General features: G+C 39.3%; 6 protein-coding genes and 1 pseudogene across 8 annotated transcripts; 2 read left to right on the plus strand and 5 right to left on the minus strand.

Moving 5' to 3' along the window:
* Positions 1-4,652: 4,652 nt before the first annotated feature.
* LOC140951233 (uncharacterized) lies at positions 4,653-11,064 on the minus strand. The gene is made up of 6 exons (XM_073400463.1): positions 10,615-11,064; positions 10,162-10,191; positions 8,720-9,043; positions 7,141-7,231; positions 5,180-5,246; positions 4,653-4,820 (listed from the first exon to the last, which is right to left on the minus strand). Exons 1-6 carry the CDS (start codon positions 10,685-10,687, stop codon positions 4,812-4,814), a joined length of 594 nt encoding a protein of 197 aa, XP_073256564.1. The 5' UTR covers positions 10,688-11,064; the 3' UTR covers positions 4,653-4,811.
* Positions 11,065-22,957: 11,893 nt separating this feature from the next.
* LOC140951224 (uncharacterized) lies at positions 22,958-65,633 on the plus strand. Of its 2 annotated transcripts, none has more exons than XM_073400453.1 (7): positions 22,958-23,260; positions 23,963-24,139; positions 25,581-25,760; positions 26,436-26,561; positions 27,290-27,466; positions 29,052-29,177; positions 64,575-65,633. In XM_073400453.1, exons 1-7 carry the CDS (start codon positions 23,101-23,103, stop codon positions 65,612-65,614), a joined length of 1,986 nt encoding a protein of 661 aa, XP_073256554.1. In that variant the 5' UTR covers positions 22,958-23,100; the 3' UTR covers positions 65,615-65,633. The 2 variants fall into 2 exon arrangements, with proteins under 2 accessions (XP_073256554.1, XP_073256555.1); XM_073400454.1 differs by lacking the exon at positions 64,575-65,633 and adding an exon at positions 30,788-32,169.
* Positions 35,544-45,678, minus strand: LOC140950545 (uncharacterized; annotated as a pseudogene).
* Positions 65,634-69,591: 3,958 nt separating the features above from the next.
* Positions 69,592-81,345, minus strand: LOC140950861 (uncharacterized). 2 transcript variants are annotated; one of them, XM_073400081.1, is made up of 2 exons: positions 81,234-81,345; positions 69,592-72,425 (listed from the first exon to the last, which is right to left on the minus strand). In XM_073400081.1, exon 2 carries the CDS (start codon positions 72,388-72,390, stop codon positions 69,778-69,780), a length of 2,613 nt encoding a protein of 870 aa, XP_073256182.1. In that variant the 5' UTR covers positions 72,391-72,425; positions 81,234-81,345; the 3' UTR covers positions 69,592-69,777. The 2 variants fall into 2 exon arrangements, with proteins under 2 accessions (XP_073256182.1, XP_073256181.1); XM_073400080.1 differs by lacking the exon at positions 81,234-81,345 and adding an exon at positions 77,400-77,690.
* Positions 81,346-87,323: 5,978 nt separating this feature from the next.
* Positions 87,324-93,311, plus strand: LOC140950903 (uncharacterized). Its single transcript, XM_073400120.1, has 4 exons — positions 87,324-87,531; positions 88,338-89,332; positions 90,839-91,925; positions 92,943-93,311. The coding sequence occupies exons 1-4, from the start codon at positions 87,324-87,326 to the stop codon at positions 93,200-93,202; spliced, it is 2,550 nt and encodes an 849-aa protein (XP_073256221.1). The 3' UTR covers positions 93,203-93,311.
* A 1,894-nt stretch (positions 93,312-95,205) lies between these two features.
* Positions 95,206-108,179, minus strand: LOC140950132 (vacuolar protein sorting-associated protein 37A-like). The gene is made up of 15 exons (XM_073399314.1): positions 107,978-108,179; positions 106,928-107,002; positions 105,732-105,813; positions 104,862-104,894; positions 104,359-104,459; positions 103,721-103,919; positions 102,033-102,127; positions 101,348-101,417; positions 99,779-99,836; positions 99,301-99,359; positions 98,652-98,720; positions 98,413-98,481; positions 97,495-97,519; positions 96,616-96,665; positions 95,206-95,357 (listed from the first exon to the last, which is right to left on the minus strand). The coding sequence occupies exons 1-15, from the start codon at positions 108,085-108,087 to the stop codon at positions 95,298-95,300; spliced, it is 1,155 nt and encodes a 384-aa protein (XP_073255415.1). The 5' UTR covers positions 108,088-108,179; the 3' UTR covers positions 95,206-95,297.
* A 3,308-nt stretch (positions 108,180-111,487) lies between these two features.
* LOC140950227 (transcription factor Sox-14-like) lies at positions 111,488-113,023 on the minus strand. The gene has a single exon (XM_073399432.1). It carries the CDS (start codon positions 112,734-112,736, stop codon positions 111,984-111,986), a length of 753 nt encoding a protein of 250 aa, XP_073255533.1. The 5' UTR covers positions 112,737-113,023; the 3' UTR covers positions 111,488-111,983.
* Between the last annotated feature and the right edge of the window lie 11,994 nt (positions 113,024-125,017).

Consider the following 125,017-nt stretch of genomic DNA (forward strand, 5'->3'; position numbering starts at 1 on the left):
GAGGTAAAATATTGAGGAATTCTCTCGCCCTCTTATCCACCTTGACCCTTTGTCATTCTCAGATGCATTGACTCCCACCCCCAAAGACCGATACTGGTGTCTGACGTACAGAGGATGGTTGTGGATTTGCAAATGACCAGCATTTCCTAACAACAGTGTATGCTTACTTTTTTGCCTCAGAATTAGGAGATACAGGCTGAAAGTAACAACTGACGAACCCTGATCCCAGAAGTTTTTTCCTCCTCGTCGTGGAAGAGAGCGAGCCGCGTCGAGAAAAACCTCTGGGATCAGGGTATATATGACGCAAATATTGCTGCGTCAGCTCTATAATTGCGATAATTATCTTTACATTTAAGACTTAGAAAATAACGGATAGGGGGTCTTTGCTGTTGAAGTTTGCAGGGCAAAGGGAGTACCTTCATTTCTCAGTTATTTTAAGACCCTGAGTATTGGTCCGGCCCCGAGGATCGAACCCACGACCTCCCGCTCTGCAGTCAAGCGCTCTACCGACTGAGCCCATCCGCGGTGGGGATTGCAACGGTAAACTGTCGCTTATAGGAACTCCAACTTATAAGGTCCCCAAGTTATTGGCCCAGCTACTTAAATGTAAGCAACAACAAAAACATACATCCCATAATATAAGCCCATCTCCAAATATATGTACATGACATTTTTTCTAATTTCATTTTCCGTCTTGTTTTTAGTAGAAAACCGCAGAGGAAGACTCCTTATTCCGACGAGGCCATTTTATAAGAGAACCGAAAACTCCCTCGACCTTAACCTTCCGTTCGCCTTTTGGAACTAATTCTCGACCACTTTATACCTCTGAGACATATTTTATAGTCGTCGTTAAAGTCGAGACTACACACAAAGCGGGCCGTTGAGGGGAAAATGTTGTAGCAAGGGAGAGTTATTGTTTTGTTCGCTAATATACAATGACCGTTGCTTATGAGTTATTCTGGTTCACTACCGATTACAGCCTTAGTGCTTGTCTGGGTTTGTTCTGGGACTAGAATGTAATTAAAACTACAACCCGACTGTTCGGTCATACTCGGTCATAAACTCGACAACAGGAAGAAGGCGACATGTTAACCATTGCGACGCCAAGTATGAGAGCCATATAAGCTAGTATAATTACGAAAGAATCATTAGGACGAAAGCTGGCATTAGCTGAAAAAAGGCAGAAAAGAGCATGAAACAGTAATTTCGTGAAAGCTTCTCCTCTTCAGTAATGTCAGAGGAGTAGAAGTTGCGTCATAAATTTTCTTTTCTAAGTGCATGTGCGTATAGCACTTGCATCCTTGCCTTATGGTCTTGTTTGCGTCTCAAAGGTAAGCAAACCCGAATATTACATATTCTTTACCCATTCAGAAGATTCCAGTTACGTGCTGGTTATGCTTTATACATGAAGAACCTTTAAATTTCCCCTAGCATTTCATGTTCACCTTGGCTTTTTGTGAACAGCCTAAGATAATTTAATTTTTATTTTTCTATTTATCGTTTATAGTATCTTTGATTACATAACACGCAAACTTTATGTGAATGGACGCACCTGATATCAAACGTGTTTGCATTAAGAACACTCATTTCGTGCATTTTCTTAACTTGTCAACCAAGCTTATTGCTATAGAAATCTCTCTACTGAAGTAAATATGCGCTAAGTATTGGCTAGCAATGTACAACTATTTCGAGAAAGGTTGTCGGAAAAAATGTGCACGCGACAATCCTGAAAGGTAATATGGGATATGATCAATACACTGTTCCTAACACTGTGGCTGTTGAATCTTCTATGGTCGCTTTCCTTTAGCATTCGCAAACATACGTCCAAGGCCTCTCCTGCCATTCTTTCAAATTTCTTTGAAGAACAAAGAACTCAAAACCACCCTCAATACCTTTCGGGATTGTCGCGTGCACTTTTTCCGACAACCTTTCTCCAAATAGCTGCATATTTACGATGCTGGTGTTGTTGTGAAATACAATTTCTTAATAAAAATCTACAAACTATGAACAGTAACGTGTTTTTTTGTGGTATATACATTAATGGAGTTGCTGACTTTCTTCGATGGCGGAACAAAACACACCTTTCATTGGCTGGGGAAGGAACTAATGCAAGGTTAGCTAAGAGTAAGCTTAAACGGGGTCCATCCGAAGTCTGTCTAAGCTTACTCATAAACAAAACTCTAGTATAAGACAAACAGTGAAAAAAATAGACTTTGTAGGGGTAGCACAATTACACAGTGGTAACCCAGCAGCTTCACTTTGTTGCCCATAAATACTGAAGAACAGACACAAATAATTGAAATAAACATAAATATGATTAAGAATCCCCACTGACCGGAGGCAAAGCAGTTGGCTATTTACAAGCGTGGTCGAGGAGTTACACACGGAAATACAGGGAACAAATCCAGCTAGTGGTCAGGGCGGGGATTGAATTTGGGAGCCTCAGGATCGCAATAGACCTTATACACGATACTTGCCATCTTTGCACGCCCTTTAGGATTGACGGGATGAAAGCAATGTCACGTGGTATTTCAGGAAGCAAACAAAAGATAAAATTTGCCAATGGGAGACATCGCGGTCGTCTTTGTTTATTCTCTCACAATGAAACAACGATTTAATAGTCATGCAAAACGTCCGATTTGAGTTTCGACAAAATTAACGTCATTATTGCTTGCTGTGAGGACATCTACGGTCGTCACTGCATTCAAAAAAGTAACAATATCACTTCCACCCATAATTTGCCATTGTCGTCTTTAATATATAAAAAAAAAGTTGTTCATTTTCTGTTGTCAAGAATAATCAAACTCGCCTGCGATTCAGCTTGTATTGGAAAAATTTATCACTTGTTTTCCCCCTGGGAAACCACGTGAAATTGCTTTTATTGCTTTTATCCCATCAAATTCAAACTCAAACCGCAAACCTGAAGGCAATATACTAGTCACGTGACTTCTCGACGTAAGCGGTTCGCGGGAAATGGCGAAAAACCTCGATCTTAAGATCTCTAATGTCTATTTCAGGGCTCTAACCGCTCGGCCACGCTGCCTCCAGATTATGCGTGGTATTTTGTACGTAGTACGTGGGTCATGATCAATTTAAGGTCTCGAGTGAGTCATATATTTGAGGTTTTTCGGCATTTCCCGCGAACTGCGAACGTCAAGAAGTCACGCGACCAGGCCCTTGCCGTCAGGTTGGCGGTTTGAGGTTCACGTTTGTACGACTAGACCACACTCCAGAAGGAAGTGATTTACCGCAAAGTTTTTCGCACCCTAAAACATCACAATCCGACGTTTGAAGAAGAAATACGACTTCTTAGAACTCTTTTGCTCATTGATCATCGAATTTTATTTGAAAAAAAAGTAATTTTGAAGACAGATTCTCGGCAAAAACTGTAGAAGTAAGCGGATGAATGAAAACAAACATGACAGCAGCGAGCTACCACCCGCGAATCTTAAGTCCCAAATATGGGCAGACGGATAACGTGAAACCGTTTTTTTAGTTTGCCGTTTGCAGTAAAATGACCAAACCTCGATGTTAAGGTCTCTATTGAAAAAGGTTTACAGCAAGAAATGAGTGAAAATTATCAGTTCCTCGAACACGAAAACTTTGACACGTTTATTATTTAAAACTTTATTTACTTTCATTGAGATATAAATAAAACGAAGTTACAGAGACGACTAATTTAACAGTCTTTGTCAGATACAGTATGAATTATGAATCTCCATCGTTGAAGTTATAAATAGGTTTCCCGTTCAAAGAATTCGAGAAGTTGTCAATTACACATGTCAAAAAAGACTATGTTAGCTAAAATGGGCGAGTTTCGTGATGACGTTAATAGGTTATCACTGACATTATATGCCGGGAAAGACACTAAAATCTAGAGATTGTTTATTTCCTGGGATTTCTTTCAGTCAACAAAATTAATATAAACTGCAAATTACTGATTTTTTGAGCTTACTGTCCATCTCTTGAAATGATAGCCGTGCGGGACTGAATCGTTTTCTTGTCGAATTGCATCATGGTTCTAAGTTTAACCCGGTTTCCCGCGCAATCTCAAAAAATGGTCCCATAATGCAATTCGACACCATACCGACCCTTACAGTCTCACGCGCGAGACCTCAGATTTGAGAATTCTTATATACCAGTTAATTATTTGCATTTGCCTCTCTTTTTTGAATTATGTCGAGCTCAAATAAATCCTTCCAATGTCGATATTGTCAGAAGACTAAATAATCGATCACAGGCTCAGCTCAATCGATTCTTTATTTCGTCGTAAAATTAAAAACGCATCAAAAAAGGGACTGTTTATATGAAGTGAGCTAGACCAGTTAGCCGGGCTGGCTCGCATTATCGGTCTGGCTTGTGCATTATCGCATTATCGGTCTTGCTTGTCGGCTTGTGCCTTGTTTCCTCATAACAAAATTTTCTATGTTTATATGAGAAGACGGGCTGGTGCGCTCGCGGAGATCTCAACTCGAGCAACCACGATCCTCGGCAAGCGGGCCAGCCCGACTAAACGTCAACAAGGCATGAGCGGAGCCAGCCCGGCTAACTGCGCCGGCTCACTTCATATAAACAGGCCTTTAGTGTGAACAAAACATTTGCATGCATGCAGAACAATAAATACTAATATCCATAAGGGACAGTATTTTTTTTGTTGCTATATTTCGTGCCGAGCCTGTCCACGTTTATTTATTCTACCCTACGCTTTTAAATTGTCGACTTCACTTCTCGTTGGCTGACTGTCATCAGAATAAAGACATTTATCGAGTGGATTCTTTATCTTGAACTAAATTTTTCCGTAGTCAGTTGAACTAGTAAACCTGTTTGAACAAAAAAAGAGGAAAACTGTTAGTCGCTTGTGGCTCTGTTTGTTTGCTTCATCGCTTGCTACCTTACGTCGGAGTCCTCACGACAGGATATTTGCGACTGGTCACCCATCCAGTTCCTGCCCATGCAGCATTGCTTAAATTGAGTGGAGCTATTCACACCGAGTTTTGCAAGGGTTTGCGAGGGGAGTTGTATTAATGGATCGATACCGCGCAAAGGGCAGAATAGTGAGAGAGCAATACTGATCGAGCCAGTTGTACTTGGTCGATCTGAGCTATTGCGCGTGCGGCGTTTCTTGCGGATAAGCTCTATAAGCCTTGCAGGGTTTGTTCTAACGAGATCGAGTACCCACCTTGGGCTCAGCCTTAGGATCTTCATCATCACCTTCATTCGATTTCGTCCCGCCATTTTCTCGATATCTGAAAGAAATTTATATTACTTTAGTTTTCGGACTGATAACTGCTTAGTATAAATTTTGCCGTTTGCTTTTTTCACTGCTGTTGAAGGATTTACAGCTACCAAAAAATCCAAGCGCGTGTTCAATCTCTAAAATGAAAAAACCTTTCCCAATTCACCCTTAACGAACGCGACCTCATATTCCCGTTGAAGATGTACCTTTCTCTCCAGAAAGTGTTATATTTCAAACCTCTCTGCCACTCGAGTAAAGATAGAAACCAGTAACAAGGAACGACCAAGTACTGGTAACACAAAGCACCTCAAGGAAGATGAGTTATGTAAGGTCTTCAAACAGAGGACTGGAGGCCTCATATGCGCTCATCTGCCCCCTTCACAGACATTCCTTTTTGCGCGCAAAGGACGGTGGGAAGAAGAAAGCGGCAAGCTGTCGCTTGGCCTGTCTTCTTTCTCCACCCCTTGATTCCGCGGGTTTCATCACAAGCCAATCGCGTTCATGATGCGACCAAAGTGCGAAAATAGATAGCCTCTGAGAAGGAGGCATTGTGCTTCATCATTTCTTTAGCAGTCAACTCTCTCTAAGACGAAACCTTTGAGACCGGCCCTGACTGTCCGTCTTAGAGGGTGTCCGGCTTATAGAGAGTTAAAGCCCTGGAGTCGCGTTTGAGAGTGTCGAGGTAACGTGACACCAGTAATTTTAAAGCTGAACCTATTCGCCATGACTACGCGTCTGTTTAACTTGCACAAAACAGCTAAAACGGGAACTTTGTAACAGAAAAGTGAAATTATTTTCTCATTGTGCAATCTATCAAACGTTTATTACAAGTAAACGTTGAAGGCTTCGTGGCCTAAAAGCATAACAGTGCTCTCTGCGAACTTGAGCAAGACTAAAAAATATCAAACATTTTGAAATTTACTATCATGTATAGCACCTGCATTTCCGTTTGAGGTATTTTTCACAACATAAAGCACTTCCCAATTGCCCGTTGACGGTTTCAGAAGTGTCCGTGGTCAGTCTTAGAGAGGTGTCCGTCTTATAGAGAGTATAGTTAGCGTAAATGACTGAAAAACGGCAGGTGCCCGTCTTACAGAGAGTATAGTTACAGTAAATTCACTGGAAATCGGTAGGGACCAACACCAGGTGTCCGTCTTAGAGAGAAAACCGTTACTGAGAGCGTTGTCTGTATAGATATTCTTATTAAAAGCCCGAATATATGCACAAAAACCCTATCCATCTGGTGAAACAAGTTCAGTAAAATAACGTTTGAGGTAGACTCGAGATCAACTGCATGATGTGAAGTTACCACTACTTTCTTATCGAACTAAATCTTACTGCCAGTGTCTGCTAATTGTTAGTTCAATTCAATTCGGTCAAAATTGACTAATGACAGGCGGCGGAGCAGGGGGAGCAGGGGGGTCCGTAGCCACCCCCATGCCACATTTTGATGCCGAACAACACTTTTACGGATGTATCTGACAATACCTCGGACATCGGTGACTTCAGAGCGCACTGCCCTTAGACGACTCAGGAACTACCTTAGAAGCACAATGAAGCAGGTCCGCCTGAACAACTGCCTACTGATGCATTGTCACAAATCGATTATGGACGCACTAGACCCTGTGAAAATTGCTTGTGCCAACGAACAACGCAAAGGGCATTTTGGAAAATCTGAGTAGGGGTATGCATATGGCTAAATGGAAGATTTGCCCACACGTTTAAAAACGCTCCGCCGCCTCTGCTGAGATATTGCGCTCCTTCCCGTCCCTTAATTTTAATTCGTCCCTCGGTGACTCAGGTCCATGTGGGTTTGACTAAAAATTTAGTTTCCGGTCTTGGAGACTGAAAAATGAAAACACAGCTTTGATAACTGAATTGTTCAACTCTATGTTGCAGCGTACCTTCTAACAAATATAAAAACGGCCCACACTGTTCCTGACACGGCAGCTCCAAAGGCTACCAGCACCACCACAATGTATGCTGTCACATACGCTGAAAAATAAACATACAAACAGCGCCTATTGAGCTACGTAACAGGAAGAAACACAAGCAAATAGTGCTATATTAAGGCATTCTTTCGCGCAAACCTGTATTGGCGGCCAAGAATTAGCATAAACTGGATGCTGATGCCAGTACGTCACACATGGGTGATTTTATTCTTGATTGGTCGAGAAAATAAGATTATGAGACACCCGAGGGGATGGGGCGCGGGCTGGTGCACTACTGGCTTGGACGGGTATGTGCCGCTGAACAGGGTATGGATTTCAGTGTCTTTTTTGAACAGGAAGTCTTTACCCTTTAAGTCCCAACAGTGACCAAAGTCAATTTTCTCGTAACAATGTCAATACATAATGTAGAGAAAATGTTGTGAGAATTAATGAGATGATCACCTGATGGGAAAAGCTTTGATCAGCAAACAAATTCTTTTATCCAATTCTTTAAGGAAATGTATGGAGATTAGTGGGGAGAATTTGTATTTGGATATGGGGATTTAAAGGGTAAAAAGAGTTTGGAGGATGGCGATGAGCGGTCTACATAAGGGCGGGGTACCAACAAGGTTTTTCTTTTTCAACCAAAGCTAATTCCGAAACGAAATGAGTCAGAGTCATGAAATAAGGTGTGCAAAATGAACGGTTTTATTTCTTACACAGGGACGTCTACCCTACCTTTACTCAAACTTCTTTGACAGTAACATTTATCGTGTACAGCCTACCCCTCACATTTGAGTGATCCCCCGGGGAAAACACTGAAAACACCCGCTAAATCTGTTCATGAAGTAAAAAAGGTGAAATAGTACAGCAAGGTATAGAAGAGCTGACGACATTATCGCCAGACCCTCATCAGAGCAGAATCAACCCTGTTATGAAGGCCCAGTTCTTTATCACCTAATCCCATATCGGTAGCAAGAGTATACCCCTATGGTTATTAATTGATCAATAGGCACAAGCGATCATTAAAACGTCTTTAAAAAATTCTTCACGTCAATTATGATTACAGAAAAATGGTAATTATAATAGTAATAATAATATTATTATTCCACTGATATTGGTATTATAAAGGAAATAAAGAGAGATGTAAAGAATCAACCATAAGAGGACACAGAAAAAATCTGAGCCCCAGATGGGATTCGAACCCACGACCCTCCGTGTTCTAGATCGGTTGGTTGGTTGGATCCTCCTTCATGGGTGAGACATTTCTTGCTATTAATGTGACTGTGTGATACAGTCAAGCCTTTTAAAATGTGTTGCTTGTGATGGACTGTGTGACTGCGAGATGCGGTTCGCAAGTCTAACCCATAAAAATGACCCTTGCTCGAGAACGAGTCCTCAGTAGCTCAGAGGTTAGAGCAACCGATCTAGAACACGGACGGTCGTGGGTTCGAATCCCATCTGGGGCTCAGAATTTTTCTGTGTCCTCTTATGGTTGATTCTTTACATCTCCCTTTATTTCCTTTATAATATCATTATTACAGGTATATACCTTTTCTGTTGATATCGTTCCTAACCATCAGCGATATCTTGACTTCACTCGGTGAGTAACCCGTCGTTATTTTACACAATTCCTCGCTGTAACACTTGACACCATAACATTTTGCTTTATCCATGTAAGCCAACTGACATCGCTTGCTCGCGCAGCATAATGACATACATTCCTCCATGTTTTTTACCGGGCCGAGAAAGGTGAAATTCCCAGCATGCAGCTGACCCTCCAGCGACGCATTCTGCACTATGTCACTGTGCAGTAACTGCGCTTTTTTACAAACGGGGTTTTGGTTTTTGGCGAGAGGAGGGGCGGAGCGTGATACTAACAGGAAAAAGAAATAATCATTTTTAGTCATTTGTAGATGACAGAATTCAAAGCGCAGTTACGAGAGCTGCTCCGAAGTGTCAACTGTACTGACTAGAAATACGTGTATTACCGAACGTTACGAAGCTTTACGCAAACTCGTTGATTCGTTTGACTCACGAAGGTCATTTTGTATCAAAATAATGTCAAAAGATCTACTCAGCGAAGACACAGACACGTCTTAGTTCCATTCCTTTTTTAAATTTCCATCACTTCCTAGTGTTATTTAAAGATATTCCATTTATAATTGTCCATCATTTTGATTTCATATTCTCTGTTAGGTTTTCTCTAGAGTCGTCACAGTCACCAATTTTTTTTCGTAGGATCGTCGGGGTCCAGCACCTACCCTTACGGGCGGTAATCATGGCTGTAAATTTACCAAGTCACGCCAAATCTAATTAAAAGCGAGGGCCCGCCTCCTCAAAACATTTGCCGTAAGATGGCCGCCGGTGAAGGTAGGTGCTTGGTGTCGCCGACCTTACGAAAAAATAAGGATTTTGAATAGTCCAGGTTTTCTCTGCGAATGTATGCTATTCATTCTGCTCCCCAGAACTCATTTCCTTGTCGTCAGCGCCACAGATCAAAAGCAGCTCCCCCTGGGACCAGCGTACAAGCGCAGAGGGTTCCCTTATTGTAATCGATGGTAACCGTCATTGTTTCAGATCTCTGAAGCTGGGCATGGAAAGCCGGGAGAACTCTGTGTTTTACGCGGACCTTCCTGTCCTTAGCCCCAGCCAGAACTCTTCGCTTGGCGCTGGCCAAAAGGATCGCAACTCTGGCGACGAAAATGACTGCTGTGTATAAAGTAGTCTGTTCCACGCTCCGAAATAGTCGTGTCCGCGAAAATTCAAAAAGCCCAAAACAAAAATAAAACGGAAGGAAACTGAAGAGAGGCCACCGCCCCTTTTTTCAAGCGCGCTTATATTTCCGCGTGCCTTACACTTCACGCGTCATCCCTACTATCTGAGAGCCTGAAATAGGCTAGGCATAGATGTCCATTTAAAACTGAATAACGCCAAACGTGGCTGAGAGGATATGAATTTAAATACAGTAACGGTAGAAAAAATCTTAGTTACCTCGATAAAGACCAAAGAAGGAATCACTTCCTGAAATAGAAAGAGGAGTTTAAAAGAAATCAAAGATCAAAGTTATTAGTGTTTCACTATCACGGTATTGATATGGTTGGCAATTACCTCTCTGGTTTTATCAAAAAGAACACCATTCTACTGTTCTGTGTACTGAAATAATGTTTGTTTAAAAAGGGCGCTAGAAAAGATAATTACCGACAAGAATTTGCGCTTAAACCCACACAAACCTGGCTAGTTAATTAACGAAAACCTGTTATCCAAGAACCGGAAAATTACCTTAGTATTTAAAGAACTATTCAAGAAGAAGAGGTTAACGTTTATTATTAGTTATTGCTTAACTCCTTACTATAAAAAATATCTTGAGATAAAAGGGGTAGCATTTGCGTCGAGGGAAATATTCAAGCTTAACATTCTCAAACGAGTGGTATAATTGCTTCTTACCTGTCGTTGGCGTGGCCACAAAGAAAGTTAGCACAAGAACAACTGATAAAAGATAAAATGTAAAACTGTCCATATTTTTAGATTTTCCTATAAAATAAGCCAAGATAAAATCCTGGATGTTAAGTTGAATGCCGTTGAATATTGCAGCACGTCCAATGAGATTTCATTTACTTCGTCAACGAGGTACCATGTTAAAAGACTGAAGCCCGCCTTCTTTTAACGTCTCCGTGTTGCTACAAATTTGATTTAATCAGTTTGTAGTGCTTCCAAATATAACTTGACTTTGATTGGTAAGATAGAGCAAAAACGTTCACGGATTCTTCGATTTTTCTGTCTCCTGTAAACAGCGCATTAATATTGAAAAGGAACAAACCAAAGATCATGACGTAGAGTCAATAAATGAAAACCAGATTCCATTCAGATAATACAATCGGTTTATTTTACGCTCCAGGGCAGTTTAACTACCCAAACAGCCTAATTTGCTGGCGAACTTTTGCATGCCTTTGCATCGGTTTCATTGCAGCATACCCTAATTTGAATCAAAACAGGAGTGAAATTGGTATTACCCGTAGAGTTTATTGAGAGAGATTTGCTAGGGCCGCTCTACCGTAAAGTTTACCAGTCCTAAACACGACGGGTACCCATCCAAAGTAAACACAGGAAAATTAACAGTTCGCCTGTCAGTTAAGTCTGCATGAACTTTCTTTCAACTGTATGACTAGCTAGAAGCCGAATGCCCTCTGTCTTATTTTAGGTCCTTAAGACATTTTCGTCAGGCAAAAGTTGCCCCGTGAAAGGGAACCCGGATTCGGAATCCGGGTAATTTTCTCTTATTGATTCCGGAATCCCGGGATTTTTTTCTTGTAGTTTCCGGAATCCTGGGCTTTGGAATCTGGAATACAGCTCAAGGGATCCGGGATCCCGTTAATGATTGAAGTTCCACCGTGACAAAGAATCTGGAATCCAGTAGCTGGCAATCCGGAATGCATCTGACGTCTAATTTTACTAATTAGCGATGCACATTCTGTTAGCTAGTGAAGCTTGTGATACGAAATATCTTACCACACTTAAAATCAGAGGGTATTTGAAAAAAAATCGCCTGATCGCAGGTTAGTATGGATTTAGAGGGTTAGTAGCAACTCGGTATTCAGTCTCTCCAAAGCGAAAAGTTTCCATTTATGTTATTAGCTTAGGCAATGACCAAGTCTTCGATAGCTTGGCTCCGACCCAGGGCAATATTGGCTAATATTGTCCGGGATACTGCATAAAATTAAAAGGGACCTTATTTAAGACCCGACAACGGCAACAAGACCGTCAAAAAACATTAGGTTTGATATAAAGAAAAATTAACAACATCTTTACCCTTGCATCCCGCTTTTTAGTACACTTCTTTGCCTTCACTGCACGTACGTATCCCTAAGCTCACCTTTTATAGAGGACGTAAACAAGCGATGACGAAATTTTCTATCCCTTTCGATTCTGAACTTGGATATAGTTTCTAAGGAATTCAACTCCAGGAGAGTTTGCGTACATTTAAAAACGTGACTTGGAATAATTGCGACCGTTAAGAGAACGCAAATCTCACGTCGCCGTCCTCGGATCTTAAGGTCCCTTTAAACTAAGGAGACCGCAAAACTGAGAAATTTAAGATAAACCACCCTGGCTTGTTTTGTTACACAAGTTGTTTATGTATCAAAAAAAAAAAAATCAAAAACCACACTATTACGAAGAAAACTTAAGCCCCGTCATCCTTGATCAATGCAACGTGGAGCAGATAAGCGTGATGAGAGAGGAAGTTTAAGCAACGATGTTTAGTGAGCGACGCACGTCAACCGGAAGTGGAATGTTTTGCACTCTTCGGCTATGACTTGAACAAATTGTTGGGCAAATCATCTCTTTAAGAGTAAAGACCTTAGAAATACAAATTTGGAGGCGTCAAGGCCTATTAAAAAAGAAAAAAGTTCACTTCCGATTTACGTGCGTCGCTCAAAAACGTCACCGCTTAAACTACTCCTACGAAAGAGGTACTTAACTAAAAGAACATTCTTCAGCCTTAAAAATGGGGGCAGTTACGAAAAGGGGGGACTTCATAAAGGATTATTTAGAGTTACATTTATTCTACACCAGTTTTTCAATCCGTTATAACATGTGTGAATTTGTTACCGTACATAGTATTGTAAAACAAATCCAACATACTTTGATTCTACACTTATCATACATCTACCATATCGTTCCTATCTTCTATAATATTGTCTTCCTCAGGGTCGCGCCCGAGAGAGCATAATATCCCTAATCAATTCAAGGACTGTTCAATATCTCACACCATCTTTCATCTGCTCATCATATTCTTCTTTTGGCTAGTTACACAATGGTATTTCCCATCGTAAGGAAAGACTGCTCGTTTTAGCAGAAGTTACAAGTTGTTGAGAAGTAAGCGAATTAGAGCCGAGAAAAAATAGTACATGCGTGGACCGAGAAAAACAAGTCATTGAAATGCCCAGTCTAATGTATTCACAACTTCCTATAGACAAGAGATCTCGCTTCAGATTATGTACCCAGGGGGGTACTCAACAAAGTTTACACCTGGAGCCTCCGCCATGATGTCCAGCGCTTTACCCTTTTATATACCATTTTAACAGAAAAGGTACCCCTTTCGTATAGACCTTCTATTTACAAATGGAACCCCTTTCACATACCTAGTGCAGAACTTTGCATCCCTGTTGACTGCTGTATATCAGTTCACTGTCTTTAAAATATGAATAAATTACAAAACCAGAACGTTTTCTCGACTTTTCCACCACCATGAAATGCATCTGTTAGCCCCCTTGGGCCTTTTTATTGACCGCAATGACATCTTTCCCTACACTTTCTTATACTTCAACTAGTGAAATCCCTACCCTTTCATACACCTGAAGCCTGAAACTTTGTTTCCAGGTTCTCTCTCCTATCCGCGTATCAGTAGGTCATTAAACAGAGTACCCCCGGGATTACGTATTCTTAGGGTGGGAACCCGGGGGGGGGTACTCCCATACATTACCTATACGGGTATGTGCCGCCCAACGGGGTCGTGAATTTGGAGCTCCTGATTTAGAACGGGGTATCCATTTCAGAGGCGTTTTCTAGAACGGGGTATAATATTTCGAACGCGCGAAAGCTCCAGTTTTGTAAGCAGCCATTTGAAATTATTCAAGGACAGATTGCTTTTAAAAATACGGTTCAATGCGTTAACAAGCAAATTGTTGTACTCTTGTTGCACCCTAGAACGAGTATTAAAAATTGGCCCATTTCTAGAACGGGGTATCAGTTTCAGGGCGAATTCTAGAACGGGGTATAAAAAATTGGCCCATTTGTAGAACGGGGTATCAATTTTAGGGGGAATTTTTGTTAGAACGGGGTGCCAATTTTGAGTCCCGGGCGGCACATACCCACCCAAAAAATACCCAAGTGCCCCCCCCCCCCCGGGGGTGGGAACAACCTTACGATTCGCTATCAACGATTTGTAGCGCTTTCCTTGGACGGAAACGGGTTAATCGGATATATTAGATTTCCATTTAAGTGACGGAAATTCCTGTACTGAGGTCAAGAAAAAACTGAACTAAAAGCGGAACTTCCTATGCTTGATTTAAAGACAGACCTTTGACGTTCTTCGTACAGAGCATATTAGTGATTTAAGTGCAATTTCTTCTGAAGATGCAGTTCGATATCCAAGAACCTCTTGTGGTGTCTGATGATTGTAAATCAGAAACCTGGAGACAGGGTGTGAAGGCGTTTTTTAACAGACGATTTACTTTCCGATTGTGGCATATTCTCGTTTTCCTATTCATTATTGCGGTCATTATTATTGTGGGTGCATGTATTCTAACTACTAGGCATGGCCCAGGGAAACTGCAAGGTATGAAGATCTGTAGCAAAGCAGCCATGACAAAGCAAGCCAAGGAGAACGGAGGTAACGCACTTTCTGATTAGACTAGCCTTATTAATTGCCCATGTACGAGTTTTCAGCGGCACCGAACGAAGGTATAGTTCAAAACCACTTAAACATAGCATTTTGAACGTATTTTAATACTTAAACGGTGGATATAGGCATATTTTTATGCCCTAAAAATTTTTTGTCTGTTCGGATTTCCTACCTGATTGAAAGTCTAGTGATCCGAAAATTATAGGGATCAAAACTTACCTTTTCGAAAATTTCAGCCAGAAAAAAGGCTCCCGAAAATTCTAGGTGATCGTTATAGGGTAAAAATCCGTTAAAAATGGGCAACTATACCATTTTGTAGATGTTCGAAAATCCTAGGAGAGGCAGACAAGCAAGAAATTTTACAACAAATATTCCGAAAATTCTAGATCTCAAATCGTCTTTCCAACAGATATTTTCCAAAAATTGACGTTGGGTGCCCCTGAGTTTTGGCATCCCCGTTCTTTTATACCGCGTAGAGTCAATATCTAAAGAGGATATGAAGCTACAGTCAAGTTGAGATTGTTATACGGTAAAATATTTTGATATAGACTGGACCCTGGGCGCAAGATCCCTAGACAGTTGGACCATTTTTTGAATGTTTTTTGGAAGCCGTTTTCGTAGGAGGGTAACCAAGTTTTTTCAAAAGGGTTTTTTAAAATCTATTACTTCTTTTTAACTTTTTTTTAGCAGAGACTATTGGCAACACAATGGAAAACGTTTTGTAGTTATAACCTTTTTTTTTTTTTTCCAACGCCTTCTCCAACTAAGACTTCTTCAGGGATACAATTAACAAGGAGAGCATTTATCGCACATCCACGTGCCCAAGTTAATCTCTGTTCCCCCGGGGGATACTCCGGGGGGTATTCCCTTATATAAGCCATATAGGTATGTGCCGCCCCATCGGGTAGGGTTTTTGGGCCGTTTTTGTCTGAAAACGGGTATACACTTGCCCACCTTGCTGTGGAATCGGGTATAGTTTTCATGATCAAGGGAACTACGGAGAGTATAAACGTATTTATCATTTCAATTCCAAATGAGAAAGAAAGAAAGAGAAATATGCGAACTCGAAATGGATTTGAAGAATTTTTTTGTCTGCGCTCTAATCTAAGTAATAATAACATAATTTCTGCCTAAAGGCCAGGTCTGAAAATGGGTATGGATTTTAGAGTTCTAGTCTGAAAACGGGTGTGGAAATTACATTCTTTGGTTTGATTTGGAGTATCGGGCGGCACACCCTTACCAAGAATTCCCAGGAGTACCCTCCCCCGGACTTTAGCAATCTTTGGGTGGGGATGGTGCCGCTGGGACTCCGGAACTCTCGGACCAAGTTCAGCTGAGTTTTGCTACTCTGTACTTGCTCAACTCCCACAATCCCTGCGTATCCAGGCGTATCCTTGAATCGCTATTTTTCATCTATAGACGCGTTCTTTCTTAAAGACTAAAGTTGCGGATAAATTTAGACTTAGCGATTTCATTGGACTATGACAACTGACTTGACAAGAATGCTAGCTGCATTTGGTTTTGTTATATGAGCGGTTTATTTAATTGCTTACTGTCCTGGTAAGCACGAGGCCACGCACGATAAGCGTCGGGTCAAGGGTGTGTCATCATGCTGGAACACGTTGGAGCACGTATACTATCCTGAAGCTTCATACAAGGAAGACCTTTGACGCTCATTGAGCTCATTCACTGGACGAAAAAACAGATTTGAAATGAGATAAATGTGGGACAAATGTGGTCTAAATATGAAATTTGTCACATTTGTTCACATTTGTGCAAAACACAAATAAGACATTTGTCTTTAAGACAAATAGGATAATGATGCATTTGCTATCCAAGACAAATGTGAACAAATAATGTGTAAATGTAGGACAAATATAACATTTGCTTTGTGACAAATACAGATAAAACAGGCAAAGTGCAAACAAATGTGTTCAAATGTAATCAAACTTGGTCAAATAACACATTTGTGTGGACAAATATAGAGCAAATTTTATATTTATAAAGTGAGTGCTCCAGCAGGCCAGTACATACGTACTACCCTTCTCTCTTTTCTTCCCTGGCATCTACCCCTTTATTGCTTCTTGCGATTTGCACTTAACTCTAGCTTTCAACCTTTCTTTAACGTGGACTAAGAAGCCAGAGGAAAATGCTGCAGAAGTTCATTCAATTCGATCTCTTTTTCCCCTCATTCATCACAACCCTTACCTGAAACCCCGATATAATGAAGACATTGCTAAAACAGTAACAATCTCTATTGCATTTGGTTCTTTGAAACTTCTTTATATCAGAGTTCCACTGTAAAGGATGCAAGGTGATTACAATACTTAAAGAAAAAAGAATCAAGAATCTCAACTGACAATTCTCATTTATTTCACAATGCTAGTCTTGATCCAACAATTAACTGTAAAAGAAAACTACAATATCTTCGCCTGGGGGTCCTTATTAGTAGTACGCTAATGGGTATGTGCCGCTGGATGGGGTTGCATTTTCACAACTGGATTGACTATTAATTTACGGGGTTGCATTTTTATAACAGTTACTAGAATGGGGTCGCACGTTTTCTGATCAAGTGGTTTAAGATGGGGTTTATAATATAGCCACAGAATACACTATAATGGGCTAGGGATACTGCGAAGCCAGCGGCACATAACCAGTAAAAATTAATCCAAGTAACCTTCCCCTGGGTATCTGTCATTAAATATTTGGTACAACATCCAACAAACTGTAACTCCAGTTAATCATTATAAATAATTTTAAATAATAGCTATTGAATGCAGAAATCTAAAAACTATTTTCAACGATAAAATAAATACATAATTTATATCGACCTTTGTCTTTAAAAGTATTTTTAAAACGTCATAAACATTGAAGAGCAAAGAAGAATATTGTTACACTTATCACCAGACAAACTAACTAAGCTTTGAGCCAAATATTATTGAAAGATATATTTTTTGTTGAGCCAATGTGTTTTAAAGATCGGAGTAAGGAAATGATAACCCCAACTTACACAAGCAAAATAACATATCTATAGAGCAAGAAAAGCAAGAAAAGCAATATTCTACAAAAGGACTTTCTTAGGCCCGGCTCAGACGCTGATCTTTTCATGAGCCGAACCTAATACATTGAAGTAAGTGCATGAAACGTTCGGCGTCTGAATCAGTTATGAACGCCTATTTCAATTTGGAACAGCCCAATAAATATTGTTCACATCTAGCCTGGGCAGGAATTTTGACTGTGGAACGACTTTGGAATGGCTTTGATTAGACGTCGAACTTTTCACGTACTGAACCTAATGCATAAATTATAGTACAGTAATGTATTTTGCAAGCAGTTTGACCAAAATGGCCTTTTTTTTCTTTGAATTTAGTTCGGCTGGAATTAAGATCGGCGGCATCTGAATCAATTCAGGTGGTCTAAATAGTTTGGGTCAGCCTTAATTCGAATTAGGTTCGGCTCATGAAAAGTTTGGTGTCTGAACTGGGCCATTACACACCTTTGACAATTTCACAAGTGATAATAAAAACCTTGTCATTAGGTAAGTTTAAGCATGATGTTTCAGTCAACATGAAAAATTATTCTTATTCTGATTTTCTCTCTTTTTTTCTTTCTGTAATATATCAATCATTTCAGAGGGAAAGTAAGAAAAACCTCAGTGTAGCAGAAAAAAAATATTTTCTTCACACAAGTGTAAAGTAAACAGGTGATAACACATGGCAAAAATTCAAGTTTACACATTTGTCATAAACATCATGCTCAAAGCTGTATTATTTTTATCTTAACGCCTTGGTATTAGACTGCCAACAAGAGCCCAGGCTGGTGCTCCTGATGGGTGTGAGTGAAGGCTATCTGCAATTCCCTTTTTACCATCATTCGGCGGGCCCTCTGGCTTTTTGATCTATATGACTTCCTGTCAAGGCTCTTCAACTCCCTGGTTAATTCGTCTGAACGCCACTGGAGCTTACGAATGATCAGTTTACTGAGCTGAGGATTGTCAGAATTCTCATCAGACTCCTCATATTCGCTTTCCTCAGGGGACATATAGTCTACAGTGAGGACTTCCATAAGATGCTTTTTTTTCTCCTCACTGTAAGAAGACTGTAGGAATTTCTTCCCTCAGAAGATTACAAATTGTGGCTCTTGTTTGTTAAAGCTTGCAGAATACTAACAGTCCCAATTATCACCATTCGCTCACTTGGTGAGGCTCACTCTTTTCTTATGCAATTCTGCAAGAAGTTTGAATCAATGTATGGACAGATGGAAGTAACACCCAATATGCATCTCCATACACATATTATTAACTGTGTGTTGGACTATGGACCTGTCCATAACTTTTGGCTATTCTCATTTGAACGTTTCAATGGCATCCTTGGAGATTTCAAAACTAATCAAAGAGCTGTTGAGATTCAGCTCATGAGAAAATTTCTCCGAGATCAAGAAATCAGAGACCTTCCATTTCCAAGTCTCTTCCAGGAACATTTTCGCCAAGTATTCCAACAAATGAACAACAGTAGTTCAGATCCCCTCCTAGATATTAATTCAGCTGTTGCTGTCTTGACACTATCAGAAAGTGTTGTGACCAAATCAGATCAGTGGTTTGACAATGAATTATTTTCTTGTATTTCACCATATAAGATGGATTATCTTGAAGATGATGAACTTGATTATTTGATGCACTCCTATTCAACATTTCTTGAAGGAGTTGATGCGGTTAATGGAAGTGCACTATTTGATCGTTTTGCCAGCGTGGAATTTTGCGGTGATCGATATGGATCCCTCGACTCGAGGAGTGAACGATCATCATATGTCATTGCTTCTTGGGTTGGAGTTGACGGCCAGATCGATCCTACATCATCTGATGCAAGACCAGGAGTAGTTCACTACTACTTGAAGCAAAATATTTTTCTTGGTGGAGAACCAAAAACTCTTGTCATGGCCAGAGTTTCCTGGTTCCAAAGACATCCAGATAGGAACAGGCATGGAAGTGGCAACACTGAAATTTGGTGTAAGGACATATTTGAGCCACAAGGACCTGCTTCGTTTATACCAGTTCAGAGAATTAAATGTAAATTTATTGGAACTGTCCAAACATGGAGAAGAGAAAATGTACTCTTTGTTCTGCCACTTGAAAGAAAAATTTACTTGTGACTAAAGTACCAGAAATGTTTGCATATTTAATGACTGTTTAATTTCTAGTGGTGGAACTGCAGAGAAACCATCACAGTCCATTAAGATATTCAAAAATGAGATTGTAAGTCAAGCATAATCTTGATTAAGTTGTCATATGCTTTTTTGAAATGGATGGATACTTCCTAGTAAATGAAATAAATGTTTGAAAAAGGGAATTGAGAAACAAACAATAATTGTTATTTATACTCTTTTAGTTTGTTTTCCTTTTTCACGGTACACTGTGATAAACTTAACAGGAGCCACCTAAACATTGAAATTAAATCAGTGTTCTTGGTTTTGATTGGCTAAAGAGGGAACAAAGTCAGACTTCCTTGTTGTAAACATTAGCTATAATTGGTTAATGTCTGGTGGTCCTATCTGGTTGAGTTTATTTCACTGTAATTATTTTTTTACAAACACTCACTGCAATACGCATCCTGGCCCGCAATATTAATCATTTATTGTTTACCTAGGGTGGACAGTGTTAAAAATTTAATAAAAAATGAGAACTAACACTGTTAAGGAGCTTTCTAAACCAGGGGGAAAGAAACAGAATGAAACGGAGTTAATGTTATTACAGTGTTATTATCAGTATGCAGTATTAATTATTCACTGATGATAGATTCTTTGATTCTTGGGCTTGGTACAATATTAATTAGAGACTTTAAAAGCCTGTTAGAAATAACCTATACAGTCAAATATATTATATAGGGGTGGGCCATTGTAAAGTGGAACTCCGATATAACAAACCGATATAATGAAGTCCTCGGAATAACGAACGGTATTTTTCATCCCAGTAAAAGTAAAAAATATGGGGAAAAAACCTCGTTATAGTGTATTTTCTCCACTGCCTTGGCCTTTCATTATGTCGAGTTAATATGGTGATGTGGTTTAGACCCTATATAGTGTAGGGTGGTAGTGCAAATAAGACTACCATATGGTTGAATAATTTGAGTTGAACTTTCATATTTCCAGTAGCACAGCAGTAACACTGATCAAAACACTGACAACTCAGTTAAAGGAGTCAAAGGCAGGAGGGATTCTTTCCTTTTACGTCCACTCCAATTTTTCAATCTTTACTAAAAAATGGCTAGTGAGCCTCACACTTGCCTCGCGAGCAAGCTTGCTAGCATACGCTAAAACGTCAAAAGACTCCTTATCAATACATGGATATATAAAATCTTAAAATGTCACGCCATCTAATTTATTGATAAAAACTTTTTCTTTTTTTCAAAAATAAGATTAAAAAATATTTGCAGAGATCGGTAATTTAAAGCTAATTCTTTCCTTTTTCCCTATCTTAAACATCTCAGTAACGTGAATTATCAGATAAACAAAAATATCTCTAAACAATTAATAGCAAATTATCTTGCAATTTTACTGGAAAAAGAAGTCAAGAATTTATTTGTCCTCGTATTTGTCTTGTTTTAAATACCTTTGTACAAGGGCAAATATAATGGCATATTTGAACCACATTTGTCTCACATTTCTTCGAGACAAATATGACAACAGATTTGTCTCACATTTGGGGCATTTGATCGGTGGACAAATCTGACGTCAGATTTGTCTTAGATTTGTCTTTGAGGCAAATATCATTAAATCCATTTTTTCGTCCAGTGATTATTGAAGATTCAAGTCAGTACAATGTTCAACTTGAAGCGGTTCAATAGCCCCCAGGAGCCTTTTGAAGGTTCTGAAGATTTCAGAACAGAAACCTGGAAACTGGATGTTAAGGCGTGTTTTAACAGGCGATTTGTTTTCCGATTGTGGCAAATTCTTGCTTTCCTGCTCGTTATAGCGGTCATTGTGACTGTGGTTGGTATTCTGGCCGCCATGCATGGTGCGGGGCAACCGAGCTCTAACCCGAACTCTTACAGAGCAGCGAAAGCAAAGGAAACCAAGAAGAATGGAGGTAACCCGCTTTCTGATGACTCTGACTATTAGAAGCTTGTATTTACAGCAGTTTACAGTGATCACTTGGTGAAGACCTAAAAGTCCTTAAATGGCAAATCAAAATCCACTGTATCAATCAGAAAAGGAAAGCGGTCGAAGACTCCAACTAAAACTCATCATACCTCACTGGGCTTTGTCTAAATTTTAAATCCAGTCGTTTCGATCATTGAAAAGAAAGCCGTGTCTTTTGTCGATATTTTACTATTGTAATTGTCCTTATAATTTCAACCCATCTTTTGTGTCGTTTGTCGCCATTTCATCTGTCTTCAGGCCGTGTGGCCGTTTCAAGGTCTTTCAACGGGACGTGTCACTTGTCTAATAGGTTTTGTTAAAATACTCAACAGAAAGTTCATGATAAGTTGATCCTCATTTTCTCCCTCTTAGTGTTGCGACTCTGTGGCGTCATATCACAAGAGTATAAACAAAAGCTTTCAGACTTGTGATCAGACAGAGGCGTTCCCTCCATCAAGCGAAATTAAAAAGACAAACTTCCCGTTGTCATTCACGGAAGGCCGGAATGTCAGTGTTATCTTCGTGTGACACTGGAGGTCGCTGTTGTTTTAAAACTTTGTTTGCCATATGATGCATGCTTCAAAAGAGTTATTCCACATATTTTTAGAAGTTCGCTACTAGGCATTTTTTTCACATGGATCACGACGCCATAAAGTCTTATTATGCGAAAAAAAGTCGATCAACATCATGTGACGGTACCGTCATCTTAAAACATTGCTCCTTCCTCGACAATTTCAGCTTATGAAGGGATCATGTTAATTCAGCTTCCAGACATTGTTCAAATAGAGGTTGTGATCCAGTTGTGACAACTTGTTAACCAAATGAATTACGTTATTCTATTTTAGTGTACATGGGTTGATGCTTAATCCACTTGAGATTCGGAACGGTTAGCCCCAAGTGGATGGGGCGATACTCTACTAATATTTGGCTAGAGGTGAGTCGCTGAGGGTCTGAAACCCTCAGCGACTGTTTAGGATAAAACATCTTCAAGACAAACAATGTTTGAGACAATACCCTCAATTTCATTACCCTGTTTAGGACAAAAGACAAAATGAACGCCGTCTTGTTTTAAAGTCATTTGTTGGCAATTGCAGTTGAGAAAATTGTTGTTATAGTCATTGCTTTTGTAAACTTGGAGCACAAAAAAATTCATCAAACAAAGCAACTGATCAGTTGTGCAGGCAATACCCTGTTTTACTTTACAGTTGAGACAGACTTGCGCGAAATTATACGGCCTGTTTAGGAAAGAGAGGACAAAAAAGCCATACCCTGCAGAAGCAAATGCAGAGAAATGCATTGTAGAAGGCAGATGGAAGTCACAACTAATGCTTAATGCTTTTTTATCATAACTTCATCGCTCTCTTTTTATTGTTATAGGTTCACAGACCACTACGATGCCACCAACGGTTTGCCATCAGAAGACAACCTCCGGTCAATGCTGCAGCATCCCCTTCACTTACGAAGGCGTGACATACAACTCTTGCACCGATGTTGATCATCACAGACTCTGGTGTTCATTAGATAGTCAGTATAAAGGGCATTGGGAGAATTGTTGTAAGTAAATTGGCTTAATTGATCTTTAAAGTAAAAGAGAAATGTAGGGGTGGATGCCATCCGACTGTTTGATTTCTTTTTTCTTTTAATTTCTTTCCCTTTTTTTGGAATGTCTGTCATTGTCTTCCTTTTTTTGTTTTTGGCGCCAGGGCTTAGTCGTTTCAGTTGCAGTTCTTTTACTTATAGGACACACTTTTGTAGCTGCTATGATGACGTAATAACTGACACAATGAACGAATCTGAAGCTAATTTTGAGCGAGTTTTTCGCCACACATTTTGCCCAAGCAGTCAACGGCGTATAAAACAGTACCAAACACTGCCAACTTAATTTAATCAAAACATAGTTTTAAGCTTCAAGCATAAAACATGTTACGTTGCTGCAATACAACCAAAACATAATTTTCAATTAAATCCAAGATAGCCGCCAAAATAACAGCTATTTTTAACTCTCAAGTCCTCAGCAGAAACGTCATAGCTCACAATATTCCTTAGCTGCTCTTACGGTATCTTGTAGATTTCATCACAGTCTATCATTAAAATCCTTTCGACGAAACAGCCACAACCTGATGGGGATTTAAAGGCCCTATTCCCCCTGTAAGTCAAGGTAGTGGGTATGAATAACCTAGAAAATTTGTGTATCCGAGAATTAAAATGATTTAACCAATTTTACTGAGTAATGCTACCATTTCGCTTTCGCTTCAGTGTTAACGACCACGAAAGGAACACCAACTGTTTGCACTCAGAAGACAACATCCGGTCAATGCTGCAGTATCCCCTTCACTTACAAAGGCGTGACATACAACTCTTGCACCGATGCTGATCATCACACACTCTGGTGTTCGTTAGATAATCAGTATAACGGGAGATGGGAGAATTGCCGTAAGTTTTTAATTAATTGGCCTGATTAATCTTTGACGTAAAAGAAGGGAAGGGGTGGGTGACAGGTGACTCTTAGAGTTTTTTTTTTTTTTCTATTGTTGGTTTTCACATGACGTCACTAAAATTATCGAGATTTTACTTTCACGATGCATTAGAGCAGCTGAAAACTAATTTTCGTACAAATTTTCGGTTCAAAAGGGTTCTTAGTTTTTTGATAGAGTGCGCTTAAATTTCTAAGCTTTTGCGTGACGCGGCATTTACATGACGGTAAAGAGAGCTGTTACGCAGGTTAAAAAAGTGACTTATTTCAGGAAATTTTGCTATCCAAACAGTTCATGTATTAGAAAAAGTATTACTTTAATGTTTATGAGTTTCTCGAAGAATAAATTCACGCTTTTGTAGCATATTCAGTAACAGATGTTTCTGCTGGTTTCCGTCCGCCAAGTTGGAGCTCATCCAGGTGAGCACCAGCATGGCGTCTCCAAACAAATCTCTATAAGTTTGGGTAAAACTTTTCTTCGGATATCTCCTATGCGAAATATTCCTCTGCTGACCTGAATCTTGGCGAGGGTCTTTGTATATGTACCTCCTTTCATTTCCCAAATTCTGGACTTTATCTATTGAATGGTTTTGATTTTTATTTTGACCTATTTTGAATGGCGTGAAACTGAAAACCAGCAATTCTTAACTTTTCTCTCTTTCTTTCTTTTTTGAGCGAGTTTTCCGCATCATTATGCCCAAAAAAGGAAAAAAATAGTACGGAAAGCAACCAACTGTTTAATCAAAACATATTTTTAGGCCTCAAGCATAAAAAATTGGAAAAACGGGTTAAGTTTTCGCAATTTTTATATTACCATTTTCAATTAAATTCAACATGGCCCCCAAAATGACAGCCATTTTTATCTCAAAGGTAAGTATAGCTCACAAAATTTATATCATTTTGTTGATCTCATGGAAGTATAACTATTGACTGAAATCCTTAAAATTTTCAAAACATTATAATGCAGCTAAAACCCGAAGGCGTTTCAACGGCCCCAAGTGGAGGTATTAATTACCTAGCATATCCAAGGATTAAAAAGTGATTTAACCTAGCAAAGAGGTCGACTTTTGAGGAGAAGTATGGGTGATTTGGTTTGGGTAATACTTTTTTTTCCCCAAACCTCTGGAGATAGATTTTTTCCCCGATATAAAACGGCTTAAGATTTTTTTCCAGCAAAATAAGCCATGAGGGATATTTTTTCAGTCTAGAATATATTTTTCCCCAGGTATATCCTTGCACGATTTTTTCACTTCGAAAAAAAATCTGCCGGATATTTTTTGCTCAAATCGCCCACCACACCCTCCCCCCCTCCCCCCACCTCAGAAATCAAATGGTCAGCCTCTAATGTACTATGTTACCTAATGTTACCATTTCATTCACGCTTTTGTTTTCACACTTCAGTGTTAACGACCACAAAGATAACACCAATAACTGTTTGCCCTCTGAGGACAACTTCCGGTCAATGCTGCAGTATCCCCTTCACTTACAAAGGCGTGACATACAACTCTTGCACCGATGCTGACCATCACAGACTCTGGTGTTCTTTAGATAGTCAGTATAAAGGGCGGTGGGATAATTGTCGTAAGTATAATTCAACGACCTAGTGGCACCATCACTAAAAGTAAAGTGTAATTCGAAAACTAGCGCTTTGAGTGACCATAAAATGCAGAATGGCCACAACATTTGTAGCCTCAAGAGTGGCGAACATTACATATCTTTTTACCACATCTTTATTATTAACCATAAGTGAACCCGCGGCCACGACATGAAAAACAAATCGCAAACTACGGTTCTGAAAGGCAAAGCGCAAACTACTTGAGTAAGCCGCATTATAATTCCATACATACTCACTTGGCAATAAAGTACAGTATGAAAAGAGCAAATTAGGAAAATAAGCATAACGCGATTACAACAGTACTTAAATTTTCTTGAGTTTTTTTCTGATAGCCCATGTTCTATATATTAAAATTCTAACATGACTCCGAGGCTTTCTGGTCATTTTCCTATATTCGGTTTGGTTTTCTTTGTGCTCAAGTCTCTTTTTGGAATGCAAAACAATGGAGCCGTAAAAAATTTACAATTTCGTCCGTAAAGCCTCGGGGGTAATGTTAGAAATCTGCTTTATCAAACGTGGACCATTGTCAAAAGCCCAGCTGTGATAGCTTTTTAGAAATAAGGGGTAGAGCTGTTGGCCATGGTTCTTCTTGTTATCGGATCGTTTACTTTGCTCTTTTCTTTTTCTCCCGGCTTATTTAGACGTTGATAAATGCAGCAACGGTAGTCATGATTGCCATCCAAATGCAACTTGTTGGGCAGATACCGCGGGAAACTTTACATGCACCTGTCAGCCAGGTTTCACTGGAAATGGCCGCCAGTGTTATGGTATGATTTATCTCTTCTTAAACTAATTAAGGAAGTGTAAAGTAACTATGATCTAAAATATAATCATTTCTTGAACAGAGCTTTCAGTTATTTTTCACCTCTGCTGTCATGCGTGGATGATTTGACCGAAAATAATAACAATGCTTGGTGTAACGATCAAGCACAATTCTTGTCTTCATCTGGTCATTCCCGTGTTACTTTCGTCTACATCTCACGCTCTGGAATTTAAGTCTTGCCCACTGGAGTATTTGTCCGTCTCAACTTACTGCATGCAAACATGGCGGGAATTCGACCGAATTTGCGTTGAAGAGACAATTGCTGCCTTTTTGCCGGTGTTTACCTGGGCAGAGAGAACGTGAGCTTTTGCAAAGCTTAATTACCTTACACAATATTGATAATATAAACGATTTAACTGTTCATTGGCTTTACAGTTTGTTTGAATCTCTCCTCTGTTATCTGGCTTTGTTTAATTCGCATGGGAGGTCCGCTTTTAGATTTGCCTTAATCTGTAAATTTGTGTAGGCCATCAATGCATAATTACTGCAGCTGCAAGCTTTCATTGTAGCTTACTTATACCAACAGAATTAGTTTTTCTGCAAGCAAGGGAGACTGTAATCCGCTGTAAGAGCCTTTCTTGTTTTTTTCTCAAATCACCCACCATACACCCCCCCGATCCCTCAAAAGTCAAATGTTACCATTTCGTTTGCGCTTTTGTTTTCACCTTTCAGTGGTAACGACCACAAAGAATACACCAACTGTGTGCCCTCAGAGGACAACATCCGGTCAATGCTGCAGTATCCCCTTCACTTACAAAGGCGTGACATACAACTCTTGCACCGATGCTGATCATCATAGATTCTGGTGTTCTTTAGATAGACAGTATGAAGGGAGATGGGACAATTGCCGTAAGTATAATTTAATGACCCAGTGGCACCATCACTAAAAGTAAAGCGTAGTTCAAAAACTAGTGCTTTGAGTAACCATAAAATGCAGAATGGCCACAACAGTTGTTAAGCCTCAAGAGTGGCGAACACGACATATCTTTTTACCACATCTTTATTATTCACTATAAGTTAACTCGTGGCCGCGACAAGAAAAACACATCGCAAACTACGGCTCTGAAAGGGGGCAAAGCGCAAACTACTTGCGTAAGCCGCATTATAACTCCATACATACTCTCTTGGCAATAATGCACCTATCAATGTAATGCCGGCGGGGGGGGGGGGGGGGGGGGGAGGGGAGGCAGGGCATAGGGTGGGGATTTGACTTTTTTCAAAAATTTGAGATCAAATTCCCTGCCCACGGGCAAATCATTCCAGTCAAATGCAACCAAATTTCCCCACCCCAGGCTGCACATTGCTGTCAATCCCAAGGCAGAACCTAAGAAAGGCACAATAAAAATATCTCCAAATAAAATACTGCAATCTTTTATAAACGTTGCTGCATCACCAAAGATACATCTTCCTGTTACAGCTGCAATTATACGTTTTAACCATAATCCGTGTTACACTGCGTAGAATACATAAACCTTTAGAAGAAAGTGCACATTTTGTAAGTCTAAATATACCGTTCTTAGTAAAGGGTACAAAGAACGTCAGTTTTAAAAGTTTACAGTGATTGTAGTGAATGAGCCATACACTAATCAATTGTACCTGAAAAAATCGACTTGGTTTCTCTTTACTTCCGTTTACTTTGATACCACAGTTATTTAAGAGGTTCAATTGATCAAAAACACGCTAAAACAAACGAAATTTGAAGACAAAACAGTGAAATCCACTCAGCCTTCGCTTGTTCTCATTGGCCTCCATGACTTCCTGATCTTTTCAAACCGTATGGCGCATGCGTGAAGCGTGGAAGCGGGAAACGTATGTTCGGTCTCAGTCTTTTTCGTCTGAGGCGGCAGTCAAATATCTCCACGTCGGGCGAAGAAAGATTCAAATATCCCCTCCCCCGGGAGAACAAGATCAGTCAAATGCCCTAGTCCAAGGACAACAAAGACAATCAAATCCCCACCCCATGCCCTGCCCGCCCACCCGCTCCCCCGCCGGCTTTACATTGATAGGTGCATAAAGTACAGTATGAAAAGGGCAAATTAGGAAAATTAGCATAACGCGATTACAACTTGAATTTTCTTCAGTTTTTCTCTGATAGCCCATGTTCGATATATTAAAATTCTAACATGACTACGAGGCTTTCTGGTCATTTTCCTACATTTGGTTTAGTTTTCTTTGTGCTCAAGTCTGTTTGGGAATGCAAAACAATGGAGCCGTAAAAAATTTACAAAATTTTGCTTTATCAAACGTGGGCCATTGTCAAAACCCTAACCTGTGTACAGACGTCCCCCCTCCCTCAGAAGAGACGTCTGTACACAGGCTACAAAAGCCCGGCTGTGATAGCTTTTCAGAAATAAGGGTTAGAGCTGTTGGCTATGGTTCTTCTTGTTATCGGATCGTTTACTTTGCTCTTTTCTTTTTCTTCCGGCTTATTTAGACGTTGATAAATGCAGCAACGGTAGTCATGATTGCCATCCAAATGCAACTTGTTGGGCAGATACCGCGGGAAACTTTACATGCACCTGTCAGCCAGGTTTCACTGGGAATGGCCGCCAGTGTTATGGTATGATTTACCTCTTCGTAAGCTAAGTAAGGAAGTGTACTATAATCTAAAATATAATCATTTCTTGAACAGAGCTTTCATTTATTTTTCACCTCTGCTGTCATGCGTGGATGATTTGACCGAAAATAATAACAATGCTTGGTGTAACGATCAAGCACAATTCTTCTCTTCATCTGGTCATTCCCGTGTTACCTTCGTCTACATCTCACGCTCTGAAATTTAAGTCTTGCCCACTGGAGTATTTGTCCGTCTCAACTTACTGCATGCAAACATGGCGGGAATTCGACCGAATTTGCGTCAGAAGAGACAATTGCTGCCTTTTTGCCAGTGTTTACCGGGGCAGAGAGAACGTGGGCTTTTGCAAAGCTTAATTACCTTACACAATATTGATAATATAAACGATGTAACTGTTCATTGGCTTTACAGTTTGTTTGAATCTCTCCTCTGTTATCTGGCTTTGTTTAATTCACATGAGAGGTCCGCTTTTAGATTTGCCTAAATCTGTAAATTTGTGTAGGCCATCAATGCATAATTACTGCTGCAAGCTTTCATTGTAGCTTATACCAAACAGAAATCAGTTTTTTGTAATTTAGACTCACAGTCAATTTTCCAAGTTCTCTAGTGAAAAACTAAATTACAAGCGCCAGGTTTACTAGAACCTCTGCCTCGTACCCAGACTCCATGTGGATCGTGGGCAAGCTTTAGTGAAGCTTGGGAACAAACTTTCTAGTACGCACTCGATGGCTAACAAGTAATCTTCCCATTATGTTTCTCATTTAGCTAGGCTCTGAGAATGAGGCAGCTAAGACCTGCTAGCCTGCTAGTGAATGTCCAGCAGCAATACCTTAAGCAAGTTTTTATAAACCATCGACATTGTACATAGTTTTTACATTTTTCTGATAGTTGTTCTGGTATAGTTATTTTTTTCCTTTAACTGTTAATCGTTTTGTTGCCCTGGTGACCCATTTATAACAGCTTCAGCTGACGGGTTTAACCTGGTTAATTATCATCATCATTATTATTATTAATATTATTTTTATTATTATACTTTTTTCTGTTTTTTTTTTCAAGCGAATGATTGTAAATAGGATTTTAATAGTTAGCATTGTTGTCAATAAAATTTTTTCTTCTCATTTAAAAATTATTAAAAATTAAAAAGGCATTTTTTCTTCTTATTTAAAAATTATTATTATTATTACTGTTATTATTATTATTATTATTATCATTATTATTATTATTAACTACCTAGTTAAAAAAAGGCTAACAAACATGTACAAATCTTGAATTGCAATACGCTTAAGCAAGCTGTACAGGGTATTGATGTGTTCAGACAAGAGTTTAACCTCTTTATACTCTATTGATTTAGATAATGAATAACGTGAAAAGCCAGTTCTTTTTATCTCTAGAATCGAAGTCCGGTGAATTCTGCCCGAAACCCGTTTCCTTTCCAGAGGCATTTTTATAACAAATTCCTTTGTTTTTTTCTGTTAGAACTAGGTGTTTTTGTCTGTAATTAAGCCCTCTACTCGATGGTTGTTGTACAAAATATTTTAATTTTAAGTTACAAAATTGTAGTGCTCACTGTATTAATGTTCTTTTTTTCTTCTTAGATTGTTCCAATAAACACTTTGGAAAATACCAAGATTTTCTAACCGCAGGGGCCGCTGATGTTGAACAATTTACCATCAATGGAAGTCAGTTTCTTGCCTTCGCCAATTATAGAAGTGATACTGATGGACTCAACACAAAGTCCTTCATCTTCAAATTCAACGATTTGACTGAAAAATTCTCTTTGTTCCAAGCCATAAATACTTCAGGAGCACATAACATGAAATTCTTTACAATTGCTAATAAACATTACCTCGCAGTTGCTAATATGCGAAATGAAAACACATATCAAGTGAACTCAGTTATTTATCAGTGGAATGAACTAAAGTTCGTTGTCTTCCAAAACGTTTCAACTAAAGGAGCAAGCAGGATTAGTTTCTTTAAAATAGGAAAAGAATATTTTCTTGCAGTTACAAATTGGCATGATGATTTTACAAACTATGTAAGGTCAGTCATCTATAAGTGGAAAAACGACAAGTTTGATAAGTTTCAGGAGATACCAACAGTTGGAGGTTACGGAAGTGCCCCATTTCTAATTAACAATGAAACTTTCATTGCCTTTGCAAATAAAATGAGCTCTACCTCAAATGTTTACAAATGGTCAGGGTATGACTTTGTTCAGTGGCAGTCTGTTCGTACATATGAAGTTCGTGATGTGATATCATTTAAAATGAATGGCCACACTTTTCTTGCCTTTGCAAACAGAGCAGATGGACAGAAACCCAACATTTACAAGTGGAATGGGCGTCAGTTTATAAAGGTCCGGCCAATCACTACTCATGGAGCTGTTACCTGGCACCCATTTGATATGTGCGGACGAACATTCCTGGGTGTTGCCAATCATCAAGCAAATTCTGTTATATACCAGGCCCTTGGATCACAGTTCGTTAAGTATCAAGAACTTTCAACCCAAAACGCTCATGGTATGACGTCATTTGTGCACAATGGTCACACTTATCTTGCTGTTGCGAATCTTGCTCTCTGTGTTAACGGCAAAAATTGTCAGTACAATATTAACAGCACCCTTTACAAGTGGAAATGAACAAGCAGCAGCAGCGACAGTAGTAGTAGTAGTTACGTTGCAGTAGTAGTAGTAGTAGTAGTAGTAGTAGTAGTAGTAGTAGTAGTAGTAGTAGTAGTAGTAGTAGTAGCAGTAGGAGTAGGAGTGGCAGAAGGAGCCAGTAGCAGCAGCAGCAGTAGCAGTAGCCAGTAGTAGTAGCAGTAGCACTTTTAGTAGTCAAGTAGCAGTAGCAGTAGCAGTAGCAGCACTGAACAGAAGCCAGAAGCAGTAGCCCAAGCGGCCGAAGCCGTAACCATGTAGCAGTACCAGCACCAGTACCAGTAACGGTAGTGGTAGTGTTCCTTAGTAAAACCAGAAAAAAAAATAAAATAAAGCTGTTTGCTACATTTGCCGTATGCAAATTTCTCGCCGTTTTCTACCACGCTAATGAGACTAATCTCAGGGATAGAAGCAACTGATTGTTGTTTATTCAGAACCTGGGGCATTTCAATGGGAATTCTAACAGATCAAACCTTAAAAGTTCAAAATGCCAGGGGGTTGCCTGTGAGAATCCTCGGAGACCCAGGGGCGGTCAGTCAAGTCGGAGAAAACTAACGCTGGCGAAGGTTGTCACTGGACTAAGAGAGCCAGTCTCGGATGCTACCCTTAGCGGCAAACCAGTTCCACGACTCATTCAAATGCTTGTCTCCGATCTGAGTCCAGCATCTATATTGCGCTGCTTTCGTGATCTTCTTATGGAGCGTTTTCACTGACGCCTCCAGTCTATGCAAATTTATTGAAATAAAATAATTTTTTACGTAAGAAAAGTGTTCAACTCGCACAGGATTGGTTTGGAATGCCAATATTGCCGCCGTGTTATTGTTTTGAAACACCAAATGAATATGGCTGCAGTGACGTCACGTGAAGGAATTCACCTGCAATTTCGACTGTTCGCCTTAGATCGCCGTACCTGTCTAGGTCGTGCAGTGTAAGAGAGCTTTCTTAGAGAGGAGTTTTCAGTGAAGATGGGGCCCACAAAACTGAAGATATCCCATAATTTAGCATGTTAGTAAAACAAGACAAAACGGAAGGTAAAAAATTATGGAAAGTATGGAAATTTAATAAATCAAAAATGCACCAACCCGAAGAAATCAGACCGTGGATTGATCGAAGGTTAGAGTACTTCCAGACTTTGTAAGTTAAGATAACCATGTACAGGACTGTTATGGAAATGTCACATATTATCTAGGCTGGGACCAAAATGTCATAACAGCGGTAGTCTGAAGAGGTTAAAGGATGGCGGAGGCTCCGCCACTCTTTTCCCCTTCCCAGGCCAATGCTCGAGCTCGCTTCGCTGGCCAACATTTTTCCATTTTCACCTCCGTATTTTTTCGGATAATTTGCTCCATTTTCTTTAGAGCATCCAATCATCAAATTGTAGACAAAAAGAATTAAGCTGAATTTGCTTTTTAAGCTTTTATAGCTGTATTCAAATTCCCCACTAACCCAGGATTCCATTCAATAAAAATGCCGGTTTGTCTCAAAAGTTTGGATATTCCACATGCCCAATGAGTCAACGGAGCGGTACAGTCCGGTTCCACAGACCAGACCCAAGCCACCAAGCGTCTGGTTAATGTTCTTGTAAGCAGGATGCAAAAGAGCGGGACTGGGGACAACAATTTTGTCAAATGGAAAGGGACATTTTGGTCCAACTGACCGAAATGAGAGGACAGGTCAAAGTGGACAACCCTCAAAGGTAGACCCGAATATTCCGGTCGGACCGAACCAATTTAATTTCTAGCCGAAATTTATGGAATTTTGGGCTGAATGGAAAGCGCACGTGCACACTTATGGTGTAAATAGGGTAAATGTGTTTGCCATTCACCTGTTTGTTGTATAGTTTATAAAGGTGTTTTTACCAAATTTCACGTAAAAACAAAAGCATAATTTCTGCATTTTTCTGCTCAAATGAGCATAATTTACAAAAATTAGCACACTTATTGGTATAATTTGAAAGCCTACCCCTGAAAGTAGTTTACACAAAAAAGTAGGAGAGACCAAGCCTACCTTCTCACCCAGACGTTATTAGAGCTTTGTCACGTTTTCCTGACCACGAAGAAGGGTAAGTGCTTCACCTTTTGTGAGACCCTCTTTTGTGAGAGCTTTTCTAGAAAATCCTTAAATATTGTGGTCATTGTTATCCAAGGTCTTCCCCTTTTCTAACCTTCTCAGGAGTCAAGCGCTTTTTTATTCAAGGCTCAAAGAACACTTCCAATCAATCAATCGTTTATTTACCCATGCACGTACCGTCAAAAAGCTCGTTCAAAATACGTACGAGCTAACATAAAATAACCTTAAGCAATAGAGAACTAAAAGTATATTATATAATTATAAAAATACATATAACAAGATTTATCATAAAAAGCTAAAATGTACAACTGCAAATGCCACTATATATGTAAGGATTACAATGAGTACAAATTAGTGAAAGTAAGACTGGAATAGATAAAAACTAGTTCTAATATACAAGATTAAAAATGGAATTAAAATGATTTACTCTTACTCGACATCGCGAACTGGGATATGTTTTCTTTCCTTATATCGAGTTCAATTGAGTTCCAGATTTTAGCGGCTTCGTAAAAGAGTTTTGAAAATGCACTGTGATACCCAGCACTGTGATACCCAGCCTACAGAACCTTAATTTCTTTCTCTTTCTTGATTTTGGTGTACTCGAGGAAAACTTTGCATGAATTAAGTACAAACTTTGTTCAGCATGCGCGGCATGTTGCTAGGATATAGTTTTGAACCCAGGTCTAACAACCGTGCGCTTGCTACAGCGGGCTCGGTTATGACCATCGGTTTATCAACAAGCTGTAGATGCTAGCACTCGAAAAAAAAAAAAACAGTTTGACGAGAGAAACAAGATTGACTAGCCCAGAAGATGGGCTACAGTGACCTCAAAAGCTCGACACGGTTCAGGCAGAGTCTCCTTTTTCTCCTCCTCATCGATCAACAAGACGGGTGTCACTAAAACGCGGGGTTGGGGTTGGGGTCCGGGTCGGGGTCGGGGCAGGGGCTTATCTTTTTTAAAAGAATGCTGTTTTGGGGTTAGGGTTAACACTAATTCTAACCCTAACCCTAAAACAGCATTCTTTAAAAAAAGATAGACCCCGGGCCTGGACCCGGCCCTGACCTTGACCCCGCATTGTACTGACACCCCAAGAAGACAAGGGGAGCTCTCCTCGCAGGGTGACCGCGCAGTGATTGCTCTGACTATGTTCTAACCTGCTCGTTAAGCAGACGTTCGTAGAACAGGTGTGGCATGCTATTAATTTTATGGCATGTCTAGCCGTCAAGTGCAACAGGCTTCAAGAATATGGTTGTCAAACTGCAGAATAAAACTCATTATGTTGATGATCAGGAGAATTATTGACGACGATGTTGAAAATGACAGCAATAATTTATACACATACACAGTTACCTAACAACCTACAATCTGTGACATTAAAACTTGGGTCAATTGAAGGAATAACGTTGACATGTTGTGCTCGACCTCCTTTTTCCTTTCCCCTCAACGTTGGTCTCGAGCTTGAACAATTCCACCGAAAAACCGTTACTAAACAACATTGCAAGAGATCGAGAAAGGCAGGTATCAGAGCAGTGTGACCCAAGTTAAGTGTCACTGATTGTAGATTTGCGATATTAATGTAAAGAACTCGTAACTGAAGTAAAATACTGTTTAAACTTAAGCATGACACTTTCATCTTATCAGTTTAACTTTATTTACCTATGTACAAAAAAAACTAACTGCACTGTACAGAACCGAAAAAAAAGGAATCTCGCGAAGCTTTTTTCATGTAAGAGCGACAAAAAAGCACCGAAAAAACACCTAAACTAGACCATTCTGGCATATATTTCGCTTGAAACGAATTAAGTGCTATGTTTTAAAAAATTCCATCCTTCATTAAAGTTGACCAGATATTTCTATCGTGGTCCAAAGACACTGACTTATGATCTTCTTTTTCGCAACTTTGCAGCTTTTTGTTCAAGCCATTCGCGCTCTTGATGAGTTCCACAACGTTCTTGTTAAACTTACAGTTCTTTTCAGCTGTTAACACTGAAGAATTTGGAAACGTATCAGTGCCCTGGAAACGAGATTTAAAAATGTCAAATAGATTTTTGCTTTCCTTTGGTTGATGATCTTCCCTCGCTTCACTCCTTACAGTCACGCACTCTTTCTTGTCCTTGTCACGAGGCAATTGTTCTTCTGATTTTTCGTGACACGATTCTGTCTTTTGTCTCTTTGCGCTTTCCTTGTCGATGAAACTGCTTTCTCTTTTCATGCTCAAGGAAGCGGCCTGTGAGAGTTCTACTGTTAGGCAATTGCTGTTTGTGTTCAGTGTTGCTTTCCCGTCGACTTGTCCGTGTTTCTTACATGTGTCCACTTGATTTTCAATCTTTTCCGACTTTTTTTTTACACCCGGATCGCACCTTTCACCATTGTCCAAGTCATATTTTCCGATGCTACGTTCAATGTTCTTCTCCTGGGCAGAGGATATTTTATCATTTTGGTCATTGCTGTATTTTTCAGTCGAGTAATTGCATCGCATTTCGTTGTCAAATGTGGGGTTTTCTTCTATTTTTTTCATTTGCTGGTACTCTATTGGCTTCTCTTTTCCCTGACTCTGGGAACACGCAGGCCGTTTCTCATTCTCTTCCTTCACGCACATTGTCACGCTATCAGGTTGACTGTTCTTCATTTGCTCACTTTCGCATACGATATCCGATACGCTACTCCTTTTCTCCCGTCCGTGACAATCAACGGTTTCATCATCTGTCACGCTATCACTCATACTGCACTGCTGACTCAGGCTTCTTTCTTGACCTTGACTTTTATCTGCGTCACCATCCGTTGCGCATGCGCTATCAGGTTGGCTATCTTTGCGACTGCTTCTTTTCCGTTGACCTTGAACTTTGCCCTTTTTGCCGTTGGTCACTGGCCCTGGGACCTCGTCTCGCAGGTCCTCGATCTCGGTTCTCTGTCCAGTTAAACGTTCAGCTCTCCTTAGTTTTTGAATCAAACGCTTTTCGAGTTTAAAAAGAACGCATTTCTTCCAATCGATTGTCTCGTTCTTGATTCTTTCCCTCGTCTGGACGATTTTGTCGCTGATTTCCAGTACTGTCTTGGCCAGTTTGGGGCTGACGAGGCAGTGCTGACAGGGCGTTCTTGATTCACTTCTTTCTCTCGTTCCATCATTCCTGTCTTGTCAAGAACAGGAAGATAGGGTGGGGGACCACCCAAGTACATATGTGAATCAGCATTCTCTGAATGGGGTTCTAACGCAAGGCCATGTTGCTGTTTTTGACTGAGTTCAGCTTGCTTTGTTGGAGTATTGTCTTCAGAAACCTGATTACTAACATTTACTGATTGTTTAACATGTCTCGTATGTTCCTCGGCAATTACCACGTGTTCTGGATGACTAACAATTGTCAGCTGACCAACGTCTTCTCGATGAACAAAAGTTTTCTGCCGATCCTTAAGATGGGTGGCATCGTCTGGGACGGCCGCATTTTCTAATAAATGTTTGTTGTTGTCCCTTGCTCGTTGGCTGCAGTTCGCTAAGTTTACTTCCTTCTGCTGTTTTCTTTCCTGCTTTCCAGGAATGACTTTTGTTAAGACCACTTCGTCGCCTTCGCAAGTTCTGAAATTTTCAACTAAGGAACTGCTTTCGTTTGTTAAACGGGAAAACGTTCCGTTTTTCTGAAAGTCATTTTTCTTGTACACATAATCAGATTTTCGTGGAACACTTGCATAAGAAGGTTTGTCTTTTTGCTGGTAAGGTTGATGTACAGCTTTAACAGCTGCTTTGTCCATGACACAGTGAACAGCGACAATTCTGGGATATGTCCCATGGTCCAAGGCTAACCCAGCAGAGTGGAAAGAGTCATAAGAATATCCCGATCTCTGCTCTTTCGACCAAGCTCCACTGGTAACAAGGTTTATCCCAGGCACGCATCGGGATCCTTGAAACTGAGATTGCGCGGGAGGTATTGGGACTTTGTCCTGTATACTTCTGCGTAGACTGTTGAGAGCGTTAGCTCTTCGTTTCAAAAGAACATAACGACGCTGAAAACTTTCCAAATCAACTGATTTTTCTGCTGAGTTATGGCGATATTTGTCTGGACGTACTCGCGCTTTCTGTAAATGAAGCAGCCTCTGAACTTTTTGTCTGGTGTTTTCAAGCTTTTGCATAATGAGCTGCAGCTTAAGCTGCTTTTGCTGTTCCCTTTGGAGATGTTCCCTCTGGGTAAGGGCTTGTTCGGATATTGACAAACGAGGTCGTTTAGCTTTACTTCCGGTTAGCTCGGTAACGTTTAAACCACCGGAAAGGCGACGGCATTGGCCAGTGGTATTTGCAGAAGCTGGATTTCTTGTATAGCTTGTTGAATTAGAACTGGTATCTGATACACTTTGTTGCGACGACCAAAGTCGCTCAAAAACATCCCGGGGCAGAGAGAATGTGTTCTCCACGACAGGATTTTCCGCAAAATTCATTCCTCTTTCGGACAAAGAGCTTTGTGTTGCTGGTTCTGAAAAGAATGCAAGAAGAAAAAAACTTAAATTCGCATTGATGTACCAATCATTTCATGCTTAACCAATAGTGCGCGTTAATCTTCTTAGACTTAAAACTTAATAAAGAACAGTACTTGCTTTAAAAAGGATATGTAACTTTCCAACAAGGGAACAAATATTATTGAGGTAAAAACAATGCAGTCAAATAATTTTCTAAAACTTGGCATCAACATAAGATCGAGGTTAAAAACGAGAAATGGCTACTAAACGCTTGGTCCGCTCCAAAGCCGTTCTCTCTGTACTCGTCACGCAACGCTCCTCCTTGAGGGGAGTAGCGTTGCGTGACGACACAATGCAAGGCTGTGTAGCCCAGACTACTTTTAAGCACCGGTCCCTACTGAGTTAGGTGGGTGGAGAGGGCGTGACATGCTAAATGCTGCTACAAGTGGGTGATACAAGATACAAATGGGTAATGTGTGCATGTGTAGTTTTGATCTCATTAGCAACGGGATAAATCTCCTACAGAGTATTTAACAGCTCGGTACCCACACACATCCGGTATGAAAGTTTTTAACAGCCCTGTAAGACTTCAGCACGTTTTCATGAATTTTCTATGATGGACACCGACGCCTTTATTATTGCGAATTATGGGTGTAGATTCCTGTAGACGTGCGCGTGTCTAAGTGGCTGTCATAAGCTATACAACTGTAAGGGTGTACTCGCGACACCGAAGATTCGACTGTTGCCAGTACTTCGATACACTCAGTGATTGGCTGGGATTATAGAGCATTCAGTTTCTATTTCGGAACAATTCATTATTTTTTCTTTTCTTTTTCGTTTTTTTTTTCCTCCGGTTCTCTAAACTACTCGGGAATTTGCAGAAAATAGCTGTAGATTTCGCAGCTCCATATGCCTATTTTCATCTCGCCGCTGGATTTTATGTCTCCGGGAAAACTTCCTGCAATAACTTAAATAGAGCAGGAAAGGAAATATTAACATTACGAGAAAGAACACACTCATCCGAAGAAATGTCGAGATGACCTCCGAATGCCGAGACCTTCACATAGAAGGGATGTACGATAACAATCGGCCTTTATCGGCCCGACTGATGAGGCTTGAGTCAGGGGCACCCAACGAGAATATAGTTCAAAACCACATAAACAAAGCATTGTTAAACGTATTTTAGTATATAAACGGTAGATATAGGCATATTTTTATCCCCTAAAAATTTTTCATCTGTTCGAATTTCCTAGCTGAAAGTCTAGTGATCCGAAAATTATAGGGATCAAAACTTATGTTTTAGAAAATTTCAGTCAGAAAAAAGGCTCCCGAAAATTCTAGGTGACCTTTTTAGGGTAAAAATCCGTTAAAAATAGGCAATTATACCATTTTTTTGATGTTCGAAAATCCTAGGAGAGGCAGGCAAGCAAGAAATTTTACAACAAATGTTCCGAAAATTCTAGATCTCAAATCGTCTTCCGAACAGATATTCTTCCGAAAATTGTCGTTGGGTGCCCCTGTTGAGTTTCTTATGTACATCGGAGATGCACAACCAAATGGCTAAATTGCTTTGACGGTAGAAAGAATAATTACCAAATGTGGATTTCACTTTGTTATACATGTAGTTTTGCAACTGCGGCTTCTGTTAAAGTTAATTAGTAAACCATACCATGGCTTATAAAAAAGTGTTTTCGTAGGTCTTATTTGTATTCAATCGTCAGAAATCGTAATTGACACGGTTTGGAAACCTGGCTAGCTCTTCGATCGCTATATATTTAAGCTGATAGGGTGGGATCTCATTGCTTGACGGGTTCTACTAACAGAAGTGTTAAAATATGCTACATTCAAACAGGTGAAGAATCGATTACTTTGCATGCATATCATGGCTACCGAAGGCGCCGCGGTTCTCTTATTCTGTAGCCTGCGTAGCTGGCGGTATTGTGTAGTAGTCGAGTGAGATTTGGCGGCGGAGCCGTTGTAATATATTCGAGTGAGATTTGACGGCGGAGCCGTCACGAGCGGCGAAGCCGCGAGAAATACCGCCTGCCAGAGAACCATGATTTTTCGAATGCCGCCCACTTTTTGTCACGTTAGCTGATCCCAATTAAATCAGCCAATCAAAGAGAAACCTGCAGTTTGAAACTTCCGATTATTTTCGCCCGAGACAGTTTAGAAATAAGCGTTGACAGGCTAAACACGACTCCTAAGTTCGTGACAATGTGAAACGTGACCTTGTGAGTTTGCTTCAACAGAGGGTTTTTTAATTTTCTCGGCTCTCGCTCGAAGGTTACTAGCACTACAGAGTGCATGTATCATTCTAAACTTTGACTGAGTAAATCTTTTTTTGGCAACACTAGGCATAACATTAAAAGGTCATGAAGCTGGTTTGTTACATGCATACTGAGCAACCATTTCCGGTGGTTTATTCTTCTGTAGGTGTTCCTGATAGGATTTGATCTCAGATGCAGTTGTAAAGTGTTTTAATTTTCTTTGACCTTTGTTTCTTACGGCTAAATTAAGACAATTCCAGCGCTGTGAAGTTAAAAGACGCCATTTCGGCAATTTGGTCATCAATTATGCTCTTTCTAAAGCGGAAATCACAATCACTTTACATGTACGTCTTCTCCAGTTTGCCATCTGCTCCCTAAATTGGGAAAAATACGCGAAGGCTCATCTAACATGATTGACATATGTATGGCCCTCGACCAATCCGTTTCCCCGCACACTGGTGTGCGGACCATTCAAAATACCGGGGTTTTCTGGCAGGCGGTATTTCAACCGCCTCGTCCCTACTCCTTTTTTTTGGAACACGGCTCCGCCGCCAAAACTTTAATCTCGCACCCACACAATACCGCCAGCCACGCAGGCTACTTATTCTGTTATTAAAAGCATCTCATTAAATTTGCCCTAGCCACGACAATTTGGGCTCTTAATAGCATCTTTTTTAGTCTTTACAGTTCAGCTCCGTGGGATATCAGGATATCAACCCGGCACTGAGTTAAAAACCTAAAAAGTTCTTATTTTCCACCGTCAACCTACAAAGCACTACAGTTTTATCGGTGTAACCAGGCACGGATCCATACCGGTTTCCACCGTTTTACGGAAATCGGTCAGATTCTTCATAATGAATATATTTTAAGTAAAAAACTCTTAACTTTCAAAGTTGATATCTGGAAAATGGTTTGGACAGTCAGTAAATATCCCGTCTGAATGACTCAGAAACCCAGGAAAGGGGACTTTGGGGAGTTAAAATCCCAAAAATTTCCCGGGAGAGCATGCCCCAAGACCTCTCTAGAAGTAGGAAATCGGTCAGTATTTATTCTAGATCCGCACCTGGTAACCCTTCATAATACGCCGATTCTTGTAAGATCAATTGTGTGACTGTATTATTAAAGGAACAGAAAATCAAACCCCTAGTTGCCTAACATAACTTGAACCCTACTGAATAACTGAGATCTGCCTAGAAATAAAAACGTCAAATGAAAAATACCAGACTACGACCAAGAAACCACACTACATGTTAATTTAAAAACGGCGAAAACGTATGTCGCAAAGCACTTCCAGTCGGTGTTTGGTATGCACTTTTAACCCACTAAAGCACGTTTGTGAATTCAAATTTTTTTTTTTAAGTTGTCGTCACGTTTCTCTTGGGTAACAAATCCCACAGATGTCCCCAACAGACCGTATTAAATTAGTCACATAAATCCCTGCCATGATTTTCGTTCCAGTGACGGAAAAAGGAACTCATACCTTCTGTGAAGAAAAATCCTGAAGTTTTTAAATACAGTGAAGCGTAAAGGCGTAAGAAACTGACATCATCACAAGCAGGAAATATCGAAGCCTTTGAACCACTTAACCTCGCGCTATTGAACGTTAACGAAGGGCAACACAAGAACAGATCAAGCGCAGCCAGTAAGCTTTTCTTCTCAGATGTTGTCGAAGACACAAATCCGATCGGCTCACAATCGATGTCAAGATGTAATCAAACTTCCATCCATTATGAAAACTAATCGCTTTACAGTATTTTCCACCAAAACGCAAGAGCTTATATTGACCTCGTGGCTCGATTATGGTAAAATTCTTAGTCATTGTTGTGGAATTAGCAGCTAAATAAACATTCAAACAATGCCATAAATTACAGTCTAACTTTGAATCACTGAAAAGGTCTCAGCAAATCACTGGACCTGCTCACAAAACCGAGGCAATTTCTGTTGTGACATGATCGATAGAATAATTTTAGTAATGTAAGCCAGTCTGCTTAATGAACCGACGCAACTAATTAGTTGTTTTAAATATTCTTTAGTAAACAGAAAGTTGAAAGGGCGATGAACAAAGAAGACAATGAACAAAGCACGATTGGTTTTTAAAACAAGCATATGTAATCAACGACGTCAACACAAACAGGGGCACCCAACGTCAATTTTCGGAAAATATCTGTTCGGAAGACGATTTAAGATCTAGCATTTTCGGAACATTTGTTGTAAAATTTCTTGCTTGCCTGCCTCTCCTAGGATTTTCGAACATCTAAAAAATGGTATAATTACCCATTTTTTACGGATTTTTACCCTGCAAAGGTCACCTAGAATTTTCGGGAGTCTTTTTTCTGGCTGAAATTTTCGAAAGCTAAGTTTTGATCCCTATAATTTTCGGATCACTAGACTTTCAGCTAGGAAATCCGAACAGATGAAAAATTTTTAGGGGATAAAAATATGCCTTTATCTACCGTTTAGATACTAAAATAGTTTAACAATGCTATGTTTAAGTGGTTTTGAACTTTATTCTCGTTGGGTGCCCCTGACACAAAGGCACTCGAAAGAATTAAGGTCAGAAAAACTCACTTTATAAAGAACTGATAACGGTTCCTAGACACTTGTCGTGTAACGGTTAAGTAAGTTCTTCATCGAACAACACGTTTAAACGACTGGTTTCCAATTGTCCACTCTTTGACAAAAACCGGCGAAGATCCGATCGGAGGTAACTGTCGATTCGGAAACCCGTCCGTTGGCGCTGTCCTTTTGGTATAGGATTCTTAAAAGGCACAGGTTCGGAAAAGGTTGTTTGTGGCAAAAGCAACAACAGCCAGAAAACACTAGAAAAGAGACTTTGTAGTCTCCTAAATCAATTGTCGTGCCGCCGTCCTTGAGCTAAAGGTACCTCTAGGGAAGATCATTTTTACTCACTTGGTTGGCAAAAAAGCAATTTTTTTGGACCAAAACAACACCTAGCTGGTATGTTTTCTCAAAAATCAGCCCGGTTTATGCCGACATCGGTTAATACGGACAAAGGACATTATTCTGTACCCGAGTCAGAAACTCTCATCGTCAGCCTCGCTTTCGAGCCGGACACTGCTGGTTATCTGCGCGTGATCCATGAACCAGCCAAGGCGGTGAAACCTGAGACCTTTCATAGTTTCTATCTAACATTTAGTCCTCCTGGCTGAGTCGCAATGAAAGCGTTTTATTACAATTACGAAGTAAACGTTACGGATCAGTCCATTTTCGTGTTTCAAGAAAAATACTTAAGAGGCAATTTTACTGCGCTTTCCACTGAAAATTCCGGCAGAACTGGCTAGACAGACTGGCGTCATTTCGAAAATGAAATACATGTATTAGTCTTTTCTCGAATTTTTTTTTCAATAAAAACACATCACTGCTGTGCATGCCATTTAGGAATAAACTGATCTGGCTGGATAGTCGAATGTCTGCTGTACTCTATATGTCCGTGACGTTCTCCAGTTTTCCTTTTTTTTCATTTTCTCAGAGCCTGCTCAATACGGAAACGCAGATAACACGGGCAATTTATGGCATTTCCTCTTGGTCCAAGTTTTTCTCTCATCTTCTCTCTAGGACTCTTGCTCTTACTTATACCGCTCAAAATTAAACCTTAAGAAACATTATTTCACTTTCTCTAAAAGCCGAGGATACCCACAGTGACGCAAGTCTGTTGAAAACGGGGCGGTAACATACCACTACCCTGTAATCATGCATCGAGAGGGCATGATTACATCACACCACCTACAAGAGTGGGCAATCTTGCAAGTGAACCTAACTCAGCATATCTAAGCGATTTAATAATGAAGCCGTGCTCACTTTACGGAGTTCGACTATTTGAAGGAGCAGGATGAACCACTCCAAGAGCAAACAAATGTAATGTAATGATAAAAAAATTGTAAATTGCGACGAAATTATTATAGATCGTAAGGAAGTCAGAAACCACCTGTGAAAACTGACAGTGCCGCAAACGTAGCCCCAAACGGTTTCTTCTTATACATGTATTACATCAGAAGTATATTAGGACCAGCCTATCCCAAAACAAAACTGCTGTCGTTCTGGATTTCCCAGTAATGAAGCACTCTTCTCATGGGCACCCAACTACTGTTTTCTGTAAAATATCTGTTTGGAGAAGCAAATATTGCCTAGAATTTTCTATAGTTTGAGGACGACTTAGTAAAAATTTCTAGATGACCGCTCCATTCACGTTCAATTTTTGAAGCAAATTATCTAATAAATTCCCTACGATTGTCATAAGTTTGATTTTTCTCATTTCATTCCCCACGTCTGGCTATTTTCGTTGAAAAAAGAAAACGTTAAATTTTGGGATTCAAAAATGTGATGGAGAGAGGAATCAGAAAAAAATCTCTCTTTCGTAATACGTCACATTGCAACTAAAATTTTTGGTAAAATAATACTGAAGCCCTTGTTGTTTCGAAAAGATTCGAGCTCCCCTAGAATTACCAAACCGGCACAAATTCTTTAGTGTCGCTTAGAGTGCATTTCTAGACTGAGATCTAAAAGTACTCTGCATAGCCTAAATGGTGCTTTCAATGTCTTTTGGAGGAAACCGTCGTTGGGTGCTCCTGTCTTCTATCTGGCCAAATTCTACGGCGGCTAGCTGCAGAGACTGGATTTGTAAAGGCGAATGCTGTGTACTTAGTAGAGTCATTACAATCGACACGGCAATGTACTCTTACCGGGACAATACACAGCTGAATACATCATCACACTGACATGCATAGAATAATCACAGTTCGAAGATATTTCTATGTTAAAACAAGTAGCACTTTTTAAGAACTCACCATAAACGAAAGACTGTTTGCACTGATCGACGATGCTCTCCCTGCGAGGCCTGTGCTCAAAAGGATTTTGCTGGTACAGTTCGATCGCCCTGCTTAGATCGATGAAGCGAGGTTTTGTTAAACTACTGACTGTGCTTGGCAATTTCTTTTTTCTAGAGTAATCCAAATTCGACTCCATATAGTGATATATTTAACTATCGATGAAAGATTGTCACCGACAAGTCCACGAGTAAAAAAAAACACACACACATATAGCACGAGTTTGTTTAACAAATGCCGCAGGGCGTTTTTGCAACTTCTAGACAGTACCGCCGGATTTAAAGACTTTCAGTTGCGTGGAGTAAGCTGATTTGTCGGAACATAAATAACACGCAATCCGGTCAACTACTAAAACTAACCAGAAGGGTGTTGATAAACACGACTTCTATGCCATAAGCACCAAAACTGGCACGATCAGAGAGACTAATATAATGGTATTCTGATCTGAGGTATGCAAAAATATTCTAGACTCTTCCGGAAATCACACAACACAACTCCCTCAGTCACGTACTATGTTGCCTACTGCCTTTGTAGGCTTTTATAGATTGTGCTCAGTGGTGAAAGTAGCATATGATGCCGTCCGATTTTGTTAATCACTCCTATGATTACAGACCGAATTGGACTCAACTCAGTCCTCTTACCATTACTAATTTTTCATGACAAGCATAATTCTCATGCATTTTCTGATACTTACACTGCTCGTTTTTGGCGAAATGTTGCTAGTTTTTTCTTTATTCGTACTCTTTGAAAAACATGGCAATGGCAAACAGTTTTTAAGGCGGTCCACCTTCAGGATAATCCTGACCATATCAACCCTTACATTGTTGTCAGGCCATCGCCATTTTTTATAAAAATAAAACACAATTAGAACAGCGGTGAAAAGATGATATTTGTTGCGCATATTAGACTGCTTGCAGTCAGCCTTTTCTCTTAAAATCCGTCTAGTTCTCAGCTAGTGCGATTGCAAACCAAGACGTCATTCCTATTTTTTCTTCTCAGGCTTACGCCCTCGTTTATCGCGGCTCGCGTCTTCGCCGCTCACCGCTCGCGTGCTTGGGTTTCTCTTGCAATATTAAACTTTGCAAACAAGTCTATTCGAATATGAGACATCTCAACGATCTCTTTTTATACGTGGTTTTATTATAACAAGCGATATCGTGAAAGAAGGTAAGCATTTATCACCTAAACATTGCCTGAATATTTCATTAAACGTTGAGAGAAATTCACGCGTACGAACTAATTTTAAACACACCTCACAACATTTCCTGTTTACTACACGAACATCATCATCTCGTGCACGTTTGTTGATGCACGCCAGCTTGCGTGCACGTTTGCCACGCCTGGAACGCTCAGGTGGATACTTTGATTGACTGATTGATGAACTGACTGACTGGTTGATTGATTGATTGATTGATTGATTGATTGATTGATTGATTGATTGACTGATTAAAGAAAGTTTTGCCACGGAACTGTAATCGCCGGTAATCATTAACAGGGTCCTATAGTAGTATTGAGCCACGCAGGGAGTTTGGACTTCTATGCGGGGTGCTGGAGACAAACGCAGCGCGTGACCCGGGGTGGTGAAAGGACAATATCCCCAGAGAACGATCGCGAGTGTCTGGGGACGAGGCAGTCTCTGATTTGTTTGTCTCCAAGGCTACCTTAATGGCTACCATGCAAGAAGAGGTTTCTCTCTCGCGTGGCTTTTATAGCATTAACGAAGTCGTTCGCGTAGCTTGTCAGTCACCAAGTTGGTTTATTTAACCCTTTCACTGCCAAATTTAGCCAAAAACAAATTTCAACCAAATGTCCAAATTTCATTTTGTGAAATTTTGAAAAACAAATAGCACCATGTGTAATTACAGGCAAAGAGCTTTAATTTGAATGGTCACATCAGAGGATTTCATCCACAGACTCAAAAGTTAGAGTCACCTCAAAAAACTCTATCAAACACTCTAGCAGTGAAAGGGTTAAGGGTTAATACGCCCCAGGAGAAACGGCGCGTAAACAAACCAACTACGCCACAGAGAGCCACGCGAACGACTTCCTTAACGCTAAAAGCCGCGCAAGAGAGAAACCTCTGCTTACAGGGTACTCTAAGACAAGTCCCATCACCGTCTCGTCACGCAACGCTCCTATGAATGAAGCGTTGTGTGGCGACACAAAGATCGGTGTGGCTGAGGAGGAGAAGTTTAAGTAACTAATTGGTATTTTAAAAATCCTCACTCAGATAAAGTGGAAAACACAGTAATTTGATCCTCTCGACAAGAAAACTAAGGATCAGTTTTTTTAATTCTACTTGGTATTAGAAATTTTGACAGATCAAAGTCTACGCAAGATCCGGCCGCCTGTCCGCACTGGTTTGTTGCTGTAGTTTAATGTCTTTGACGAGCGAAATTGCTATGTGGCAAAAAAGTTAATGAGCCATACATTCTCTGTAAAATTTCGAGTTTTTAGAAGAGAATTTCTCCAAAACCATTCGGCGTATCGGGCTCAAATTTTCAGAGATAACTGAAAAAGTAATGCCCCTTCAATCTATTCAGAGTTTTTTATTTTGTTAGCGTCATCAGATAGTGATAAGCATATGTTAATGAGGCAAAAAGTGTAAACAAAGATTCGCTTATAGGCTGGTTGCTTACTGAAGGTGAAACAGAAAATCTTAAAACAATAATTCATATAAATCATGCAAAGGAAAGTCCAAGGCTAACTATGTCAGTATACGAAGACTAAGCTTGACCGGAACGAGCTCTTGGGACGACCTTCATAACAGACAGGCACTAAGTGTCCGTTTTAGAGAGATGTCCGTCTTATACAGAGACCGGGGGGGGGTACCTCTACGGGTAACGGGGTCGTGACTTTGAAGCTCCTGATTTAGAACGGGGTATCCATTTCAGAGGCGTTTTCTAGAACGGGTTATAAAAAATTGTGGATCACGGCTTTATCTTCTGCTCAAAGTTGTTGCTGATTATAAAGAAGCATTTATTTGATGTATAAGTCGAACAAATAGAGAAATATCTTTTAAAAAAAAAGGGCTATTTCAATTTACAAACTTTCTAGAACGGAGTATAAAAAATTGGCCTATTTCTAGAACGATAGAACGGGGTATCAGTTTTAGGGCGAATTCTAGAACGGGGTATAAAAAATTGGCCCATTTCTTGAAGGGGGCCGGGGGTGCCAATTTGGAGTCCCTGGCGGCACATACCCACCCAAAAAATACCCAAGTGCCCCCCCACGATACAGAGTTAGCCTGCGTAACAGGCGCTTTAGGCGTTCAGATAGTAGAGAGCAGGAGAAATATGGTTTTTCCTCGTTTTCCCTGCTTACAATTTTTAAAACTCGCTCCCCACCAGCCGCGTTCTATCTGAACGCCTGGAACCGGATACCGTGTGGCACGAAATTTTTGCGGATTGGCGATTTTTGGTGTTTTGCGGGAACTAATTTTTGCGATTAGGACAGATTGGTTTTCCCGCTGGAAATTAATTTTTGAGATTTTTAGAAAGTACCCAGTACCCAGCATTGATAATATTTTCGTTTTTATTGAGTACGTCCAATAGAAATACATATTTTCAAGCAACAAACCAGTATTCGTTGTGTCTGAATAGAAGAGACAAGTTCTGACTGAACAGACACGATTTCTTAGCACTGTATTTTTATGTAGCGGGTTAGAGAATATTTACTCTGGAGTAAATTTTTGCGGGAAAAATGTTTGCGGTAATTTTTATTTGCGGGAACTGAATTATTTTTACGGATCGCATGAAAAACCGCAAAAATGGCAAAAACTAGAACCCGCAAAAATTTCGTACCACATGCACCGTAGATTTACAGAGGTGTCCTTTAAGAAAGTGTCGACTATATATGATCACAAGCAGGCTACCTTTCAAGTTGTCGTTGTTTATAGATGGCATTTGCCTCCTAAATACGTAATCAAACATCAGAAACATGGGGGGTACAGGAACTAAGAGATTTTAGTCCAGAGTGTGGTTTTTATAGTTTGAGTACTATCCCATTAAGGCTTATCAAGTTAGTTTACTCTACCTACAAGATCACAGTGTTTCTACGATTTAGCCTTTTTACTATTTGCTGAATAAAAAGCCAATCAAAGTACACTCACGGTCGTATATGAATTCCAATCCCAGCATTGTATAAAAACACAGATAATATCACTGACAGGCCTAAACAAAGCGTGAAAGCGCAGGAACCTGTTCACAGGCTAGAAACAAGCCGATGACTGAATAAAGAAATTCAAAAATGACACCGTAATTCCAATCTGTATTCTGGAGCAATCTCAAACCGCCGTATAGTACGCTGTTCCCTACGAGTATTCGAGGTTTCTTTCTGGCATGGCTTTTAGCATTTGCGAAGTCGTTCGCGTGGCTTGTCAGTCGCGTAGTTGCTTTGTTTACGCGATTGACAAGCCAGGCGATACGGCTTTGCAACTCTAAAAGCCATGCCAGAAAGCAATCTTTGCTCGCAAGGTAAACCGCTGTGATGTTCATCTGTTATGGTTATGCCCAGATTCAATAACGACAACAGCCACGCACATATACAACAAGTAAGGAGAGAGTGGATTTATGATCACAAACCTGATGAGGCTATCCGGCCTGTGTCCAAATCAGATGTATTTTTTTGTGTGTGTCTTTCTCAAACGAGTTCCTTCAGCCCAGCTTCAGCACTCCCGGTCTTCTTCAGCTGTCCGTACGTCAGTCATTACTGAATGTTCAAGAATCAAAACGTCTGTCATTTTATAGACCGACTGGATTTCGAAACATCAAAGGAATGCGTTGCGCAAAGAAGCCGCGGCAGGTTTTGACAACTCTGTTGTGAAATAAAACAATCGCCCAGCCTTTTTTGCACGTGGGGAAGACTGGAAGAGTCGGCTCTGTCACACCTTTAGCTCTTCCAGAATGAGATCTTCTGCAATTTTATAACGCAATGTCGCAACTGTGTTCAGACCACCGAGAGATTTTTTAAACTGCTGAATTTGGAAGGTCAGTTGTAGACGGAGATAAATGATGCCGTTCAATGTTTCTTCTCTCCTCCGCTACGCAAATGAGAGCACAGGAAATTATACTTTCGAGCGTGGTTCTTCACGCAATGGTCACCAAAAAAAAGATAGTGACTAATTAATTGGCTGAGGACCAGTTGACCCTCAATAGTTCCCGCAACAACCTCAATTCGGAAGTTAGTTTTCCACTAATAAAGGGCACCTAATGATCTTCCCCTCAATGACCTATATAACCTAAAAAATAGCCAAATGATCATTTATTTTGACCTAACGACCTAACCAATTTGTCATACTTTTGTGCTGACAATGTTATTGTTTTATTTATTGCTGTGTCAAATCATATTCAGGACTGGAAGTTTGACTTGAGATGATATAGAAAGTTTTTCTGTAAGCCTGAACCTAGCTTTGAACAAATAAATATATCAAAAAAGATTAAAAGGAAGAGGAGGAGGAACTCTTTAACAAAGTTAATCCTCCACTGTGGCTCATTTTGACTTTACAGAACAAACGTTTGAGGCATTTCTTGCACATTTATACTCTTAAATTTTTGCACTGATCCCAGCTGATATCATGATAATATTGTTATATGCTTGAATGTCTTTGATCTGTCAAGAAACGGTGAGAGAAAATTTATATTTGTGAGTGACACCACCTTGAAATTCCAACCCTAGCAACATACAAACACTGAGATGTTGAGAAGGCAAATTGAACTTCAGTTGCCTGGTTATTTTTTGCAAGCCAGGCAATTGCGTACAAACATACAGTTTTTACTTCAACACCTTTCATACCAACAGTCAAAGGAAACTGAAATCCTAAAGTTACAACTTCCCCATAAATCCACCATGAGCATCAAGTTTATGCAGCTCAAGAATTTAGGATCAAGAATCAGCTCAAGAATTTAGAATCAATGAATAATAATGGTGATTTTTGTTTCAAGTGTAACAGTTATGTCTTGTAGAAGGTTAACATTATGACCTTGTCAGCCTCGATGTCTTGAAGCTTGTGAACACTACAGATGGTAAGACAACACAGAGAGGGAGTGGCAGCAAACTTCCATTGGTTGTAGTGCAAGCAAGCAGTGACGCGTTCAAGAGGGAAAGGTCAACAGAAACAACCCCATGTGAATATCAAGCCATTAATTAGCCATGACAAAAGCCTGGATGACATAATAAAATAAACTGTTGGTTGAACTTGTGAACTGCACAACAAGTCTTAAAGCTGAAAATGAAACTTAATGTTAAATTACTTCTTAAACTTGCAAGGATGATTGCATGCTAGAACTAGTCACAAGGTGCTGCACTAATTCAAGAGACAAGCTCGTAAACCTTAGACTATAAGGTGTCAAAACTAATCCTCCTATAATTCATTGAAAGTGATTTTCCAGGTTTGATTCCTGTTATGTACTGAAACTGCATGTCGACTCTCATCATTCAAAAGGTGAATGTTACTATTTCCTTTAGAGTTCCTGGTTTTCTCAAAATAATTTGTGACTTGTCCTATAACTTTGTACTGATGTTATATGCATCTCAACAGGTTATTTTTTTTTCTGATTGGTATCAGGAAAACTTATGTAGAAAACTTTCATTTAACTTTCTTTTTTTGTCACTAGATATTATTAAGTATTAATAAGTTTAGACCAGTTTGGTAATGCATATATTTTTTAAAGGTCTCTATTCCTTGTGGGACCAAAAAAAGAAAAGGAAATTGCCCAAATATATGGTTGATGACTAACTTGATGGAATTGTTGGCAGATTGACAATATTAGGCAGCCCAGACCCATTCTGAACAGGGCGTGGATTTGTTCTCTGGTGGTCCCGAGACCAAATCCTCACCAATGCATGTTAATATGGGTCAGATAGTCACCTCATTTGGGTTTTTTTTTCCTGCCATGCTCAATTCTGTCAATTTGCATTTTAGTCTTGGATTTTGTAGATGGAATGCCCATTTGTGCCATCACCTTGTTAACAACCACTATTTTGCATCAATGTTTGGCTCCACAAGGTACAGAGGAAATGAATTTTTAGACAAGTCTACAAAATTTTAAGAAATGGCAACATAAACATTTGATTGTATGTGTTAGTTTTTTCTAATAGATAATGTGCACATTTTCTATAGACAAAAGATCAGATTAATATTCACGGAAATGCTCGATAACTCTTGCCTACAAGACATTTGTACAGAAATTCAATAAATGATATTTATTTAATGTAATTTAGAACAAGACAGTTAATTGTTTTACCTTCAAAAGCATATTTTTTTCATGTAAGGTCATATCTTGTCTGTTTAACTACTTCAAGGATGTAATACTATTCATCAGGGGAACCTTGAAGTAGGATTGTACTTTTTCGAAACAAACCGACAACTTGGTCGTAAAGGAATGAAACTAATGCAGTATTGTGTCAAAAAAAAGGGTGGTATGGTAAATATGCTTTTCTAAAAATTCTGCAACATAGGCATTTGATTGTATGTGTTAGTTTTTTTAATAGATAATTTGCAGATTTTCTATAAACAAATATTCTATGGTAAATGAGCTTTTCTCCAAATTCTGTTTAATTCAATTTGAAATTAATAAAAGATATAATAGCCTCAGACGTTCTTAGGGGTTCGTCACGCGTTCCGTGACGAACCCCTAAGAACGTCTGCGTGGGAGGCTAAAGAAGTAAAGGATGTTTAACTTTGGTCTGAGTTACAATTTACATTTAAAGAAAGATTACCACGCAGCCTCATGTACGCATAATATCTCGTTGACTCAGTACTTGTAGGCTACTACACAAGCCGCTTATCGTACAAGTGCCTTTGGGTCTGTGAGATGTTTTACTCTAAGGCAGTACGGAAATCTTTCTCTCATACAAATATTGGTTACTTAACTGCGGCGATACAACGGTGAACAACTTCCCTTTTCAGCCTTTTCCGCCCGGAATCGTTACAAACCTCTCATAATATAACAGATAATTTTAGCTCATAGTAGATAAAATGAAATTGAAACCCAAGCAGTTGAGGTTTATACTACTTTCAGTAGCCCTGAAGTACAAAAAACAACAAAAGAACCAAAATACTTTTTCGTTGGACTACTCTTATATATCTTACGAACTCCACCGAGAGAAACCTTATATAGAAACGATCACGATCACTAAATCTATATATCTTATCACTATATATCTTACGAACTCCACCGAGAGAAACCTTATATAGAAACGATCACTAAATCGGTCGATCCCAACAGTAAAATTGTAAAACAGTGATGAGTGACTACAAGACAGCAGAAGGTTTGTCAGCTGAATTATTTTCCTTACCTCAAAACTCTGTTCTTGACACACTGAAAGTGTTGCTTTCTGCGACCATACATCTCAAGTAACAGAACTCGTAGGCGATTACAGGCGCGGATCTAGGATAAATGCTGACCGATTTCCTCAACGAGCGCCGAAAACGCAAGCTTCTTGGGGGTCCAGGGGCAAGCTCCCCCGGTAAATGTTTTAGATTTTAATTCCCTAAAATCTCCTTTCTCGGGGTTCCGAGTCACCCAGATAGGATATTGACCAGTTCCATTCACCTTGGATAAAGCCTTGCAACTTGGAAAGTTTTTTATTTATTAAAAATATATCTATTTAAGAAAAATCTGACCGATTTCCGTAAAACGGTGGAAACCGGTGTGGATCCGCGCCTGGATTATGATTCTGTTTTGAATCATTGCTTGGCTCTCACGACAGCATCACGTGACCACCTTTCCATGACCGTTTCCTATCATTTCGCCCCATGTGAGGGAAACCAAGAATTCTCCTGTGGATTCTAGTCTGAGGATTCCAGGTAGCTGGACTTTATTGGATTCCAGTGTTTGCTGTATTCCGGATTCCGTAACAGACTCGATTAACAAGTGAGGATATTTCTGATCCCGATTGTTGTGATTTGGGGCTGTGTTTTGATTGGCTACTCGTGGTGTAGGTCTGGGTGGCGAGGGTAACTGCCGCTTAACTGCCAGCTGCTGTTAACAAGCTGATTACTCCTGTGAGCTGGATTTTGACATCCGAGTGGTTTTTTTGTAGTCGACAATCAGCTCGGGGAATCAGCAGGACCGTGACCCGACCCGTAACTTCGTCTGGGTCAATATACAGAAGATACAGCACAACTGCCAGCTGAGTATCCAGCCCCAGAAAGCCTGAATGTAACGCAGCTAACTAGCCTGCGTAGCAAGCGCTTCCTCGCGAGTTCGTCGAGAAAGTTCAGAAAGTTGGGACGAGAGCAGAAGAAAAGAAGGAATGACGGGGGAGGGGGAGGGGAATGAAGGAACTCAACCTTTTTTTTTTTTTTTTGCTCCCGCTCTAACTTTCGCGCAGTAACTCGATTGGAAACGCTTGTTACGCAGGCTAGCAGATAACGGGTCTGTATCACCCACTCATCACCCTGCACATTACCAAAATTTAAAGTTGCCAGCAGTAGTTTGTCCTCGCTCCTCGCCCCCACCCCCCTCCCCACACACCCCCCAGGTGGTTATGAGCGAGCAAAGAAAAAAACGGTGGAAAAACGTCTGTTTTCGCGGGCTAAACTTCACTGAAACGCTGAAAGTTGCCTATTTTCTACACAGTTGACAGTAACTGCAAATGTCAGAAATGTTGCTTTATTAAAATTAGGTAGATCAGATACCTGCGATGCCGAGAACAGTTCTACAATAGCGTTGTCTGGGTTATCCCTCCATCCGTGGTCCTGCTACGATACTGTCCTGAGTGTCCATCGACCGATACACAGGACTGACAGGCGCTATTCACGCGATGCGCGCGCTGATATAGCGCTCGCGTACGCGTAACCGGTAAGCCTGGTACCCTCAGAAAACGGTCGTTGGGTTTTAAATGAGTTGTGTGAAATTTTCGCTAATGAGACTGTCAGCCGGGTTTAATTTTGCTCTATTCTTAGTTTACGAAAGCTACGAAATTTCTAGGTGCCGAAATCAGAATCTAGAGATTACTACGAAAGCTACGAAATTTCTAGGTGATCTAGAGATTACCACAAAATCCGAAATTCTTAGGTGAACAAACCACACAAATCCCGAAACTCCGAGCCCAACGAACAGTCACCACGAAACATTTTCGAAATTTTTAGCTGTTCTTGGGCTCCCGAAAATTTTAGCCATTCTAGAGGGCTCCGAACAGATATTTCCCCGAAAACGGTCGTTGGGTGCCCCTGGTTCTTGTGGCGAGCAACTTGCATTCTCAAGGTATGTATTTCTTTCAGTTGTACTAGCCCAGAGCTAAATCAAGCTTATGGACAAAACTGTCTAATGTACACTAAAACAGAAGTGAGCACTTAGTTACAGGGATCATGTTCAACACAGTTCGGCTTCGCTGAAATTCAACACAAAAAAACTATCAAGCACAGATTCTCTGAGGTGGGATTGCAAAATTGTCCCTTGATAAATTCGTTACTGTGCATAACCTGAAAGCAGTGGAGGCAACATACATGTACTTCCAAACGGTCACCTGGAAGGGCCTGGAAGAAATGTCATTTGTTACGCTGTATAGTGTTGCAAGCTACTCAAGCTGTATAAAGATAAAGAAGTGTTAAAAAGTGCTTTGCAGCTAGCACAAAACATACGGTCACATTCCGCAGTATGCAGCCATTGAATAAACAAGCCCAAACGCTAAACCTTCGGGCCATATCAGCATCACAAGGGCGCAGAGGAGCTACATTGTTTGATCTTACTTCTGGTTTAGTAATCGTTTCCTTTATGTAAATTTGAGCGGAAAGTGACCTTTCAACCACGGAAGTGTCGTGCGATCTTGTTACATAACTCTGACCAAAGAGCCTGAGGAATCGTGAGTCTGCAAACCGCACACTTTTGTGTCTCTTTTCACACAAAGCGAACAAAGAGACTACAAAGGATAACAGTGGCCCTTTCTTTTCCGCGCGTCGTGTCTCGTAGGCTACAATGTAGCTTGCGGCGGTTTTCCCTTATGAAGGCAGCTTTGCCGAAATGTCGGAGTTTTAATATTGCAATTGCCGGTGTTTAACTCACCACCTTCCCACTTTTGGCGGTTTTATTTGTCGAGCGCGCATGTGATATGAGGGGCGAAACTAGCCTATACCAGGCTCCGAGATAGTGGTGAAATCGTTCAGTAAAAAGAAATGCGAAAAACGCGCGGGGGCTGGGGAGAGACAGGGCGCCACCCCTAGCCTGCGTAGCAAGCGTTTCCTCGCGAGGTTCGTCTAGAAAGCTGGGACAAGACCCAAAAAAAAATGAATGATGGGGGAGGGGGAGGGGAAAGTTTTTTTGCTACCGCTCTAACTTTTCTCGCAATAACTCGATTGGAAACGCTTGCTACGCAGGCTACGCCACCCCTGGCACAGGCTAGGGCGAAACCGCAGGAGGTTTTTTCTCTCGGCTTTTTTTCTCGCCTCTGGTTTGGGCGCGTTTTTGCACTTGTTTTTGCAGCTTCGCCGCTCGATCTTATGCCCTCTCACCAGACAAACCGCCAGCTACGCACTGATACGTACCCGTAGGCTTTTACTCGTAGGCAAAAGGTCAAAGTATCTCGCCGCACACAAACACAAAAAAACTCTGTATGCATGTATACCTTGTTCGCAGGCTAGCCTTTTAGGGAAATGGAATAAGAAGGCGCGAGAAAATAATGCAGTAGGGTCTTCCGTAACTGTTGCGTGGGCGGTAGCCTTCGTACAACCGTCCCCGAAATGTTAGCGGAATGAGGGCGGCTGTACACAGTCTACGTGGGTAGATGCTATTTGTTAGATTTGTTGGCGTAAAAAAACATATTGAAAAAATCCTACGGGCAAATGCGATCGCGTTGCAAGTACGCTGCAAATAAAGCCACATTATTTGTTTTGGGAAAATATGTGCCATTGTCGCTTTGCGTCTTACCTTGTTTGATTGCCTTTCGCAAAGTGAAAAGTGAATGAATAAGGATGGAGATGCCACTTTTCTGTCCATAAAAATCAACAGAAAATGGTGCTATTCTGGGAGGGCTATGTTGATGTGACTACGCCCAGTTTACTTTGGGAAGCATTAAAACGTACGTGACCCGTACCGTCCAAATCGGCGATTGAAAAATGTCTCTTTGAAACTATCTTATACAGAGAATAGATTTGATTTTAAGAAGATTATTCATTATCCTTTGTTGCGCAATAATGTGACTTGCCGACCTCGGCGGACATATTGCTGTTCCGCAAATAATGAAGATGAATAATGAGATCTAGAATTTTCGGAACATTTGTTGTAAAATTTCTTGTTTGCCTGCCTCTCCTAGGATTTTCGAATACCTAAAAAATGGTATTATTGCCCATTTTTAACGGATTTTGACCCTAAAAAGGTCACCTAGAGTTTTCGGGAGCCTTTTGTCTGGCTGAAATTTTGAAACGGTAAGTTTTGATCCCTATAATTTTCGCATCACTAGACTTTCAGCTAGGAAATCCAAACAGATAAAAAATTTTTAGGGGATAAAAATATGCCTATATCTACCATTTAAATGTTAAAATACGTCCAACAATGTTATGATTAAGTGGTTTTGAACTATATTCTCGATGTGTGCCCCTGGCTGGTGTTCCCAGCCAGTCTTGCGGGTGTTGAACTCTTCGGAAAATATCTGTTAGGAAGACGATTTGAGATCCAGAATTTTCGGAACATTTTTTGTAAAATTTCGTGCGCATGCTTGCCTGCCTCTCCTAGGATCTTCGAACATCTACTTGCTTACTTCCTTGCTTATTTCGAGCGAATTCGAACTCCATTAACTAGCTTCATCCATTCCTTCCATTTCGAACATCTAAGAAATGGTATAATTGTCCATTTTTAACGGATTTTGACCCTAAAAAGGTCACCTAGAATTTTCTGGAGCCTTTTTTCTGGCTGAAAGTTTCGAAAAGGTAAGTTTTGATCCCTATAATTTTTGGATCACTAATCTTTCATCTAGGAAATCCTAACAGATTAAAAATTTTTAGGGGATAAAAATATGCCTATATCTATCGTTTAAATACTAAAATACGTTTAACAATGCTATGTTTAAGTGGTTTTGAACTATATTCTCGTTGGGTGCCCCTGTTGAATAGCGATGTTCAGTTGTGCGTTTTACCACCCACATCAAACCTGTCTTGCAACGAATCAGGCTGTTAAGAGGTTTGAACTAGGGTTTTAAAACGCGCCAGACGCGGATCTAGGAAGGCGTCGAAGGCGCAAGCTTCTAGTGGAGGTTCGGGGGTAGGCTCCCCCAAGAAATGTTTTGGATTTTAACTCCTTAAAGTCCCTTTTCCTGGGATTCCGAGTCAATAAAGACAGGATATTGAACAGATTAAAACTTAAGAAAGTGTCTTTTATTATCAAAAATATATTTATTACGAAAAATCTGACCGATTTCCGTAAAACGGTGGAAACCGGTGTGGATCCGTGCCTGCGCGCTACATCGCTTTACAACTCGCTTTGCAGCAATGTTGCAAAAACAAAGTTGAATGTTTTTGTTGTCCGTTTTACCGAAGCTTTATGTAATTGCTTTCTTTTGACCCTATGAATTTCCATAGAGCTGGCCACGATAGATGATCTCGGAGCTGGAGACTGTCCCTTTTCCAACGCGCTCCGCTAAATAAAACGTCTTCATTGTAGTGTAACGCTTGTGCACTTGTAAAAGTAACTAGAAGTACCTATTCTGCTGTTATATCTGTTGTATCAAGATGATGCATTTGTTATGTATTTGCAGTGGAAGGTCATGTTCATGTGATGTGAAAACTATCAATCCTGACTTAACAAAGCCTTTATATTTGTCGTCACCATTCTCTCAAGTGAACAATCGAACGGACACTTTTCTGGCTCCGCGGTCTGGAAACGAACAACCTTACTGGTATTCCCCAAGTTACTTTGGATGGCAGTATGTCACCAAGGGTAAGTCATACGTACCTGGTGATAATTCGTCTCGTGACAATGAACATTTGGCTGTTCATCAACTTTGAACCATCAGCGACAATTGTTATTTTTGATTGAATGACGTTGGATCAAACAATCGTGTTTCTTCTTGAATATTCCGGCAAGTAAATAGTCGTCCAGTATCTCGCAAAAAAGTGTATAGATCTTTTCTTAATTCTTCTCTCTAGAGCAATAATTTTCAAACGTTTCATACCGGTAAAGATGTAAGGCCCCTCACCCATTTTAGATTTTATGGGAGATACACAACTAAAGAAAAAAACTCAGTATAAAAAGAGCCAACCTGATTGATGACGTTTTCTCCGAGAACCCAATGAAGATATACCGGATTCAACTGGGTCTGTTGATGATTTAGTGAGGGGTGTAGTGGCTTCAAAATGCGCACTGTCTAGTTACCACTTACAGAGACAGCTATACATTTTCAGGCTAAAAATGCGATAGAACTAAATTAAACGGGATTCACTGATTCTTTCAAAACTGTTAATTGCATACCTTATTTCTTTATCACGTGTTTTCGAAGCTTTATTTTGCTGTCTCCGGGGAAGAAAATTTTATTTATCAAGCGAAGCGAAAGTAGAGCCTGTTTTCCCAAACAATTCCCTGTAACCGTAGTAGAAAGGGTAGTTTAAGTAGAGATGGATCGGTCTAGAGAAGGTACCAGTGCAAGCCACCAGCTTTTAATACAGCTTTCCTCCTCTTTGAGGTGAGAAAGAAGAGCAGTTACTAATACCATAGGTAGTTATGAAGATTTTTATTCTCTTCTTCAGCAACAAATATTGCTCACCAGTCGTCATTTCTCCGGTTAAAATATGCGTCATCTGTGGATTTTCAACCGGAGCGTTAGCTCGCAACTGCGGAATATGAGGTTGCTGCATGCCACAATGCAGCGTTACAGAGCGCCACATGTCACACATCGCAATATCAGTGCATGGGATGTAAGGGATTTGATTGTCAAACTACCGGATGTCGAAGGTGTCAAGTTTCCGATTACAGAATCGAGTGTGAGGCTACCGGATGTTCCTCAACGGGACATGGATGTACAGAAAGACACGTAACTAAATATCTCTCCACTGAATGTAAGGCAATGTCAGAATGTCATAAACCCAGATATCAAGACATGGAATGTCACGCAACTGACTATAGGGGACACAACGGTCACGCAACTAGATTTCAAGCTTCAGATTCAGAAAGTGGAAAAGCTCAAAGAGTTGATGGATTGGCCTACGATCACGGTGAATTTCCCAAGATAATTTCGATACACTCTCTGCCTGAAACCCAGCCCACCATGCAAGAAAATGCCCATATTTTTAATCCGAGAAATGACATTCGGTCCGATTTCGCTAAAACGGGACTCGACATGTCAAGTTCCTTTGCTAACCAAGCTTGTAAGAGATGGACGTCTGTATGCTCTGAAAACTCGACCACAGTAAACAATGAATGTACAAAACAACTAGGCCCCAAGACATGCGTCAATGTACAATGCCATGAAAATGATGTTCTTAACAAGTCGACGTCGGATTCTTTATGCAACATTAAGAGTAAATCGAAAATTGTTCAATTCTCAACCACGGAACATGCGTCCAGCCATCACTTAATGACCAAGATTCTCAAGAATGACTCTCAATTCAGCGCATCTCAGGGTGCTTGCGATATTGTTCCAAATACAGCATTGAACCGTGCTAGAGACTGCAATAAAGAAAACAGGGGGCTATCTGCGACCACCACAAATAAGTGCGACGGTCTAGGTGCCGAAAGCCTCAAGGTAAGAGCATTAACAGTTTCATTTTCACTATCTAATTTTGATACTTTACCAATATGATTTTCTTCTATGGCAGTTTTTGGGTTTAAGAAAAATAGTTTTATAATTGTTCATTGATAGTTTTGTTCGGGGGTGAAGCATTTCAACTCAGGGGAACTGAGTAACTTTAAGAAAAAATGAAAACATGTAAAGGGCTTTAGACGTCTACGGCTGACGTTTAACCACGGTGGTTCAATACGATCCAATATATAGCGCTGGTGTCCGACACCATTTTTCCCCACTCGCACCTTCCTTTTCCATTATTATGACGTGAGACTCTTAAAGTACGAAATTGTGCCGTTCCTGAAAGTCTGTGTACAAGTCAATCTCTACCTAGTCGAGAATGTGTACGAGTTTTCAGTACTCCTGGACCTCACACCCTAGATTTTCTCTTGATTGTTCTGCGATAACTGAAAAATACTGCTTTTCATTTTTTTTCAAAGCGCTAAAGGGAGTTTAAGATACCACGACGGATAAGTCCACGAAAACGTGGCTTAAAAAGTGAATTTGCGTTCTTTCACTCTCTATCGCGATTTCACATTCCAACTCATTTACTCTGTCAAATGCAAGCGAACTCTTTTTGAACCGAATTGCTAAGATTTAGAACCATATTCAAGTTCAGAGAGAGAAAGAAAATTTAGCCGTCGCTTGTTTACGTCCACCATAAAACGTGAAATTAGGCATTTCCCCGTCGTAGTCGTGCAGTTACGGCAAAGAAATGTACAAAAGTAGCGTGATGCACCTGCAGAGTTCTTGTTTGGCCTATTCAACCAATTGCTTTTTGACGTTCTTGTTGTCGTCTTCCTCGTGGGATCTTAAAGTCCCTTATATTTTTCACAAGAAAAAAAAAACCTAACTGTGCACTGAATCTCTTTCTAGAAATTACGCTTTATAAACTACTATTATAAAGCTTGACAACTCCCCCCTGGCAAAGCTGGCCTTCTCTTTTTCTTCTTAAAGCTGGGGGACTGGGTTTCAATTTGCTCCAACCGGAAAGAGAGCACCATTTACGCAACAAACCCAGCTATATAGGCTTAAGTAAACCCAAAGTAAAAAAGATAGGTTGTGTTTGAAGCTTTCTTTTACTTGAAGAATTTAAAATTTACTTGTCTTGAAATATTTCTTAGCTTATTTAGGTTCTAGTGTAACGACTACTGTTGCGTCCGTTTGTACGTAGCTCAAAGTTTGACTGATTTCAAACATTGCGCAACAACTCCCAACAGCATGCAACAGCAGCCTCCTGCTCAGGCGCCTCGATTTTCACAAAGACGGGCGCGAAACGCGAGTGACTGGTGATGAACCGCAAGGGACCATGGGAAGGGTATAGACGGCACGCGAAGCACGTCTTGCCCGTTGTCTCCTTCCCGCCTTCCTTTGCGCGCACATCGAAAGAGAGACGTCTGGGTACGAGGCAGATGTAACAGGGTGTGCAAACGGACCCAACATGTAACATCGTGATCCAACAATGATGCGTTTTTCTCGGTGGGCCAATCTCGTCAAAGCCCTGCAAGGTTCTGCGATACATGTATTTCTAGTAATTTAATTTGTTTTTAGATCTCATTCGGGACTCGATGGCTAACTAGTAATCTTCCCATTATGTTTCTCATTTAGCTAGGCCCTGAGAATGAGGCAGCTAAGACCTTCTAGCCTGCTAGTGAATGTCCAGCAGCAATACCTTAAGCAAGTTTTTATAAACCATCGACATTGTACATAGTTTTTTTCTGATAGTTGTTCTGGTATAGTTATTTTTTTCCTTTAACTGTTAAAGGGACAGTGTCCCGATTACGCGCACGCGCGAGCGTCATCTGTTTTTTCTTCAAAAGACAATAGAGCTGTCAAATTGACTCGACAAGATTTCCTTCCGGACCGCACCGCCGACAGAGATTTGTTGTTTATATTCTCAAGTAATATTTTGGACTTTCGAAGAAGTCTTTCGTCTTATATAAAAATTTGGCTGGCGGTTCGAAGACTCATCGCGATTTTATCGCTAGCTGGGCCGCCTCGCGACCCGAAAATCTCGTTCCGCTCGCTTTAAAAACATATTTTCTAATTTGAAACTCGTGTCAGAGGTCAATCGCTCCAAGTCCAGTAATATCTGCCTGATTTCCTCGCGTTCTAGCCTCAAACGTTTGAAAGACATAAATAAAAATGCAATCTCAACGCTATGAATCATCACAAAGGTTAGTCAAAAATGATATTATGATTTCATGTCATTATTTTTTCAAAACATGTAGCGCCTGTTTGTTTGATTTTGTCGGCCGTAGGGAGATTCATAAAAGTATACTAACGCGTCGTTGCAAAACATTCTGCTTCTTGAAGCTCCCCTCCACAAGATCTCCTCAGTCACATCAATGTCTCAACGGTTTCTTTCTCACAGTCTTTATTGTTGCTGTTTCATTTCTGCGTATTCCTTTCACAATTATCTGAGCTTGTATGGAAGCTAGCAGAAGAAATAAGCCTTCAATCGGCATCAAAGTGCTTCCAATCTTTTGGTCCTCCGGCCAACGGCAATAAAAGTAACGCCAAAAAATCCAGATTTTGCCCAAATCGAAACAATATATCATTGATCTATAATCCTGAAAAGTTTTAGTGTCGTATTGAACCCGGCCAAGCGCGATGCAAAAGGATTTTTCAAGATTCTCTTACTCTCCTCGCATCTTTTGATTTCGCGACATCCTGTCCAAAAATCAAAGTTTGGTGCATGCGCAGTAACGGAACACTGTTCCTTTAATCTTTTTGTTGCCCTGGTGACCCATTTATAACAGCTTCAGCTGACGGATTTAACCTGGTTAATTATCATCATCATTATTATTATTAATATTATTTTTATTATTATACTTTTTTTCTGTTTTTTTTCAAGCGAATGATTGTAAATAGGATTTTGATAGTTAGCATTGTTGTCAATAAAATTTTTTCTTCTCATTTAAAAATTATTAAAAATTAAAAAGGCATTTTTTTCTTCTCATTTAAAAATTATTATTATTATTATTATTATTATTATTATTATCATTATTATTATTAAATACCTAGTTAAAAAAAGGCTAACAAACATGTACAAATCTTGAATTGCAATACGCTTAAGCAAGCTGTACAGGGTATTGATGTGTTTAGACAAGAGACTAGCCTCTTTATACTCTATTGATTTAGATAATGAATAACGTGAAAGCCAATTCTTTTTATCTCTAGAATCGAAGTCCGGTGAATTCTGCCCGAAGCCCGTTTCCTTTCCAGAGGCATTTTCATAACAAATTCCTTTATATTTTTCTGTTAGAACTAGGTATTTTTGTCTGTAATTAAGCCCTCTACTCAATGGTTGTTATACAAAATATTTTAATTTTAATTTACAAAATTGTAGTGCTCACTGTATTAATGTTCTTTTTTTCTTCTTAGATTGTTCCAGCAAACACTTCAGAAAATACCAAGATTTTCTAACCGCAGGGGCCGCTGATGTTGAACAGTTTACCATCAATGGAAGTCAGTTTCTTGCCTTCGCCAATTATAGAAGTGATACTGATGGACTCCACACAAAGTCCTTCATCTTCAAATTCAACGATCTGACTGAAAAATTCTCTTTGTTCCAAGCCATAAATACTTCAGGAGCACATAACATGAAATTCTTTACAATTGCTAATAAATATTACCTCGCAGTTGCTAATATGCGAAATGAAAACACATATCAAGTGAACTCAGTTATTTATCAGTGGAATGAACTAAAGTTCGTTGTCTTCCAAAACGTTTCAACTAAAGGAGCAAGCAGGATTAGTTTCTTTAAAATAGGAAAAGAATATTTTCTTGCAGTTACAAATTGGCATGATGATTTTACAAACTATGTAAGGTCAGTCATCTATAAGTGGAAAAACGGAAAGTTTGATAAGTTTCAGGAGATACCAACAGTTGGAGGTTACGGAAGTGCCGCATTTCTAATTAACAATGAAACTTTCATTGCCTTTGCAAATAAAATGAGCTCTACCTCAAATGTTTACAAATGGTCAGGGTATGACTTTGTTCAGTGGCAGTCTATTCGTACATATGAAGTTCGAGATGTGATATCATTTAAAATGAATGGCCACACTTTTCTTGCCTTTGCAAACAGAGCAGATGGACAGAAACCCAACATTTACAAGTGGAATGGGCGTCAGTTTATAAAGGTCCGGCCAATCACTACTCATGGAGCTGTTACCTGGCACCCATTTGATATGTGCGGACGAACATTCCTGGGTGTTGCCAATCATCAAGCAAATTCTGTTATATACCAGGCCCTTGGATCACAGTTCGTTAAGTATCAAGAATTTTCAACCCAAAACGCTCATGGTATGACGTCATTTGTGCACAATGGTCACACTTATCTTGCTGTTGCGAATCTTGCTCTCTGTGTTAACGGCAAAAATTGTCAGTACAATATTAACAGCACCCTTTACAAGTGGAAATGAAGTAGCAGCAGCAGCGACAGTAGTAATAGTAGCAGTAGGAGTAGGAGTGGCAGCAGGAGCCAGTAGCAGCAGCAGCAGTAGCAGTAGCCAGTACTAGTAGCAGTAGCAGTAGCAGTAGCAGCACTGAACAAGAGCCAGAAGCAGTAGCCCAAGCGGCCGAGGCCGTAACCATGTAGCAGTACCAGCACCAGTACCAGTAACGGTAGTGGTAGTGTTCCTTAGTAAAACCAGAAAAAAAAAAATAAAATAAAGCTGTGTGCTACCTTTGCCGTATGCAAATTTCTCGCCGTTTTCTACCACGCTAATGAGGCTAATCTCAGGGATAGAAGCAACTGATTGTTGTTTATTCAGAACCTGGGGCATTTCAATGGGAATTTTAACAAATCAAACCTTAAAAGTTCAAAATGCCAGGGGGTTACCTGTGAGAATCCTCGGAGACCCAGGGGCGGTCCTTCAAGTCGGAAAAAACTAACGGTGGCGAAAGTTTTCACTGGACTAAGAGAGCCAGTCTCGGATGCTACTCTTAGCGGCAAACCAGTTCCTCGACTCATTCAAATGCTTGTCTCCGGTCGGAGTCCAGCATCTATATTGCGCTGCTTTCGTGATCTTCTTATGGAGCGTTTTCATCATCTATGCAAATTTATTGAAATAAAAGAATTTTTTACGTAAGAAAAGTGTTCAACTCGCACAGGTTTGTTTTGGAATGCCAACATGGCCGCCGTGTGATTGTTTTGAAACACCAAATGAATATGGCTGCAGTGACGTCACGTGAAGGAATTCACCTGCAATTTCGACTGTTCGCCTTAGATCGCCGTACCTGTCTAGGTCGTGCAGTGTAAGAGAGCTTTCTTAGAGAGGAGTTTTCAGTGAAGATGGGGCCCACAAAACTGAAGATATCCCATAATTTAGCATGTTAGCAAAACAAGACAAAACGAAAGGTAAAAAATTATGGAAAGTATGGAAATTTAATAAATCAAAAATGCACCAACCCGAAGAAATCAGACCGTGGATTGATCGAAGGTTAGAGTACTTCCAGACTTTGTAAGTTAAGATAACCATGTACAGGACTGTTATGGAAATGTCACATATTATCTAGGCTGGGACCAAATGTCATAACAGATGAGACCTTTATTACGCTTGGATTCGAAATGTTATCACAGATGGGACCTTTCTTACACTTGGGTTCAAATGTTATTACAAATGGGGCGTTTGGCACTAGTTTTTACACTTGTGCCCTCTACAAGGGTCTATTTCCCAAGCCTGTTTTGTCCAATTATTAGGGTTTGAACTAAAACGCTAGCGCAGGCGTTTTCAGAGGAGCTCGTATTTCGTCCCTCCCCACATACGCCCACTCAACCGAGAACAACATTCCTTTTTCATTGCTTTATACCCTTGGTAAGTGACCAATCAGCAGTCTTGAAATAAAGTGTTGACAGGCCTGGGACAAGGGAAAAGGAAGAAAAAATTGGCGTGCGCGGGAAAAAAAGTCGGCGAGCGAAGCGAGCCGAGCGGTCAGTCTGAAGAGGTTAAAGGATGGCGGCGGCTCCGCCACTCTTTTCCCCTTCCCAGGCTAACGCTCGAACTCGCTTCGCTCGCCAACATTTTTCATTTTTCACCCCCGTATTTTTTCGGATAATTTGCTCCAATTTCTTTAGATCATCCAATCATCAAATTGTAGAAAAAAAGAATTAAGCTGAATTTGCTTTTTAAGCTTTTATAGCTGTATTCAAAATCAGCACTAACCTAGGGTTCCATTCAATTAAAATGCCGGTTTGTCTCAATAGTTTGGATATTCCACATGCCCAATGAATCAACGGAACGGTACATTCCGGTTGCACAGATCGGACCCAAGCCACCAAGCGTCTGGTTAATGTTCTTGTAAGCAGGATGCAAAAGAGCGGGACTGGGGACAACAATTTTGTCAAATGGAAAGGGACATTTTGGTCCAACTGACCGAAATGAGAGGACAGGTCAAAGTGGACAACCCTCAAAGGTAGACCCGAATATTCCGGTCGGACCGAACCAATTTAATTTCTTGCCGAAATTTATGGAATTTTGGGCTGAATGGAAAGCGCACGTGCACACTTATGGTGTAAATAGGGTAAATGTGTTTGCCATTCACCGGTTTGTTGTATAGTTTATAAAGGTGTCTTTACCAAATTTAAAGTAAAAACAAAAGTATAATTCTGCATTTTTTTGCTCAAATGAGCATAATTTACAAAAATTAGCACAGTTATTGGCATAATTTCAAAGCCTACCCCCGAGAGTAGTTTACACAAAAAAGTAGGAGAGACCAAGCCTACCTTCTCACCCAGACGTCATTAGAGCTTTGTCACGTTTTCCTGACCACGAAGAAGTGTAAGTGCTTCACCTTTTGTGAGACCCTCTTTCGTGAGACCTTTTCTAGAAAATCCTTAAATATTGTGGTCATTGTTATCCAAGGTCTTCCCCTTTTCTAACCTTCTCAGGAGTCAAGCGCTAAATTACTCAAGGCTGAAAGAACACTTCCAATCAATCAATCGTTTATTTACCCATGCACGTACCGTCAAAAAAGCTCGTTCAAAATACGTACGAGCTAACATAAAATAACCTTAAGCAATAGAGAATTAAAAGTATATTATATAATTATAAAAATACATATAACTAGATTTATCATAAAAAGCTAAAATGTACAACTGCAAATGCCACTATATATATAAGGATTATAATGAGTACAAATTAGTGAAAGTAAGAACGGAACAGATAAAAACTAGTTCTAATATACAAGATTAAAAATGGAATTAAAATGATTTACTCTTACTCGACATCGCGAACTTGGATATGTTTTCTTTCCTTATATCGGGTTCAATTGAGTTCCAGATTTTAGCGGCTTCGTAAAAGAGTTTTGAAAATGCACTGTGATACCCAGGCTACAGAACCTTAATTTCTTTCTCTTTCTCGATTTTGGTGTACTCGAGAAAAACTTTGCATGAATTAAGTGCAAACTTTGTTTGGGCATGCGCGGCATGTTGCTAGGATATAGTTTTGAACCCAGATCTAACAGCCGTGCGCTTGCTACAGCGGGCTCGGTTATGACCATCGGTTTATCAACAAGCTGCAGATGCTTGCGCTCGAAAAAAAAAAATTTGACGAGAGAAACAAGATTGACTAGCCCAGAAGATGAGCTACAGTGACCTCAAAAGTTCGACACGGTACAGGTAGAGTCTCCTTTTTCTCCTCCTCATCGATCAACAAGACGGGTGTCACTAAAACGCGCCGGGGTTGGGGTCGGGGTCGGGGCAGGGGCTTATCTTTTTTAAAAGAATGCTGTTTTAGGGTTAGGGTTGACACTAATCCTAACCCTAACCCTAACCCTAAAACAGCATTCTTTAAAAAAAGATAGACCCCGGGCCTGGACCCGGCCCCGACCTTGACCCCGCATTTTACTGACACCCCAGGAAGACAAGGGGAGCTCTCCTCGCAGAGTGACCGCGCAGTGATTGCTCTGACTATGTTCTAATTAACCTGCTTGTTAAGCAGACGTTCGTAGAACAGGTGCGGCATGCTATTAATGTTCTGGCATGTCTAGCCGTCAAGTGCAACAGGCTTCAAGAATATGGTTGTCAAACTGCAGGATAAAACTCATTAGGTTGATGATCAGGAGAATTATTGACGACGATGTTGAAAATGACAGCAATAATTTATACACATACACAGTTACCTAACAACCTACAATCTGTGACATTAAAACTTGGGTCAATTGAAGGAATAACGTTGACATGTTGTGCTCGACCTCCTTTTTCCTTTCCCCTCAACGTTGGTCTCGAGCTTGAACAATTCCACCGAAAAACCGTTACTAAACAACATTGCAAGAGATCGAGAAAGGCAGGTATCAGAGCAGTGTGACCCAAGTTAAGTGTCACTGATTGTAGATTTGCGATATTAATGTAAAGAACTCGTAACTGAAGTAAAATACTGTTTAAACTTAAGCATGACACTTTCATCTTATCAGTTTAACTTTATTTACCTATGTACAAAAAAAACTAACTGCACTGTACAGAACCGAAAAAAAAGGAATCTCGCGAAGCTTTTTTCATGTAAGAGCGACAAAAAAGCACCGAAAAAACACCTAAACTAGACCATTCTGGCATATATTTCGCTTGAAACGAATTAAGTGCTATGTTTTAAAAAATTCCATCCTTCATTAAAGTTGACCAGATATTTCTATCGTGGTCCAAAGACACTGACTTATGATCTTCTTTTCCGCAACTTTGCAGCTTTTTGTTCAAGCCATTCGCGCTCTTGATGAGTTCCACATCGTTCTTGTTAAACTTACAGTTCTTTTCAGCTGTTAACACTGAAGAATTTGGAAGCGTATCAGTGCCCTGGAAACGAGATTTAAAAATGTCAAATAGATTTTTGCTTTCCTTTGGTTGATGATCTTCCCTCGCTTCACTCCTTACAGTCACGCACTCTTTCTTGTCCTTGTCACGAGGCAATTGTTCTTCTGATTTTTCGTGACACGATTCTGTCTTTTGTCTCTTTGCGCTTTCCTTGTCGATGAAACTGCTTTCTCTTTTCATGCTCAAGGAAGCGGCCTGTGAGAGTTCTACTGTTAGGCAATTGCTGTTTTTGTTCAGTGTTGCTTTCCCGTCGACTTGTCCGTGTTTCTTACATGTGTCCACTTGATTTTCAATCTTTTCCGACTTTTTTTTTACACCCGGATCGCACCTTTCACCATTGTCCAAGTCATATTTTCCGATGCTACGTTCAATGTTCTTCTCCTGGGCAGAGGATATTTTATCATTTTGGTCATTGCTGTATTTTTCAGTCGAGTAATTGCATCGCATTTCGTTTTCAAATGTGGGGTTTTCTTCTATTTTTTTCATTTGCTGGTACTCTATTGGCTTCTCTTTTCCCTGACTCTGGGAACACGCAGGCCGTTTCTCATTCTCTTCCTTCACGCACATTGTCACGCTATCAGGTTGACTGTTCTTCATTTGCTCACTTTCGCATACGATATCCGATACGCTACTCCTTTTCTCCCGTCCGTGACAATCAACGGTTTCATCATCTGTCACGCTATCACTCATACTGCACTGCTGACTCAAGCTTCTTTCTTGACCTTGACTTTTATCTGCGTCACCATCCGTTGCGCATGCGCTATCAGGTTGGCTATCTTTGCGACTGCTTCTTTTCCGTTGACCTTGAACTTTGCCCTTTTTGCCGTTGGTCACTGGCCCTGGGACCTCGTCTCGCAGGTCCTCGATCTCGGTTCTCTGTCCAGTTAAACGTTCAGCTCGCCTTAGTTTTTGAACCAAACGCTTTTCGAGTTTAAAAAGAACGCATTTCTTCCAATCGATTGTCTCGTTCTTGATTCTTTCCCTCGTCTGGACGATTTTCTCGCTGATTTCCGGTACTGTCTTGGCCAGTTTGGGGGCTGACGAGGCAGTGCTGACAGGGCGTTCTTGATTCACTTCTTTCTCTCGTTCTATCATTCCTGTCTTGTCAAGAACAGGAAGATAGGGTGGGAGACCACCCAAGTACATATGTGAATCAGCATTCTCTGAATGGGGTTCTAACGCAAGGCCATGTTGCTGTTTTTGACTGAGTTCAGCTTGCTTTGTTGGAGTATTGTCTTCAGAAACCTGATTACTAACATTTACTGATTGTTTAACATGTCTCGTATGTTCCTCGGCAATTACCACGTGTTCTGGATGACTAACAATTGTCAGCTGACCAACGTCTTCTCGATGAACAAAAGTTTTCTGCCGATCCTTAAGATGGGTGGCATCGTCTGGGACGGCCGTATTTTCTAATAAATGTTTGTTGTTGTCCCTTGCTCGTTGGCTGCAGTTCGCTAAGTTTACTTCCTTCTGCTGTTTTCTTTCCTTCTTTCCAGGAATGACTTTTGTTAAGACCACTTCGTCGCCTTCGCAAGTTCTGAAATTTTCAACTAAGGAACTGCTTTCGTTTGTTAAACGGGAAAACGTTCCGTTTTTCTGAAAGTCATTTTTCTTGTACACATAATCAGATTTTCGTGGAACACTTGCATAAGAAGGTTTGTCTTTTTGCTGGTAAGGTTGATGTACAGCTTTAACAGCTGCTTTGTCCATGACACAGTGAACAGCGACAATTCTGGGATATGTCCCATGGTCCAAGGCTAACCCAGCAGAGTGGAAAGAGTCATAAGAATATCCCGATCTCTGCTCTTTCGACCAAGCTCCACTGGTAACAAGGTTTATCCCAGGCACGCATCGGGATCCTTGAAACTGAGATTGCGCGGGAGGTATTGGGACTTTGTCATGTATACTTCTGCGTAGACTGTTGAGAGCGTTAGCTCTTCGTTTCAAAAGAACATAACGACGCTGAAAACTTTCCAAATCAACTGATTTTTCTGCCGAGTTATGGCGGTATTTGTCTGGACGTACTCGCGCTTTCTGTAGTTGAAGCAACCTCTGAACTTTTTGTCTGGTGTTTTCAAGCTTTTGCATAATGAGCTGCAGCTTAAGCTGCTTTTGCTGTTCCCTTTGGAGATGTTCCCTCTGGGTAAGGGCTTGTTCGGAGATTGAGAAACGAGGTCGTTTAGCTTCACTTCCGGTTAGCTCGGTAACGTTTAAACCACCGGAAAGGCGACGGCATTGGCCAGCGGTATTTGCAGAAGCTGGATTTCTTGTATAGCTTGTTGAAGTAGAACTGGTATCTGATACACTTTGTTGCGACGACCAAAGTCGCTCAAAAACATCTCTGGGCAGAGAGAATGTGTTCTCCACGACAGGATTTTCCGCAAAATTCATTCCTCTTTCGGACAAAGAGCTTTGTGTTGCTGGTTCTGAAAAGAATGCAAGAAGAAAAAGACTTAAATTCGCATTGATATACCAATCATTTCATGCTTAACCAATAGTGCGCGTTAATCTTCTTAGACTTAAAACTTAATAAAGAACAGTACTTGCTTTAAAAAAGATATGTAACTTTACAACAAGGGAACAAATATTCTTGAGGTAACAACAATGCAGTCAAATAATTTTCTAAAACTTGGCATCAACATAAGATCGAGTTTAAAAGCGAGAAATGGCTACTAAGCGCTTGGTCTGCTCCACAGCCGTTCTCTCTGTACTCGTCACGCAACGCTCCTCCTTGAGGGGAGTAGCGTTGCGTGACGACACAATGAACGGCTGTGTAGCCCAGACTACTTTTAAGCACCGGTCCCTACTGAGTTTCGTGGGTGGAGAGGGCGTGACATGCTAAATGCTGCTACAAGTGGGTGATACAAGATACAAATGGGTAATGTGTGCATGTGTAGTTTTGATCTCATTAGCAAAGGGAAATATCTCCTACAGAGTATTTAACAGCTCGGTACCCACACACATCCGGTATGAAAGTTTTTAACAGCCCTGTAAGACTTCAGCACGTTTTCATGAATTTTCTATGATGGACACCGACGCCTTTATTATTGCGAATTATGGGTGTAGATTCCTGTAGACGTGCGAGTGTCTAAATGGCTGTCATAAGCTATACAACTGTAAGGGTGTACTCGCGACACCGAAGATTCGACTGTGGCCAGTACTTCGATACTCTCAGTGATAGGCTGGGATCATAGAGCATTCTGTTGCTACTTAAGGTACCGGAACAATTCATCATTTTTTTCTTTTTCTTTTTTTTTTCTTCTCCGGTACACTAACTACTCGGGAATTTGCAGAAAATAGCTGTAGATTTCGCAGCTCCATAATGCCTATTTTCATCTCGCCGCTGGATTTTATGTCTCCGGGAAAACTTCCTGTAATAACTTAAATTGAACAGGAAAGGAAATATTAACATTACGAGAAAGAACACACTCATCCGAAGAAATGTCGACATGACCTCCGAATGCCGAGACCTTCACATAGAAGGGATGTATACGTACCATAACAATCGGCCTTTATCGGCCCGACTGATGAGGCCTGAGTTTCTTATGTACATCGGAGATGCACAACCAAATGGTTAAATTGCTTTGACGGTAGAAAAAATAATTACCAAATGTGGGTTTCACTTTGTTATACATGTAGTTTTGCAACCGCGGCTTCTGTTAAAGTCAATTAGTAAACCATACCATGGCTTATAAAAAAGTATTTTCGTAGGTCTTATTTGTATTCAATCGTCAGAAATCGTAATTGACGCGGTTTGGAAACCTGGCTAGCTCTTCGATCGCTATATATTTAAGCTGACAGAGTGGGATTTCATTGCTTGACGGGTTCTACTAACAGAAGTGTTAAAATATGCTACATTCAAACAGGTGCAGAATCGATTACTTTGCATGCATATCATGGCTACCGAAGGCGTTGCAGTTCTCTTATTCTGTTATTAAAAGTATCTCATTAAATTTGCCCTGGCCACGACAATTTGGGCTCTTAATTATAATAACATCTTTTTTAGTCTTTACAGTTCAGCTCCGTCGGATATCAGGATATCAACCGGTCACTGAGTTAAAAACCTAAAAGGTTCTTATTTAGTTATTTTTCACCGTCAACCTACAAAGCATTATAGTTTTATCGGTGTAACCCCTTCAAAATACGCCTATTCTTGCAAGATCAATTGTGTGACTGTATTATTAAAGGCACAGAAAATCAGAACCCTAGTTGCCTTAACTTGAACCCTAGACGAATAACTGAGATCTGCCGAGAAATGAAAACGTCAAATGACCAAGAAACCACACTACATGTTAATTTAACAAACGGCGAAAACGTATGTCGCAAAGCACTTCCAGTCGGTGTTTGGTATGCACTTTTAACCCACTAAAGCACGTTTGTGAATTCAAATTTTTTTTTTAAGTTGTTCCCTCATCGTCACGTTTCTCTTGGGTAACAAATCCCACAGATGTCCCCAACAGATCGTATTAAATTAGTGACATAAATCCCTGCCATGATTTTCGTCCCATTGACGGAAAAAGGAACTCATACCTTCTGTGAAGAAAAATCCTGAAGTTTTTAAATACAGTGAAGCGTAAAGGCGTAAGAAACTGACATCATCACAAGCAGGAAATATCGAAGCCTTTGAACCACTTAACCTCGCGCTAACGTTAACGAAGGGCAACACAAGAACAGATCAAGCGCAGCCCATCTAATTTTTTCTTCGTCCGATGTTGTCGAAGACACAAATCCGATCGGCTCACAATCGATGTCAAGATGTAATCAAACTTCCATCCATTATGAAAACTAATCGCTTTACAGTATTTTCCACCAAAACGCAAGAGCTTATAATGACCTCGTGGCTTGATTATGGTAAAATTCTTAGTCATTGTTGTTGAATCTCTTGAATTAGCAGCTAAATAAACATTCAAACAATGCTATAAATTACAGTCTAATTTTGAATCACTGAAAAGGTCTCAGCAAATCACTGGACGTGCTCACAAAACCGAGGCAATGTTCTGTTGTGACATGATCAATAGAATAATTTTAGTAATGTAAGCCAGTCTGCTTAATGAACCGACGCAACTAATTAGTTGTTTTAAATATTCTTTAGTAAACCGAAAGTTGAAAGGGCGATGAACAAAGAAGACAATGAACAAAGCACGATTGGTTTTTAAAACAAGCATATGTAATCAACGACGTCAACACAAAGGCACTCGAAAGAATTAAGGTCACAAAAATTCACTTTATAAAGAACTGATGACGGTTCCTAGACACTTGTCGTATAACGGTTAAGTAGGTTCTTCATCGAACAACACGTTTAAACGACTGTCCACTCTTTGACAAAAACCGGCGGAGATCCGATCGGAGGTAACTGTCGCCTCGGAAACCCGTCCGTTGGCGCTGTCCTTTTGGTATAGGATTCTTAAAAGGTACAGGTTAGGAAAAGGCTGTTTGTGGCAAAAGCAACAACAGCTAGAAAACACTAGAAAAGAGACTTTGTAGTCTCCTAAATCAATTGTCGTGCCGCCGTCCTTGAGCTAAAGGTACCTCTAGGGAAGATCGTTTTTACTCACTTGGTTGGCAAAAAAGCACTTTTTTTGGACCAAAACAACACCTCGTATGTTTTCTCAAAAATCAGCCCGGTTCGTGCGGACATCGGTTAATAGGGACAAAGGACATTATTCTGTACCCGAGTCAGAAACTCTCATCGTCAGCCTCGCTTTAGAGCCGGACACTGTTTATCTGCGCGTGGTCCATGAACCAGCCAAGGCGGTGAAACCTGAGACCTTTCATAGTTTCTATCTAACATTTAGTCCTCCTGGCTGAGTCGCAATGAAAGCGTTTTATTACAATTACGAAGTAAACGTTACGGATCAGTCCATTGTCGTGTTTCAAGAAAAATACTTAAGAGGCAATTTTACTGCGCTTTCCACTGAAAATTCCGGCAGAACTGGCTAGACAGACTGATGTCATTTCGAAAATGAAATACATGTATTAGTCTTTTCTCGAATTTTTTTTACAATAAAAACACATCACTGCTGTGCATGCCATTTAGGAATAAACTGATCTGGCTGGATAGTCGAATGTCTGCTGTACTCTATATGTCCGTGACGTTCTCCAGGTTTCCTTTTTTTTCATTTTCTCAGAGCCTGCTCAATACGGAAACGTAGATAACACGGGCAATTTATGGCATTTCCTCTTGGTCCAAGTTTTTCTCTCATCTACTCTCTAGGACTCTTGCTCTTACTTATACCGCTCAAAATTAAACCTTAAGAAACATTATTTCACTTTCGTTAAAAGCCGAGAATACCCACAGTGACGCAAGTCTGTTGAAAACAGGGCGGTAACATACCACTACCCCGTGATCACGCATCGAGAGGGCATGATTACACCACACCACCTACAAGAGTGGGCAATCTTGCAAGTGAACCTGACTCAGCGTATCTAAGCAATTTATGGGGAGGAGCACGATGAACCACTCCAAGAGCAAACCAATGTAATGTAATGATAAAAAAAAATTGTAAATTGCGACGAAATTATTATACATCGTAAGGAAGTCAGAAAACACCTGTGAAAACTGACAGTGCCGTAAATGTAGCCCCAAACGGTTCCTTCTTATACATGTATTACATCAGAAGTAGGACCAGCCTATCCCAAAATAAAACTGCTGTCGTTCTGGATTTCCCAGTAACGAAGCATTCTGCTCATGGGCACCCAACGACTGTTTTCTGTAAAATGTCTGTTCGGAGAAGCAAATATTGCCTAGAATTTTCCATAGTTTGAGGACGGCTAAAAATTTCTAGATGACCGCTCCATTCACGTTCAATTTTTGAAGCAAGTTATCTAATAAACTCCCTACGATTGTCATAAGTTTGATTTTTCTCATTTCATTCGCCACGTTAGGCTATTTTCGTTGAAAAAAGAAAACGTTAAATTTTGGGATTCAAAAATGTGATGGAGAGAGGAATCAGAAAAAAATCTCTCTTTCGTAATACGTCACATTGCAACTAAAATTTTTGGTAAAATAATACTGAAGCCCTTGTTGTTTCGAAAAGATTCGAGCTCCCCTAGAATTAACAAACCGGCACAAATTCTTTAGTGTCGCTTAGAGTGCATTTCTAGACTGAGATCTAAAAGTACTCTGCATAGCCTAAATGGTGCTTTCAATGTCTTTTGGAGGAAACCGTCGTTGGGTGCTCCTGTCTTCTATCTGGCCAAATTCTACGGCGGCTAGCTGCAGAGACTGGACTTGTAAAGGCGAATGCTGTGTACTTAGTAGAGTCATTACAATCGACACGGCAATGTACTCTTACCGGGACAATACACAGCTGAATACATCATCACACTGACATGCATAGAATAATCACAGTTCGAAGATATTTCTATGTTAAAACAAGTAGCACTTTTTAAGAACTCACCATAAACGAAAGACTGTTTGCATTGATCGACGATGCTCTCCCTGCGAGGCCTGTGCTCAAAAGGATTTTGCTGGTACAGTTCGATCGCCCTGCTTAGATCGATGAAGCGAGGTTTTGTTAAACTACTGACTGTGCTTGGCAATTTCTTTTTTCTAGAGTAATCCAAATTCGACTCCATATAGTGATATATTTAACTATCGATGAAAGATTGTCACCGACAAGTCCACGAGTAAAAAAAAAACACACACACATATAGCACGAGTTTGTTTAACAAATGCCGCAGGGCGTTTTTGCAACTTCTAGACAGTACGGCCGGATTTAAAGACTTTCAGTTGCGTGGAGTAAGCTGATCTGTCGGAACATAAATAACACACAATCCTGTCAACTACTAAAACTAACCAGAAGGGCGTTGATAAACACGACTTCTATGCCATAAGCACCAAAACTGGCACGATCAGAGAGACTAATATAATGGTATTCTGATCTGAGGTATGCAAAAATATTCTAGACTCTTCCGGAAATCACACAACACAACTCCCTCAGTCACGTACTATGTTGCCTACTGCCTTTGTAGGCTTTTATAGATTGTGCTCAGTGGTGAAAGCAGCATATGATGCCGTCCGATTTTGTTAATCACTCCTATGATTACAGACCGAATTGGACTCAACTCAGTCCTCTTACCATTACTAATTTTTCATGACAAGCATAATTCTCGTGCATTTTCTGATCAGTTACACTGCTCGTTTTTGGCGAAATGTTGCTAGTTTTTTCTTTATTCGTTCTCTTTGAAAAACATGGCAATGGCAAACAGTTTTTAAGGCGGTCCACCTTCAGGATAATCCTGACCATATCAACCCTTACATTGTTGTCAGGCCATCGCCATTTTTTATAAAAATAAAACACAATTAGAACAGCGGTGAAAAGATGATATTTGTTGCGCATATTAGACTGCTTGCAGTCCGCCTTTTCTCTTAAAATCCGTCTAGTTCTCAGCTAGTGCGATTGCAAACCAAGACGTCATTCCTATTTTTTCTTCTCGGGCTTACGCCCTCGTTTATTGCGACACGCGTCTTCGCCGCTCACCGCTCGCGTGCTTGGGTTTCTCTTGCAATATTAAACTTTGCAAACAAGTCTATTCGAATATGAGACATCTCAACGATCTCTTTTTATACGTGGTTTTATTATAACAAGCGATATCGTGAAAGAAGGTAAGCATTTATCACCTAAACATTGCCTGAATATTTCATTAAACGTTGAGAGAAATTCACGCGTACGAACTAATTTTAAACACACCTCACAACATTTCCTGTTTACTACACGAACATCATCATCTCGTGCACGTTTGTTGATGCACGCCAGCTTGTGTGCACGTTTGCCACGCCTGGAACGCTCAGGTGGATACTTTGATTGACTGATTGATGGACTGACTGACTGGTTGATTGATTGATTGATTGATTGATTGATTGATTGACTGATTAAAGAAAGTTTTGCCACGGAACTGTAATCGCCGGTAATCATTAACAGGGTCCTATAGTAGTATTGAGCCACGCAGGGAGTTTGGACTTCTATGCGGGGTGCTGGAGACAAACGCAGCGCGTGACCCGGGGTGGTGAAAGGACAATATCCCCAGGGAACGATCGCGAGTGTCTGGGGACGAGGCAGTCTCTGATTTGTTTGTCTCCAAGGCTACCTTAATGGCTACCATGCAAGCAGAGGTTTCTCTCTCGCGTGGCTTTTATAGCATTAACGAAGTCGTTCGCGTAGCTTGTCAGTCACCAAAATGGTTTATTTAACCCTTTCACTGCCAAATTTAGCCAAAAGCAAATTTCAACCAAATGTCCAAATTTCATTTTGTGAAATTTTAAAACAAATAGCACCATGTGTAAGTACAGGCAAAGAGCTTTCATTTGAATGGTCACATCAGAGGATTTCATCCACAGACTCAAAAATTAGAGTCACCTCAAAAAACTCTATCAAGCACTCTAGCAGTGAAAGGGTTAAGGGTTAATACGCCCCGGGAGAAACGGCGCGTAAACAAACCAACTACGCCACAGAGAGCCACGCGAACGACTTCCTTAACGCTAAAAGCCACGCAAGAGAGAAACCTCTGCTTACAGGGTACTCTAAGACAAGTCCCATCACCGTCTCGTCACGCAACGCTCCTATGAATGAAGCGTTGTGTGGCGGCACAAAGATCGGTGTGGCTGAGGAGGAGAAGTTTAAGTAACTAATTGGTATTTTAAAAATCCTCACTCAGACTTTCTAGAACGGAGTATAAAAATTTGGCCCATTTCTAGAACGGGGTATCAGTTTTAGGGCGAATTCTAGAACGGGGTATAAAAAATTGGCCCATTTCTTGAACGGGGTATCAATTTTAGGGGAAATTTTCTTTAGAAGGGAGCCGGGGGTGCAAATTTGGAGTTCCTGGCGGCACATACCCACCCAAAAAATACCCAAGTGCCCGCCCAGGATACAGAGTTAGCCTGCGTAACACGCGCTTTAGGCGTTCAGACAGTAGAGAGCAGGAGAAATATGGTTTTTCCTCGTTTTCCCTGCTTACAATTTTTAAAACTCGCTCCCCACCAGCCGCGTTCTATCTGAACGCCTGGAACCGGATACCGTGTGGCACGAAATTTTTGCGGGAGTTTATTTTTGCGGATTGGCGATTTTTGGTGTTTTGCGGGAACTAATTTTTGCGATTAGGACAGATTGGTTTTCCCGCTGGAAATTAATTTTTGAGATTTTTAGAAAGTACCCAGTACCCAGCATTGATAATATTTTCGTTTTTATTGAGTACGTCCAATAGAAATACATATTTTCAAGCAACAAACCAGTATTTCGTTGTGTCTGAATAAAAGAGACAAGTTCTGACTGAACAGACACGATTTCTTAGTACTGTATTTTTATGTAGCGGGTTAGAGAATATTTACTCTGGAGTAAATTTTTGCGGGAAAAATGTTTGCGGTAATTTTTATTTGCGGGAACTGAATTATTTTTACGGATCGCATGAAAAACCGCAAAAATGGCAAAAACTAGAACCCGCAAAAATTTCGTACCACATGCACCGTAGATTTACAGAGGTGTCCTTTAAGAAAGTGTCGACTATATATGATCACAAGCAGGCTACCTTTCAAGTTGTCGTTGTTTATAGATGGCATTTGCCTTCTAAATACGTAATCAAACATCAGAAACATGGGGGGTACAGGAACTAAGAGATTTTAGTCCAGAGTGTGGTTTTTATAGTTTGAGCACTATCCCATTTAGGCTTATCAAGTTAGTTTACTCTACCTCGAGATCACATATTTCTACGATTTAGCCTTTTTACTATTTGCTGAATAAAAAGCCAATCAAATTACACTCACGGTCATATATGAATTCCAATCCCAGCATTGTATAAAAACACAGATAATATCACTGAGAGGACTAAACAAAGCGTGAAAGCGCAGGAACCTGTTCACAGGCTAGAAACAAGCCGATGACTGAATAAAGAAATTCAAAAATGACACCGTAATTCCAATCTGTATTCTGGAGCAATCTCAAACCGCCGTATAGTACGCTGTTCCCTACGAGTATTCGAGGTTTCTTTCTGGCATGGCTTTTAGCATTTGCGAAGTCGTTCGCGTGGCTTGTCAGTCGCGTAGTTGCTTTGTTTACGCGATTGACAAGCCAGGCGATACGGCTTTGCAACTCTAAAAGCCATGCCAGAAAGCAATCTTTGCTCGCAAGGTAAACCGCTGTGATGTTCATCTGTTATGGTTATGCCCAGATTCAATAACGACAACAGCCACGCACATATACAACAAGTAAGGACAGAGTGGATTTATGATCACAAACCTGATGAGGCTATCCGGCCTGTGTCCAATTTCAGATGTATTTTTTTGTGTGTGTCTTTCTCAAACGAGTTCCTTCAGCCCGGCTTCAGCACTCCCGGTCTTCTTCAGCTGTCCATACGTCAGTCAATACTGAATGTTCAAGAATCAAAACGTCTGTCATTTTATAGACCGACTGGATTTCGAAACATCAAAGGAATGCGTTGCGCAAAGAAGCCGCGGCAGGTTTTGACAACTCTGTTGTGAAATAAAACAATCGCCCAGCCTTTTTTGCACGTGGGGAAGACTGGAAGAGTCGGCTCTGTCACACCTTTAGCCCTTCCAGAATGAGATCTTCTGCAATTTTATAACGCAATGTCGCAACTGTGTTCAGACCACCGAGGGATTTTTTAAACTGCTGAATTTGGAAGGTCAGTTGTAGACGGAGATAAATGATGCCGTTCAATGTTTCTTCTGTCCTCCGCTACGCAAATGAGAGCACAGGAAATTATACTTTCGAGCGTAGTTCTTGCGGCGAGCAACTTGCATTCTCAAGGTATGTATTTCTTTCAGTTGTACTAGCCCAGAGCTAAATCAAGCTTATGGACAAAACTGTCTAATGTACACTAAAACAGAAGTGAGCACTTAGTTACAGGGATCATGTTCAACACAGTTCGGCTTCGCTGAAATTCAACACAAAAAAACTATCAAGCACAGATTCTCCGAGGTGGGATTGCAAAATTGTCCCTTGATAAATTCGTTACTGTGCATAACCTGAAAGCAGTGGAGACAACATACATGTACTTCCAAACGGTCACCTGGAAGGGCCTGGAAGAAATGTCATTTATGTTACGCTGTATAGTGTTGCAAGCTACTCAAGCTGTATAAAGATAAAGAAGTATTAAAAAGTGCTTTGCAGCTAGCACAAAACATACGGTCACATTCCGCAGTATGCAGCCATTGAATAAACAAGCCCAAACGCTAAACCTTCGGTCCATATCAGCATCACGAGGGCGCAGAGGAGCTACATTGTTTGATCTTACTTCTGGTTTAGTAATCGTTTCCTTTATGTAAATTTGAGCGGAAAGTGACCTTTCAACCACGGAAGTGTGGTGCGATCTTGTTACATAACTCTGACCAAAGAGCCTGAGGAATCGTGAGTCTGCAAACCGCACACTTTTGTGTCTCTTTTCACACAAAGCGAACAGAGAGACTACAAAGGATAACAGTGGCCCTTTCTTTTCCGCGCGTCGTGTCTCGTAGGCTACAATGTAGCTTGCGGCGGTTTTCCCTGATGAAGGCAGCTTTGCCGAAATGTCGGAGTTTTAATATTGCAATTATCGGTGTTTAACTCACCACCTTCCCACTTTTGGCGGTTTTATTTGTCGAGCGTGCATGTGATACGAGGGGCGAAACTAGCCTGTTCCAGGCTCCGAGATAGTGGTGAAATCGTTCAGTAAAAAGAAATGCGAAAAACGCGCGGGGGCTGGGGAGAGACAGGGCGCCACCCCTAGCCTGTGTGGCAAGCGTTTCCTCGCGAGGTTCGTCTAGAAAGCTGGGACAAGACCAAAAAAAAAATGAATGACGGGGGAGGGGGAGGGGAAAGTTTTTTTGCTACCGCTTCAACTTTCGCGCAATAACTCGATTGGAAACGCTTGCTACGTAGGCTACGCCACCCCTGGCACAGGCTAGGGCGAAACCGCAGGAGGTTTTTTCTCTCGGCTTTTTTTCTCGCCTCTGGTTTGGGCGTGTTTTTGCACTTGTTTTTGCAGCTTCGCCGCTCGATCTTTTTCCCTCTCACCAGACAAACCGCCAGCTACGCACTGATACGTACTCGTAGGCTTTTACTCGTAGGCAAAAGGCCAAAGTATCTCGCCGCGCACACACACAAAAAAACTCTGCATGCATGTATACCTTGCTCGCAGGCTAGCCTTTTAGGGAAATGGAATTAGAAGGCGCGAGAAAATAATACAGTAGGGTCTTCCGTAACTGTCGCGTGGGCGGTAGCCTGCGTACAACCGTCCCCGAAATGTTAGGGGAATGAGGGCGGCTGTACACAGTCTACGTGGGTAGATGCTATTTGTTAGATTTGTTGGCGTACAAAAAACATATTGAAAAAATCCTACGGGCAAATGCGATCGCGTTGCAAGTACGCTGCAAATAAAGCCACATTATTTGTTTTGGGAAAATTTGTGCCATTGTCGCTTTGCGTCTTACCTTGTTTGATTACCTTTCGCAAAGTGAAAAGTGAATGAATAAGGATGGGGATGCCACTTTTCTGTTCATAAAAATCAACAGAAAATGGTGCTATTCTGGGAGGGCTATGTTGATGTGACTACGCCCAGTTTACTTTGGGAAGCATTAAAACGTACGTGACCCGTACCGTCCAAATCGGCGATTGAAAAATGTCTCTTTGAAACTATCTTATACAGAGAATAGATTTGATTTTAAGAAGATTATTCATTATCCTTTGTTGCGCAATAATGTGACTTGCCGACCTCGGCGGACATATTGCTGTTCCGCAAATAATGAAACGGCAGCCGGTCGTTGGTCAGGGGTACCCAACGTTAAGGTGTTTCGATACAGTTTTTCAGAGGCGATACCGATATTTTTCAATCGCCTTAAAAGTGATTTTTTCCTTGTCCGATCGCTATAAAATTTTTACCAGTAATTGGCTATGGATGGAAATATGTGAAAATGTAGTTTTAAATAAAATCGATATTACTATGACAACAATAAACAAAAAACTTTGAAATTGATAAAAGCCAAATTTTGTGTGATCTAAACCTGCTACTGAAAATCCAACACTAGGAACTTAAAGTTTGGTGTTTAGCAAACAATATCCGAAAGAAGTAAAAAATTCTGTATGTTTGAATTCGACTAAAACGAAAAAATATTTCAAACCTTAAACTTTCAATAGCCGTGATAGGTTATTTAATAAAAACGTTATAAATGACTCAAATTATTCTTAAGTAGCGTAAGAATGATGCTTAATATCATATTTTGATGCTAGGAAATTTTGGTGCACTTTCGTTCATGCGATCTTGAAATCTAACCCGTTTTCTCACCACCTGTATAAGTGTAACTTCATTCAGAATTTGGACTTTTAGCGCTTTCTTGTATATCTCCAAAACGAGTCGAACGATTTTTTTTAAAATCTCTTCACATAATCTTCATAATGTATATAAAAATGTCTGAAACTTTCATTAAGATTGATTCACTGCAGCACCTTGAAATTTCAGGACAAACGCTTCCTTTTGCTGTAAGCTGAAAGCATTCCTCTTATCATAAATAGTAATTTATATATATATATATGTATTTTTTTTTTTCTTCCTTTGCTCTTTTATTTTCTTTCGTTTTTGTTTTTGTTTTTTCTTTTTGTCATTTCGCTTTTTTAGCCTAGAACTATGATTAGTACGACTATCTAATATACTTATTTTAAGATTTACTGTAGCTCTGCCATTGATTTCCCCATGTGTAATTATGATGATATTTTGTTCTTATTATTTAACTGAGGGAGCCCATTCCTTATAAGCCCGGTGGCTTCCTCTTGGGCTTCCTCGCCATGAGAGTTTAAGTAATTAGATTTATTTTTTTTCATTTGTACAATTTTTGGCAAACAAACAATAAACAAACATAAACAAACATAAACAAACTTATCCTACTAACCGGTCAAAAATCTGCGTTACAACATTCACTGTTTTGACGTTATGCTAATTTTTCCAAAATAATGCGCACTATACATACCTCCATGACTAGTACATTTTAGTTTGAATTTATCGCATCTTTTGAATGTAAAACATTGACAATACTCACACTGAAATGTACTAGTCATGGATATATGTATTGTCTGCATTAATTTGGAAAAATTAGTATAACGTCAAAACAGTGAATATTGTAACGCAGATTTTTGACTGGTGCGTAGGATAGGTTTCTCTTGAAATTTCAAGGTGTTGCAGTGAATCAATCTTAATGAAAGTTACAGACATTTTTATATACATTATGAAAATTATGTGAAGAGATTTTAAAAAAAATTCGTTCGAGTCGTTTTGGAGATATACAAGAAAGCGCTAAAAGTCCAAATTCTGAATGAAGTTGCACTTATACAGGTGGTGAGAAAACGGGTTAGATTTCAAGATCGCATGAACGAAAGTACACCAAAATTTCCTAGCATCAAAATATGATATTAAGTATCATTCTTACGCTACTTAAGAATAATTTGAGTCATTTATAACGTTTTCATTAAATAATCTATCACCGCTATTGAAAATTTAAGGTTTGAAATATATTTTCGTTTTAGTCGAATTCAAACACACAGAATTTTTTACTTCTTTCGGAGATTGTTTGCTAAACACCAAACTTTAAGTTCCTAGTGTTGGATTTTCAGTAGCAGGTCTAGATCACACAAAATTCGGCTTTTATCAATTTCAAAGTTTTTTGTTTATTGTTGTCATAGTGATATCGATTTTATTTAAAACTACATTTTCACAAATCTCAATCCATAGCCAGTTACTGGTTAAAATTTTGTAGCGATCTGACAAGGAAAAAACCACTTTTAAGGCGATTGAAAAATATCGGTATGGCCTCTGAAAAACTGTATCGAAACACCTTAATTTTCGGATAATATCTGTTCGGAAGACGATTTGAGATCTAGAACTTTCGAAACATTTGTTGTAAAATTTCTTGTTTGCCTGCCTCTCCTAGGATTTTCGAATACCTAAAAAATGGTATTATTGCCCATTTTTAACGGATTTTGACCCTAAAAAGGTCACCTAGAGTTTTCGGGAGCCTTTTGTCTGGCTGAAATTTTGAAACGGTAAGTTTTGATCCCTATAATTTTCGCATCACTAGACTTTCAGCTAGGAAATCCAAACAGATAAAAAATTTTTAGGGGATAAAAATATGCCTATATCTACCATTTAAATGCTAAAATACGTCCAACAATGTTATGATTAAGTGGTTTTGAACTATATTCTCGATGTGTGCCTCTGGCTGGTGTTCCCAGCCAGTCTTGCGGGCGTTGAACTCTTCGGAAAATATCTGTTAGGAAGACGATTTGAGATCTAGAATTTTCGGAACATTTTTTGTAAAATTTCGTGCGCATGCTTGCCTGCCTCTCCTAGGATCTTCGAACATCTGCTTGCTTACTTCCTTGCTTATTTCGAGCGAATTCGAACTCCATTAACTAGCTTCATCCATTCCTTCCGGTTTCGAACATCTAAGAAATGGTATAATTGTCCATTTTTAACGGCTTTTGACCCTAAAAAGGTCACCTAGAATTTTCTGGAGCCTTTTTTCTGGCTGAAAGTTTCGAAAAGGTAAGTTTTGATCCCTATAATTTTTGGATCACTAATCTTTCATCTAGGAAATCCTAACAGATTAAAAATTTTTAGGGGATAAAAATATGCCTATATCTATCGTTTAAATACTAAAATACGTTTAACAATGCTATGTTTAAGTGGTTTTGAACTATATTCTCGTTGGGTGCCCCTGTTGAATAGCGATGTTCAGTTGTGCGTTTTACCACCCACATCAAACCTGTCTTGCAACGAATCAGGCTGTTAAGAGGTTTGAACTAGGGTTGTAAAACGCGCCAGACGCGGATCTAGGAAGGCGTCGAAGGCGCAAGCTTCTAGTGGAGGTTCGGGGGTAGGCTCCCCCAAGAAATGTTTTGGATTTTAACTCCTTAAAGTCCCTTTTCCTGGGTTTCCGAGTCACTCAGACAGGATATTGAACAGATTAAAACTTAAGAAAGTGTCTTTTATTATCAAAAATATATTTATTACGAAAAATCTGACCGATTTCCGTAAAACGGTGGAAACCGGTGTGGATCCGTGCCTGCGCGCTACATCGCTTTACAACTCGCTTTGCAGCAATGTTGCAAAAACAAAGTTGAATGTTTTTGTTGTCCGTTTTATCGAAGCTTTATGTTATTGCTTTCTTTTGACCCTATGAATTTCCATAGAGCTGGCCACGATAGATGATCTCGGAGCTGGAGACTGTCCCTTTTCCAACGCGCTCCGCTAAATAAAACGTCTTCATTGTAGTGTAACGCTTGTGCACTTGTAAAAGTAACTAGAAGTACCTATTCTGCTGTTGTATCTGTTGTATCAAGATGATGCATTTGTTATGTATTTACAGTGGAAGGTCATGTTCATGTGATGTGAAAACTATCAATCCTGACTTAACAAAGCCTTTATATTTGTCGTCACCATTCTCTCAAGTGAACAATCGAACGGACACTTTTCTGGCTCCGCGGTCTGGAAACGAACAACCTTACTGGTATTCCCCAAGTTACTTTGGATGGCAGTATGTCACCAAGGGTAAGTCATACGTACCTGGTGATAATTCGTCTCGTGACAATGAACATTATTGGCTTTTCATCAACTTTGAACCATCAGCGACAATTGTTATTTTTGATTGAATGACGTTGGATCAAACAATCGTGTTTCTTCTTGAATATTCCGGCAAGTAAATAGTCGTCCAGTATCTCGCAAAAAGTGTATAGATCTTTTCATAATTCTTCTCTCTAGAGCAATAATTTTCAAACGTTTCATACCGGTAAAGATGTAAGGCCCCTCACCCATTTTAGATTTTATGGGAGATACACAACTAAAGAAAAAAACTCAGTATAAAATAAGCCAACCTGATTGATGACGTTTTCTCCGAGAACCCAATGAAGATATACCGGATTCAACTGGGTCTGTTGATGATTTAGTGAGGGTGTAGTGGCTTCAAAATGCGCACTGTCTAGTTACCACTTACAGAGACAGCTATACATTTTCAGGCTAAAAATGCGATAGAACTAAATTAAACGGGATTCACTGATTCTTTCAAAACTGTTAATTGCATACCTTATTTCTTTATCACGTGTTTTCGAAGCTTTATTTTGCTGTCTCCGGGGAAGAAAATTTTATTTATCAAGCGAAGCGAAAGTAGAGCCTGTTTTCCCAAACAATTCCCTGTAACCGTAGTAGAAAGGGTAGTTTAAGTAGAGATGGATCGGTCTAGAGAAGGTACCAGTGCAAGCCACCAGCTTTTAATACAGCTTTCCTCCTCTTTGAGGTGAGAAAGAAGAGCAGTTACTAAGACCATAGGTAGTTATGAAGATTTTTATTCTCTTCTTCAGCAACAAATATTGCTCACCAGTCGTCATTTCTCCAGTTAAAATATGCGTCATCTGTGGATTTTCAGCCGGAGCGTTACCTCGCAACTGCGGAATATGAGGTTGCTGCATGCCACAATGCAGCGTTACAGAGCGCTACATGTCACACATCGCAATATCAGTGCATGGGATGTAAGGGATTTGATTGTCAAACTACCGGATGTCAAAGGTGTCAAGTTTCCGATTACAGAATCGAGTGTGAGGCTACCGGATGTTCCTCAACGGGACATGGATGTACAGAAAGACACGTAACTAAATATCTCTCCACTGAATGTAAGGCAATGTCAGAATGTCACAAACCCAGATATCAAGACATGGAATGTCACGCAACTGACTATCGGGGTAACAATAGTCACGCAACTAGATTTCAAGCTTCAGATTCAGAAAGTGGAAAAGCTCAAAGACACGATGGATTGGCCTACGATCACGGTGAATTTCCCAAGATAATTTCGGTGCACTCTCTGCCTGAAACCCAGCCCACCATGCAAGAAAATGCCCATATTCTTAATCCGAGTAATGACATTCGGTCCGATTTCGCTAAAACGGGACTCGACTTGTCAAGTTCCGTTGCTAACCAAGCTTGTAAGAGATGGACGTCTGTATGCTCTGAAAACTCGACCACAGTAAACAATGAATGTACAAAACAACTAGGTCCCAAGACATGCGTCAATGTAGAATGCCATGAAAATGATGTTCTTAACAAGTCGACGTCGGATTCTTTATGCAACATTAAGAGTGAATCGAAAATTGTTCAATTCTCAACCGCGGAACATGCGTCCAGCCATCACTTAATGACCAAGATTCTCAAGAATGACTCTCAAACCAGCGCATCTCAGGGTGCTTGCGATATTGTTGCAAATACAGCATTGAACCGTGCTAGAGACTGCAATAAAGAAAACAGGGGGCTATCTGCGACCACCACAAATAAGTGCGACGGTCTAGGTGCCGAAAGCCTCAAGGTAAGAGCATTAACAGTTTCATTTTCACTATCTTAATTTTGATACTTTACCAATATGGTTTTCGTCTACGGCAGTTTTTGGTTTAAGAAAAAATAGTTTTATAATTATTCATTGATAATTTTGTTCGGGGGTGAAGCATTTCAACTCAGGGGAACTGAGTAAATTTAAGAAAAAATGAAAACATGTAAAGGGCTTTAGACGTTTATGGTTGACGTTTAACCACGGTGGTTCAATAGGATCCAATATATAGCGCTGGTGTCCGACAGCATTTTTCCCCACTCGCACCTTCCTTTTCCATTATTATGACGTGAGACCCTTTTAGGTACGAAATTGTGCAGTTTCTGAAAGTCTGTGGTACGAGTCAATCTCGACCCAGAGCTCTTCTGCGCATGTAGAGGAGAGAGATCATTTCCAAACCCGTAAGCACTGGGGTCGAGAATGTGTACGAGTCATCAGTATTCCCCGACCTCACACCCTAGATTTCCTCTTGATTGTTCTGCGATAACTGAAAAGTACTGCCTTTCATTTTTTTTCAAAGCGCTAAAGCGAGTTTAAGATACCACGACGGATAAGTCCACGAAAACTTCGCTTAAAAAGTGAATTTGCGTTCTTTCAATCTCTATCGTGATTTTACTTTGTCAAATACAAGCGAACTCTTTTTGAGCCGAATTCCTCTTATTAAGATTTAGAACCATATTTGAGTTCAGAAAGAGAAAGAAAATTTAATCGTCGCTTGTTTACGTCCACCAAAAAACGTGAAATTAGGCATTTCCCCGTCGTAGTCGTGCAGTTACGGCAAAGAAATGTACAAATTAAAAGAAGCGTGATGCACCTGTAGAGTTCTTGTTTTGCCTATTCAACCAATTGCTTTTTGACGTTCTTGTTGTCGTCTTCCTCGTGGCACCTTAAACGCCCTTATATTTTTCACAAGGAAAACAAACTTATTTTGCACTGAATCTCTTTCTAGAAATTCTGCTTTATAAACTAGCATTGTACAGCTTGGCAAGTAATGGCAACTCCCCCCCTGGCAAAGTTTCTTCTTAAAGCTGGGTGACTGGGTTTGAATTTGCTCCAACCGGAAAGAGATCACCATTTAGGCTGAGTGAAAACGAATGCAACAAACCCAACTATAGGCTTAAGTAAACCTGAAGTAAAAAAAAAAAAGATAGGTTGTGTGAGAAGCTTTCTTTTACTTGGAGGATTTAAAATTTACTTGTCTTGAAATATTTCTTAGCTTATTTAGGTTCTAGTGTAAAGACTACTGTTGCGTGCGTTTGTACGTAGCTCAAAGTTTGACTGGTTTCAAACATTGCGCAACAACTCCTAACAGCATGCATCAACATACAACAGGGTGTGCAAACGGACGCAACATGTAACATCGTGATCCAACAATGTTGCGTCCGTTTGCACGAGGCTTTACTTTAGTTTTTCTTGATGGGCCACTCTCCTCAAAGCCCTGTGAGGTTCTGCGATACACGTATTTCTAGTAATTTTGTTTGTTTTTAGGTCCCATTCGGTACTCCTACACCATTACGTGTTATCCAAGGATCGCCAGAGAGTGAAATCAAGACAACTGCTTCCACGGAATGTGAGGGAAAAAATTCCTGGACACAAAACCGCGAACAGTTAGTGATGCTAAAGAAGAAAACTATGATTCAAAATCGCATTCAGAAAATCAGCAATGTTCAAAATCGTTTGATTAGCGAGGATAGAAAACAGCAGACACTCCTAGTTAAGAAAACTGCGACACTTCAGAAAGAAATCAAGCATCTTTCTAATGACGCAACGGATATCGAGGGTAGTGAAAACTTCATTCGAGAAGGAAGTCCTCAGAAAACGACGCCCGTCAAAATGTCATCGCGACTACCAAATAAGGAGTTGAAGCGCGAAACAAGAAAGAGTGATGCAAAGTTCACTCATCAAACTAGCGAAGTGGTAGCGATGAACGCAAGAGATAGCATGAAAAAGTCTATCATTTCCGAGCAGGCAGATGAAAAATTATCGAAGGATGGCTATCGTATGAACTTATTTGAAAAAATGGAACTCTTGTATGGAAAAAGTCGAACCTCGCCCCCAACTGGCCTAGCAAGTGAACTTACCAACTCCACAGTCGCCAAACTGCGAAAATCTCGAACGTCGCACACAAAATATGGAAGTGTTTCCGAAGGACCCTCTAAGGGCATCGCTGAGTGTAATGCCTCTGTATTTAGCGTGGTGTACTCTGGAGATACCCAACAGCCAAAAGATAGGCAAACCTTGGATAATTCTTCAGGCGACTTCTGTGATAGGATTACCGGGGAAAAGTTTGAGCATTTGAGTTCAGATAAAGTTAAGTTTAAAACATTTTATCCCGAACTGCCTAACAGTTGGTCATCAGCCTTTATCTCCGAGAGCCAGGTCGGGAATAAAATTAAAGCAAGCCGCGGAGAGCTAAAAAGAAAACAGGTTGACATCCATGCGTTCAACGTTGATTCTCTCAAACGACGTTGTAAAACTTTGCCTCGAAAAGTTGTCAGGAAAGATGTCCTAGAAGTGAATTTCGACGTAACAAGTTGTCTGGATGATCTGTCGATGTCGGAAAGGGAAAGAAAAGGTAAGCAGTGGAAAAATTACTGTATGATTGCTTATGAAAATGTCAACAAAATCACTTCGTTTTCCCGTCATTTTGTGTAAACGCGCCAATGAAATTATGCAACAATATGTTGCTGCCAGCAAAATTATAGGATACGACTCTCAAAATACCAGAGATTTGACAGGCATAGTTTTTTTAATCCTTAATACTGAGGTTTTATGGTGGTTTCATAGTATTTTTTCCATACAAATCGTTACAATTTTCCATACGTTCTTAAATGATAGTCGTTTGCACGTGACGTGCGGCGGCCACGTCGGTGGTCAAGAACAAAAGCATTTCTCCCCTCTAGGAACTAAACTCTATTTTCATGTAAATTCTTCGAGAAAAAGTACTATTGTATTCACCCCCAACATGGCCACTTTTTCACGTGGTTGCAAACCAAGAAATGTCAGTCACCACAAAATTCTTTTTTTAGCTTATCTTTCCATCTCTGGGTGTTCTTCAAGTTGCATCCCATAAATTTTAGATTTAAATTTTTTTTAGCTAATCTTTCCATCTCTGGGTGTTCTTCGAGCTGCATCCCATAAATTTTGCTTGAGGAAGGTAATGTTACTGCGAGCTTTATTCAAAAGATTTGATAGGCTATATGTTCAAGGTGGATTTTTCTCAGTATTAAAATAGATGTGGTGATTCCAATTAATGTTGCCATTCACAATGACCTATACAGGATTTTCTTTTCTTTTTACCATCCATCATTTATAAAAGAACCTGGGAGATAGCTACTGCTTCACTCTAACAAGCAACACCGTGCAGTTCTTATTCTTTGTGTCCACTGGGAAGCAGATTGTGTACCGGCTTGCTTCCCAAATGAATTTTAGCAGCATATTTCTTTATAATTTGTTCTCGACTTACTTGCTCACTTCACCAAGCAAAAATAGAGGCTGACTGCAAGGAATGAGGAGAGGTGAGTTTTAGTAACCAAAAAATTTCTGATGGCATTTGTTTCATGTCATTAACACCACCTTTTTTTCCCTTTAGAATGCAGATACAACCAGGAAAGTCTTTCACCTGAGACTGGAGAAACTAAGGAGAGAGATGAAATTATTGTAGACTGCACTGATGTCAACCTGTTAATCAAACCTGGTTGTGAGTTCAACACCCCAAAAGTGTACGAGGATGAAATTTTACAGAGAAATATGGAGTTGCGAGAGAGCAAGATTAGTGACCTTCTTCGTAAACAGAGAGGACTGTTGCAGTCCCTGGAAAAGAAGGCTACCAACATGATGAAGTCAGCTTAGTGATTCTTGATTATAATTCCTGGGCATTGACTGAATTTGTTTTAGTAACGTATCATTTGTTATTCTTTCCATGACTTACAGGATAAAGGCATTTTGAGTGTTGTATTTTTAATGGGAAGGAACTGGGAAGTCCCCCCTCCCCCTTCTCCCCAGCATGGAAAACCTGTTTTTCTCTTTCCCACTTCTTCATTAGGTTTTGTCAAAAAACTTTTTGCACTTATTATTTTATTAAATAGCTTCCGTACATGTTGTAGGTAACCAAAGGATAGTGTAAGAGTTTTTAAGGATTTCAAAATTCATCGTGGGGATTCTCTCCTCATATTATGCTTTGCCTCAGGGCATCTGGAAGGCTTCACTCAAATTGACTTTGAGGTGTCTCTTGGAAGGTGTAAACACACATGATGTATTGACACTTTACTTAGTGTCCCAACATTGAAATTCCAAATCCAGGATAAAATTTAAACTATAGTCATCTCTGTCCAAGATGAAAACCACTGGGAGGGTGAATCTTAGAGTAGCCTGTATAGAAGACGTTTCTGAACAAATTATTGATTTACTAGTGACTTGAGTGGAAATTAGAGATGCGTCTATCTTACAGTGAGTCGGATGAAAGCACTGAAGAATGGCATGGATATATATTCCAGTTTTTCTTTAGATGTCAGTCTGAAGTACCATTACAAGTTAGCTGGTCACAGTTCATAATATTTTACCCACTCAATTATAAGCCCCAGATGACAAGACTGTGGGTTAAAGGGTCAGATAAAATTAATGTCAAAGAAAGTTATTTTAGATCACGGCCAGCATTCATCAACCTGTCTCAACTCTTGCAGTTATGCTTTGGTTACTTACAATGCAAGCTCAAGATGATCAAATTTTTTTTCGTTTTCAAATCTCTTGTGCAGTTACTGCATTCCCATGAAGCAGCAGCCATTCAAGAAGCTTTAAGAAAAGGTCATTGCTGTGCTTTAAAAAAATGATTTTGTGTTGGTTCAGAAACAAGGGCAAAAGTTATGAAAATCATTCAAGTTATTTTAGATTGTGAGTGTTAGAGGCATTTACAAGGCTTGTTGTTGTTGACATTTTTTAATATTATAAACAGTTGTTTTGTAAAGCATTTTCCCCAGAATTATTAACCACAGAGTTGTTACGGACACATTTACCGTTTGCATTGGTTCTGCTTAATCATATTACTGATTTTTTAAATCTAAATTAATCAGTATTAAAACACTTTCTTTGTAAGAATGACACATTGTGATGTTATAGATATCTTGTGAAAGAAACAATTTGGTAGCCTGTGCCACAAATAATTCTAAACCTTGGTTAAGTCGGTCTGCAAAACAGTACTGAAATCCTTGTTCTGGGTCCCAACTTGTGTATCAGGATTCGAGTACGCACCATGGTTGGCCTCTGAAAAGCCATTGTCATTTTATCAATCAGGTTGAAAGGAAATTCGAAGCGCACGTCAGGAAAATTGTTGAGTCTGTTGAGGGCCCAGAACAAGGATATTGGTGCTGTTTCACAGATGTTACAAACTTAGCTTAGATTATGTTTGCAACACAGGCTACAATTTGCCAGAATGTCCTTAGGCAATCTGTTTGTGTAACCATTAAAATCAGTGAACATGTTGTAGTTAATTTTTTATTTCAGGTAATTTTTGTTTTTCTTCTGTTTTCGGGTATGGTAATATATGCTAATGAAGTTGAAACAAAAGAAAAATAAAAATTACCAGAGATAAAAAATTAACTACAACATACATGTGCACAATAAGAATTTTGCCAGTTTAAGGGCAATTTATTCATATTGGTCCAAACCACGATCATCTCTAAACCAAAATCTGAGTGTTATCTGTGCTAGGTAACTATCATTTTATGATTAATTCATTTATTATAAACTATTAAAGCTCTGTTCAGTCACTATTTTCAGAGACACTCCAAAACAATTTCTGTGGACTCGCAGTAAGATGTTAGCCACTGGAAATAAAAATTTGACATTTAGAAACCTTACAATAGTCACTTAGGAATTGAAACTCTGACATGAGCATCCCGAGGTTCTTTTCTTTCAGATTACAGTCAAGTACTTTTGTTGCATTCCTTCTCTAATATCTTGTGTGAAGATTTCGCATTTTCTCTTCCTTTGCTCTTCTACTGTGGCACAACTGAAAAAAAAAACTAGTTATGTTACTGGAACTGTGCACCGTCCTTTGATAACTGCACGCCTTTCTGTTTATTTTCCCAACCCTTTTCCTTGTCACAAGAGGGGACAAGGAATCTCTCAAACAGTCTCCCAAAACTCCCGCCCCGCTCAAAAGGTATTAGAACATAGCTTCGCTTGCCCTAGGTCCATTTTGCACGACCGTAAACTAAATTTCGGGCAAATTCAACTGGTCAAAGAAAAAAGGGCATTAGTCAAATAGCAAAAAAAAGGGCAGAGTGATATGAAAGATGTATGATGGTCACAAGTGGACTTAGGTGCACTTTAATTTTAAGTGTCACTGTGTTGATGGTCGCTTGGAGATGTGAAATCTCTCTTCTCGTGTTGAAAAAAAATATTTCACTCGTTCGCTGCGCTCACTCGTGAAATGTTTTTCAACACTTAAAGAGAAATTTCGTACCTGTGCGCGGCCATGTGATATCCTCTATATCTCAAATCAATATCAGTTATTCGGTTGTACAGGGAAAACCCCCATGGCAGCACAATTTCTGTCAGGGCCGGATATGAATGAGCAGTCATTCCTTCACTTGTAGCATGATTTCTCCCAGGGTTCGTTCAGAGACTTGAATTCTTACAAAAAAGTTTTGAAATTCCAGACCTGGAAAAAAGTTGGAAAATGAAGGAATGGAAAAAAGGTGAACTGTTTTTCTTTTTCAAATAGTGGTAGTCAAATCTTTAAAATTAAGTGTCTTTTGTAGCCAAAACATTCAATGACATAAAAAGAGAATTTTCAGAACTCTGTTATGCGCACATTGCATTGTGGTTACTTTTAGTTTGCAGTGCATCATAGGAAAAGTTTTTTCTCCTGCGTATGTCAAGGTCTCTATCGATCTGGCGCCTGTTTCATAACCTTAAGTCCATCTGGAAAAAGAAAATTATATTGTTTGGATTTGCATCAAAACTCTGTACGAACCCTTGTGACCCTTGCGTCTGTCCCTTACCCGTACAATTACTAATGGTTAGGGTAATCTGTCATCTCGCCACCAAAGAAATCACCACCAAAAAGTCGACTCGCCGTCAACCAACTCGCCACCAAGTAATGACTCTGTAATAACTCACGTAGGATTACTTTCCTAGGATTTTTACGATTTTAAATAGTCAAAAGTTGCTAAACCAAGACAAAAATGATGGGTTTCATGGTTCCATTGCACTAAATACCGGTACTCGTTGGTGGCGAGATGACCGTAACCACGGTTAGTTACCTTTCTTTTCTCTAAAAATTTCTGTATAAATTCTTCTGGCGTTATTTGTTCTATACATGATAAAAAAGCTGAATAAATTGACAATGGAAGTGCAGAAAAATGCTGCTAATGTCAAACATAATAAAATCGATGTTTGAGAGAAGAAAATACAACGCAAAAATAATGTAAACCACGATGGAAGTTGGTAAATGTAAATATAAAATAAAAAACTACTGATTTATAAAGATCTTCATAAGGTAGCTGTAACTGTAGGCATTCAGGCCAAATAGAAAATTTAGTAGTTTTTTAAATGCCATCTGCTGTTCACACAAAAGGAAAATTAGGATTATTCTTGACAATTTACTACGGCCCTCCTCGGAGTGAAAGCAACTCCAAAAATCAGGGATGTTTAAGAGTAGAAAAATGAAAACAGATCGCAGGGGCACCCAGCGGCAATTTTCGGAAAATATCTGTTCGGAAGACGATTTGAGATCTAGAATTTTCGGAACATTTGTTGTCAAATTTCTTGTTTGCCTGCCTCTCCTAGGATTTTCGAACATCCACAAAATAGTATAATTGCCCATTTTTAACGGATTTTGACCCTAAAAAAGGCCAACTAGAATTTTCGGGAGCCTTTTTCCAGGCTGAAATTTTCGAGAAGCTAAGTTTTTATCCCTATAATTTTCGGATCACTTGACTTTCAGGTACGAAATCCGAACAGATGAAAAGTTCTTAGGGGGTAAAAATATGCCTATATCTACCTTTTAAATACTAAAATACGTTCAACAATGCTATGTTAAGTGGTTTTGAACTATATCCTCGTTGGGTGCCCCTGAGATCGAGCAGCTAATAGACATTACGACAGATCTATAGTTGTGTTAACGAGTTATTTATACTCACTTGAGAGAAATTCATCTGCAATGGCCTTTGAAAATGATAAAAGAGACAATGGTATTTAGTACACGAACGATTTTAACCTCGAAATAACTTTCAAACTTGCTACACCTAAAAATGAATCACTGTTTTTCTCGTTAAAACTGCGGGTCTAGAAGATGAAGCAGTACATAAGAGAACCCCCAGTTTTTTATTCAAGTATTTACAATTTCTTATAAAGCGATCACGGCCTTAGGATCAGATATTTTATTGACAACACTTGTTGGGTGTTACCGAAACTTGTAAAGGGTGCTTTAACTTATAATGTTTCCTAGGGCTGCAAGTATACGCCGAGGAATCGGTAAACCGCGATACCTCTTCTCATACGAATATCGCTATAAGAACAACTGTCAAGATATCGCAATATTGCGATACAATAAAATATGCCACAATGACAAGTTTGCGAAAATCGCGATCTTTATTATTCCTTAGCGAATATTTATTTTAGCCCTCGTAAGGCAATTTAAGAAGGAAACAAATTAACAAGCAAACCATCCATTCATCTTATTCGAGATTGGGGGACAAGATCGGCAAAGAAAAACGCATGCGCACTTATTTTTCAAATGTCAGCTGTACAGTCTTGCGCTCCCACAATGTATCATATCGCGTATTTTGTCCTGGCTCTTGTATCGCGATTTGTATCGTATCGTGATGCGAGCAGTCTCTCTCAGTTTTCTTCAGATTTAGTGAGGGGAGTGCACGCGCGTGCGAGACGCGTGAAACGAGGCGTGCCTCTCCCGTCTCGCCCCCTCGCGCCCTCAGTCACGTGCGTGGTCATTTGCCTGTCTCGCGCGTTTTGCTCGAGAGACCAAGCAGAAAAGAGACTGCTCGTAGTCCACATTATCAGTGCATCATTCGAATCGCATTCGCTAAAAGCTAACCTACCTCGGATTCCTCTTCAGCCTCAGATGCTGCTATTTCTAGATGTTGTCGTATCGAGGCAATGGATAATAACTGTGGATAACAAAACAATATTATTATGATAGCATATGAGAATAAACTCTTAATCGAAGTACGAACACACTGCTAGGAACGTGCCTCTTCTCCTTGCACATATAACTACTAACCAGTGCAAATTCCTGGGAACAAAATAGACTGATACTGTAATACAATATAAGCATCACCTGTATCAATTCCCTTTGTTTTTTGGTATTGTTATCGAAGTCCCGTTTTAGTTCAGATCGACGTTCACACTACAAAACAACAATCAGAATTACACAGTTTAAGGTTTTCTCTTTTTTTCCACAACCACACTCTCGTAAGCTATACGGTTAACAGAGATCACTGTCGCAGATTGCCTAGGAACTAGTCGCGCAAAAATGCTTGCTACGCAGGCTCGCAGGCTCGCAGACTCCATGTAGGTCGCAGAAAGAATCCCTTACAAATCCTATGAACTTTTGGTCACTGGTCCTGAAGCACTACCACTGATCATGAGCCACAGGAGACTCCTAGAAGTAACAGCAATTTAACTACAATCTGAGACAAAAACCTTGAAACACTTTGGAAAATTCTGCTCCCTTTCTTCCCCCCCCCCCCTGCCATTTGTAATGTTGTTGTAGCCACGTAACTTTGCAATCACATCTCAACATTGCAGAGCAAAAGGGACGTGCATAGGTGTTTCAAGGATTTTTGGCGAGGATTGTCGGTTCACGTGACTATATCTTCGATAGAAGGCATATTTATAGTAATATAAATGTCACGGTGATTTTTTTCGTTGCACATTGTTCTGTTTTCTTTTCTAATTAAGAGAACACGTAAAGTAAAAATTCATACCTTTTTTAAAAGTTCGTCTTTGCTGTTTTCTAATTTTGGTTTAAGGGACAAATTAAATCCTGCAGGAGAAAAGGGAAAAAGTAACATTCATCACAGACAAATAGCAAAGAGAAACAAGGTAATGACTTCTCGATTTAGTAAATTGAAGTGTGATTTACATGGAAAATATCAAGCACCTTTAAAACCGCTTTTTGCAATTTTGCATTTGAAGAAATGTAAAGAAAAAAACAAGGACAAAAACAAAGTCAAACATCGCCTCATAATTCTGAGCGTCTTGTTTCATTATTTTTTTATTAGTTCAAAAAGCCGAAAACAAGGGACTTAGAGAAGCTTTGTTCCACCACACAAACTGAGAATAAGCCTTTGTGTCTGCAATATCAAGATGTCCACTACGGAAAAGTTAGTTGTCTCTGATTACATGTACGTGAAAATAATTATAAAATTATGAGGGCAAACATGATGAATTTGAAGTAATTACTTGCTATTTCTTCATTTTTCTTCATTGTTTCTTCTTTTTCAGCTTCTAGCTTCATCACCTGTCGATACAAAATACATGTACTTTTGTTACTACTTTATTTCAAGCTTTGAGTATATTTTTAAACAATTTATTTTTTAAAAGGGCTATCGTAAACTGCAGCATAAAAGTGAAGCTCTAGGCTTATACATCTTCGTAAGGGGGGTTTGAGAAAGCAGGGTTCCTGCTCTTTTAAGCTCTTTAAATTCTATGACTTTCCACGAATTTTTCCATGACCTTTTCAACGGTTTTCCAAGACTTTAGGTTAAGTTCTCACTTTCAAAAATTTGTAAAATTCCCCTTCGTTCTGGGGTATTTTTGGACCTTAAACAGTTCAACAGACACAAACTCTGGTGTCCAACAAATTGCGTGCCGTTTGCGCTGTTTAATTACTCTTCTCTATCTTACTTTGTCCTTGCTTTATCATCTGCAGTAACTAAACTACCAAACAAAACTTTAATTTTTCATGAGTTTTGAGGACCGACAATTAAATTCCATGACTTTCCAGGCCTAGAAAATGAAATTCTTAAATTCCATGACTTCTCAGGTTTTCCATGACCTGTACGAACCCTAAGACTGGCTTATAAACGGAAGGGCTTATATCTGGGGGTGTTACAACCGTAAAATATCGGATGCATTTTTTTGGTTACAGTTAGTTGGGCCTTATAGCTGGGGGCGTGGAGGTGGGAGGGGGGGGTGCTTATAAGCAGACGGTTTACGGTATATCACGCTTTTTGCTTTCTTTTTGAAGAGGTAAAAGTGTCTTAGTATCAATTGTTATTTTTCAAAGACTATATTTAGGCATTAAAACTATTTCTTGTGGTCTGTTACTATGGATGGCAAGGATAGACGTGGATTAAAACTTGAAAAAGTTGACCAAAAATATCATGGTTAGTGCTCCCTGATGGAATTATGATGGAAGTTTCATACATTCGTGTTCACATGACAAACTCTACATGGTAAAGGCACTAAGCAACGACTTAAGCACCAAATTGACATCAAACAGCAATGTCCTGTTGACATAGTCCCTTTAAGTACCCATAAAAGGTCTTTTGAAGCTAGGTCTTAAAAGTATTTATAGGATATGTATGGGCTGACACTTGAAGAATAAATCGTTGTTACAATACTACAGTCAGGCCAGGTCAAGCGTAGCCTGCAAGATGCCATTAATGAATTTATTATTCGAAAGTAGGAATCCATTCGTAGTTGTAGATGTCAGATTCATCTCTGTATTCTTGCATGCATAACAAGCCATGAATTCACGTGTTCGAGGCAGTTATTAAATTTCTACCAGCTCATTTTCCCAGAATTTGATGTAAATGTCCTCAAAGCATTAAAAGATTTTCAATCTGACCAGATACAGAGAATTTCTTTTAAAGTATTCACTGCTCATTACGCATGCAGGAATGCCGATTTGAATTTGACACTAGTTACGGCAATGACTACTGGATTCATTGTTCAAATAATCAATTCATTAATAGAATCTTGAGGGGTATGCTTGACCTGCCTTGACTGTAAAGATTAATAACTTACTGATTCGTCTTTTGATACAAAAAGTTTCATAAGTTCAGGTTTGTCGTTAAGATCCTTGAGCTCTTCTAGGCTAGGAATAAAATCAAAATCAATATTGGATATAGATTTGTTGGCATGACTGAAAATAGGACAGTCAGCGTAACTGGTGGTTTTGCTGGATTACAGTCATGTGAAGGATTTAGTGAGTAGCGAAAAATATAGCCCATGCCAGGCTCTCAGATAGCAGAGATGTCGCAAAAACAAGGTCATGGGAAATTGGATGCGTGCCTTTCTCTCCCCAGCCCCTATGCATTTTTTGCACAAATTATCAGTTTTTACAATATCTGCACATTGCTATCTTGGAGCTTGGAACAGGCTGTAAGAAATAGTGTCTTCTCTCACAGCTTTGTCGCAAAAGAAGTTTTCTTCACTGGGCAGCCTGCAACAAAACTGCTCACTGCAATGGCTAAATATGAGAATTTGTCGGGTATTTCCCTTACCGAAAGGTCAAACAATAGGCTGACAAAACCAACAAGATAACGATAGATACATAAAGTGAGATACACTGAAACCTAAAATAGTTAAAGCCAATCCAAAATTGACCAACTTAAACAGCATTTGTACTGATTATCTGAGAATCAAATTACTGGTAGTAAACAATATTTGGAAATAAAATTAATGTGTATTAAAATAATTTAAAAAAAACCTTAAATTCTCCAGCTCGGGGAATGGGCTGACTTTTTTGACTGGAAGAGTGGGCCTGGGTGGTATCGGTGGTCTTGACGGTGAGGTCTGAGTGATCTAAGGAATAAATTATTTGTATTATTTCACACTTTAAATACAAATTATCTTTTCTGATCTCCATACATTTCCTTAAAGAATTAGTTAAGAGACTGATAAAAAATCAAAGCATAGTTTTTTCTCTTTAATGATCAAATAATTTGTTTTACAATCAAAACCCACTTTATTGACACCTGCTTAATCGGGACACCTCATTATTAGGGACAGTTTGCTTTGTCCCTGAGGAAAGGAAGCCCTTACATTTTCTCTAAATTCAACCCGCTTAATGTGGAAACTTTCTATGGCCTCCTCAGTGTCCGTAATTAACAGGGTTTGACTGTAATACACCTCTTTAGCTGGTACATTTTGTTTTCCCAATACAGGTCACGTGATGATACGCTAGAGAACTGTTTCTTTCAAATTTTGTCTTATTCATGTGCATATCTATGCATAAATTATGAAAAGATAAAGGGTCAGGTTTTCCTGGGACCTCTATTGGGAAAACAAAACATACAAGCTAAAGTAAAAAGAGGTCTATTCTTATAACCGGTTTTTTTGATGACATATTGGCATATTGGCATTGTTTGGAGAAAATTGATGTTGGTCACTCTTGGGACTAAATGAGTTAATGTATTTATGGTGAAACAAAACTAAGTGTATCAAGCAGTTGATAGTCGCTTAAGGTGGCTGGACACAGTTTTACAGGCGGTCAGCATAACTCGCGTGACGGCGTGTGTGTTAACATGGTTTTACTTTTATCATATTTTAAATAATAAGTACTTTAAAATGGAAGTTGAACGGACGAATTTTGTGACACATTTAATAATTACAGGACAATTATATTATTGATTATCTAAAGACTCGTCTGTTAAAATTTGGTCAAATTAGTTTCAAATGGTAATAATTAATTATAGTAAGCTGTGTGCAAGTTTATAGGAAAATCTAATGAGCAAAGTTTATGTAAACTGAGCATAAGTGAAATTTTAAGGTTGCATTCTATCGTTCACGTTGCCTGGATGGAAACTATGAAAATGTCATACTTTACCGGCCAATCAAAATCTTTCATCAGTATATTTTTCAATTGCCAAGTTTCAGCTTGTGAGCTGCGACCTTTCTCTTGCCATGATTTGGCAAATGAAAGCTAGATACTCACAAACTGCCAAAACTGTGTTCAGCCACCTTAACAGAGGTGACAACAACAAGAGAACTCTCACTGGGATGGTGGTTGCCACCACTTGATAGAGGTTTCATTTACAATAATCATTTCAGCAATTATCTTTGTATTTCTAATAATGCAGCTTAATTTGCAGGTGACCACAAGAAAGAGGAATTTTCCAGGAAAAGTGAAAAAAAGGCATTCACCTGGTTACAGTTCGATGAGTCTAAACAAACAATGTTTTGAACCCATCCAATCCATCCATACTTTAGTTTGCCCCATTTATTAGCACAATTTTAAGTAGTTAATATTATTGTAAGTTCAAGAACAGATTCTTGGATAATAAACTTTATCATTTGGGTGGTAAATTTATGCCCACTTACCCAAAGGGTTAGTTATCCAAAAAAATTAATTTCGAGCCCTGAGTAGGTGGCCGCTTAATAGAGGTTCAACCATACCTGTGAGTTTCCTACCAAGTGTGGCATAGCCCCCATGTTACTGGTAGCAGCAAGTGGTGAATACTGACTATGTGGTGGACTAAGTGATGACAGAGAGGGGGTACTTGAAGGCACTGATGACTGGGGAGTGTACATTGGCTGATAACCAGGAAAGCTGTATTGATTTAAGGGTTGATATCCACTGGTACTTGCTGGGAATCTATGAGAAGTCATTTGCATAAACAGAGCAAAATTTCATTACATCAGTTCCTCCCATTTCCAAGGTAGTGCCTGAATTGACCTTGGAAACTGCAAGGAGTCCACAGTCCTGACTCCTAAACCACGATGCCCTGCATCTAAATTCTTTTGTCCAAAAACTATGAATCTTCAAGTAATTAGGGGCAATCAAAGTTATATAAATGTATTATTCGTTTCTTCTAAGAGTATTTGTTAAAATACACATGTTAGGGGCCAGAGGCAGTAATTACGTTGAAGCACTGAAGTCAACTTTACAGTTTTTAAAAACTTGGAAAGCCAAAGTTGTTGGCACCTTCTGTTCTCATAATGGAACAGTATTCCAGGCGGATGCTGAAAGCTATTTTGCATGAAGATCAGCGGCATATGAGAACAAAGGTTTATGCATAAGCCTTTAAACTTACAGTGGTGATGATGCTGGGGTTCCTAGAAACTGAGGAGGGTGATCAGTAAATTCTTTGGCTACATCAGTGATGGCTTTACCCAAGTTAGAATGCATGTAGAACTAGAATATAAAATTGGAACAAATAAATCATACAACTGCACGTTTCTATATCCCATCCATGTAGGACTTAAACCTTTAAGAAGTGACATGTAACTTAGTTTTCTTGTAAATACTCATAATAAAATGGTGATTTAAACTTTGAAAATACTACATTGATGAAATGGTTAGCCAATATCAGTTACCTTGACTTTTCAACAAATGGATTGAATTAGTAACAAAAAATGAAAAAGTAGAAAAGATATTACTAACATGAACTCTGGGAAAAGGTAAAATAAACCATAAATTGATTTAACTTAATAGACAAGCTCTGTACTGACAAAATGGCCAATATATTTTATGCAAATTGATGCAAGTGAAGACTTGACATAATAAAAATTTAATATATAGTGAACACTTCCTTACATTGTTAATAGCAGGACAGCCCACAACAACCATCTGTAAATGAATAAAAATAAAAAACACAAAGAGAAAAGTTAAATTTACATCTACAGGTAAGTGCGTAATACTTGATACAAAAGCTGTGGATAGCTACCAAATTATTTCTTGATCTGCAACTGAGCAACAAGGGGTGTGATGTCTAATCAGTTGAAGATTACTGTATTTACCTGTGTATAAGTTAATATCTCACAACCATGATAAAAGTTCTCCAAAAAAGCCCTCAAATTATACTTGGGTCACAACACAAGTTTTAGAGGAATGATATGATGAGGCTTTGGTACACCAAATAATAGGAATTAAGTATTAACTTGCTATGCTCTTTAAGCAATTACTGGTAAAAAATGTGTCCAATATTGACTGTACATACCCGTGAGGGTACTTTAGCAATTTTTGGGTAGGGATGTGCCACTGTGACCCCCGAACCCTTAGCCTACCCTATATTAGAATAAACTCCTAAAATCCCTCCTTATCTTAAAGTCGCTATAATTTTCCAGAAATTACTCAGGTTGACATTTTCTTTGCTATTAAATTTGCCAATTAAATTTTTTTAGAGTAGTCTAGACTAAAATCTTCAACCAATTGATCAGTTTCCTGGAAAATGAAGCCCTATTCCGGCCCCACACTGTCTGATTTCGATACCCTAACCCAGAGTAAACTGCTCGAAAACCAAAACCTTCACGGTGAGAAATTCCTATATATTCCATATTTGGCAGTAAAAACCCAATCACCCCAACCTGGGTGTAGTGTACATAACTACAGGTATGTGGTGTCAACATATTTTACATTTTTTTTTTAGTTTGAGTCAGTATAAAGTCAGTGAATGATGAATCCTACCTGGTCATTGACCCATGGGTGTACCAAGGGTGGAGCAACCTTGACAAGGGGTCTTTCATTTGGGAACTGTGGTGGTAAGGTTCTGAAAAGATAAACACAAAACATGACTGTAATGTTAGGACATATATGGTACAAGAAGTCAAAATGGCCAGACCTTTTACATCTATAACTCAAAACATTATGATCCACACAAGTTTTTAATAAGAGAGGACATAACAAGAACAAAAAGAAGGCTAAATTATAGCAATAATTAAGCACTCAATAACATTGCACCATGTTTTTCAACCTTAGCAAAAAATGTGTTAATATTTTTATTGTCTGCTTTTGTTATGACAGTTCAAATACAGTGAATGTTCTACACGTATGAAGTTCAACAAACTGCTGTAAACTTGACTGTCTTTTACTTCGGTACAGCACAATTTCAAGGTAGGCACCTCAGTCCATTCTTTAATAAAATGACACTATACTAGTCAGTTTAAATGGTAAAGTTAAATAAGTTATCATTGGTCTTTCATGGGAGACACCATGCATAGGTCTAATCCTTTTAAAAGAATTGACTGGCATGGTTGAATTGCTAGTCTTGAAGTCAAGGAAATTGGGTCTTACTCTTTCTTTTCTAGGAAGACAGGCTTAGGCCCGTGTCAAACGTTGTGCTACTGCTGTGCCAAACTCAATTGATCAAATTAAATTCGACTTTAGTACGGCAGTAGCGCGACGTTTGAAACCAAGTCGTGCTATTGCCGTGTAGCACGGCAAGCCTTGCCATGCTAAACGGCAGTAGCTCGACTTGGTTTCAAATGTCGTGCTACTGCCGTGCCGAACTCAATTCATAAGTTCCAAATACATTAGAATATATTTAAAAGTTTGCTAACCCATTTCTTTATTTTTGTGTTTTGTTTTTGGCAACAGCCGTTCCACTCAACTGTCAGTGCGTGAATTAAATTCGACGTCTGAAACCAAGTCGTGCTAGTGTCGTGCTGCAGTCGAGCTACAGTCGAGCTAGCTTAGCATGGCAGTAGCACGACGTTTGAAACAGGCCTTATAGAAGACAATACAGCATGTAATATGTTCAAGATACAATGGATTTAGCAGGCTGTAAGCAGATGGTGTTACCTGATTTATATTATGGTAACAAGGTCCCAAGGTTGAAAACCCCCCTTTACTAAAACTGCAGAAAACAATACATTATTTCATACATGTTTAGAAAAATTGTTGAGGTCCCTGACTTGAAAGTAACTCTGTATTCCACATCTCTTTGTACTTCTGTGATACTGCAAATGCAAAAACAAAAATATTGATCAACACCCACAGGGACACTGTCATGTATATGTTACAGAACATATTTGATTTCAGGCTAAAAAACTTTAACCTAGGTTGATCCTCAATTTCTTTTTTCTCCTAACCCTAATTATTCATGAATTAGGACTAGGAAACAAAGGAAATTGAGAATCAACCTAGGTTAATTGGAAATTAACCTGAAATCAAATTTGACCTGTAACATATACATACATGAAATGCCTCTTCTCAGAGTGAGCATTCAACAATATTTTAAATGCTGTCAAAATACAAGATTTGTTTGTTGTTTATATGAGGTGTTCATGTTCACTGGTTCTAAACATAGTGTCTTGACTGGGAAAACTTATTTTGGTTTTTAGATATTTGGTTGCTGACAAGGTGGTCACACATGGATGTTCAACTGTATTTCAGACAGGCCTTACTGACAGTTTAACAAGATAACCAATGTTAACTGTCTTTCAACAATGGCCCTTGAGCTAATACTGAGGTAATTTTGCATAGTTTACAAGTTGGTCTCCTTCGAAGTCATTTTCAGGACGTCATGCATGCAGGACTATAACAAAAATTAGAATTATAACGAAAATTATTCTATTTTTATCATGGACGACATGAAATTTTGCTTAATTTATAGATAACTACTTTTTACTCTTTTTCTAATTCTGAAATTTCGCTTCTTTGTTTCGGGTTCTGCAACACTGGGTAAATATTTTGGGTGATCGACGGAGAGCGACAATTGTCGCTTATGAATGCTCTAGATCTTGAAAGAAAAATTCTAAGTAAACCTCATAAGTTACGGAGGGAGCTATTCTAGGTTTTTCCTGTTGAGGGGTTTTCCTACAATGTGTAGTTTTTCTGTATTGTAAAACTATTAAGTTAAATTAAATTATAGTATTTTAACGTCAAAAATCCCAGAACAGGCGGAACCTAGCCTTATTATTGGCTTAGCTTACTTGTGAAAAGTTCGTAACGATTCAATCTGTTTGATCCTTTGTTGCTGCAAAGCAGTTGTTGGCGGTAGCTGGGATTTCGATGTCTTTTGTGATCCAAAAAACCAACTCATACTCCCAAAAATGCACGAGAATGAAAAGAAAACATCAGAAGTATTTAGCCTCTATTTGGTCCGCCATTTTGATTTTGAGCTAATAATATGCATGACATAATGTCATAAACCGCCGGCCTGCGATAGTGGGCTCCACATATCCCAGAGCTTTCAGCGATCTACGCGGAAAAAGCCGGCAACGCTTACAAGAACTTAGCGATATATTATTATACATTGTCAGTTTTTCATGCTTGACGATATGACAGGCCCGCGTTAACGTCTGCCCACTGATGTTATCGACCTACAAAATGGGGATTTTACCGGGGAATTTTATCACCGATATTTGTATACGAGACAGTTCATAGCAAGTAATTTTGATTGTAATCCCTTGTTAATGAAACGTTGATAAACGCAGTATTCTATGAAAGCTAATAACTAAACGAAAATGTTACAGTTTAAACTGATCCTCTAGTTCCAGGAAGTGGAATGTGGTGGGGGAAAAAAAGAATAACGTTTCTTTGATTGCCATCCAATTTCTTTTTGTTTCCATTAACTTTTTTCTAGTTTATGAAAATAGAAACTGAACTCATTTGTGAAATTAATATGTTTCGACGTTTACCCCCTATTGGTAATTTTTATCGATTTTGGGACTCGATTTTAAAAGCATGGTACGGATAAATGAAAATTTTACGACTGCCGCGTAAGTAAAAAAGTCCCCCTTGAAATCGATCGCAAGTCGCGGAGCTGACTGAAAATCCGTAATTTACTGGCAAGAATATTCACCTAGCTACGGAAGGCCTCCCGGTAAAATCCCACTTAACGGCGTTTATTACTCTAGAAACATCGTACATAATGAAAGTTTTCATTTTAGTTTAAACATTTGCATTAATAAATAATGCGAAATATATTTAGGTAAGGCACTTGATGATCAACCCATTATTTTCCTATAAAGGCCTATTTGCCCAGAGCATTTTTGCGTCTCAGTTTCGCATAGAAGTAATGAATCAAGACCTCAAGCTTTCACCCTCTTTTGTTCTGTCGTTCAATGCAATTGAGTAATTGTAATAGTTTTGGGAAAACTTAGGCTTGTGTTCCGCGTCTCTGTTTCATCGGTAATTAAGTCGCAACGCTCCAGGCGATGGGTAGACAGTGGTACAGTACTGAGCTTATCAGACAAGGCTCAATTCACTTTAACACGTTCAATCAACATTGCAGTATCACTAGCACGGTCAAACTCGCGTAAATTGCTCTTAAAATATCTTCCCTTTAAGTCACTTTCCAACTCTTAAAGTTAAAAATCGCTTCAATTTTTTATTTATTATTATTTTTTTCATTCCATTTAGAAGAAGAACCTTTTAAGACTGAACCAGTGAGAATGAGGCATTATAATTACCGTGGAAAGATCACATACGTTCTCTTACTCTTTTACGCTTGCAATGAGAGCTCGCCGGGCTATTGAAAAGCAATCAGAGCTATTTGCCGTTGTTTTCAATAAGCACTCCTCACTTTTATACATTCAGCAGGAGAGAGAATTAAACACAAATAAACAGGTCACAGAGTATAATGGCATGATTTAGGACAAGTCTGAAAATCCAGTAGATAAGGTGTTGATGATTGCAAGGGCTTGTAGGCTTCGAACAAAAGGAAAAAAAATTAACATTTAAAAAAATGCGAAATTTGACAAATATTGGGTTTTTGTATACTTGTATTTGACATTTCCGAACCCTCACGAAAGTCAACGAACGTGTCTTTTTTATCAAGTCAAAGAATCTGATCTGGAGTGGTTTTAACCAACAAGCTGCGATCGGCAAACACTATTGATCGATTATGGATATCGCTTTCTCTCACTTACACCTAGAAGCGTGGGATTAAAGATTATGTTTTCATAGAATCAAGTACCGAAAGGACACATTGACAGCTAATGACTTAGCTATTACTATAAAAACGAAAAATTTGCCGCAAAAAATGACTCGTGATCCGCATTTAAAACGTTTACTTAAGGCACAAGTTTCGCACAAATTTTCCCGCCGAAACCGAAAAAAGAAATTCGCGCGCAAAGGAAGCGAAACTCGGCGAAATCAAACTCTCTCAAAATCGGCAAACAGATCATCTTGAACACATTTTACAAACAAACCCTGTGTTATAAATAAAATAGACAATGGCTATAATTGAAAGCTTTGATTTTTGGCACTTGCATGGCCTCTTTAAGCCCAATAAATGTCGCACAGAGTTTACAAAGGCCCGTCGCGTTTTGCCATCTGCTTGAGTTGTTAATATAATCCGCACGTTTTCCTACTGAAGACCTTTTTGCAGGCATTTTTAGCGCATCTACGTGAAATATCCATCGTTATCCTTGTTATGAACGGTCTAAAAACGATTAGAATACTCTCGATTATGAGTTAGTCGCTTTTATTTCTCTACCTGTTTGCTTAAGACACACTTTAAAGCGGCCCTTCCTTTGAACCGATTGTGTCCCTACCGCGTTCTTTAAGCATCTACAAACATGTAAAACCTATTCGAATCATTTCATCACTGCCTCGTTTATTCGGAAAGCCATGCCTTTCATTCCAGTCTCTCCCATATTTACCGATCAGGCTATTGTGCCGCTATTCAGTTATTGTGTTCCGTGGATGTAATCTTTTGTTATGGAGATATTAGTATTAGAGCAATTGTAATTCATTCACCTTTGTGATTCATTTTATCTCTTCTTGATCGTCCATTTATTTATTTATGTCATCTTTTCCATTCAACACCTCATGTATTTTTTATTATGTTGTTATTCCCCGCTCTTGTCTCTCTGTTTCTTTTATATAATTATCAATATGCGAAAGCAAGATTTACAATGAGTCACTGCTGAGTTTCTGTGAAGAGCTCACTACAGCTGTGTTTTTCACTGAAGCCACGGGATATCGAGCTAAATCTATTGAAGGGGGAGATGTTTTGTAAAGCGTTCTAGGCAGCAATGAGATTACAGATGCTTCCGTTCAAAGATGCATTTGAAGGAAATAATTTTCCTTGCGGGATACCATCTGTTTAGGGTTTTCTGTAATCATTATACAAACGCACCTTCCCTCAAATCAACGCAACCCCAAAGTAAAAGACAGTTCCCGACGACCATGCTATTAGCTCCAATATTATGTGTGTTTAGCTTAGTTACCTTGCTTGAATACTTGTGATCGATAGATTGTCTTATACTGACAAAGTACCAAAACTATTTGCTGTTTTAAACCACACATATATAGTTTACACCTAAACACAAAAGATGTAAACGAACGTCGCTGCCTTTGTTTTCAAGATAGACTGGAAAAACGCTTGTCACTTTACGAGGGAAAACGTTTTAGAGCTAACGGAATTTTTTCATACTTCACGATGAAGGCCAGTGTCAAACAGGCCAACTGAGACAACAAAACTTGACAACAAATTACATTGAATGCTAATTTTAATGTGACAGATCGGTGAAAACTTTGGGTTAGTTTTGTCAAATTTAAATTACAAGTGAAAGTCGCTCTTGTAAATAAAAAACGACTAAACCGTTTGGAATCGCTCTTGTGGCGAAACTGTTAAAAAATATCGAAGTACTTTAGCCACTAACCCTACAAATAAAGTCGAATAAGAATTGCTTCAATATTTCAATATTCACACACTTAGCCTTTATAATATACAAACTCTATACCACGTTGCAATCGGGCAACGATTAATGCGGTGAGAAATTTGGTCGTTAAAAATCTTCAACATCACTATAAACTGAAATGCTTGTCATCAGCAGAGTTGAAACCAAAAGGAAAGCTTGGCATGTTTAAACGCGCGGATAATAAGATTCTTGCTTGTTCGATAAGAAATAATTTACACCAGTTATTTGCTGTATTATACATAAATAGTTCATCGTGATAAATAGATTTAGAAGTCAGTCACTTGAGCTAAAGGAGTAGATAGGCGACCGGCCTCCGTACATCTTGTCCTTGAGGCCACGATGAACAGTTACAAGGTACGGTGTACTGTCCATTCGCGCCCTGAATCGCGTGAAGATGGGAATGGGGATTTAACTGTCCGCCAGGGAGAACAGGCATTCCAGAGGAGCTCAGAAGAGCTGAGCTTGTCGTTGAAGCGGCGCTTGGGTAGAGTGAATGAGGGTAAATTTGCCCTCCCGTCAGCATGTCGGGTCGGACGGCGTTTGGGATCTCAAGTCCGCGGTCAAATCTGGATGGGGTAATGGAGTGGTTCGCACTCGAGTCGAAAGTGTACGCCGATGACACCGGCAGAAACGATCGCGCTTTACCATTCACGCTTGAAGAGTACGGATCAGTCACGAAAGACGTCGTTGGGATGCCAGGCGGAGTGCACTTGAGCAATTCTTCGGATGTCGGTAAACACGGTGGTAGTGGGAAGGGATAGCGGTCTACTTTCTTGAGTAGTGATTTAGGCTTGCGTCTGGGCCTATACTTGTAATCAGGATGGTCCTTCATATGCTGGGCTCGGAGGTGTTTAGCTTCCTCTACAAACGGCTTTTTCTCCACGTCTGTCAACTTCTTCCATTCTGCGCCAAGTTTTTTGCTGATCTCCGAGTTGTGCATCTTTGGGTTGTCTTGAGCAATTTTTCGCCTCTCCTCTCGGGACCAAACCATGAACGCATTCATGGGCCGCTTGACGTGCTCTGCTGGTTTCGTAGACATGTTGACGTGTCGAAGCCTTGCTTACAATGTTGAAAATATTCCAGCTCCTAGGTACTTCTAGGTGGTCGAAATTAAATAAGCTCCGTCGTTCTTGGTGCCTCGTTGAAACTGAATTATACGCTGATTGCTTCACGCGGTAAGATCAAAGATCGCACCTCAGAGCATGCGTGTGAAATAATTGAGTTTCATTCTCGCTTTCACAAAGTATTCGGACCACGCCATTTTACGAAAAGGCTATCCAATTAAAATAGAGGAAGTTAGATTTGAAATTTTTCTTCAAGTGCTGCCTTGGAAATGTTTAGCAATATTACCTTGATTGCCGTCTCAAAGAGATATTTGGATTTTGTAAATAATTTTCTATTTTGGTTTAGCGAAAGTACAATAGGCGAACTTTTGTTTTCCAGCCATCAATTGCTGAGCTATTGTTCACGGACAATGCACTCAAAATTCAGATATCTTTATGCTTTCTGCGGCCCTTGTGAGGCCAGCCGCCGCGAACAAAAGAGAGTATGTTTTTCTTTTCAAACTTCAATTCCGCACTTCCAAAGCTCCTGGCGAGAAGTTTGGGCAAACAGCGCGTTAATATTCAACTTGCACTGGGAAATTATTAATTTATATTGAAACTAAAGCAAAGTAAATATCCGATTCTTTCTGTGGGTCTGTCATTTTCTTACGACGAATTGCCTTACAAATGATCAATTATCGAACCTTTTATTCGTCCGTTTAGCATAAGAATACATTTCGCTTATGAAAGCTTTTGTCTCGACGTGAAATTGCTAACGACAATGTCGACGAGATCTTACTGTAAATACTCAACAAAAAAAATCTTTTTTTTTCCACATTTAACCCCTGACACCAATTCCTCGCTTTATGGTTATCGCGCTCGCTCGCGCGAATTTGTTGGAAAGCAAGGCGCGATTCCCTTTTCTCTAGGCAGATTTTTTTCATTATTTTAAGTGGTGAGTTTATTGAAGTTTTTTTCACAATTTATTCAATTATGGTTTTGGTCGGAGAGGTTTGGTTTTATTTTTTCATTACTTATCGCTAGATGAAAAGTCGTTTGCATTTTCAATTCCTTGCCTATTTCTGAGCTGATTAATCGCTGGGGGCAATGAATGAGACCAAAGAATAAAGTGCCCTTTATGAAAAGCTTCACTTCCTTCGCTTTAATAATCTTTTGTTTGCGGACAATAGCTTGCTCGTTATCATGGTAATTCCTGAATGAAAAGTCTTGAAAGCTTGTTGTTATAGGGGTTCCGTTTAAGTATTACCATAAAAAAGCTTCGATGACTCACCTAATAGGATATTTGTGTGAAACAGAATCCAAATTAAAATTATACCTTCGGGTTATAAAACTCTACCAGAAAAACAGAGTTTCCTAGTTTCATTTTGTAGCAAGTGAGCTGTTAAAACAGCCCCTAATAAAACCAAACAGTTCGACAAGCCGCACTATTGGAAAGAGTCGCAAATGTGACATGTTTAAGAGAGATGTTTTGGTAGTTATCATTTTAATGACTTTTCTATCTGTCCTTGCTATCAATCTTGAGAGGCTTAGAATTATTTTCAATTTGGGGCAATCTTATCGAAAATGAGATCTGCAAACTAGCCGGGAACATGAAAGGACAATGATCTCAACAGGACCCGCAGCCAAAACCCAGGAAAAATATCCTTCGTTGTTATGTCGCAAAACAATTCTCAAAATGAGCGTCAGTGAGTATAGAATTGTCGGAGACTAAAAAGAAAATCTCATAACACCGCAAGACTTTTTTTTGGCTGATATTTACTTATGTTTGTTTGCTCGTAAATGAATTGGTTTGTTATCACTGTGTAACTTTGGTCCGTTTAACAGTACAAACCATTGATAACGGACTAACTAATTAAGCCTTTACAATTTTATGTGTGTATTTTCTTTTAGAAAAAGTGAAATATTCCAGGCGGATGCGAAAAAATAATAATTCGAGTCCAATTTTAATAATAGGACTAGCTATTCTTTAAAAATTTATTGAAAGGAGAGCGCTATTTCTGAGTGTAAATAAAAATAAATGCCTTAAAGAGGGAAGCAGAAAGACCATTCATCGCATTCAAAGAGAATATTTGGTCTTCATAGAGTTTCTTTTGTTTCTTGAAGATTGTTTTCGGTCAGGGCGTAGATTCGTCATTCTTGCTTTTAATCTTGTCCTTTGTTAAACTTTTCCTTTTCTTTGTTTTAGGGTTAGATTAAGACGCATGAATGTAACATTGCCGCGCATATCCATATTTAAATTTTCTACAAACTTCGCCTGAGGATGTGAAAGTTTTTGTTGAAGTTCAACCCCTCATTTCCTGTCTCGAAAGAGAGGAAAGGAAATTGAGACTTTGGTGCGTGTTTGTTTCGTGCACCTCACAAACGGACTTATCGAGCTAACAAATGGCCATTCAAATGAAACACAAAAGGTATAACTAGGAAGAGAGTCACATTCAACAGAAATGAGCTTTTCGTAAATTGCAAGTCTCGCATCTGTGTTTCTATACGTGATTAAAAGAAATTCTGAATTAGCCGCGGTTCCTTATTTCAGCCGTTGACAATAGCGACCTAAGAATCATGGTTTTAAGCCTAGGATAAACGCAATGTGAAATTAAACTCGGTTTGTTTAAGAACCCTTGAAAAACAACTAAACAAACAGTGTTTGAGTTGGTTAAGTCAACCATAGGTGTGGTCTCGTCCGCTATATTGACTAAGCCTTAGTACCAGAGTACCTCGCACCCACACTCGAATGATATAAGAGCCTTTTTTGTGCCTTTAACAGCCTGTTTTCTGAGTAAGAGTCAAAATAATGGAGTTTTTTTTGTCAGGCATTTAAACTAAGCGATGCTCAATGAACATTTCATTCCATTGGGGCATATACACACTGCCCTTTTAACTAAAATTCGGCATTAAAAAAAATAGCGAAATGAAAATAAAAATATTAGTGGAGGTTTATAACAGAGCAAAACAAGAGGCAGAATTCAAATACAAATACAAGTACTCACTCACTTTTATTCTTTATTAAATGTGCTTGTGACATAGGTTGTTCCAAAGATACACGTTCGATATATGATATTATTATCAATGGTCTTAAAAACTGAATCGTGGAAATCGAACAAAAAGGTTGCTTTTTTAAAGTAAATTTTCGGAAATTTGATGCGAAGATTAACACGTTGTTCACTAGTTTGCAAAGGCACCTGAGCAAAGTTTGTCCGTAGCTAGTCGCCTCTTCATTAGCAGCTCGTCATGCATGTTCTGTAACCCATCTTCTGGAGTATTGTTTATTGGCATGGCCTGTTCGATACTTTCACCGCCGCTAGCAGTAATTGCAATCAAATTATAAGTTTCAGATGCCTCCTCAGGCCTCAATGGTAATACTGCTCTGACAGTCACTGAAGTGACTGCTGGGAGCAGTATTTTTGCTGAAGAAAAGTTTGAGAACGAGAATAAGATGATTTAGAGGAGTGAAAAAGCACAAGTTGATCACGGGCTGAGCCATAAGATCTAGCATGTGTCCTCGTGCCTCTTTTTCCCCGCGTACGATTTATTAACAGGCTTTTCACCATTTGAACGCTGCGCTCTTCTATCTGAACGACTGGAAAAGCCAAAAGCTTGATGATCATTCTGTTTACCTGTAGGACTAAAGACAAGTCTCACGTTCGAATGTTGGAGGATTGAATATACTTGTCTTGGAATTGATTTTGTTTGATGCCCGGAACAAACCAAAAAAACTACTCCAGGAGTAGATTTATCTTACTCTAATTTCGTTATTAGCGCTGAAAATTATATGCATTTCAAAGTCAGCTGTTGTTTCTCATTTGAACATCAACTATTTCCAGTAAGTTAATTTGAGAGTTAAAAAATTAAAGCAATCCACGTTGAAACCAAAATTCGAACAGAAATAGAGAGCGACTTTTCTTGTACTAAGTCACTCAATTAATCTCACAGTCTCATGCAATTTTACGCTTACCTTTAAATACGGTTTTTCCTCAGATTTCTGTATGTGGTGTATTTACTGTATTCATTTAAGACATCTACTACGCTAGCTCAGCATAAAAGCCTAATTTTAGTAGAATCACCGCGGCAAACATTTCTGTTTTGTACAAAGGTACCACTGAAATGCAACTCGCGAAAAATGTTCCTTCGTTCGAATTTCATTTTTCATTTGTGATCACGGATCCCCCAATTTCGTCGTAAAGCTAAAAGCTTTCGCCAGCCAGCTGTAAACTTTCCTCTCCAGCGTTTTAACAAGAGGCGAATATACAGCTTTGAACATGGCGCAAAGAAAATTAACGCGTGTCATAAAAGATGAAGTAAATAAATGAATAAATAGGCATTCAATTATATATACACGCTTGCGTTTGCAACTCTTTAAAGTTTTAAACTCAAACTGTGGGTTGAAACTTGCTTCAAATCTCAACTGGAGAGACTCAGCGGTTACCTAGGACAATTCCGAATAAGAATTAGCCTGTCCTCGGAAATGGAAGTAACAGAGGAAACCGTCAATCAGCTAAAAATTACGTTGACCGAAGATGCGGTAACGACGCTGCGCGTCGATTTTTATCATAGAAACAGGAAGGGCAATTTTCGGTATCACGTATTATTTTTGTTTTTACCTTATGTAAGGGTAAAACGTGATAGGGAGATGTTTCAATTTAACATAAATCGCATTTCAAAGTGAGATGGAATTTTTAATGGACTTGATTTCCAGGCCTTGGGCAAGTGTAATTTACCTAGTAGATAATATTGTCAAAACAACAGCTAGACTCAACAAAACAAGGTGCAATGTAAATACAGGCGATTATTTTCCTTAAAAGCTGAATAATCGTATGAATTTGTAATTGTCGCCATTGAAATCAAAGTGTTAGAACACTTCGCTTAAGAATAGAAACTTAAAATAAAATGGACTACCGTTCCTTTGCGTGGCTGAAGGGGCAGTTTTGAAAGCATAGCAACAGAAACGGTTGAATTTGCATAACGGTAATTCTGACTTCGACGGTAAATATTCACACTTTGATCTTTGATCAACAGAGTAATCCGACACTAAATGATTTACGAAAGATAGAAAAGAAGCGAAGATAGGTGAACAGTAATTCCACGTTACCACTTTTTGATGATTCTTCTGGGCGTGTGTGAAGAAAGAAGATAGATTTTTAAATAAATGTTGATAATTGCGCCGCTCAAAGCAATTTTCTGCACTTTTTTCTCTCTAATATTTATGGGGGCCGGATCGCATAGCTATCTGTGTTAAAGCTGATTTCTTCCGGAACCACTCGAAGAATTTCTACAGCAACAGAAGTTTTGCTAAAGCATTTTTCGTTTATTCAGAATGTTCCTTTAGAGTGGGTTGTTTTTGTCAAGCCGCCTCTTTTGTTCAAACCTTTTCTTGGATTCGTTAGACAATGCTGTTGATTGTTTCAGCTGCTAAAAGCAAACGTTCCAAGTAATTTGTACTATTCAACGAGACCGATTTTTCATTAGACCCAAAGACACGAGTCTTTGTTTGTCGGGGATGAAATAACATTTGAAAATTTGCAGTTTATGTAAATATCAACGGGGGGTGAAGAGAATACTTGAAAAGGCCTCTGTGCCACTGGGAAATTGCTTTTTTTCTTTGCTGGTATAAAAAAGCACAAAGATTTCTCTCAGCAAGCCATTTTTTAATTCGGTTTTTCTAAAATTTGAGCTGCTGGAGTCGGTTCGTTACATTTCGAGCGTCACTTTCAACGAGTTTTGTGTTGTGTTCCCTTTTTTAATTCTAACAATGCTTTTAGTGTTTTATATGTTAAATCCCTTTTGTAATTGCTTGGAAGTGACTTGAGAATAAAAAAGAATAAAAGGAAAAAGCTGTAAAGAGGTTTTTCGAACCTCTTAAAATAGTGGGCGTTACCAGTTGCATGGTCTAGCTGCGAGAAACTATCAGAGAAGTAAAACATAAATATTTTCGGCAATTTAAATGATTAAACCCTATATGCCCTAAAAACCAAGATTTTAAAAATATTAACTTAAAGTTTCGCCTTGATAAGCACAAAGTTAACGACTTACACGATGGATAGAAATAGTAATACAAGAGATTAAGCTGAAACAGTGTACTAATGGACAAAATCGGAATTTAAATTATTACTAATGCATTCTATTTTGTGATCTATCGCGCTTCGGGAAAAGTTTTGTTTCTTCTTTGTTTGTTTTTTTTTTCTGTTACGAATAGCCCTTTGTAACTACAAATCACGGCTTGAAGAGAATTTGTTTTCATTTTTATCGTAACCTAAAACAATTTGGTCTAAAGAAGATGTCCACATTAAATGAAAATCGTGCCGGGCTGTCGCTTTCAAAAATAACCCCAGGGCCTTGATAAGAAATATATTGAAACGAGGAGCTTTTGTGTCTTTAAAAGTCGTTTGTGAGGCAGATGGCAAACTAAAAAAAATGAAATTAGAGATTTATGGGAACGATTTAAGAAAAGATAGAAACGAAACAAAGCCTTTTCGGAACACGACAGCGATTATTTCATTGCCTCTAGCCAGAAGTATATAATGCGTTTGATCATGTCATAGAAAAATCATATAGATTGTGATTGATACTTAGAATAAAAGAAAACACTTTTAACCCCAGTTTCAGTCTTCATTTAAATTCTAAAGAAATAGGATAGTGAAAATATCTAAATCCTGCGGAGCTCACCGTTGAAGGGCAGCCTGAAGCTGTATATAGAATACATTATACTGAACAGTATTTCGGAGTTATCTTTTGCCAGTGCTCTTGTCGCGCGGTGGGCAGATTAATTCTCATCAAATTGTAATAAATACAGAGTTCTCAGCGGGTAAATTCATAGAAGCTTATATTCACAAATTTGTTGATTCATTAGTGAAATAACACACCATTACAGGAGTGTTTGCCTTTTTATGTCTGGATGCATTCACTGATCCACATGCATCTTTAGATCTCAGTCTTTAAGGGCTAATATGTTTTACCCTGGGTACCTCAAGATTTTTTTCAGTTCTGACCGAAAAGGGAAACCGGGCATGAAAAGTCTCTGGCGTAGCCTTCTTTGAAGTCCATTCGCAAACCTCCGCAGCATTAGTCTACGCACCTTACTCAATAAAGTATTTGGGATGATAAGCAGAATCATTTTTCAGTGCGAAATGAAATATTTCATCTGCTCTACCCTTCGGCCTAACATTTCAGCATCAGATTATTTAAAAAAAAAAGGGTATCAGAGGATCAACCTGAAATCAGGAGCCTTGTAACCGCTTCAGTGCGCTCCATTTTTAGGATGTGCAATACTACAATCAGCGATGAAATATTTGTCGCAAGCATAACAAATACAAGTCTTGATGATACATCGCCCAACTCGAGTATATTTTTTAGTATTTCCATGCTTTTTCCAATTTTTTACGAGTCGGTAAGAAGAGGTGACCTGAAAAAGAATGAAAAACCGTTTCCGAGTACAACACGTTTTAACTTTAAAATTATGGCAAACTGAACATTGGGGGATCCTTAGGGCGGGTCCGCTCCTCTCCCCTCCCCCGTCCCAAAAAAAAGAGGGAGAGAGAGAGAGGGATCTTTGAGTCGCAATTGACCTCTTTGAGAGTGAAACATTTACGACAGAAGAAAGCATAGTGCATTCAAGATCAGATCATCTACTAGTTTAAAAATGAAACTTGAGTATAATGATCACTTAAATAACTCTTGACCATATAAAATACCATACCAAGAGAGAATATTATCATCTCTTGACGATGTTATATCCCTCGCTTGTTCAAATCTGCCTCTAACGAAGATGGCTAGAAAAATGGGACCCTTAAGGAATGGTGAAAAGTATCACCTGGGAAAAAAAGTTGTAACCTCTCAAGAAATTTAGGATTCCTGCCGTAGGGCCGTCCCTACTGCAGAATTTGAAATTTTGCTTTTGTAGGTGATTTCAAAGCCTGTATCAGGGTATGTTCTTTTCTCTTGCGATACATTAATCGACTCAAGAATGCCACCATTAAATATAATATTGATGCCCTATGCACGAAGAATTATACGACAATTATTCAATACGGCTTCTATCGGCTGTTTCGCACTGTCTCATTCTCACCTTAAAATGCTTGAATTAAGAAGTTCTTGATTCATTTAAAAAAGAAAATACATTTTCCTCAAATTTCTTATTGGGGCATATTTACCGTTTACCATTACCGCTGATTCACTATCAAATCAACTGATATTTAGGGGAATTGAGGAGGGTCAGTCACATTTTTGGCCTTCCGTACAATGCAATATTGTTGCCTTTTGACAGAGGTTTTTCAAAGTCACCTAATTTCGATACAGACCGGCACTCGATCCAAGCCATCTCATCACACTAGCCTGCCGAAATAACTTCATATAACGATGAAAAAAAAAGGAATTTGTTCATTTAGTTTAGGTTTATTTGTTTAGTCATAATAAGAAGTTGCCATCAGTATCAAAATATATATTTCTGAGACAAATTGTGGCCATGTTTAAGGCAAGTTGGTCGGTTTTTTCGTAACAAAATACGACTGATGTTCAAAGTAGCTAGAGCCCGGAATGTTTGTACAAAAAGTATATGGCAATTACATTTTTAAGTCTAGCACGGAAAATGTTCGAGTTTTTGCCGAATATTTGGAGAAATTTGAATTTTCATTAAAATAAAAAATGTCGCACCTATTCGGCTTGTTGCAATCTCGTCCCCAGGGCTTCCTCTTACAAAATGACAGCTCAGGGAGAAGCCCTGGGGACGATACAGGCCTTTGTTGATGCTGTCAAGGTTTCTTAGTGTAAATGTTTGTAACATCTTGTGGAGCACAAACCGGCTCTTACTCTAAACCCATAAGTCCGACGACCACCGCAAAAAATAATAAGCAAAATTGTCCCGATCGAGTCTTTCATATAAAGTGACATAATTATTTTAGCACATTCCATGGATATTCAGTAGAATTGCCCTGTGTCGATTTAAAAGCCAAATAACCATAGAAACTCCTCATGAAAGTACCAGACTAAAAACGAAATTTCATCATTTTAAGTCCGTGCCCACACCAAGAAAGGGCCTGAATTGTCATTTTGTTGCTTCCGCTCACTTTTCTTATTTCGCCGCCTTCTTTTGATGAATAAATCTATTATAAATACGTCTTAAGGTCTCGAATTTATAATGAAATTTTAACATATAGTAAATCGACCAGTCCATGGCTCAAACACAACGTGGGGTGATAACATATATTAGAAATATCGAGTTTATGCCGGGTTCGATTTTGAAGAAGGAGGCCAATACAGCTGGCCAATAGATATCTGTAACTTTGATGTGGTTTTTAACTTAACCAACACTTAAATCATTTCAAACGAAATTTTGGCCACATGAATTGGAATAAAACAAGCCGCTAATAAATTAATCTGTTTTTGCTACACTATGATTATAAATTTTAATTCGCAAAGTTATTGTACTGAAAAGAAACTTTTAATAAGTGTGGGAACAACATCTATAGCAAGTCAAACTGATTTATCACTGTATTTTCATCTCGTTTGCGAACACAAAACCGGCAATTAACAACTGATTTTTAATCTCAAAGGATAAAATTAAAATCGTAATATCAATGTCTCTCAGGCACATGTTAAGGCAGATATTTTTTTAATAAAAATAACAAAACGAGTCAATTTGAATTAAGACACAGTCCATTACAAAGCAAGTTTAATTCCAGAAAAATAGAACCAGGAAGTATCGAACTATATATATTCAATCTGGCGGTGTTTTTCGCTGGAACAAGACAATTATTAGGAGTGAAAGTTATACCCAAGAATATCTTCATTTTTATCAAAGGTGACAGTGATTTTATTTTTTCCAAATGCTTGGATCATCGATCCAAACGGTTGAATACCGTAAGCAACACTCAGCACCCGTAAGCTTATTTGGCTGACAAATTTGTGATGAAAATAAAGTTGCGAAAGATTTCTTTTTATACTGACCTCAGTTTAAGATTTTACTACGAGTACGATGTGTCGAGTACGAGTACAACTTACATTTCAAGCCTGGTATGTCCCAACATCGATGACTATCTCAGCCTTGTTGTTAACCGAGGCTTTTGATAGAAGAGACTTACAGATGACAAGACAAGGGTGCACGTGATCAAGTGGTTATTTTGTCCGCAAAATACTCAGTTTGGAGTACTCGGACGTGCTCAGTTTGGTTCTCGTACTCCAATTGTCTCGTCGAAGTTAAGGTACAAGCGAGCTCCAAGCTTTATTTTGGAGGATCAATGCACTTATCCTAGTTCCTTAATAACAACCCCAATTTTGTGAGAAAAAGGCTGCGAGCACTTCACTCGACTACAGCTGAAATTTCACGGACCCTATAATAACCGGCTTATCATTTGGCCAAACAGATGGTGTAACTTGCTTGGCTCACTTTTTTTTTTCTTTTCTTTTTTTAATTAGCTAGTCTTTTGTCTAGTATATAAGTCTCAACAGATTTTCTGATTCGGATCACATTATAAAAAAGTGATTATTTTGTTTTTACTTTAACAATTCTTTTTTTTTGTTCGGTAATATATTTCACACACGTTCATCACAAAATCAGGAGAAAAAAATACACTTAACACATGGTTAGTTTTAGAACGTGCCAGAAAGGCATACAACAACCTTATTTTATTAAACCACGAAGGATAAAAACGTTTGGTTCGGCAAAGAATAAAGCGGTGTTGATGAAATTTTTTAGATTTTTAACTTAAATAATTGCCAACAATGCAAATATTGAAATATGCCGGAAAAACCAACTTTTATTGAAATATTTGGACTTATCCGATAGATTTTGGGATTTCTTGTGGATTTAGCAAAAGACAATTTATGTAAGCTACAATCTTGTTAAAGGTTTGATTGGACTTCTGAGGATATCTTTTTCGGGAAAAATTCTCGTCTGGATACTACAACTGAGGCTATTTTTATGTCTTTGTCGGTCAGGAGCCCGTGTCGGTATTATAAGCTGTTTTGTTAGTTTTGTAGGCTGTTTACATTGTCAGGTATAATATGACTCTGAACGAGAAAGAGTAGCTGTGAGAAAAATTGGATAAAAATTTGGATAAAATGAAATATAACTGCAAGTCAAAGAACAAGTACAATATATGACAGGGTTGTTCATAGAACTGATAGGTTTAATTTAATTCTTGCACCCTCAGATCACGATTAGCGTTTCATGGACAAGAGTTTAAAACGCAACTGGACAAACTCCATTCAGCACGCCTTCTTCAGCCTCTGCGGAGAACTATCTTCTGTCTTCAGATTTTCAACTGAAATGACAATTTTTATATGATAATTTTTGGACATTTTTCTACTCTCTTTTTCGAATTACTCTCACGACAGTTTCAAAATTTGAAATTTTCTCTTTTATATCTTGTCTTGAAGTACCCTTACGATGTAGCTTGGATATTGTCTTGTAGTAGGTGTTTTTAATTGAAGATTTATTGACGTTTTTTAACTGACTTTTTTTCTCAAGTTACCACTGAATCGAGAAAACTCAACCCAGTAGCTTGTAGAAATAACTTAAGTGACATATTTAACGAATGCCACTTTTTTAAAAAATCTTTTCAAAAAATGCTATTTATAGAGGGTTTTTATATATGTCAGATCCATATTGGCAATATCTGCTATGATGATTATACTCTTTTTGGACCGCTAGGTTGAGAAAAACAAGTACGGAAGGAATTAAAAAGAACCATTGACTTCTTTTAGGTGGATGTCCTCATACAACCTCACATATGCCAGTTTCATGTTATAACTATAAATAACTATTAACATTTTTGAGATACTCATCGATTTCAAAGTAGGTTCACATCGAACGGCACCGATACATGCAGATGTTGCTCCTATTCAGTCGAAATTAAAACTTTCGATATTTAAAATTGGTTCGCCCACATTTTGCATTTTAACAAAACGTTTGAGGGAACTAGTCACCGCCTTCATAAGCGCGGCAAAATTGCCTGCGTGTCGTTGAAAAGGAATGTAGACTCGAAAGAAAATCTCAATCTTCTTTCAGATAGTTAATAAATTCTTACAACTTAACCTTCATGTGTTGCTATGCTGCTAACTTTCGACTCACTTACCTAGTATTCAATAAAGGAGATTATCGTTGCCTTTATTCAATTGTTCTTGTTTATATTGTTTGCTTTTCCAGTTTGAGGCTAATGATAGTAAAAAGTCCGAGCTATATCACACGTGTTTCTTTGCACAAATTTTCCTTCATAAATTATTTAATGTCCGATATCCCTAGAGGAAAAAATTAACCATGTGCTCTACA

This window comes from Porites lutea, chromosome 10, assembly GCF_958299795.1.
Source record: "Porites lutea chromosome 10, jaPorLute2.1, whole genome shotgun sequence".
Classification (NCBI taxonomy): Eukaryota; Metazoa; Cnidaria; class Anthozoa; order Scleractinia; family Poritidae; genus Porites; species Porites lutea.

What these genes read in the sequence shown, in the direction of transcription:
- LOC140950903 (XM_073400120.1), top strand. Translation starts at nt 87,324, where the DNA reads ATGATGCATTTGTTATGTATTTACAGTGGAAGGTCATGTTCATGTGAT. An exon ending in ATGGCAGTATGTCACCAAGG is followed by an intron (nt 87,532 to 88,337) that starts GTAAGTCATACG and finishes TCTCTTCTTCAG; the next exon opens with CAACAAATATTGCTCACCAG. An exon ending in GTCGGAAAGGGAAAGAAAAG is followed by an intron (nt 91,926 to 92,942) that starts GTAAGCAGTGGA and finishes TTTTCCCTTTAG; the next exon opens with AATGCAGATACAACCAGGAA.
- LOC140950132 (XM_073399314.1), bottom strand. Translation starts at nt 108,087, where the DNA reads ATGAGTTGGTTTTTTGGATCACAAAAGACATCGAAATCCCAGCTACCG. An exon ending in ACCCCAGCATCATCACCACT is followed by an intron (nt 103,920 to 104,358) that starts GTAAGTTTAAAG and finishes GACTTCTCATAG; the next exon opens with ATTCCCAGCAAGTACCAGTG. An exon ending in AGGCTGAAGAGGAATCCGAG is followed by an intron (nt 97,520 to 98,412) that starts GTAGGTTAGCTT and finishes TCATTTTCAAAG; the next exon opens with GCCATTGCAGATGAATTTCT.
- LOC140951224 (XM_073400453.1), top strand. Translation starts at nt 23,101, where the DNA reads ATGCCACCAACGGTTTGCCATCAGAAGACAACCTCCGGTCAATGCTGC. An exon ending in AGGGCATTGGGAGAATTGTT is followed by an intron (nt 23,261 to 23,962) that starts GTAAGTAAATTG and finishes CTTTCGCTTCAG; the next exon opens with TGTTAACGACCACGAAAGGA. An exon ending in AGGGAGATGGGACAATTGCC is followed by an intron (nt 27,467 to 29,051) that starts GTAAGTATAATT and finishes CGGCTTATTTAG; the next exon opens with ACGTTGATAAATGCAGCAAC.
- LOC140950861 (XM_073400080.1), bottom strand. Translation starts at nt 77,577, where the DNA reads ATGGAGTCGAATTTGGATTACTCTAGAAAAAAGAAATTGCCAAGCACA. An exon ending in CAAACAGTCTTTCGTTTATG is followed by an intron (nt 72,426 to 77,399) that starts GTGAGTTCTTAA and finishes CATTCTTTTCAG; the next exon opens with AACCAGCAACACAAAGCTCT.
- LOC140951233 (XM_073400463.1), bottom strand. Translation starts at nt 10,687, where the DNA reads ATGGACAGTTTTACATTTTATCTTTTATCAGTTGTTCTTGTGCTAACT. An exon ending in GAACGATATCAACAGAAAAG is followed by an intron (nt 7,232 to 8,719) that starts GTATATACCTGT and finishes TTTATTTTTCAG; the next exon opens with CGTATGTGACAGCATACATT. An exon ending in GTTTTTATATTTGTTAGAAG is followed by an intron (nt 5,247 to 7,140) that starts GTACGCTGCAAC and finishes AATTTCTTTCAG; the next exon opens with ATATCGAGAAAATGGCGGGA.
- LOC140950227 (XM_073399432.1), bottom strand. Translation starts at nt 112,736, where the DNA reads ATGTCTACGAAACCAGCAGAGCACGTCAAGCGGCCCATGAATGCGTTC.